Source organism: Rhinoraja longicauda, chromosome 32, assembly GCF_053455715.1.
Source record: "Rhinoraja longicauda isolate Sanriku21f chromosome 32, sRhiLon1.1, whole genome shotgun sequence".
In the NCBI taxonomy this organism is placed as follows: Eukaryota; Metazoa; Chordata; class Chondrichthyes; order Rajiformes; family Arhynchobatidae; genus Rhinoraja; species Rhinoraja longicauda.
The window spans coordinates 11,170,068-11,314,246 of NC_135984.1; the positions used below are offsets into that span (position 1 = coordinate 11,170,068).

At 44.1% G+C, this 144,179-nt stretch overlaps 1 protein-coding gene across 1 annotated transcript; it reads right to left on the minus strand.

The window, feature by feature from the left end:
• Window positions 1–10,997: 10,997 nt before the first annotated feature.
• sik2a (salt-inducible kinase 2a) lies at window positions 10,998–114,259 on the minus strand. The gene is made up of 15 exons (XM_078426985.1): window positions 113,734–114,259; window positions 84,202–84,318; window positions 82,292–82,355; window positions 50,923–51,084; window positions 37,658–37,782; window positions 36,818–36,941; window positions 35,176–35,396; window positions 32,862–33,014; window positions 28,349–28,510; window positions 21,731–21,959; window positions 20,729–21,010; window positions 19,297–19,457; window positions 17,969–18,079; window positions 15,973–16,064; window positions 10,998–15,222 (listed from the first exon to the last, which is right to left on the minus strand). The coding sequence occupies exons 1-15, from the start codon at window positions 113,866–113,868 to the stop codon at window positions 14,658–14,660; spliced, it is 2,703 nt and encodes a 900-aa protein (XP_078283111.1). The 5' UTR covers window positions 113,869–114,259; the 3' UTR covers window positions 10,998–14,657.
• Window positions 114,260–144,179: the final 29,920 nt, after the last annotated feature.

The window sequence follows — 144,179 nt, forward strand, 5'->3', positions numbered from 1 at the left end:
GAGGGGGTGGGGAGGTGGGGGGGGAGAACAAAGGGGGACCTGGCACGGGGAGGGGGGGGGGGGGGGGATTTGTGACTTTGTAAAGCGCCCTTTATATGGGCAAACTATTTGCAAGCAAAGAAATTCACTGTGCCTTGTCACGTGTGACAATAAAGTATTCAATTCAAGAGAAGGAATGGGTGACGTTTAAGGTGGAAACCCACCTTCAGTCACCCATTCCTTCTCCCCAGAGATGCTGCTTGTCCCGCTGAGTTACTCCAGCTTCTTGTGTCTATCTTCACTCTCTTTCTTTTTACTTAATATTCATTGAGTTAAACCAGCATCTGCAGTTCCTTCCAACACAAGAGAGAGTGAAAGTGAAATGAGGCAACCAGAGCTTATATGAAGCCTTAATGAATCGTTAGTTCTTATCTTCAAAGGTCTGGCATGTACAGAAAGTTAAATCCAGCCATACCCATCTCCAGCAAAGCTGGTATCTTTTCACCGTATTTTCTGTGGGGAGTGGGATTTGAACCATTGTCTTGTGACTGTGCTGAAAGCACTGCCCACTGACTGGCCTGGACTGGATATCCATTGTCCACGCCAGCAAACCAGGCCACGCCAGTCCCCGTGATTCCAGCTGGTCTTCATCAGTGGGTGCCAGATTGTGTGTATCAATGTAGAAGTGGAACAAAAAATGGTGAATTGTTCAACGACTGATTGATGGTAAGTTCTGTATAGTTGACAGGTAATTCAAACTGCATCAATAAAGCTCATCGGTCAGTAACTGTGTGGGTCACTCCTTACTGTATCCAGACTCAGGTCCCAGTGTGTGCCTCCCTCAGGCACACCCTCAACGTGAAGATAGACACAAAGTGCTGGAGTAACTCAACGGGTCAGACAGCATCTCTGGAGAAGACGGACAGGTGATGTTTTCGGGTCGGCACTCTTCTTCGCACCTTCTACACCAAGAAGTGGAGGTGTTCTGGACGATAGCGGGCAGTGACTGTCCACATTATACCTCCCCGTGTCCTGCCAAATCACAATAACGTGTGTGATATGTGGGTGTACGGTTGGATGTATGGTAATGGCCAGAGAAATTCAACACAAAGTGCTGGAGTAACCCAGTAGTTCAGACAGCATCTCGAGAAAAAGGACGGGTGATGTTACTGGTCAGGACCCTTCTTCAGTCTGAAGATAGATTGAGTCTGAAAAAGGGTTCTGACCCGAAACATAACCTATCCTTTTGCTCTAGAGATGCTGCCTGACCTGCTGAGTTACTCCAGCACTTTGTCCCTATCTTTAGTATAAACCAGCATCTGCAGTTCCTTTGTACATAGGAATTCATAAGGTCATAAGTGATAGGAGTAGAATTAGGCCATTTGGCCCATCAATTCTACTCTGCCATTCAATCATGGCTGATCTATCTCTCCCTCCTAACCCCATTCTCCTGCCTTCTCCCCATAACCTCTGACACCAGTACTAATCAAGAATCTATCTATCTCTGCCTTAAAAATATCTACTGACTTGGCCTCCACAGCCTTCTGTGGCAGAGAATTCCACAGATTCACCACCCTCTGACTAAATAAAATTTTCCTCATCTCTTTCCTAAAAGAACGTCCTTTAATTCTCAGGGCCTTGGTCTCTAGTCCGTGACTCTCCCGCTAGTGGAAGCATCCTCTCCACATCCACTCTATTCCAAGTCTTTCACTATTCTGTATGGAATTCAGCAGCCGTGTAGGAGCTAGAGTTGGACATCAGCCCTCAAGATGGCTGTCACTGGGCAAGGGATGGACTGATGTAAATTCGCCTCATCTCCTCACCCTTATCAATCCCCTTCACCCAAACCCAACGTGTCGTTGATGTCCGATGTGAATATTCTCACTCAACAACCTTCCGGGAGAGAATTGCAGAGTTTCACAAAAGGGGGAAATACCCCAGCTGCTGGAAATTTGAAACAAAAACTCGAACATTTTGGAAACGCTCAACCAGAGAGGCAGCTTCAGCTAGAGAGAAAAACCATCACCCTTCAGATCGCCAGTTATTCCAGAGTCGCCACTTTTCAGATCGACAATCTTTCATGGAAAATTCTGATTAATTATGCTGAGCTCCCCCCTACTTTCTGTTTTATTCCAGGATTCACAACCCTTTAAGGGAAGAAATTCCTGCTTACCTCAGCTTAAACAAATCATCCCTTCTCCTGAGATTTCACAGTCCTCTCCTTCACTAACGTTTTCAAAAGTCAAACTGTTGATTAATTAAAACACAAAGTGCCGGAGTAACTCAGCAAGTCAGGGAGCTTCCTCAGACTCGAAACATCACCGATTTTCTTGATTAATAGTGGTGTAGGGGTTAAGGGGAGAAGGCAGGAGAATGGGGTTGAGGGGGCGAGATAGATCAGCAATGATTTAATGGTGGAGTAGACTGGATGGGCCGAATGGCCTAATTCTGCTCCTATCACTTATGAACGTATGATCCATGTCCTGCCATGATGGTGCTTGACCTGTTGAGTTCTCCAGCACTTTGTGTTTCACTCAAGATTCAGTTATTTAATTAGTTAACTATCAATTTCTCACCTACTTCCTCCGTATTAAAAGTCAGGCCTGCTGAACACCCACCAGTGCTTGGACTAACTCCAGTACAGGGGAGTTATCAGGTGTAACTGATAACGCATGGCGCGGCCTGGAACGTGGCAACTTCAACAGCCTGACCACAGGAGAAGACGGCAGGGGAAGAGAAAAGACATTCTGGCCTTCCATCACAGTGAGGAGGGGACTGGAGGAGACTCACTGTGATGGATGTTTCTTTTTGTTTGTTTTGTGTTGGTTTGTGATTGTGTGTGTGTTATTGCTTATTTTTATTGCTCTTATTGTTGGACTGTGGGTAACGGAATTTCGTCCAAAAGACTTGTTTTTTTGGATGACAATAAAGGCTATTCTGATTCTGATTCTGATGTTTTTTTTGTATCTTCATTTGTTGTGTTGTTGTGTCAATGGGCCTTGAAAGCTGCAGCAAGTGAGAAAGTCATTGTTCCGTTCCTGGTGTATATAACAAATAAACACCCCTGACTCTTGGGTGAAGCAAGAATCTAGGACACCAGACACTGACTCCAATGAGCTTCACACGAGGTGCAGGGTCATCTGTTCCCAGCGTCTGTCCAGGCTCTGTGGAGGGGTGATCTTATAGAGGTGTATAAAATCATGAGATCGGGTGGATACACAGAGTCTCTTGCCCCAGAGTAGGGGAATCGTAAAGCAGAGGATGTAGGTTTAAGGTGAAGGGGAAAAGATTTTACAGGAATCTGAGGGGTACATTTTTCACACAAAGGGTGGTGGGGATATGGAACGAGCGGCCAGAGGAGGTAGTTGAGGCAGGGACTATCACAGTTTAATAAACAATTAGACAGGTACATGGGCAGGACAGGTTTAGAGGGATGTGGGCTAAACGCAGACAAGTGGGACTAGTGTAGATGGGACATATTGGTCGGTTTGGGTAGGTTGGGCCGAAGGGCCTATTTCCACACCACGACTCTATGGTCTCTAAATTTCATGCTTTGGTTTTTTGACCAACCATCCTGGACACCATGTTTCTGGTGATCACGAGGCTTCACTGTGGCCCACGTCAGAGAGAGAAGATAGACACAAAATGCTGGAGTAATTCAGCGGGCCAGGCAGCGTCTCTGGAGAGAAGGAACGGGTGACGTTTCGGGTCGAGACCCTTCAGGGTCCTTGCTGCTTGTCCCGTTAAGTTACTCCAACATTTTGTGTCTTTCAGTGTAAATCAGCACCTGAAGTTCCAACCTACACACTCAGAGATTGAAGACCCTGACGTATTATTCAGGAGGCATCAGTATGGGTCTGGATTGCCCTTCTCAATCTTGTGATTGGTACGATTCCTACTTCAGTTAAACAGGGAGCGGCTCACAAAGGGTTAAAGTGACTTTCCTTGTTCCAAGGAAGAAATTCATCGTTAGCTGAACAGAGGTCCCTGATGTAGGTGAATGCAGGCTTTTTTTTTTAAATGAGAGAAGTAGTGACTGATCTTATTAGTCAACTTCATAACACCATGAAAATGCATATTAATATTTTCTCGCCATGGGAGTGCGGATTATACATTCATTACATCAGAGGGTGCTTACTGAGACGGTCTTATCTCCAAGGTGTCACCACGTGCGTCACTCTCGCTGTATTAAACATTGTCAGCAGACCATGAATTATTCAAGTTAATGAAAGAGCTAACAGATATGATGGCTCACAGGTGGGCAGCAGTCAGCTCCTGCTGTGAGCAGGGATGATGTTTCTGCTCCCCTTCAGACTGCAGGAGGGGCTGCACATCCAGCAAAGCAGGTCCCCTCTTCCCAAGGGGCGTGACAAGGTGGACGTGAGATGTAGGAAGGAACTACATACACTGTTACACCAAAGTCAGGCACAAATGCTGGAGTAACTCAACGGGACAGGCAGCGCCGGAAAGGCATGCAGTGGTCCTTGTTGAGGGTTGTCCCTAACCCAGGACTTACTGCGTTACCAGCTTTGCCAGTGTGGGAATCAGCATGGGCCAGCGTCTTCTCACAGGCTGTGCCCGAACTTCTCAAACCCAATTGCTGATGGAGTATTCGGGACACCGACACAGTTTAAATATTGTGAGTGAATGCATTGCACTTCAGACTTTAGAGATACAGCGTGGAAACAAGCCCTTTGGCCCACTGAGTCCTACATACACGAGGGATAATTTTACAACAACTTACCAAAGCCAACTAACCGACAAACCTGGACGTCTCATAATGTGGGAGGAAACCGGAGCACCCGGAGAAAACCCACATGATCACAGGGAGAACGTACAAACTCCAAACAGACAGCACCCGTAGTCAGAATCGGACCTGGGTCTCTGGTGCTGTAAGGCAGCAACTCTACCGCTGCGCCCCTGCCATCCTTGACTCATAATATATCCTGGGTTGTGTAATTCCAATGAATGAAGTATTTTATTAACCTCCTTAATGCTGAGACACCTCAGTTGATGGTAACTTGATTCTACACAATGAAATACAGCCCTGGTCAGTGCAACCTGCCCCATCAATTGTCCAGTGACTCTTGTAAGAAAATAAGTGCAGATGCTGGTACAAATCGAAGGTATTTATTCACAAAATGCTGGAGTAACTCAGCAGGTCAGGCAGCATCTCAGGAGAGAAGGAATGGGTGACGTTTCGGGTCGAGACCCTTCTTCAGGCTGAGTCCAGTGTCCAGTGACTCTTGGTCATAATACAGTACGAAATGTAACACCTCAACAATCCTTAACATCAGACCATTTAAAAAATATTCTGGCTTTACAATTAGATTGTACGGGACTGCCCAATCTTGTTCAATGTATTTATATTCTGTTGTGCTGCAGCAAGTAAGAATTTAATTGTTCTATCTGGGACATATGACAATAAAACACTCTTGACTCTCTCTTGTAACGAGCAAATATTGACACAAAGTTGGTTTACATTAGCTTTGACCAGAATTGACCAGGCGATCCCTAGCATCTGACGTGACTTACATGCTGGCATATGGCAGCTTAGAATTAAAGGACATTCTTTTAAGAAGGAGATGAGGAGAAATGTCTTCAATCAGAGTGTGGTGAATCTGTGGAATTCAGATTCCACAGAAGGCTGTGGAGGCCAAATCAGTGGATATTTTTAAGGCAGAGATAGATTATTGATTAGTACAGGTGTAGAGGTTATGGGGATGAGGCAGGAGAATGGGGTTAGGAGGGAGAGATGTATCAGCCATGATTGAATGGTGGAGTAGACTTGATGGGATGAATGGCCTAATTCTACTCCTATTCCTTATGACCTTATGAACTTACAACATTCCCTGTACCATGGTCTTTACAGAGTCTTGTGAAGTAAGTGCTGGCGCCAGACCTGACGTTGCCATCTATCCTCCATGCACTTTCCCCATGATACTCAAGTGTCTTTTCAATGCTGTTATAGTACCTGCTTTAACTACATCCTCTGGCAGCTTGTTCCATACACCCACCACACACAGTGAAACAAAAAGCTGTTACCAGGCAACTGAACTACCTTATCACCAACTTAACACAAACGAACTTATCACCGACTAGAGAGTTGTCCAGAACTACCATCTACTTCATTGGAGACCCTCGGTCTTTAATCGGACTTTACTTTGCACTAAATGTAATTCCCTTTATCTTGTATTGTCATCATGTCTAGTCTTTCCGTTGACTGACAATAGACAATAGACAATAGGTGCAGGAGTAGGCCATTCGGCCCTTCGAGCCAGCACCGCCATTCAATGTGATCATGGCTGATCATTCTCAATCAGTACCCCGTTCCTGCCTTCTCCCCATACCCCCTGACTCCGCTATCCTTAAGAGCTCTATCTGGATAGCATGCAAGCAAAAAGCTTTTCACTGTACCTCGGTACACGTGACAATAAACTAAACATATTTGGGCAGAAGGGTCGGCATGTGGTAAGCTGAATAGTCCGTTTCCATGATGTACGACTCCCTGATTTTTGGGGTGTTTCACGTTATCAGAAAATGTGTCCTTTTGTGATCAAATGAGAAACAATGGTTGACATGGGACGTGTCAAATGGAAAGCCAGAGTGTGGCTCCCAATGGACAGATTGCAGCTGAATGTATTCAAGAATTGAATGCATTATGTTTTGTTAATAAAGACATTTTGTTAACAAAATATTACACAATAATTGTTAGCAGCCATCATTAAAATACAATGGCGTTAGTTAATTATGGTTCTGAAATTCATAACTTTTCCCAAGGGGGATGAAGTGTAACATGGTTGAAGGAGTGAGCAAGAGACGGAACGTAGCCGACATTGCGATTCCATGGGTGATGTGTGGGCCTCTGGAAAACATCACTGTTCAAAATATCCAACGCGGCTCATTAGCTCTGACTTACTGTTCAGCTGCTCTGATGACTCAGCAAGCCCAAATTGGTGTATAATTGAGTTATCTCAACCAGAAAAAAAATTGCAAATTCAATCTCTAGTCATTTAGAGTTAGTTAATCTCAGTGGGGTTGCCAACCCTGCTTGGAGGCATTCCTGGAGATTTGATCGTGTAATGTGTGATCGTGTGATATCTGAACAACTTGCCAGACGAGGCAGAACCACATCGGAATGAGACTGGGTTCAGCAGTTGAACGCGGAAGGACGGCAGATGTCGGCGCATGCTTTGTTCTCTAAATCACCATCACTGTCAGTGGTGCTGCCATCCCAGATCTTTTAATTCCAGTCCTCCAAGTGTGTTGATGGAACATGAACTTACATCTGACGGGTTTGTGTGTGTGGGGTGTCTCTGTGATCAATAACACTTCTGGATGACAGGATAATTCGAGTACCGAGGAGGCCGTTCGGCCCATCGGGTCCATGCCAGTTCAGGAATGACCAATGTCCATCTTTCCCTGGAAATTATTTACCCTCAAGCACCTCTCAAATGAAAGAAAATGGACAGAACCGTCCAGTCAGTCCTGTGTAGCTGCTGCACCATTTGATGTGATTTTATGCTCGGTTTCATTGCTAGGGGCATTGAGTACAAGCGTCAGGAAGTCACGATGCAGCTCTAACGGACTTTGTTGTGGCCACATTTGGAGTATTATGTGCAATTCTGGTTGCCCCCATTATAGGAAAGATGTGGAGGCTTTGGAGAGGGCTCAGATGAGGTTTGCCAGAATGCTGCCTGGATTCGAGGGCTTCAGCAACAGGGAGAGTTCGGGTAAACTTTTTCTCTGGAACGTCGGAGGTTGAGGGGAAACTTGATAGAAGTAGATAAGATGATGAGAGGCATAGATAGGGTAGACACTCAGACCATTTTCCTTAGGGTGGAAATGTCCAACATTAGAGGGCATAGCTATAAGGTGAGAAGGGGGAGAATTTAATGGAGATGGGCATTTTTTTTTTTACACAGAATGTAATGGGGGCTGGAAACGCATTGCCAGGCGTGGTGGTGGAGGCAGATATAGTAGTGGCGTTTAAGAGGATTTCACATAGGCACACAGAATGGTGGAATATGGATCATGTTCAGACAGATGAGATCCGTTTAACTTGGCATTATGTTCAGCACAAACATTGTGGGCTGAGAAGCCCGTTCCTGTGATGTACTGTTCTACGTTCTACGCTCTATGATCAGAACTGATCTTAAACTTAACTGATCTTAACCATCTTAAACCTAATAGAACACTGGTCACTGGTCCCAAAAGGCTCATCCAGGAATACCTCATCGACTTTCCCCTCCCAATTACCCAAGCCTAGATCAAGTGTTACCCTCTCCTCTCCCCTGTGGGGCCCTCTACATAATTGCTGGAGGAAACTTTCCTGAACACATTTAACTAGTCCTAGACTAGTGTAGATGGGGCATATTGGTTGGCATGAGCAAGTTGGGCTGAAGACACAGAGACATATAAAATTCTTAAGGGATTGGACAGACGAGATGCAGGAAAAATATTCCTGATGTTGGGGGAGGCCAGAACCAGGGGTCACAGTGTAAGAATAAAGGTTTGGCCATTTAGGACTGTGATGAGGAAAAACTTTTTCACCCAGAGAGTTGTGAATCTGTGGAATTCTCTGCAACAGAAAGCAGTGGAGGCCAATTCATTGAATGTTTTCAAGAGTTAGATACAGCTCTTAGGGCTAATGGAATCAAGGGTTATGAGGAGAAAGCAGGAATAGGTTACTGATTTTAGATGATCAGCCATGATCATATTGAATGGTGGTGCTGGCTCGAAGGGTCAAATGACCGACACTTGCACCTATTTTCTATGTTTAAGGGCCTGTTTCTGTGATGTATGACTTTATAATTCAGCCCAGTGGCACAGCGGTAGTTGCTGCCTTACAGCGCAAGAAACCCGGGTTCGATCCTGACTGCAGGTGCTCTATGTACAGAGTTGTGACCATGTGGGTATTCTCCGGGTGCTCCGGTTTCCTCCCACACCGCAAAGATGTACAGGTCTGTAGGTTAAATGGTTTTGGTAAAAATGTCCTTAGTGTGTAGGATAGTGTTGGAGTACAGGATGGTTGCTGGTTGGCACAGACTCGGTGGGCTGAAGGGCCTGTTTCCATGCTGTATTTTTAAAGTAAAGTAAACCAAAGGCTCACCGTGAAGATGGACTGGATGGAAGGGTGACAAGCCTGTGATGGACTGGACTGTGTTCACCACTCTCTGCAGGTTCTAGTGACCAAGAGACCATACCAGGCTGAAATGTACCCCATCAGAACACTTTCTATAGCACTTCTGTAGAAGTTTGAGAGAATCCTCATGGACATGTCGAATCTTCTCAAGCACCTAAAAACATAGATATGCTGATGTACCTTCCTATTCACCGCATCAATGTAAGGGGACCAGGTGAGGAGATGGTCTTTCTGTAGACCTATTTTTCCTGGATGACAATAGGCTGGGGCATGATTTCAGAAACAAATGGGGAAAGAACTCTATTGAACTGAGAGGATGAAGGTGTCGGTGAAGACTGTGGCCCATAGAGTTGGCATTATTTCAGAACTGTCCAGAGACTTCATCAAGGCCGATCACTTTCCCAGAATTTACCCTCGTGAAAGCAGATCAGATTTCTGCTGCCGTGATGCATGTCCAGGAAAAATGGGTCTACAAGATTGTGTAGTAAATCGGTGCAGATTTGGGCCATTCCCAATCTTTCACAACTCTTCAATATGGGTGATGTTAGATGGATGGTCGGCTTTAAGACAGGACACTTTTCTTGGTGACTAGAATGATGGAAGTTTTCTAGAAGCAGATGGGGAAAGAAGTCTATTGAACTGAGAAGATGAAGTTGTCGGTGAAGACTGTAGTCTGGGGCATTATTTCCGAATTGTCCAGAGACTCCATCCGGGCCGACCATTTTCCGAGAGTTTACCCTTGTGAAAGTAGATCTGATTTCTGCCACCGCGATGTATGGATAAAGGCAGCGGAGGTTGGGAGGGCTCAGATAGGCGGAACGTTGCTTGCCTGATCTCAGCAGGCGTAAAAGGCATTGAACTCGTTAGAGTTCAGAGATACAGTCCGGTAACAAGCCCTTTGGCCCAAGTCGGCACCGACCTGCGATCACCCCATACACGAGCACCATCCTACGTACTAGAGAGTTTTACAATTTTTACCAAAGCCAATTACTGACAAACCTGTATGTCTTTGGAATGTGGGAGGAAACCGGAGCAACTAGAGAAAATCCACGCAGTCACAGGGAGAACGCACAAACTCCCTACAAACAGCACCCATTGTCAGGATCGAACCCGAATCTCTGCCAATGTAAGGCAGCAACCCAACCGCTCGCACCCCAACTCATCTGGTAGAGATGCATCATTGGTATTGATTGACTCTAATTCTGGCCCGTAGCCTGTGATGGTATTCCGGCCCTGCTACATTCACCCGACATCAGAATGGTTAGTAACTTTGCACATGACACTAAAATTGGTGGTATAGTGGATAGTGACGAAGGTTATCTAAGATTACAACAGGATCTAGATCATCTGGAAAGTGGGTGAGGAATTAGCACTTGGAATTTAACTTTGACAAGTGCAAGGTGTTGGATTCTGCAAATTGTAAACTGTCCCTAGTGTGCAGAATAGTGCTAATGTACGGGGTGATCGCTGGTCGGCACCGACTCGGTGGGCCGAAGGGCCTGTTTCTGTGCTGTATCTTTAAAGTCCAAAGGATGACAGGAAAGTGATCTGCCGTGTACATGCCATCACATCAGCAGTCAAACTGCACAAGCCACAATGACCGACTCATGAGCTTTCTAATTGCATCTCTGCCTGACTTAACCAAATGTTCTAGCACAGTATACACCGACCAGACCCAACGCATGGGAGGTCTCTGGGTTCAGTCAGGCTCAGAAAGAAATACTCATTCGCAGCTCGTGCAAGGAGTGGTGCCGAGGTGACAGATGACAGTGAATGTGGCAACTGCAGCAGGGATCAGGGTTTGGGGAAACACAAAGCAGGACAGCAAACTCAAAGCCTCCCCATTCCAACGCATAAAACACTCACTCCGTGCCATGGCTCAAACACTACAGCCTTTATTCTTGCTTCAATCAAACTGGGATTTGGACCAATACATGAACTGCATTTAGTTAGATCCTTGAAGTTACCTGTTTAACTTATCCTTTGGTTAACAGTACAAAGATTGTTTATCAAACTGCCATAATCTCAGCATCTTCTCCAGTGGTCTGGTGCAGAAGTCTGCCATATAGTTCAAAAAAAGTGTCTCTCTCATTGTTTCATAGTACAAAAACTTGCTCTTGAGGTACCAGGGGCTGCCGACTCTCTCCTTTCGAGTTACAGACAGAAAAAGGCAGCATCACACGATTATAACACAGTTCTTCATTGTAACCAGAGTGTTCTTTTCTTCACAAGGTCCATAAGGTGTATCACACTCTTTATCGTAGAAACAACACTATTGTCTAATTACCAAATTGTAAAAAAGCAGCTTTTTCCATACATCAAGAGCGTATAGAACCTAGTGCATTTCTGAAGCATCAACTATTTAACAGAATGCATCCTATGTACCACACATATTGCACTTATCTCCATGTATACCGTTACCCTTTATACATTGCACCAAAGTCTCTTCAAAGTATTAATTGTATGAAAAAAATCACAAAGGTAAAAACACTTCCTACAGCAAAATCAGAAATCAGATAATAGACTTCTTTTGTCTCTTGAAAACAAGTTGAAGATGAAAACAAAGGTGGCACTGGGACAGGTTCTTGCCCCCTGGCTGAGGAGAATGGTGAATGTCTCTGGATAAATCCATGGACTGTGTCATCTGCTCCTGATGTGAAGTGCTCTGACTACCACCATACAGTGCAGGTGTGGGGTGTGGGGTGTGGGGTGTGGGGTGTGGGGTGTGGGGTGTGGGGAGAGGAAGCTGAGTTTCAGCTGGACATGTTGTGGAGATTGAGTATAGAACAGGCATCAGCTCACCGGTTATACACTAGAGGACGTGTTGGATATTCACTAATACTAAACTGCTTTAATATCATGAGGTAACCAGTGACTGAGAAACCAAATGCTCAGAGAAAGGCTGTTCACATCTCACAGATGCTGTTCATTTTGCAGCACTGTTCGGGTCTAATTTCAAACCTATCTGTTTGGAAAGTTACCCCTCTCACAAGCTCACATTAAACTGCAGCGTTCAATATTCCACAGAGAATATCATCACCCAGCACAGCCAGGGCTGTGTCACTGATTGATGCTTCTAGACAGCACACTTAGCACAACAAACAGACCAATTACATCTTTCTCAAAGGATTTGTGTTGTCAGTCAAAGCCAACTCACATTGCACTGAGTGTACGGAAAAATGTTTTTAGTAAACACTATAAATTAAATTCCTCTGCTGTAACAGTGGTGTTGAACAACACATTAAGAATGTTTTATGGTAATATTGATTGCTGAGAGAAATAAAAGTTTAAAAAAAATCATTATTAGGCAGGATTTAGTATCTGATTGTCAGATAGTGGGAAAGGGTTTTGGAGAAGAGCAGGTTGTGATTTGAAGTCTGGACTTTTCTCACCTTCAGCCTAGGTTTAGAGTGAAAGAGTGGAGAGGAGATTCTGACATTGAGGAAGGGGAATTTCATGGGTCAGCCCCATCACTGACATGAAGGCAGCAGAGTGGAGGCCCAGAGGTCTTCCTGTTGTCTCCTTAGGGGTGTGAATGGTCACAGAATTCCACAGGAGGACTTGAAGACACATGGCATGAATTCATCTCCCTACTCTCAATGGAGTCCAGGTGAAATACCACTGTGTGGTGATGGTGATGGGGGGAATGGGTAGAGGTGGAGCTGTGGAGTAGGGAAGACTAACACAGACACTGTTTACTCCAGGACGCTGCACTGACAAACAGCCTGCCTCTGTCCACCCTGCACCCTGTCTGGCTAGAAAGTCAATGAATGCGATTGGAAGTGGGACAAGAAAAGCAGAAAGCAAGAGAGCAGCATGAGCCTTGGAAGGAGGATGATGCCTTGGAGCAAGGATGATGCCTTGGAGCAAGGATGATGCCTTGGAGCGAGTTGCTTATTGATTTTTTGCAAAGCTCCGGAACGTAGAAAACCACAGAGATAGTGCTCTGTTGGCCATCTGACGCGCTAGAACATTGCAAATAAAATATAACAGCGTCACGCAGCATTTGACATGCACCGGAGGCATGCATCTGCGTTGCACCTACCAAGCCTTCTGCTCGGTGCAGCCTGCTCGGAGATCTTGCATTTAATTACCAGGGGGGAAGGTTGAGGTGTGATTATCCAGACTGCAGTTTCAATAGTGTTAACTCATCACGGTGAAATGCCAATTGTCAATGATAAACCGGCAATTATGAGGGTCATTGTATCCAGGAGGTCCGACTGACCTAAATTCTAGGCCACGTGGTCATGCAAACCAATATACCCTGACCAGTGCATCATCAGCATTTTTGCTGCCTGTACAATACTTCAACAAGAGGAAGAGAAGTGAGATTATTCTGATGGTACACGAAACACCCGTCGCAGTACATGTATGTATGGTACAATCATCTTTTGAAAACATTTAATAAATATTGCTTTTTACTCTTTACATACAAATCGATTTCAAAACAAAGTGAGACCTTGTCCTGACTCCACACGGCGGACCCAGGAGTAGAGACTCTGAAGTGACTTTGGTTAACCTGCCAGTATAAATGGGGCATTGTTTATCCAAACTATTTTCCAGAAATGTGTTTCTTTTACATTTAAATTAAAAGAAGCAAAAAAGGCACAGCACATCACACTTCACGCAACAGTTTGTTTCAAAAGCTTATTTCTCATATAACTTCTAAAACCCTAGGTAAAGTGTACAAAGCTTTCAATAAACAACCAGCAACTCATATTCAAAATTACAATGAATTATTCCTTGAAAAGCAAACACTGAACGAGTACTATCACATTAATTACCTCCTCGGGAATCCAGAGGTATTCAAGATAAAATGCCCCTATAGGAGGCACTTTTCAACAATTCTATATTTTTTAAACTTTCCATCCTAATGCTAACTGTAATCTAGCAACAACCTCTGGTGAGAAATGCAAGTGTTGAGCATTGTTTTCAGTGATCTGGGATGATTACAATGTCCAGACCTCAGTGTCAGAGAAGCACTCTCAGTTACTCTATTTCCTGGGTTCCACAGTGTAAAGCATTTCATTTCCCAGTCTGTCCAAGTAGATTGCATTGGCCAGGGGTGAGGGAGGTACAAGGGTGTTCAGTGACAACTTTTCGTTTGGATGGTAAGATCATGAATTGCCAGCTCTTAAACTCCAGCTTTCCTGGCGACGTATTGCTTTGTTGGCAGAACCAATTGTTCTGCTTCTGTGCCCTTCCAATGTAGTGTTGCCTGCTTGTTATCTGGTACATTGGCTGGTGCCATCTTTAGGAAAGTGCATTTGCTTTTTTTAAGACTTGCCTCTCCTGCCTCTCTTCTTCTTCTCAGCACCAGGGGCCAACAGAACCACGTGACGATTGTTTCAACAAATGAGATCTGGCCTGAGCCAATTCTACACCGTTGATTTCCATTCTTCTAGCTATGCTTTAAGAAGGAAAACATGTCATCAATTTTAGTGTTTTCTTGAAATGTACAAACTAAATTGACTTCCATTTCTCTTCTTGTCGTCCCTTCTCTCTGTGAAGTAACACTGAAAATCTATTTCAGTCAGTTTACCAGGACATAGCCTCCATGTTGGCTATCAACTGTCTCCATCATCTCACAATCAAAGAGTGCAGGCAGTTCAGGGAGAGTCATATTCTTGTAGGTCTCTGGTGAGTCAGCAGCATCCTTGTTTGCCTGACTTTCACTCAAGGGCAGGGCAGCTTGTTGGGTTTGGTTGAGAGCGTAGGGACATTGTTCTGGGTAACCCAGCTCTGGGACAGTGGGTCCTACTACATCGCAAGGCTGGTAAGGGAACTGCAGGAGTTGTTGCTGCTGTTCCAGGGACTGCAGTGGAGGCTGCGCTGTTTGCTGCACCGGCCCCATCTGTTGTAGGGAAAGCTGCAGCTTGTAGTGCTGGCTGAGGAACGGGTCACACTGCATCTGGTTCGGGGGCTCCAGCATCGGGCTGAGAGGCTGGGGTATACTGAACTGCTGCTGCTGGGCTTCAGGGTGAGCTGCAGGCATTTGCTGAGTTTGTTGAGGGTAGGAACCTTCTGCAATCTGCATTTGGTTGAAATAAGCCTGGAGCTGTGACTGTTTTTGGAGAAACATGTGTTTCTGTTGCAACCTGAAATGGAAGATAATACACAGAACATGAAACAGCACATCATGGAACACCAAACACAAGCTTCAACAATGCTTCCCACTGGACAAAAGAATACAACAAGCTTTTCACTGTACCTTGGTGCACGTGACAATAAGCAACATCATCCACTGATTCACACCAACACATCCACAGCACCCTGATCTCCATCTACTAGGCTACCCTATAACCTCTTACATCTACTGGGGTACCCTATAACCTCTGACATCCACTGGGCACCCTATGACCTCTGACATGACACTGGAGGAAGCCCTAGGCATTTAAGAATAATGACATTGCCCTGGGAAGCTTCTTTCAACATTGACATCACTGGCTCCACCTGTGACATCACTGGCCTTATCTGTGACATCACTGGACTCATCTGTGACATCACTGGCCTCACCTGAGACATCAGTTTAGTTTAGTTTAGAGATACAGTGCGGAAACAGGCTCTTTGGCCCACAGAGTCCGCATCGACCAGCGGTCCCTGCACACTAACACTTTTCTACAAATACTAGGGACAATTTACAATTTTACCGAAGTCAATTTAGCCTACAAACCACATCTTTGGAGTGTGGGAGGAAACTGGAGCTCCCAGAGAAAACCCAAGCAGGTTACGGGGAAAACGTACAAACTCTGTACAGACAGCACCTGTAGTTGGGATCGAACCCGGGTCCCTGGCGCTGTAAAGCAGCAACTCTACCACTGCGCCACTCTGCCGCCCACTGGTCTCACCTGTGCTCCTGGAGTTGTTGCTCCAGGCTCCGGGGCGATTCATTACAATACATCGGGCAGCTGTTTTGTGCTTTAGTCAGTAAGCTTGGGTTCTGTAACATGCAGTAAAAGAGTATTTAAGTTACCACAAGTTCAACATGCCAGTAACATCATTAATGCATCAACATTGACCCTGAACATTTCGCTGGCAGCAAATCATTAAGGAGCTATTAGGCAGGTGGCTTACAATAACATCGACATACAATAACAATGTTTAAAATACATTTGGATACGTACATGGGTTGGAAAGGTTTAGAAAGATATGGAACAAAGGTGAGCAAATGAGATTAACGCAGATGGAGCATCTTGGTTGGCATGGATGAGTTGAGGAGCCTGTTTCCGTGCTGCATGACTAATATTTAAAGTAGAGAGGCACAGAGGCTAAGGAGCTGAGACCTTGGCACTATTGGGACAATGGAAAAAAGAGATATGCATGAGGCTGAGGCAGGAGAGCTATGACAGGCGACGGGGATGTGGAGGGACCGGGTGTGAAGTGCAACAATTTCACAACACATGATAAGATTACTTTCTGATGCTTGGCGTGATGCAGGATAATACACTCAACATGCTCTGGTGTTTACCTCATAGTTTGAACATCCGCTCTGTTTGCTCAGCTCTGCCCATCACCTGTGCATCTGCACATCCTCATTCCTAGTCAGAGGCACCCAGCACAGCTCAGCAGCCTGACTCTGGCACCTCAAATGTTTTAGAAATGAATATTCCTAGCATACCTCAAAATTGGCCAGAATTTAGGATTATGTTGGAAAAAATATCATATTTTGATTGTGTAAATTAAAGAATTAATTCCACCTATGAAAAAATAAAATTCACTCATATTTGAAATGTTTTTATAGTTAATTTCCCTTTCATTTCTGCTGGACAAACAGCATCACAATGTTCTCTGCTACTCTGTAGATGTATCTGGCAACATCGCAAATACGATGACTGAAATAGTTTTGGAAACACATTCAGCAGACTATTATCTCACTCTTGGTGTTTATTCACAGCTGATGGAAGTTCCTCTCACAAGTAGTTTGTTTGCACTAGTCGCAAGAACTGGAGCCAGACTAACTGGTACAGCCCCTCGAGCCTGCTCTGCTATCCAGCAATAAATATCAGGCATGGATTTCTATATTCTTTCCACTCTCACACAGCTCAAAGATCTGGTAATCCCAGCACCCATCAACAGGGCATCGACTATCCTTTCAGGCAGAGAATTTTAATGATTCATAGCCTTTGAGTAATTCAGAGAGATCCATCTGAATGAAGAAAGCTTCTCTTCATTTTCAGTGCGGAGTGGCCGAGGCAAGAGGAGAGTTGATGAAAACTTACCCTGTTGTGTCTAAGTGGCTTGAATCTGCCATGGAGACAGAGATTCCCAATGTGTTTGAATGTGCTGGGATGTGTACAAAACCTGTGATTAAGTTGGATAGAGACACAAGGAACTGTAGATGCTGGAATCTTGAACAAAACACAAAGTAATTGAGTAACTCAGCAAGTTATGTTGCATCTGTAGCAACACACTGCAACCTATCCATTCCCTCCAGATGCTGCCTGACCTGCTGAGTGACGCCAGCATTTTGTGTTTTGCATTATATTGGATAGGATATTTTATAAGCAGCACAGTTCTGGTGCATTTCAGCACCTTTCTGTGTTGTACATTTCCATGACTAGCTACACCTTGTTCAAATGTAACCTGCCTCACTTCCTAAGTGCGAGCAACGTATCAAAACTCTTTATTTTTGGGTAGTTGGTGAGGGGGAGTGGAAAGAGAATAACCTATCAGGGTTTACAAAGCAAAGGAACACACTGCAGTAAAGAGGAAGGGCCATCCACTCTTAACTCTGCTCCTCTCCATAAACGTTGGCCTTTCAATTGCTCAACTTTCCCGTCTCATTTTATCAGGCTTAGATTTTTGCGTTGACCTGTAATTAGTTCCAGAGATAAACCTCTTTACCGGCATTCGGTGCTGCAGATAATGTGTCTCGAGGCTCTGACGTCTGGACAAGTGGGGGTGCACTCCGTTGGGGAATAATGCTACATTTTCCTGCTGTCGTAAAGCTTCATCCTGGAAGAAAAAGTAAGGCTGATCACAATGTGCAGGAAAGAACTGCAGATGCTGTTTTACACCGAAGGTAGACACAAAAAGCTGCAGTAACTCAGCGGTACAGGCAGCATCTCTGGAGAGAAGGAATGGGTGATATTTCGGGTCAAGACCTTTCTTCAGACTGAATACCTCCATAAAGTCACCTCTCAGCCTCCTGCACTCCAAGAAATATACTCCTATGCTGCCCAACCTCTCACTATAGCACAGGCCCTCAAGTCCTGGCAACATCTTCATAAACCTTGTCTACACTCTTTTTAGCTTCACATCCTTCCTTAAACAGGGTGACCAGAACTGGACACAATACTCCAACTGTGGCCTCAACGATGTCATTTACAACTGACAGGATGCAGATGAGTGTGCCAGAATGATGCCTGGATTAGAGGGTGTAAGCTGTTAACTAATTTGATTGTTTCTTTGAAGCATTGGAGGTTGAGGGGAGACCTGATAGAAGTATATAAAATTATGAGAGGCATTGATAGGGTACATAGAACCTTTTCCCCCAGGGTGGAAATACCAAAGAGCATAGCTTTAAGGAGAGAGGGGCAAAATTTAAAGGAGAAGTGTGTGGCAAGTAATTTACAGAGTGTGGTGCATGCTTGGAATGCACTGCCAGGGAAGGTGTTGCAGGCAGATACGATAATGACATTTAAGAGGATTTTAGATAGGCACACAGATATGCAGGGAGTGAAGGGATATAGATCATGTACAGGCAGAGGCAATTCGTTTAACTTGGCACAGTCATTGTGCATGGAAGGGTGTGTTCATTTGCTGCACTGTTCCATGTTCTAAAACCCAGGTGGTCACCATCCCTATTCAGTTTTCTGGAGGTCAAGTGGAGGAATAAATAATGGCACCACACGCAATGCCAATGCAGTGAGGAGTTCCTTTCTGGTTTTGTGGGAAAGGATACATCTTAATGAGGTTACACATCATAACATTGGGATAATTTCCTAATGAGGTTCCACACAATGAAACAGGGATCATTTCCTAATTGCGTGTGTTCGTGATCAGAATTTTTCTCAATGACTTATTAATTAGGTAGCTGCTAATCCAATTAGAAAATGTGTTGCCATGGTATGGAACCAAATGCTACTTGTCATGGAGTGTAGGTGATTAATCCAGTCATGGAATGTACTTTAAATGTCATACCTCCATACCACGGAGGCAGCAAGGTTTACCTGGTGGTGGGTGGTGAGGAGGCTTTGAAAATGCACTGCTGGTAGAGAATCAAGATCCACATCAGAGTTCATCTGTTCATAAAGCAACTGCACCTTGTTCAGTTCCAGAATCCCCTTGGTTCTGGCCAGATTCTGGAGATGCTGGCGGAATGCAACGATACCTAAAGGAAGAAGTCGAGAGCAGCCTAGTTACTGGAGAGGATTCTGAGGGATAAGATATATGCGTATTTGGAAAGATGGGTTGATTAGGGATAGTCAGCATGGTTTTGTATATGAGAGATCGTGTCTCACAAATTTGTTGAATTGTACAAGATGTTGGTGAGGCAACACTTGGAGCATTGCGCCCAAGTGCGACCTCACCAACGTCTTGTACGACTTCTATAAAAAGATGCCATTACGCTGGAAACAGTGCAGAGAAGATTTACAAGGATGTTGCTGAGACTCCAAAACTACTGGAAGAGGTTGGGCAGACTAGGTCTTTACTCCTTGGAGAGCAGGAGGCTGAGGGGTGATCTTATTGACGTGTATAAAATCATGAGGGGAATAGGGTGTATGAGCAGAGTCTTTTATCCAGAGTAGGGGAAATCAAAAACCAGCGGACATAAGTTTACAGTGAGAGGGGAAAGATTTAGTAGAAACTCGAGGGACAACTTTTTCATACAGAGGGTGGTGGGTATATGGAATGAGCTGCCAGAGGAGGTAGTTGAAGCTGGTACTATAACAACATTTGAAAGACATTTGGACAGGTACATGGATAGGAAATGTTTAGGGGATATGAGCCACATGTAGGTAGGTGGGATTATCTTAGTGGGCATCCTGGGTGGAGTGGTGCCGAAGAGTTTATTTCCATACAACCCTGTCACTCTATATGTCTTCAATAAAGGCAATCTACACTCTTCACTCAGTGTAGTCAAAATGTGACTCCACACCCTGGTAAACTGACTTTGAGCTCCCTCTGAAACGGCACAGTGTAGAGGCTCATCCCCACCCACCAAAACGGCACGGTAGGATGACCATTAATTCCACAGTAACTGTGAGACGCAACAATCGTTCAGACAGTGCCTGACACCTGGTGCGGACTATCCTGGAGGCCAGCAGAAACTAAAGCTATGATATACCAATGATTAAAGACATTTGGACATGGATATGGACAGGAAAGGTTTAGAGGGATGTGGACCAAATGTGGGCAGGTGGGACAAGTGTAGATGGGGAGGCTTGGTTGATGCGGGCAAGTTGGGCCAAAAGCCTGTTTCCATGCTGCATGACTCTATGACTCTATGACTCTAAATCATTTGTCAACTACTGGTTATAATCTCTGGGAGTGTCTTTGTTATTGTTGGCGTGAAATGGCCGGTGGGTCTTTAATGGCAGAGAATTTGAATCTGTTACTGACTCAACACTGCATCAATGGGACAAGAGGTTAGGTGGTCACCTTGAGTTAGTGACGTGTCGGATGCTCTTCGACCCTCTCGGAAGCTGACGGGCGACCTGTTGTGCATCTCGCGTTTCTGTGACGTCAGTGTCTCCATTGCCGGGTTTGGTGGTTTGATGCCAACAATAGGTGGGGTGAACCGTGACAGTGGCTGGTTGGCAAGTACGTCCGCCAGCGGTGGTGTGTCCTCCAGGATGCTGAGCTCCCCGTGCATCAGTCCCATATCGTATTCAGAATCAACACTGCCCAAGGACGGGTTATTGCCGACAGTCAACAGCTTCCCTGGGTGGGAGACAGAGACAGAAGGGAAATTAACATTAAGCCACCGAGGCAATCTCATCCCGATTTAAAAGAGACCTGAGTGGTAACTTGTTCACACAGAGGGAGGGGCACATATGTAACGAGCTGCCAGAGGAAATGTTTGAGGCAAGCACAGTTATGACATTTAAAAGACCCTTGGATTGGAAAGGTTTGGGATATGGGCCAGGAGTTGGTAAGACCAGCTCAGTTAGGCAATTTGGTCGGGAGTAAGACTAGCTGGGCCGAAGGGCCTGTTTCAGCACTAAATGACTATGAGGCCACTTGGCACTTCTTGTCAAATGAAGCCTTTTCTGAAATAGGCATCTAATTGTTTGCAACCTACTGCCATCTCACACCAGTGCAAGTATTTTCTATGCATATATTTAACTAATTCTTCAGTATGGTGGCACCCTTCTTTCCAATGGCACATTCTCGGTCCAGGAGCAAATTCCTCACCCCACTCCTCTCTGATACCTTTGCCATTCATCTTAAATCTGAATCAACAGCTATGCTCTGATCTGAGCCAGTGTATGTGAAACAAAAAACATTCCCAGTTCCCATCCTGGTCGTCCAGTCCATGCATTGATGTGGAGTCAAACAGGTTTGGGTCAATTCTGCTGTTTTTCATAGTCATGTAATCCAGCAATTTTCACTTAACATTGATGTTCAGATGTGTAGCTCAAGAGTTCAATGCCTTCCTACCTGTGCCGGGCAACAAAACTGGTTGGTTGGTGACCTCAGTGAGAGTGTGCCGTCTCTGGCCACAGCGCATTGCCTGAAAGGACGCATAGACCTGGGCTGGATCCTCCTCAGAGTCATCTTCAGTCTCTATGCCCTCGTCAATAGATGTCTCCATCATGTTGCTGGGAGATGGTGGACATCCTTTCCTTGATATTGATGGAGGCAAAGGATCAAGGAGGCAACCGTTCACCTGTGAGAATTTGTGAATGTATTAGTCATTGTGCAAAAGACATTCGCCCTTGGTCATTTTAGTGCAATTCGTAACTGTGGACAAATGACATATAAATGGCAAACACTTGAATGATTTCCTTACATGGTTATTCTAGAAAGAGAATGTTACATCCTATACATCCTTTATTTATATTTATTCAGTTTTTATATTTATAGAAATTTGCAGCACCATTCAGCCAGTTAATTTAAGATTGTTTTGAATAAAGGTAAGTCTGGACCTTGGGGGAAGGTACTAAATTGGAGCAAGGAAGATGACAACATTATTCGGCAGGAGCTAGGGAGAGTAAATCAGGAGCAGTTGTTATTGGGTAAGTAGGCATCTAGTATGTGGGAGTCATTCAGAGGCCAGTTGATCAAAGTTCAGGATGGCATGATCCAGTAAGGAGTGATAACAATGGCAAGCTAAGTTAACCTTGGACGGTCAAAGAGGCTGTAAATTTGGTCAAAATAGAAAAAAGAAGTGCATGTGAGGTTTAAGAAGGTGAAATCAGACAGAGCCTTTGAGGAATATAAAACAAGTAGGACCTAACTCAAGCGGGCGATTAGAAGGGCCGTAAGGGGCCATGAAATGGCTTGGACTGAAGAAAATATCAATGTTTTTTAAAAACAAGAGGGTAGGACCACTCAAAGATAAAGTACGGAATTTATGCTTGGAGTCAGAGGATATAGGCAAGGTACTAATGGAGTATCTTGCATCTGCATTTGTCATTGAGGACAGTGACAGTGTGGAGAATATTAATGTGCAAGGGCCATTTGAAATCAAGAAGGAGATGAGGTTGGGACTTGTAGAGCATGAAGGTGGATAAATTCCCAGGGCCTGATGTGGTCTATCCCAGGTTCTAAAGAGAAGCAAGAGAGGAGATTGCAGGAGCCTTGGCGAATATCTTTGCATCTTTCCTAGCCACAAGTGAGGTACAGGAGAACTGAAGGGTAGCCAGTGGTTCTTTTGTTTAAGAAGGGATGTAGAACAAATCCTTGGAATTATAGGGAGCCTCATGTCAGTAGTAGGGAAAATAATGAGAGAGAATTCTTTGGGATAGGATTTAGTCCCATTTAGAAGAGAATGGGCTAATTAGAGATGGCGTATGACTTTGTGTGCGGCAGGTGGTGTTTTATTAACTTTATCGTTTTTTGAGGCGATGAAGGTGCAGCAAGAAATTACAAAAAAAGGCCTGCAAATGTAAGACCAAAATATTGTGTTTCTGAAAGTCTAATGTCAGAAAATGCAAGAAATTCTCAGCAGGTCAGGCAGCATCTGTGAAGAGTTAACATTTCAGATCAATTACCTTTTGGAACAATAGCTGTTTGGCCTACCAAGCATTCCTAACATTTTCTGGTATAGTTGCAGTCACAATAGTTTAGTAAATATAACTTCACAGAGGTCTAAAAGCAGACATGTCAAGTCAGGAAAGTGGGCGTGGAGAGGAAGAACAGTGAGTCACTGCAAACTTCACAATGTTCGTAACAAAATGTTCTGGATGTTCTCAATGAACAGGGAGATATCCTGCCATGCAGGACTGGTGCTCAGTTAGAAGAGTCTGGAAATATCAAACTCTTTTCCTTCATTTTGATCACTCAGTTTATCGGGGAGTGTTATGTCTGAGTCACTTCCTCTCAACCTCGCTCACAGCTGCTCACAGCTTCCGACAGAGCAATTCCCTTTTAAATGTCACACTCTTGCTACCCCTCCACAGATACCAAGCATCCTCACACTAGATATACTAACATTTCCAGTCTTATTGCTACATTCAAGGTTTCAAGGTCAGTTTATTGTCACATGTGCCAATTAAGGTACAGTGAAATTTGAGTTATCATACAGCCATACTAAGTGAAAAGCAACAAGACACACAACCACATAAAAGTTAATATAAACATCCATCACAGTGGATTCCACATTCCTCACTGTGATGGAAGCCAATAAAGTTCAATCTTCTTCCTCTTGTTCTCCCGTGGTCGGGGCAGTCAAACCATCCGCAGTCAGGGCGATCAAAACCTTGTGGTTCATCTAATACTTGAGTGGAATTCATCTTTAATCTTGTACCACTCCCTTAAATCTAGGCCCACTTGGTTCATCGGCCTCTGTTTTCGGAAATAGGTCCCTTATTCATGTAATGCTGGCCTCCCAAGTTGTATACTCTCAATCCTGTTCAATAAAGCTATCGACCTACCAAAACTTAAATGCGATTTTCCTTCACTATTTGCCACTGGAGTAACTCAGCGAGACAGGCAGGATCTCTGGAGAGAAGGAATGGGTGATGTTTCAGGTCGAGACCCTTCTTCAAATTCTGAAGTCTGGGGTCTCGACCCTTCTCTCCAGTGATGCAGCCTGTTCCGCTGAGTTACTCCAGCTTTTTGTGTCTATCTTCGGAGTAAACCAGCCTCCGCAGTTCCTTCCAACACAATATCTCTGGAGAACATGGACAGGGTAATTGGGTTAGGGCCCTTCTTCAGTCTGTCCATTCTGGTGATTTTCCAGAGATGCTGCCTGTCCTGCTGAGTTACTCCAGCACTTGGTGTCCTTTTTTGTAAACTGGCAACTGCAGTTCCCTGTGTCACTGACCTCATTGACTCCTCATTGAGGCCAGTTCGTTGGATGCTTTCAAGAGAGAGCTGGATAGAGCTCTTAAGGATAGCGGAGTGAGGGGGTATGGGGAGAAGGCAGGAACGGGGTACTGATTGATAGTGATCAGCCATGATCGCATTGAATGGCGGTGCTGGCTCGAAGGGCTGAATGGCCTACTCCTGCACCTATTGTCTATTGTCTATTGTCTAAAACCCCACAACCACTCAATTGCAGGGATTGTTGCCTCCTACCTGAGACAAAGATTTCCTGACGTTGTCCTACCCAGCAACAAGATGGGGCTTTGCAGACAATGCTCAGGGTTTAATCTGAAATCAAGCCTTCAATCTGCCTGATTTGGAACGTGTTTAAATGAGAAACCCATGAGTTAGCAGTTGGAATTTTATTGTGAATAAACCACTGACCAACACATGATACACCCAAATACAAATCAAAGAGTGTATGTCTGTAAAACTGCCACAACGAGTAACAATTTTGCCAACTATAAAATCTCCTGCTTATTTAGTTTTGAAAGTACTTTGTATATCTGAGCTTCAATAGGCTCAGTTCAGAGAATACCGTACTGTTTAATGCTCTGTCCTTAATGCCTGTGAAACAATCACACGAGGCATTACTTGGTGACGTGAAACAAATCCAGTTTAAATGGGTGAGTGATTGAGATAAATGTGAATATTTGACAGCAATTACTTTGAAAACTTAATATGACGGTGACCAAGGCAGCGACAATTTTGATTTCAAAAAGAGTGCGTCGGTTTAAAATGATGATTGTGTCCTGCTGCGAAACCGTCTCCCACCTTATCCGTTTCCCACTGAAACTGCAACACTGAAAGGGCTATTCGGCCCACTGTGGCTGCACAGATGACGGATTGTTTTGGGAGCCATCGCCAATCTACTCTCAGCAGTAACCCTACTCCTCAGGTTCTGGTTTCATTCAAACCGTGCTCACTTTGGCTGAAGAGCAAGTATAATAGATATATAAGCAAGCGTAACTAATTCTCAGCAAAGCCACAATTGTGCTGCCTTCAAATATGTGCAAGGGAGTCTGATCCTGTAATTAACTTCAAAGGCAGGCCAGGGACTAACGCATGCCTTCCACAACACCCACATCCACCGCTAGCTTGAACTCCCAGTGGAAACACATGCGTGTGATGGGAATCTCCCTCCCACTGCCTCCAGGGCTGCCAGAGTCCTCAAGTGTGAAAAACTAGCTCCACACACCTACTTCCCAATGACATTGTAATTCACGCTGGTGCCCTCCAAGGGAACATTTTGCACCACAGTCTTTAAAACGGCGAATTATATCTACATTATTTGGAATTAACTCCAAGGTTTGAAAGCCTTGTACACAGGTAAGTGTCTGATCGAGTGATTCCCGAAAACATGGAATCCGTGAAGGGTTATGATTAGTTTTTGGGCTTTCTCACTGCCTCGATGCTAAATATACTTTTGTTCAGACACCGAATACCTGGGTGATAATTGCAGTGACTGCCTTCAGAAATACTTGGGAGACAAAATTAACATTTGCTGCAATGACGCCTGGGTTTTAAAAGGATCTCTAGAGCGTTGATTGTCAATGCCTGTGTCTGCTGGAATTACTGGGTCTCCCTCAATAATCCTGGGACAACAAAATAATGTTGAAAGATTTTGGATGTGAGATGATGCATTCAAATTTCAGGCTATGCCATAAAAATTGAATGTAGAATAGGAATTGGAGCAGTGAAGGACATCATTTGAATTCACTGCCATACATCCTCTCCCTATTATGTACCCCATCAGCTTGATTACTCTCTGATAAGTCCACTGCTCCAATTCTGGATAAACATCCTCAAAAACAATTGCTCCCTCTCCAGCCGCCATGTCTTCAACTTTCAAGATATTCCCTTCCTTAACTTCCCTCCAACACCTCTCCCTCCTGTCGGCAGCCATTCTAACCCTACCAGTCTGACCGAGCTGGTGTTCATCCACTGCACCTCACCTCCAACGGTTCTGTACCCCAACGCACTGTGGGAATCCTTCAGTAAGGACAAGGTGCTATACGATGGCAGCTCAGATCACGTAGCACAGGTACAGGCCCTGAGGCCAATCGTATCCTTCAGACCATCATATACCCATCTCTATAACTCCAGCTTCTTATCATTCAAACCTTCCAGATCCAGTAACATCCTCCTGAAGCATTTTTGCAGGACAACCAAAACTATACACAAATTTGGTCTCACCAATAATTTGTACAGCTGTAAAACATGATGTTTCAATTCCTATACTCAATACAGTGAACAATGAAGACAAGTGTGCTAAATGCTTTTTCATCATCCTCTTTACCTGTGTCTTCACTTTTGTGGAACTGTGTACCTGCACCTCTGGTTCTCTCAGTTCTACAATACTTCCCAGAGCCTTACTATTTACCATGTATGGCTTGCCCTGGTTTTGCCTTCCTAACATGTAACACCTCGCATTTATCTAAATTAAATTTCATCTGCAATCCTTCAGCACAGCTGATCGAGATCCCACGATAATCTGAGATGGCTAATTTTAGCGTAATCTACAAATTTACAAACCATGCCTCCAACATTCGCATCCAAATCATTAATATAGAAAGACGGTCAGAACCTTATTTTCTAGGGTTGAAATGCCAAATGCCAAAGGGTATAGTTTTAAGGTGAGTGGGAGAAGGTTTAAAGGAGATGAATAGGGCAAGGAGCCTGGAACAAGCTGCCAGGGTAAGTGATGAAAGCAGACACAATAGCACCATCTAAGATGCATTTAGACACCCACGTGAGCAGTAGGGGATGGAGGGATATAGACCGTGTACAGGCAGTTGCATAGTTTAAATGAACATTATGGTTAGCACGCACACACACCGTAGGACAAAAGGCCTGTTTCTGTGCTGTGCTATGTTATGTTCTTTCCCTGAGTTACATCCTTGCTCTTAGGATTTTCCTAAATCATTTTTGCCAGTGATATTTTATGCCCCCTCTTGGCAACGGAGCATCCCCTGATATTGTACTTACTCCAGAAGGGAGTCCCTTGCTTTCGGTGCTCCACGTGTACCAAATCATTCCATCCTCGGTCATATTCTCCAAGGTCCTTGACATCCAGGGTTCCCTGGACTTGCTGCCTTACCCTTCCACCTTATGGGAACACACAGGCTGGGAACTCTCACTATTTCACATTTAAAGGCTCCCACCATGAATGTAGATTTTATCTCTAAGTAGTTGTTCCCAGATTGTTTTGCCAGACCCTGTCTCTTGATATTGAAATCATTCTCTTCTCAATTCAGACTCTGGACTATGTGTATCCCTTTATAACTACTTTGAAACTTATTGAGTGATGTCCACTGTTCCCTAAGTGCATGCCCACTGACACTTTATCTACCTGCCCAGCTTCATTCCCTAGGATTATGTCTGGCACTGCCCTATTCTGAATGGGACTGTCTACGTACCACCAAAAACATCTCCCTTGGACAGCTGTGATCTCATTCTACAAATCTCGAAAAAAGCAAGTCTGAGCCATTAGCCTGACACTTTTGAAATCATTCTCACTGCAAAGCCGCACCTCATCTCCAATAGCTGAAAACACTAATGTGGTCCACACTGGAATAATGTGACCCATATTAAACAGTGCCTTGTCCTATTGGGCATGAACAGAAAGCACTTTGATCTAAGGACTACAACAGGAATCAAACATTACTTTCTTAGCAGAGAAGACTAAATTACAAAGTGCTTTTCTCTCTTTGACCTTTAAGCAGATCACAAATTAAAAGGCCAAACCTTAGGAGTGTTCACATCTTCCTCCATGAAGCCCAATTCTGGTTGGCATGTGGTCTGTAGATAGGTGAATGAATCCACAGCAGAGGATTGGGGCAGGACAGGAGACCTCAACAGCCGGACGTTCTGTGACATGAGGCTCACCTGAGGAACCACAGCATTTGCCTGAAATTTAAAAAAATAAGGTGTTAATATTTTTGAAAGAAATTCTTGCTAACTGATCACTTTTAATTCTCTTATCTGTTCTATTTAGCAGTAAACATCTACTGTACTTCATCTCTAGAACATCTCTAGAACATCTCTAGGCCAGACCGTTGAGCAGGATGGCACCTGGGATATTGGCAGTGGAAATCAGCCCACTGACTCAATATTCAGAGGTTCATCATGTTAAATCCAATCCTGTCCTCACCAGACAAGATGCTACTGTCAGTAGTCCTGTCCTCACTGGACTAAATATGCCGTCAGTAATACAATAATGACCCTCTTTGGTGAGATTCCTCTAGGTGTTGGACAAACATAAATATTTATACAAGGAGATTGAGACTCATGCCACTCTGGAAACCATCAATTAGGCCATTTTGTCAAAAAATGGCAAAAGGGAAAGAGTGTAACAGCAAGGACCATGTGCAGGGGGAGATCCTGAGACTGCCCTGCCTTTCAAAATCATGACTCATTTAACCACTTCAAAAGACAAAGAACTGTAGTGGAAGTGAGTCTTCCTCTACCCTGAGGGGCTGCAGAAGAGACGGAAGTAAAGGCTGAGCATTGCGCCGAGGAAGCCAGCTTGTGATAATTCTGCTGCAGGCGCCAGGACTTTATTCCAGAGACCTGATTGAGAAGTAAGTTATATAAGAAAATAACTGCAGATGCTGGTACAAATCGATTTATTCACAAAATGCTGGAGTAACTCAGCAGGTCGGGTCAGTCAACCCACTGACTCGCACAGCTATCTGGACTACACTTCTTCCCACCCGGTCCCCTGCAAAAAGTCTATCCCCTACTCCCAATTCCTCCGTCTACGCCGCATCTGCGCCCGGGATAAGGTGTTTCACACTAGGGCTTCCGAGATGTCCTCGTTCTTCAGAAAATGGGGCTTCCCCTCCTCCATTATAGATGAGGCTCTCACTAGCGTCTCTTCCACATCCCGCAGCTCCGTTCTTGCTCCCCCTCCCCCCACTCGCAACAAGGACAGAATCCCCCTCGTTCTCACCTTCCACCCCACCAGCCAGCGGATCCAACATATCATCCACCAACATTTCCGTCACCTACAACGGGACCCCACCACTGGCCATATCTCCCCATCCCCTCCCCTCTCTGCGTTCCGCAGAGACCGTTCCCTCCCTAACTCCCTGGTCCACTTGTCCCTTCCTACCCAAACCACCTAAACCCCGGGCACTTTCCCCTGCAACCGCACGAGATGCAGCACCTGTCCCTTTACCTCCCCCCTCAACTCCATCCAAGGACCCAAACAGTCTTTCCAGGTGAGACAAAGGTTCACCTGCACCTCCTCCAACCTCAATTATTGCATCCGCTGCTCTAGATGTCAACTTATTTACATCGGCGAAACCAAGCGCAGGCTCGGCGATCGCTTCGCTGAACACCTGCGCTCGGTCCGCATTAACAAAACTGATCTCCCGGTGGCCGAGCACTTTAACTCCCCCTCCCATTCCCAGTCTGACCTTTCTGTCATGGGCCTCCTCCAGTGCCATAGTGAGGCCCACCGGAAATTGGAGGAACAGCACCTCATATTTCGCCTGGGCAGTTTGCAGCCCGGTGGTATGAATGTCGACTTCTCCAACTTTAGATAGCTCCTCTGTCCCTCCCTTCCCCTCCTCCTTCCCAGATCTTCCTCTATCTTCCTGTCTCCACCTATCTCCTTCCTTTGTCTTGTCCCGCCCCCGACATCAGTCTGAAGAAGGGTCTCGACCCGAAACGTCACCCATTCCTTCTCTCCCGAGATGCTGCCCGACCTGCTGAGTTACTCCAGCATTTTGTGAATACATTGAGAAGTAAGTTATTCAGGTGATTGAAAAGCCCCCAGCAGGAGCCATGCAGAAGAAGTGGAGCGGGTTAGTCAACTGGAACCAACAACTAATATTCAATACATCACGCACTGAGCAGGATGGCACCGGGAGCAACAGTAGCCACACCGAGTCTCAAAGATTTTATTTGAAGATTAACCTTAAAAATATAAAAGACCTGAAGAAAGTTAAAAAAAATGTAATCCCTCTTTTGAAAAGGCAGGAAAATTTAAGTTTAGTTTAGAGATACAGCACGGAAACATAGAAAAATAGGTGCAGGAGTAGGCCATTCGGCCCTTCGAGCCAGCACCGCCATCCAATATGATAATGGCTGATCATCTAAAATCAGTACCCCGTCCTGCTTTCTCCCCATATCCCTTGATTCCATTAGCTATATCTAACGCTAAATGAATTGGTCTCCATTGCCTTCTGTGGCAGAGAATTCTACAGATTCACAACTCTCTGGGTGAAAATGTTTTTCCTCATCTTAGTCCTAAATGGCCTACCCCTTATTCTTAAACTCTGACCCCTGGTTCTGGAGGAACCCCTGGTTCTTGTGGCCCAATAAATCCGTACTGACCAGCAATCCCCGCACACCAGCACTATCCTATACACTGGGGACAATTTACAATTTTACTGAAGGTACGTCTTTGCAGATTTTCAGTTCATTGTGTTGGGAATGTGCATATTTTCAACCAAAAAAATAACATCAAAGTAGAACCATACAACTTTCAAACCTGCCAAGACAAATCCAGTCTTTCCAATGTGGAGTACAAAGATCACCATAGTTAAGCAATACCAAAATCTTTCCACATGTAGGCTGAGCCCAATGTGCACTCGTGTACAGTGGCTCACCTGGTATTTGGAAAACCTACTCCTTCCTACACACATGGTTCTTAATGTTCTGCTCAATTGTGCCTTCAATGAGCATTCAGTTAATCTGCACCACAGGCACAAGGAAAGGAGGAGCTAAAAACGGATATCAGTGAATCACTGGCAAGATCCAAGTGTGAAGAGAATCATAAATAATTTAAAACGGCATGAGACGGTCTTTATTTTTAGCAAAACTGCATGCTCCTGAAAAGCTGTGGATTGAAGAAAAGTTTCAGTGAAACTCTTTGCTGATCATAACGCAAATCCACAGACAAGCTGTGGTTTAAAAGTGCATCCTCTAACACCTGATATGTCCGTGCCAACACGACAAGATTAAATCCAGTGCGTGAGTCGACTCTAGTGGAGGGCTGAGGCCTGGAACCTTTACGGGATCACCCGGGCCGTCTTCCGTTTAATCTGGGGGTCGACGATGGACTGGGTGCGACGGGCCACAATGCACAAGTCGGCAGACAACGGGGGTAAAAGCGTGCCCAACGTCGCCCTCATCCTGATGGCCACCTTCGTGTGTGGCTGCATCAGGCGGAGCGTAGAGCCAAGGCACGTGGGCACCAAGGGCCACTACCTGCTGAGGTTCTACCTGTCCCCGGTGTTGCGAAGGATGGGCCTGGCGCAGATGCCACGCAATTTGCCAGTCAGCTGGACATTGCCGCACCATCTATCGTTCGTGGAAAGGTTCTTCCGGACCAACACCTTTGACCACAAGTCCATCGGGCAGTGGTCAGCACGGAACGTCCTGCAGGCACTGCAGGGGAATGACTCCATGGATCCTGTGGCGTGGTTCCCAGAGCAGACTGCCCAGCTTGTCTGGCAAAATGCCTCATCGCCAGAACTCACCAACAAGCACCAAGACCTGGCTTGGCTGGCGGTGAGGGGAGCCCTCCCAGTCAGATCCTTCCTGCACCGCCGGAACCTCACTACCAGCGCACGCTGCCCTCGGGACGGCTGCTATGGAGAGGAGACGGTTGCCCACCTCTTCACAGAATGTGGATTTGCCAAGAGAGTCTGGAGAGGTTTGCAGGGGTCCCTGTCACGATTTATTCCGAGCAGCTCCGTCATAGAGGACTCTGTGATCTATGGACTGTTCCCAGGGACGCATTCAGAGACTGACATCGAGTGCTGCTGGAAGGTCATCAACTCGGTGAAAGACGCTCTTTGGTCTGCCCGATCTTTGTTGACCTCCCAGCGGAGCAAGCTGTCCGTCGGGGAATGTTGCCGACTGGCCCGCTGCAGACTGCAGGAGTACGTGCTGAGGGACGCACTGAAGCTTGGTGCAGCCAATGCCAAGGCTCTGTGGGGGAGGACCACAGTCTAGGGTCCTTCCGCTGCTGGGCATGGGGGGCAGGGTGTGGTGGAGACACCCCTCCAAATAAGGGATTCTGTGTAAATTTGGAAATGAATATCTGCATTGAATGTGTAACCTCCGGAAATGTCGGATGGGGTTTTTGAAAAGAAGATGTTTTGTAAATATTTATTACTTGAATAAAGTATTTTTTGATATATTAAAAAAAAGAGAAAAAAAGAGGCCTGGAACCTTTACACAATCATTATTTCATTTTGTACAGTGCATGCCACATAGGTAACTCACATAATTACTGCATTACCTTGGCAACCGCTTGCTCTGCAATTGTGCTTGGTCGCCGTTGACGAGAATCCAATCTCTGGTCTACAGGGAAACTGCTTCTGTGAGATTTTAGTCTCTCCACCAAAAGATAATAGATAGCAGCAAAATGGTTATAGCTCTTGTTCTGTAAAGCCTGTAAGGACGACAAAGTGAAAGCAAATGTTAAAATGAAGTGGAGAGGAATAGTGGGAGACCTCAATGTTTCTATTACAATTTATTTCAATAGACAATAGACAATAGACAATAGGTGCAGGAGTAGGCCATTCAGCCCTTCGAGCCAGCACCGCCATTCAATGCGATCATGGCTGATCACTCTCAATCAGTACCCCGTTCCTGCCTTCTCCCCATACCTCCTCACTCCGCTATCCTTAAGAGCTCTATCCAGCTCTCTCTTGAAAGCATCCAACGAACTGGCCTCCACTGCCTTCTGAGGCAGAGAATTCCACACCTTCACCACTCTCTGACTGAAAAAGTTCTTCCTCATCTCCGTTCTAAATGGCCTACCCCTTATTCTTAAACTGTGGCCCCTTGTTCTGGACTCCCCCAACATTGGGAACATGTTTCCTGCCTCTAATGTGTCCAATCCCCTAATTATCTTATATGTTTCAATAAGATCCCCCCTCATCCTTCTAAATTCCATTGTATACAAGCCCAATCGCTCCAGCCTTTCAACATACAACAGTCCCGCCATTCCGGGAATTAACCTAGTGAACCTACGCTGCACACCCTCCATAGCATATTTTCCACATATTTTCCAAGAGAAAACAGGTAGTGGGGAAGTGGTGTCTGAAGGTGCTGCAGTGGCTGGTTTACAGAACTGTCACAAGGAACTGCAGTGGCTGGTTTACAGAAAAATACACAAAGTGATGGAGTAACTCAGCAGTTCAGGCAGCATCTCTGGAGGACTCGGATAAGTGACATTTCAGTTGGGAACCTTCTTTAGAATGCTGTGTAGAAGGGTCCCGATCTGAAGCGTCACCTATTTATGTCCTCCACAGATGCTGCCCGACCTGCTGAGTTACTCCAGCATTTTGTGTTTTTATTTCTGAGGATGTGACTTGTTTAAATCAGGAGAGTTCTGCAGATGGCCTCTTTGAGCCTCATTACTTTCCCCCTGATATGATTTCTAAGTGTTTCTCGTTTCCCTGATCATTGCTCCTTTTCTGTCCATTGATTAAGATGGTGCCGAGGTCATTTTCTCCCTTCCTGAGTATTGTGGGGAAATTATCAGCAACATATCATCCAGACTTGAAAGAAACAATATTTTTTTACAAAGTGAGTAAAGGTGTGCTTATAATATTCTGCGCAAAGCACAGACAAGGAAATAAAGGCTGCAGAATTTCTCAGCAATTAAAAGCAACTTCTCGGGGGGGAGAAAGGAACAAACATAAAAGGACAGAGATTTCAACTGGGAATTTTCTTCTTATGAAATAAGTGTAGCACATTGAGATTTTGTGAAAGGAATGCTGCAGGAATGGATATTTAATTCTACTTCTTCTTGCCACTGGTGAATAGTTTCTCTGCCTCAAAAGGCAGTGAAGGCCAATTTCCTGGATGCTTTCAAGAGAGAGTTAGATAGAGTTCTTAATGATAGTGGAGTCAAGGGATATGGGCAAAAGGCAGGAACGGGGTACTGATTGTGGATGATCAGCCATGATCACGGTGAATGGTGGTGCTGGCTCGAAGGGCCGAATGGCCTACTCCTGCACCTATTGTTTATTGTCTATTGTCTAATATGCCTGACTGCTATAGTTTCTAAAGACACAAAACTGCTCAATGAAATTGGGACAAGAGTTCATTCATTCAAGGGAACAAACTCAGACACCAGGGGTTTGCACTTGCTCACCTCTGGTGAAACCACAGGAGAGAAGCGGAAAGACAGGGAGAGCTGGAGATTGCCTCGTTTTACCCCCACTTAAGGCTTGGGAGTAAGTTAACTGCTGAGTGCAACAGAGATTTGTGGACCAGGAGGCAAGACTGCTCACTACAGGTGTGTCTGAGCAGCTGTAACTGATGAATGGTGGTATCTGATTTTAGATTTAGTTCTCAGAGAATTCCAAATTTCCACCACAATCTGTGTTGTTTCTCTAGAGGCCCGTAATATTCTCCTCCCTCAACCTTCTTTTCCTGAAACGTTTCCCTTAAATCATTTACATTCCAGAGAATAATAAATCCCAAGCAATAGGGGTCAGTAGTATTCAAAGTATTGCAGGCCTAATACTCCTGTTGTGTACTAATACTCCTAATACTCCGAGTATTAAATGCTCAGGTAAATAAAAATGTACACCTTGTACCTCAATAGTTTTCTGCTGGTCGATCCCCAGGCTGTGCATTAGTCGTAGAACCTGTTCGTTGTATTCACCCATGTTGACTTCATTCTCACTGGGTTGCGGATAAATAACTGGTCTCTGCACTGGGACTTCAGTCAGCATCCATTTGTGCTCCTTTATCTGGGTAATTGTGAGTCTTTTGGAAGGGTCTAAGACCAGCATGCGTCGAATGAGATGTTCACAGTCTGGTAGGTGAAAAAGTCTTGATCAACTGATGTTATGGTCACCAACAACTGGGTCACATATTAATCAAGGTTCCTACAAATAAACATTTGTGCAACAGTTTCGGATGTCGGATTGTTGCTCCCGCACATGGCATCAAGTGAAAGGATTGGGCTGGCTCACAGAGTTGAACAATCCAACACTGCCAAGGACCAATGCCCTCCCACCCGCTTAGGGTCTTCAAAAAGATCAGAATCCAGCCTTCCCTGCTGGAGCAGTACCTGATGCTCAGAGATGTACTGCGTGGGGACAGGTCTTCCTTTGTCCAGACTCGACCTCAATACAACCCATCAATCAAGGTTCCCTAATCTTGCCAGCCTTGCACTTCACTCTAACAGGAACACGTGGGCTATGAATTCTTCCTACCTCACTTTTAAAATCCATGCCACTTACCTAACGTCCTTTTACCTGCAAACAGACTCTCCTAGTCAATATTTGAGAGCTCCTGTCTGATGCCATTGAGGCTCTCCCACTGACTCAACAACTGCTTGCCCAGCCTCATTTGCAGCGCAACCCCTTCTCAAGTAGGAACATCCACCCATTGCTTAAGAAAACTTTCCTTGACATATGTAACAGATTCTACCCCATTTAATCCCTTGGCAATATGGCAGCTTCAGTCAATAAATTAAAGTTAAAATCACCTACTTTTACAATCCCATTATTCTTACTTCTATCTGTGATTTGCTTACATATCTCCTCTAATTCTCGCTGCCTAGTGGGAGGACTATCGCATAATCCCGTCAAAGCGGGAGTTTCAATCGCCCTGACGGGGGCTTCGCCCGCTGGCTGCGGATGGTTCGACTGCCCTGACCGTGGGAGGAGAAAGAGGAAGGAGATTGGACTTTATTACTTTCCATCACAATGAGGAATGCGGGGGATCCACTGTGGTGGATGTTTATGTTAACTTTTACAGTAAGTAGTTGTGTGCCTTTTTGCTTTTTTTAGTATGGCTGTATGGTAATCTGAATTTCACTGTACCTTAATTGGTACACGTGACAATAAACTGACCTTGACCTTGAAACCTTGAAGTGATCACCTCTTTCTTAGTTTTAAATTCTTCCCATGTAGACTCACTGGATGTTTGCCTGGGATATTGACTCTAAGTACATTTTCCCACAAAACCGTTTTTCACAATTTCTCAGTACACATGACAACAATTAACCAATACCAATGCTGCCATGATGATCACACTCATCAATAGTGCAATCTCAGCAGGCACATCAGTCAGCGTGAAATACAATTTTGAAATACTGAAAGTAAAACAAGTCTATCTTGGAGCCTTGCTCCCATCTAAATCACATGCGACGTCATTCAACCAGACGCTGTTTTTGATACGAATGACTCACTTCCGACAGTGTGCAGCTCAACATTTTCAAGTTCTCACCTTCAGACATGAAGTATGGAATTCTAAACCTGCCTTCCAGAACCCTCTGCCTCAGCACTGGAAGTGTTGGACCATCAAAGGGTAGAGCTCCACAAACCAGCACATAGAGGACCACTCCGAGACTCTGCAGACACAACAAGAAGCAGGTTTATATAGAAAATGGAAAAGTCTACATTGTTCATAATCTACAGTTCAAAGGTAGGCCTTCTAAAAATTCAGGTAAACAACACCCACTAACTCTCCTTTGTCTATCCTGCCATTTACTTCCTCAAAGAATTCCAACAGATTAGTTGGGTCTAGATCTTCCCTTCTCAAAACTATGCTGACTTTGGCTTATTTTATCATGTACTTCGAAGTGCTCGGAAACCTCATCCTTTATAATGGACTCTAAAATCTTACCAACCACTGAAGCCAGGGTAACTGGTCTAGTTTCCCCTCCTTTGCTCCGTTCCCTTCTTGAACAGCCGATAGGCTGGGTTTGTTCTAATTGGAAGGATAGAGCTATGGAGATAGTCAGAGTCATTTCCACACAGAGAATGGTGAATATCTGGAACAAGCAGCCAGAGTAGATGGTGGAGGCATATACCTTTACAATGGTTAAAGAGCATTTGGCCAGGTAATTGGATAGGAATGGAGTATCGGGATATGGGCCTAATGCAGGCAAATGGGATAGCATTGATGAGATGAGTGGCAAGGATGAAGTGGATCGAAGGGCTTTATTTCTGACTGCATGAGTATGATTCTAATCCCTGGAAATAAAATCAACCATTTCAAAAGAGTAAGCTAATTTCTAAAAGAGATAATTTCAAACTATTTTTAGGGTTTAAGAAAGATTATTACCCAGATGTCCAGTAGAGGCCCCTCGTATTGCTGTCCTTCAAAGACCTCTGGAGCCGCGTACGGTGGACTTCCACACCAGGTGGCCAAAGGTTCCCCAGGTTTGTAGAAGTTGCCAAAACCAAAATCTGTTCAAACAGAACACAGTACTGCTGGTCAGACGAGGTTATTTGTGACGTTCCTCTCTTGTGAGGTTGTGCATTTCACTCACAACCTTTCTTTACATTTCCTTGACCACATCATCATTGAAGACATTCAGATGCATTTGGTCAGCTGTTGTGAGTGTAGGCATCAGATGGGAATCTGTGAGAGCAACTTTTAGAAACTTGCATTCACCAATGGATTGTGGACAATGCCACCATCGCCATATCAATAAAAGTTTAACGTGCGGGTCTGAGAAAGTGCAGACTGGCTTCCCAGATGTATGAAATCATTATCATATCATATCATATCATATCATATACATACAGCCGGAAACAGGCCTTTTCGGCCCACCAAGTCCGTGCCGCCCAGCGATCCCCGCACACTAACACTATCCTACACCCACTAGGGACAATGTTTACATTTACCCAGCCAATTAACCTACATACCTGTACGTCTTTGGAGTGTGGGAGGAAACCGAAGATCTCGGAGGAAACCCACGCAGGTCACGGGGAGAACGTACAAACTCCTTACAGTACAGCACCCGTAGTCTCCGGCGCTGCATTCGCTGTAAAGCAGCAACTCTACCGCTGCGCTACCGTGCCTACCATTGTCTTTGTCCTGCCCCTCCTCTCTTCCAGCTTTCTCCCCTGCCCCCCAATAATGTCTGAAAAAGGTCACAACCCAAAACATCATCTATCCACTTCAGCAATTGTTCAAGTCAAGGTTATCACAGGTTTAAGGCACTCCCTATAATTGGGTAGATTTAATTCCATCCCAATTGGTGATAGATTGACAAAAATATCCTCAGATTTACCACTAAAAGATGGAAAAAATGATATTGAGGCTGATGTTGAGACTAAGTGATGTATAATTTGGTTTGCAGTGAAAGATGAAATCAATGGCCATCAGAAACAAGAAACTAGGAGCAGGAATCATTCACTTGCCGTTCCAGAATGATGGCTGGATGGGGGGGGGGGGGATATTGGCTACACGGGGAGATTGTTTTCTCTGGAACACCAGAGATTGAGGGGAGACCTGATAGAAGTTTTTGTAAACCAGCAACTGGAATTCCTTGCTTTTATATGAAACCATTCCCCAGTGGAATCACAAAGAATCAGAGCACAATTATCAGATTAATCTAAATTAACCCAGCAATCATTTGATCTTTTTCTCCCAGCTAATCCCTGACACTTTTTAGTTCATCTTTTAATTGGGTTATGGAATGTGGATATTGCTGCCAAGGATGGTAGTTATTGCCCATCTTTAGTTATCCTTGAGAATGCTGGCTCTGAATCACTGCAGGTGAACATACTTTCATCAGCTCTGGGGTCTTGCCCCAATGGTAATGAAGGAGCTGTGAGATGTCCCCTCGTTAGGATAGCGTGTAGCAGAAGGAACTCGCAGGGGTTTGCAGAATTGCAGATGCAGATCTTCACCTAAATGACAGGTTTTGGAGGTAATGCCAAAGAAGTCTTGTTGAGATGGTGCAATGCATTTTGTAAATTATACATATAGCAGATGGACTGTGCCAGTGATGAAGGACATGGATGTTTGTGATGATGAATGAAACACCAATCAAGAGACTTGTTCCTTCTTGGTTGATGTCAGAGCTAGTCCTGCACTCATCCAGAGTATTCAATATTTACCAACCCCCAAAGCAAAAACCTGAATGAGCCAAGCAAATGTGTAGATCCAATGGCACATTCCTGAACATGAGAAATGGTCCGTGTTTCCCGTGCCATTCTGGCAATATAACTGTTCTCTGTATTTTGATAAACAATCTGTTCTCCAACAAAATTAAATAGTGCTGAGAATGGCAGAAAGAATCAAAGGGGAGTTGCTGGGCATATGACAGAAAATGTTGCTGAGGAATGGGAAAATATAGAATATCTACCCTAGGAACCAACATGGGCCACACATTAAATGGGCTTCTTCTGTGTGGTAATGATTAGACAAATCATTTGATTACATTTAGTTACTGTCAACAGGAGGCAGCCTTGTTGAGACATAAGATTGTGTGAGGAATGGAAAGGGTCGAAGGCGAGACACCAAATTGCAATGTTTATGTGTGAGGTGCTGCCGCAGAAGATGGCAATGACCATTTTCATTGAGATGGGGAGAGATTTCACACAGATACATTTGTGGACATGTTTATCCCCAGAGGGCATTTTTTAGATGTAGCTTAGTTTTTTAGTTTATCGATACAGCGCAGAAACGGGCCCTACGGCCCACCGAATCCGCGCCGACCAGCGATCCCTGCACACTTACACTATCTTACACCCACTAGGGACAATTTACCATTTTACCAAGCCAATTAACCTACATACATGTCTTTGGAATGTGGGAGGAAACCAAAGATTCCCGAAAAATCCCACGCAGGACATGGGGAGAATGTCCAAACTCCATATAGACAAGCACCCATATTCGGGATCAAATCTGGGTCTCTGGCACTGTAAGGCAGTATCTGTACTGCTGTGCCACCGTGCCTCGCTCAAGAAAACAGATCCCTGAAACTTCAACAGAGTGGACTGTACACTAACTGGGAGCTCCTCGGCTTTACTGTGTACAGAGGCCCCGCGTTCCCCAGGAAAAAAGTGGCTCCGTTGGCTCCATCGCACTGCCAGTCCCATTGATGTCTGAGACATTTTGTGCTCACAAGCTGCATAAACTGGCTTAAGTAAACCATAAAGATGTCAAAGATTTATGTGGGAAGATTACATTTCTTAAATACTAGTTCAGAAAGTGTCCCTGCAGGAGCATTCATGGTAAGATTAGAAATAACTATTTCTCCAATCTGTTTGTGATCTGTGAAACCCATTGCACACAAATTAGAAAAGGAAAATAAAAATTATAATTACAGAAGTGAGTCTTGGTATCTCCGTAGCTTTTCTCGTGCCATAGGATATTCCAAAGAGCTTTACAAATAATGGAGAGTATTGACTGGTGTGGAAAGCATTGCGGTCACTTTGCACACACCAGCTCCTACAAACGGTAACGTAATAATCTGATAATCTAGTGATAAAAACCAGGACTCTTCCCTTTTTCTTGAAATAATGCCGTTGGATCTTTTATCCACTTGACTGAGTACAGGATCTTTATCAATGTAGCACTGACCTGTACCACACGAAAGTCTTATTTTAAGATTTTTGTACTCAAGGCTCAAGAATGGGTTTTGAATTCACAACCTTCTGATTCAGATTAAAATTAGTCTATTTCACTACGTTATTAAAAATTACTCTTTCAATAAACCCAAGATAAACCAATAAATGAGTGCCAACTTTTCTCTCCATTACAGGGGAGGGAATTGCTCCTCAATAACACTGGTTTACCGTTAACCGTTGGTCTTAATGGGACAATGCTTCTTCAAAGCGTCTAACAAACCAGAGATTTCACCAGGTTGCATGTCCCATAGTACTGGATTCACAGGTGAAGAGTGCACCATGAAAGAGTTGTGGCCAAAAAACTGGGGTATGCTTGTTACACAGAAAGCAGTTGATATCACGCAATTTGCTACCAGACGTGATTCTGGTGGAATCAGAAGCAATTATGACTTTTAATATGCATTTAGACAGACAGTTAAATAGGTAAGGCATAGAAGTGTATCGTCCTAATGTGACCAAATTGTATGAGTGTACATGGGCAAAAAGATCAGTATGGACGTGGTGGGCTGAAGGGGCCATTTATGTGACTCGATGACTCAATATTAAATGTTAAAAACAGATTATCCAATTGTGAACACATTGCTGTTTGTAAAATGACTGTTGCATCTCTTACATCACTGAATACACGTTAAAAATAGTAAACTGGATGCAATTTATTTTAGAACAGAGTACTAAAGCATGAAACAGGTCCTTCGGCACAACTCGTCCATGTCACCCAAAATTCACCATCTATACGATTTTTATTTGTCCGTGTTTGTCCCATATCCCTTCAAACCTTTCCTCTCCATGTCCAAGCGTCTTTTAAATGCTGTTATAGTACCTGCCTCAAATATCTCCTCTACCCGCCACCCTCCAAGTGAAAATGTTGGCTCTCAGGATCTTATTAAATCTTTCCCGTCTCACCTTAAACCTATGTCCTCTGGTTCTTGATTCCCCTACTCCGGGTAAAAAAATTCTGAGAATTCACCCTCTCTATCACCTCATGATTTTATACAGCTTCATAAGATCACCCCTCGGTCTCCTGCGATCCAAGGAATGAAGTCCTAGCCTGCTCAACCATCCCCTATAGCTCAAGTCCTGGCAACATTCTCGAAAATCTTCTCTATGCTCTTTCCAGCTTAACGTCATCTTCCTTTTCTTAGGGTGACCAAAGCTGAACATCTCAAAAGGGACATGAGAAGTGGACAGGCTTGGATTATTTTCTCTGGAACGTCAGAGGTTGAGGGAGACTTGATAGAAGTATATAAAATGATGAGAGGCGTAGATAGGGTAGACAGTCAGAACCTTTTTCCCAGGGTGAAAATGTCCAACACTAGAGGGCTTAACTGTAAGACGAGAGGGGAAAATTTAACGGAGATGAGTGGCGCAAGTTTTTTTTAACGCAGAGTAGTAGTGGGGACATTGGGTCCGCGCCGCCCAGCGATCCCCGCACACTAACACTGTCCGACACCCACTAGGGACAATTTTTACATTTGCCCAGCCTGGGGTGGTGGTGGAGACAGATACGATAGTGGCATTTAAGAGGCTTTGAGATAGGTACATAGAAGTACGGGGAATAGAGGGATATGGATCCTGTACAGGCAGATGAGATCAGTTTAACTTGGTATCATGTTCAACACAAACATTGTGGTTCCTGTGCAGTACTGTTCTATGTTCTGAGTGCTACATAATTGCACATCTTTTTTCAAAGGCCAAACTGGCTAATTATACGTAAGAGAACAAAGAGAAATTCCATTCTCTCATCTTGAAAACTGTCGGAAAAGACTGACATCAGCGAGAATAGCCAGTTTAGTTTAACAGGTACAGCGTGGAAACAGGCCTTTCGGTCCACCGAGTCCATGCTGATCAATGATCACCTAGGCAACTAAAAGATTCAAGTGTGTAAGAAGGAACTGCAGATGCTGGTTTAAACCGAAGATAGACACAAAAAGCTGGAGTAACTCAGCAGGACAGGCAACATCTCTGGAGAGAAAGAATGGGTGACTTTTCGGGTCGAGACCCTTCTTCAGACTGATTAGGGATAAGGGAAATGTGAGATATAGACGCTGATGTGGAGCGACAAAGAACATTGAATGAAAGATATGCAAAAAAGTAACGTTGATAAAGGAAACAGGCCATTGTAAGCTGCTTGTAGGGTGAAAATGAGATGCTAGTGCAACTTGGGTGGGGGAGGGATAGAGAGAGAGGGAGACAATGCCGGGGCTACCTGAAGGAAGTGAGAGAAATCAATATTCATACCACTGGGCTGCAAGCTGCCCAAGCGAAATATGAGAAGCTGTTCCTCCAATTTGCGTTTAGCCTCATTCTGACAATGGAGGAGACCGAGGACAGAAAGGTCTGTGTAGGAACGGGAAGGAGAATTAAAGTGTTCAGCAACGGGGAGATCAGGTTAGTTCACGCGGGCTGAGCGAAGGTGTTCCGGGAAACAATCGTCCAGATTCAAGTGCTGGAGCACAACGGCAGCTGACCTTTGACATGCTGACCTTTGACATTCTGACCAACCATCCCTTGAAATTGTGGAGAACATTCACTATAATTATTTAAAAAATAAATCCATCGTAGAACAAAGCAAGTTTGCATCTCCATTTTAATGACCTTGACTCTTCTGTCGTGAAAATGTTATCGACTCTTCTCTCCCCACCCTCCCCAACCCACAGCCCTAAAGCAGGGCTACAGTTTAGCAAGAGAATGTATTCAGCTAAGCCGCTGACAAAAGAATCAGATAGGAGCTCATGGTTATGAACTCGTTTCCTGAGCGGTCTCACTTAACGAACAGCATACTGATCAGCAGTGTTTGACGTCAATCCTCTGCTCTCCAGCAGTTAAAGGATATATCACAGGGACTGCTTCACAATGAGAGGCACTCCTATCACCGATCAGTCAAGCTGCTTTCTCTCTCTTCCTCCCCCTCCCTGTACTTTTACCGTTAATCCCCTGATGAAGGGGGCTGAGCTGGTGGCTCCCTGGAATAACCTGAGCTAGGTTCCACCTCCAAATATGAAGATGTCCTCCAGATATAATTCCTTCCATCTTACAAACAGCGGCTCATCCGTCAAAAAATGGGGAAAAAGTGCAGAAACCCTGCCCCAAGCTCTCAACGAGAGATTCTCAGAATAATAGTTAAATCTCCGTTGCAGTCAAAAACCCCACTGGGCTAGTAAGCTGTTACTGCTGTGCAGGAAAAAGAAACTCACATTCTGACAGAGCCTTTCAGAACATGCCAAACACTCACAGCCAATTAAATATTTATTTTAAGATCTGGCGATTGTTGTAATGAAGGAAAAATGGCAGCTAATTTGAGCAGAGCAAGGTCCCACAACAGCAACAGACTGTCTTGTTTTATGCTGTTTGGATCAGAGGTGAGCATTGGCCCAGCATTATTTCTCTGCCCAGTTTCGAAATAGTGCCATGGATCTCTTAAGACTAATACTCGCGGTTTAATGGCTCATCGGAAAGGCACGGATCATTTTTCACACAGAGCGTGGAGGTGTTAAGGGAAGTATTAGGGGCACATAAAATTACAGCATTGAAAAGACATTTGGACAGGAACATGGAAAGGAAATCATCAGAGGGATATTGTCCAGGTGTCGGCAATTTCCAGAGGTTTGAGAATAATAATCTAATTTGACCTACAGTGTCACCCTAAGGGAGTGCTGCACTGTCCCATGTGTTGTCTTTTGGGAAAGATCCAAAATCAAGTCCCTGTCTCCCAGTTCAAGAAAAACACCACATGGCATCCTTTCAAAGAGGAGCAGGAATGTTATTCCTGGTGCCTTGGGGTCAATATTTATCCCTCAACTAACCTCACTCGCATGGAGAATCTGGTTGGAATTACCTTGCTTGTGGGACTTTGATGCCCTCAGAGTGCGTGTTTCCCATGTTAGCACAGTGGCAACACTTAATAGTACATCAACGCCTTGATGTGAGTCCTTTTACTCTCACTATCCTTGAGTACAGATGTTCATCATTAATCAACAGAATAATTTTATTTTCTTTAGACCCATCTCTTCAGACAAACATGTAGGAAGGAAATGCAGATGCTGGTTTAAACCAAAGATAGACACAAAATGCTGGAGTAACTGGACAGGCAGCATCTCTGGAGAGAAGGAATGGGTGATGTTTCGGGTCGAGACACTTCTCTACACACCTTCAACCGAACGTTTGTACATCCAGTTTTAGACAATAGGCAGAGTCTTTTCCCCAGGGTGGAAACGTCAAAAGTGAGAAGGCTTAGGTTTATGGTGGATGTGCAAGGCAAGTGATTTTACAGAGAGAGAGAGTGGTGGCTGCCTGGAACCGGCTGCCAGGTGGCAGTGAAGACAGACATGATTGTGATGTTTAAGTGGCCTTTAGATAGACACATATACAGCCACAGGATGTAGGAATGTGGATCAGGTGCAGGCAGATGGGGCTAGTTTAATTTGACACTATGATTGGCAGAGATATTGGGAGTTAGAGACCAGTTCCTGTGCTATTCTAACTATCATACAAGCCTAAGTACACAATTTTCTTTGATCATATTCCTGCATTAACTAATCCTAACCCTTGCTATGACCCCTACAGCTCCAGTCAAGAAATTAGAAACAAATTTTGGGGAAAACACATTAATTCTGCCTGCCAGCCAAACATTGCAACATTGCCTGTGTGTGTGTATCTCTGTGTTGGAGGATGCATGTGTGTAAGGAGGGGGGAGTGTGTGTATGGGAGCGGGAGTTTGTGCGTGAGTATGTGTGCGCGAAGGTGTGTTTGTTCTGTACGAGTGTGCACACACTTGTGCGTCTGTGTGAGGGGGGGGTGTGTGTGAGTGTGAGGGGGGTTGTGCCTGTGTGTGTGTGGGGGGTGTCGGGTGTGTGAGGGGGGGTGCAGGGTGTGTGAGGGGGGTGTGTGAGGAGGGGTGTCGGGTGTATGAGGGGGGTGTGTGAGGGGGGTGTAGGGTGTGTGAGGGGGTTGAATGTCTCTGTGAGGGGGGTGCATGTGTGTGTGAGGGGGGTGTAGGGTATGTGAGGGGGGCTATAGTGTGTGTGAGGGGGGGGTGAGGTGTGTGAGGGGGTGTAGGGTGTGTGGGGGGGTGTAGGGTGTGTGAGGGGGGTGTAAAGTGTGTGCGGGGGGTATAGAGTGTGTGAGGGGTGTGTGGGGTGTGTGAGGGGTGTGTGGGGTGTGTGAGGGGTGTGTGTGAGGGGTGTGTGTGAGGGGGTGTGGGGTGTGTGTGAGGGGGTGTGGGGTGTGTGAGGGGTGTGTGAAGGGTATGTGAGGGGGTGTTTCTGTGTGTGGCTGTGGGTGTTTGTGTGTGTGTGTGATTGGTGTGTGGGGTATGCAGGTGAGGGTGTGTTCTGTGCATGTGTGAGGGGGAGGTGTGGGTGAGTGGGTGTTGGGGCCATGTGCGTGTGTTCTGTGCATGTATGTATGTGGGTGTGTGTGTGGGTGTATGTGTGGGGGGGGGGGGGGGGTTAAAGCCAAAAAAGTGAATTTCCTTTAAATCAAGCTGCAGATCAAGACTGCACTCCCCTCCCGCCCCACCTCTAACAGCACCCCCTTATTCTTCGTTTTGTACAAGTGGTGGCCCAGCATTCAACATTCACAAACTATATGTTATCTTCAAGAGATTTAAATCATTCCAGATTATTTCTTCAGCTTTTAACATTTGGCCCCGGTGTTGAAATCAAAGGGAAATGATCTGGTTTTACAGCCCCTGGCCGTGGAAGGCCGCCCGTTTCGTGCTGTAAGTGGAGATGCTTTGAAGTGCTGAATCAAAGCACAATCCACATCAGTGACCTTTCACTGCGTAAAGGTCACAGGCTACGGTGTTGGTAAATGCCTTTCAACTGCCAAACTGGGCATGAGTGTGAGCTTCACAGTTTGACTGAGGAGAGATGCGAAGTACGTGATCAGAAAAGGGGGCCAAGGAGGAAATTCCTCTTGGGAAACAAAACACTGATTATGAGGCCACTTGGCCCATTGTCTCTGTGCCAGTTACTGGTACAACTCTCCAACTCGTCTACTCTCTGCAGATAGCCCTCTGTTTTATCCTTGGCAATATTTAACTTCAACCCATTTGAAAGCTCTTATTGAATTTACTTCTGCCATCTTCTCAGGCAGTGAACCCATTAGTCGTACCAAAAATAACACTTTTCTTCTTCTTTTGCCTTAAATCATTGGCCTTTGGTAACCAGTTTTGTAGCAGACATATGAAATGATTCAAGGATGTTATCACAGATTTTTTGCAACAGTGCAAGATTCCCTTTGACTCCTGGGAATCTCTGATTCACGAAGGTTTGTGGAGAATCACGTAGCTTCAGGAGTCTCTCACCTTAAACGTGCCCTCTACTTTTTGAATCCCCTTCCTTAGGAAAATAACTATGTATGTTCACCTTATTTATACGCATAATTTTATATACCTTTACATGGTCACCCCTCAGTCTCCCATGTTTTCTATTAGTTTTTAAATAGTTATGATAAAGGACAGAACTGATCTAAATTGGGGCATGGCAAATCTTAACGATATTCGAGAGAGTTTGCAAAAGTTGATTGGAACAGGTTGTTTGCAGGCAAATTAAAGTCCAGCAAGTGGGAGGGTTTTCAAAGTGAGTAGTCAAAGTTCAAGGTCTGCATGTTCCTGTTAGAGTGCGGGAGCAAGGCACCTTGTATGACAGGAGAAATTGAGGTTCTGGTCAGGAAAAAGAAGGGAGGCTAGAGTCAGACATCGGCAGCTGGGATCATATGTGCCCCTGTAGAGTGAAGGGGATTGAGGTGCATACTTAAGAAGGAAATCAGGAGGCCAAGAAGGTGGCATGAGTGCGCTCTGGCAGATAAGGTTAAGGAGAATCCAAAGAAATGTTATGCATATTAATGGAAAAATGGAAACTAAAGAGAGAATAAGGCACCTTAGAAACCAAAGTGATTGTCTATGAGTGGAGCCACAGGAAATTAGATCAATGAATATTTCTCATCAGTTTTTACTGTGGACAAACACATGACAACTGGAAACTTGGGAAAATTAATGGCAATGTCTTGAGATGTGCCTTATTACAGTCGAGGAGATGCTGGATGTCCTAAAACACATGAAGGTAGTAGATAAGTCTCAGAGGCTTGATCGGGTATATGCAAAAATACTGTGGAAAACTGGGGAAGAAATTGTGAGAGTCCTAGCAGAGATACATTCCCCTGGGAGCCCTGACTTGAGGGGTGATCTTATAGAAGTATCTGAAATCACGAGTGGCTTATTTAGCGTAAATGCAAAGTCTTTTTTCCTGGGGAGGGGAATCTAGAGGCCATAGGTTTATGATGAGAGGGAAAGATTTTTCATACCAAGGGTGGTGCGTATATGGAACGAGCTGCCAGAAGTAGTAGTTGAAGTCATTACAATAACGCCATTTAAAAGATATTTGGACAGGCACATGGATAGGAAAGGTTTAGAGAGATAAGGGCCAAATGCAGGCAAATCCAACTAGTTTAGCTGGAACATCTTGGTCAACATGGGTGAATTGGGCCACTTATGATTCTACGAACAAGAGGGAAGATCAATCTGCACAGAAAGGCAGAGACTGATCAGGGATAATAAATATGATGTTGCTGGTGGGAAACCCTTCCAACTAATTTCATTTGAGTTTTTTGAAGATATAACATATATATCTGAGGGCACTGCACTTGATTTAGTCGATATGGACCAGCAAAACGTTTAACAAGGACCCATCTGGAAGGCTGATCCAATTCATTGGAGCACAAGGAATCCAAGGCAAATGGATCCAAAATTGGTTTAGTAATAGGAAAGGGTTGCATTTGTGATTTGAAGTTCTGACCAGAGGTGTACCCCGGTGTTGGTGTCTTGCTATTTATCACATCCATTAAAGATTTGTAGAATGAATGTAGTCAGAATGATTACTAAATCTGTTGATGACACAAAAGATCAGTGGTGGATAATGAGGAGAATAATCTCTGGCAACAGAAAGGTGCTGATCAGATGCCAAATTGGACAAATGGCAGATGGAGTTTAATCCTACTAAATGCAAAGTGCTTTATTTTGGGAGGTCAAATAAAATTAGGATATGCACATCGGATGGTCAGGCCTATGGAAATATTGAGGGACAGAAATACCTTATGTACAAATCCAAGGATTCCTGAAGGTGGCGGAATACGTAGACAGGATGGTAAAGGTAACTAGTGATGTGCTGGACCCATTACTGTGTGTGGTTTATATCAATGATTTGGATGAGAATGCAGAAAGCATAATCAATATGCTTGCAGATGACACTAAAGTGGGTGGTATTGTAAAAAATATAGCAGAACCTTGATCAGTTGGGCAAATGGGCGGAGGAATGGTTAATGGAGTTTAATGCAGATTACTGCGAGGTGCTGCATTTTGGGAAGTCAAACCAGGACCTTCAAAGTGATTGGCAGGACCCTGGGGAATGTTGTAGAGCAGAGGGATCTGGGAATGCAGGTACATAGTTCCTTGAAAGTGGGGTAGATAGAGTGGTGAAGAAGGCTTTTGGTACATTGGCCTTTATCATTCAGGGTATTGAGTATAATAGTTGGGATGTTATGTTACAGTTGTACAAGATGATAGTGAGGCTGCATTTTGAGTATTGTGTTCAGTTTTGGTCATCCTGATATAGGAAGGAAGTTGTAAAGCTGGCAAGAGTGCAGAGAAGATTTACGAGGATGTTGCCAGGACTCAATTAGATAAATCTGGGATTTTTAAGGAGTTTGTCTCTGCAATGAATATCATGACTTTATTAGATGTCTAGCAAATCTGGATCACCCATGTTCAGCAGGGAACGAAATCTGCTTTCATCATTCTATCCAGCCTACATGTAACTCCATCAACTGAGCAACAGGGTTAATTTGGAAACAGTTCAGCAAGCCCCACTCTTTCAACAGCAATTAAGGATGGACAATAAATATCTGCCTTGCCAACAATGGCCAGATCCTGTGAGCAAATATTTAAAAAATTGCATTGAATGTAATGTGTGTGGGAGGGAAGTGGGGCCAGGGGTGTCTCAGTTGAACACACTCTCTGAAAATAAATGTCATAATGGAATATTCTTTAGATCCTTCCTGCATGGTCAGAGTCTCAATTTCAAAGCACGCTACACTCAAAACAGCTTCGATGAGAATGCAACAATTGTCCAACACTTTGTATACAGTGCATTTGCAGAAAAGATCTGGTCGCAGAGGATACAAGGATCCTTATTGAGTTTTGTTCCAGGCATCTAGTTGGGTGGCACTGGAGAGGAGCTGTTAGAGCTGCTGCCTCACAGTCTCAGATAACTGGGTTTAATCCTAACCTCGGGTCCTATCTGTGTGTTCACATGTTCTCCCTGCGACCGTATGGGTTTTCTCCGGATGCTCCACATCCCAAAGACAGGTGGTTTTATAGGTTAATTGGCCTCTGTAAATTGCTCCTAGTGTGTAGGGAGTGGATAACATAGAACTAGTGTGAAGGGATGATGGATGGTTGGTATAGACTCGGTAGGAATCTCTAAACTAAACATCTAGTAACAGAGACTCTCTGATCTCTGGGCTGATGTCAGTGATGTGTAATCAGACCAATGTCAAAGTGCTGCTGGACGATCAGTATTTCAGTGTAAGATGCACTTTGGGCTGCCAGACATGTTTGTCTCTAGTACAGCGAGATGGCCGGGGGAAATACTGGCGACGGGCTTACTCCAGGTGGAAGCAGTGCTTGGTGAGGAACACGCTAATGCTCAGTGCAGCCAACGCCAAGGCTCCGCGGAGATGGACTGCAGTGTAAACTCCTGCTGCCACGGGACACTGAGGGGCGGGGTCCTGAATAACAGCCCCTCCCACACTTGTTTAAAGAGGCTACGGGTGGTGTTGTGCATAGAATGGACAATACGTGAAGACAATCAATGCACATACTGGACCACAATGGGGAAGCGTAAAGGAACATATTTTTATGATTAAAGTCCATTTTTGGCAGACACTCTCTGGGTATGCACGTACCTGCAATTTTAATGTTCATGCTGCTGTCTAACAGCAAGTTCTCGGCCTTCAGGTCCCGATGCACGATCTTGCGGTTGTGGCAATACTCCACTGCTGACAGAATCTGCCAGAACTTGCGCCTGGCCTCCAGCTCATTCAGCCGCCCATGGTTCGCCAAATAATCTGCAATTCAAAGAAGGAAAACTATAATGCAATTCCATAAAAAAAAGCAGGGAAATCTAGATTGTTGGACTCGGTTTACTGGTCTAGGCACTGGGCTACTGAAACGGATGGTTCACTGTGCCTCGGTACACATGCCAATATACTAAACTAAACAGAGGAAGACAGGGAGTAAATGAGGCTTTTGTTGATATGCAAAAGGTGAGTGAGATTATCAACGTGTTCCATACACGCACTCCAAAGATAACATGAGGTGAGGATAAACGACGGCTGGTGCTCTCAAACATCTTAAATGCAAACATTCCGTTGACTGGTGTGCACGCAGCAAAAGCTTTTCCTCAGTGTACCTCAGTGACACGTGACAATAACCTAAACTAAACTTCGTCCAGAAAGAGAGTCAGGTGCAGAAAGAGAAATTGAAAAAGTGGAAGAGTGAGAGTGAAAGAAAAAATCAGGATAAGAGAAAGAGTAAAAACTAATGGACGAGAGATGGGGAATAAGAAATAGAAATGGAGAAAGGAGAGGAACAGATGTGTAGAAGGGGGTTGCCCTTCCACAGGTAACACACTTGTAAACATCGTGAATCGTGGAAAAGATGCAAAACAGATTTGATGCTTTGATATCCAAATAGAGTGTGAGGTTTTGTGTCGAGTAGTTCTAATAATTAACACTTGAGAAAATAAAAATCTCATTGACATGATAATTATTTCTAAATATTTAGCAGTTGCATACCACATTCTAGAATTATCTTTCAGATTCCAGAAACACTCTACTGAATGCTGTTAAAATGGTTGCAGGGAAATACAAACTCTCCAAATACATCTGCTGTTGAGAATGGAGCATTTGCTCTGCAGAAATCTGGAGGAGGAATGTCTGAGTAACCCCAGTACCCCTAGGGTATTCCCATGGAAGTCAAGGACAGGACAGGTGCCCTGCTTATTTCAGGGAGAATGTCAGGGTTCAAATTCTGCTAGTGGAAAAGGTCCGGAAGTGAACCATAATGAGGAAACAAAGAAATGATTAACAAATAAATCCACCCCCCCCCCCCCCTGTCCATCAGCCCAACAATCTCTAACTGATCGGTGATGGATAATCCCCTCTCTGTGACCTACGAGGAGGACCAGAGAATGAAGAAATGCAGGAGAGCAATCAAACACTGTGTACTGACTCACAGAAAGGAGCCATCCCATTCGTTCCACTTTGCCCTCTCTGCCACCCCACATATTTCTCTTGGTTGAATTACTCTTTATGCCACAATTGTTAATACCTCTGCTAAACTCCACGTCACCTATCCAAATCACGAGAGAATAATCTCGGAAGTTATTGCAATGTAGAGGAGGGGACAGATGGGGAGAGTGTGGGTAAGAGAGAAAAAAAGAGTAAGAGGAAGGAAGTAATAAGAGAAATGCGAGGAAAAAAAAAGAAACAGAGGGAAAGTGAGACAGAAATTATGAATGAAAAGGGAAAGTGAGAAAAAACGAGAGAGAGAGAAAAAAACGAGAGAGAGAGAGAAAAAACGAGAGAGAGAGAAAAAACGAGAGAGAGAGAAAAAACGAGAGAGAGAAAAAACGAGAGAGAAAAAACGAGAGAAAAAACGAGAGAGAGAGAAAAAACGAGAGAGAGAAAAAACGAGAGAGAGAGAAAAAACGAGAGAGAGAGAGAGAGAGAGAGAAAACGAGAGAGAGAGAAAACGAGAGAGAGAGAAATAAAGCGAGAAAGAGAGAGAGAGAGAAATAAAGCGAGATAGAGAGAGAGAGAGAGAAAAAAGAGAGAGGGTGGAAGAGAAAGAGAGAGTGAGAGAAAAAAATAAAGAGAGAAAGAGAAAGAAAGAAACTTTTGAGGAGTTTCACCTTCTAGATAATCTACTGGTAGTGGGACAAATGAAACTCTGCCAGTCAGCTCCCCAGCTCCATGACTCTGGCTCAGAATGGTCAGAGAACACGAGGGTAAAGCAACAAAACAGTAATGCGGTGACCATTGTGAGGCACCTCTGCTTTCAGGGTCTCAACATGCGGCCTGGTTAATTGCAGTGAAGAGTCATTACTCATTCCACACACAGCTGGGTGACATTAATGCAAGCAGGATATTCCTGAGTACAACACCCAGCATTCCTCAGGCCAGACTAAAGATCAACAATGAGGAATAAATGGTACAAAATCATTTGTCGGAAAGATTTAAAATCAATCCTTCCTCCTGTATGTTACACAGCAGCAATTTACAGTGAAAGGTTTATCAGATAGACTAAGAAATGAACAAATGCACAAACATGAAATCATTTCACTATGGCCTTGAAACGACACAGCAAACATTTAGCATGTGCGCAGTTAATGCGCTCATGTGCAAATCCTTTATCTCCCTACTTTACCAAGCATTAATGTGCTTATTTTAAATGGATAAGCACTTACATAAAACAGAGCAAGGACGTGCACGGAACTCCCTGATTCGTCAAATGAAATGAACTTTCATAGTGTCACCACCTCTGGATGTACCCAAGTGGTGGTGGGCTGTTCATGTGATACTTTCAAAGGTTTCTAATACAGGGAATGAGGTAGTCAATATGCTTACAGCAAGCGTCCACAAATAAACAATGTCATAATGACCAGGTTTGATATTGATTTACAAATACTTTTGGTTAGAACAAGAGGATTAATTCATCAAAAAAAAATCAGAAAACTGCAGATGCTGGAAATCTGAAATAAAAACAACAAAATACTCAAAAGGTCAGGTAGAATCTGAGGAAAGAGGAAGATTCAATGTTTCATGTCCGAAACCCTTCATCAGCTGGGCCTCCCTCGTGAAACATGCTGCCTGACCCGTGGAGTGTTTCCAGCATTTAACTGTTTTAAAATTAACTGCTCCTCTGAATCATGACATGGTTTTGCTTATAATGGACAAAAGGAACCTCATTTGATCATTTACATTGAAGAAATAAATAGGATAGACAAAAGGGAGCCAGAGGATGTTGTTTACCTGGATTTTCAGAAAGCCTTTGATAAGGTGCGGCCTAAATGAGGCCTTTGATAAGGCTGCTAAAGAAGATGAGAGCATATGGTATTAGAGGGAAGATACGAGCATGCATAGAAGATTGACTGCATGGCAGAAAGCAAAGTGTGTGAATAAAGGGGCTTTTACTGGTTGGCTGCCAGTGACTAGTGGTATTCCACAGGGGTCGGTGCTGGGGCCACTACTGTTCACGTTGTATATCAATGATTTTGATGAGTGAATTGGAGGCTTTGTGGCCAGTTTTGCGGAAGATAAATTGAGGGGCAGGTAGTGTAGAGAAAGCAGGGACTTTGCAGAAGGACGGACAGATTGGGAGAGTGGGCAAAGAAGTGGCAGATGAAATACAGTGTGGAGTCACACAGTTTGGTGGTAGGAATAAAGGTGTTGACTATTTTCTAAATGGGGAGAGGATTCAGAAATCAGAGGTGCAAAGGGACTTGGGAGTGCTGATGCATTGATATTTACAACTAGGCAACCATTTCTGTCTACATTTCAAAAAGGAATTCAATGCACTTAAAAGAACGTTGGGAAGTTCTGTGGATGCGAGAGTTGTTAAACAAATGGCAGTTTATTTTATCGAACTGACACATGCTGGAGGCACGGATTGCATAAAATGCCAGATGAGTTAAAAAGCAGCTTACAGTTGTTTGAGCTGCATTAACACCAGTTTAAAAGGGTCCAGAAAAACAAACACATACAAGGATTGTTGTTTTTATCATCATTAACACCTCATCCGTTGGTTTCATTTTACGGTATAATATTTTCTTCTTTTCTCAAATGCAATGAGCAAATCCGCAGGAATATCCTCTCCAGGCCCACGTCCCCAGCATTGAGCTTCTGTTTACACTCAGTGGGTTCCAATGCCATTGTGCTCATGTCTGACACCAGATTCGCAAGCAGGAAGTTTACATTATACACCTTCCCAGCAAGAGTTTACCTGATGACCTTTTTGGTCCCATTTGAATTTAATCTGCTTAGGTTCTTTGTTATTTATGCAAAGAAAATTTCCCCGTGGTCTCGGCACTAACTGCTCACTCGGTATAAACTGTGACAGAGAAAGGTGTTCACGAGGTTGCTGAGATGCAGGTGGTTTAGCTTGTGCTTTTGCCTCAGCTCCCCTACTGCCAAGACCCCTGTCAAAGTTTAGTTTAATTTAGAGATACAGTGCAGAAACCGGCCCTTCAGCCCGAGTCCATGCCGACCAGTGATCCGCATACACTAGCACTATTCAGCACACTAGGGACACTAGGGACACTTTTAACCGAGGCCAATTAACCTACAAACCTGTACGTCTTTGAAGTGTGAGAGAAAACCCACACGGAGAACATACAAACTCTGTACTCTACTTCCTCAGAAGCCTTGTTTGACTCCACCGACGCAATGATCAATACCACTCTTTGCACGAGAAATCTTTCCCCACATCCCTCTGCATTTTTACTGGGCACTTCAGTACCATGGTCCTTGAAATTCTTCATTTAAATCTGGCATGATTAGTATACCTCAGACAATTCCTCCTCCTTCATATGGGTGTTTTACAGACCACAGATCATTCATGAGGGGATATTGGAAGACAGGGAAATTGCAACAGAAATTCGACACTGGGATAACTTTGGGGAGAGTGAGTTGACACACCATGCCTTTTGTATGAGATGCAAGATTGTATGAAAAAATATTATTACCACTGCCCATGAAGTAGAGAGCAATGTGCTGGAGTAGCTCAGTGGGACAGACAGCATCCCTGGATGCTCTGGATGTCCAGAGATGCTGCCTGTCCCGCTGTTATTCCAGCATTTTGTGTCTATCTTCGATGTAAACCAGCATCTGCTGCTCCCTGCACAAGTAGAGCGCAATGTCAGATTTAATTGATTGCTACCCCTCTATATTAGAATGTGGTTTCAATTTCAGATATATCTTCACAAAGTAATAATGATTTCTTTTAAAAAAAAGATTAATTAAGGTAGATTATATTTGGGGAACTCTGTAAATATGAATTGATCCAAACCTCTGCTGGCCAGGTCTGAACTCACACCAGAACCTGCTCAGCTCAACTCCTGAGCTTCCTGACCTACACTGGGGATTAATGTGTCATCTTGATTTATTATTCCATGGTGTCCTACAGAATTTAGCAGAACGGAACCAAGCCAAAACTGGATTAGCCTTGAGGATACCTTGCTAGAAAGATAAAGCGCTTGATGCAATAAAAATATCCTAGATCCTAACGCTTGCCTGCACCAATTGAACAGTTTTATCCCAGAAAGCATGGAGACATTTTACAGGAAGGAAAGAAGATCAACTCACAGTGTGTGCTCCTGTGCATTGGACATGCATGTCAAGTGTGAGTAGCACTCAACTCGGTCATGAATCAACAAATTAGAATAATTTGCCTGTGGCTTGGTCTCAGCGTGGGGAATACGTAGCAGAAAACAGATTATCAGCTTGAAAATAATATATATTCTTTTATTTCTTTATTCGTCTCACACCGGGGAAATTTACAATACATCGCGGGGAAACTGGAAAATTGCAAGTGTTGTAACACTTCCCTTCCACATTACTGATTCTGAAAGCAATCCTTCATTCCATTCCCGACTTAATCCCTGTAACTCATTCTCAGTGACATGCTCATCAATTCCCCTAATTAACCAAGAACCATCTACACAGGGTAAGTTGCAGTGACCAATTAATATACCAACTTGCATATGGGATGTAGGGGTACAGCAGGGTGCACAGGGAAAACCATGCAGGAGAACATGCAAACTCCACACAGACAGCAATGGAGTTCACGATCGAAACCAGGTCTCTGTGGCTGTGATGCAGAGTATCTAGACAACATTCAGGCATGAGGTGTACAACATCATGAGGGGAATAGTGATGGGTGAATGCACAGAATCTTTTGCCCAGAGCAGTGGAATCAAAAACCAGAGGCATAGGCTTAAGGTGAAAGGGGAAAGATTTAAAAATGAGATGGTCCGTGCTGTATGACTCCATAACTAGCTGCTGTTATATCACTATGTCACACTAAATAAACAGTACTTTAGTAAATGGCAAAATCCGTAAGTCAACATCTGCAGCCAACATCGAGGACACAACATTAGACAACCAGTGTTACACAGGACACAAATGTCAATACAATGGTGCTGAAATAAATCTTATTTTTAAAAGTCAGATTGTTTCAGAACTCAGCCCGTTTGATGTGGAATCTGTAGATGTTCAATGTCACATCCATGCTTCACAACAGGTTTGAAAACTGAGATGGTTGCTGATTTATAATTGTGTCTTTTGTCAATTTACTTTGATTTCCATCATTTTAATCAGAGAGATTCTCATTTAAAATGTGATCTGGCTCCTTGGGATGCAAATATATGTGCAATGAAATGCCTCGTTAGCTCCTAAAGAGATGAAGTGTGCTTGATAGCTATTTTGATTGTGCAATTTCAAAAGACCATAGATGTATGGGGTGAAATCTGTCCAACTCCCCACTGAACTGAAGATATATTTATTGTAAATTGGAAGAATTCCTCTTGAATGTAGGAAAGTAATAAAATGACAGCTTTAATGGCCTTTGCCCCTCTCGCTGGAAAGCTTTTGTCTGATGTTGCCATCAACAGGTGAGAACTAAAAGCTTGTTAGCTGCTATCTGAAGTAGAAAATTTTCGAAGCAGTGCTGATGACGCACACAAGCTGTCAACGCTGCAGTGTGATTGCCTTCTCATGGCCAGGGGGCTGGTCTGTGGCAGATGGAACCATTTACACCCTGCTGGCTGCATAACACAACTTTAGAGAACTGCAGGAAGCCAGTGCTCTGCAGTGTCACCATGGTGGAAGATTTAAAGTAATAGCCATCCACATTTAGTCTGAAAATGGAACAAAATTCAAGGCAGATTGCTCTACATTATGTATATTTCTACATGTACACAGAGGTGCGCATGTGTTATGTCAGTTGGGATAAAAGCGGAATACATTTGTGTTCTTTGTGTGATGTGTTACAGTTAAAACTCTAACAGCAGCTTTTATTTAGAGAGGAGCCTCACACGGCATTGTTAAGCTACAAATTGATGCTGAACTGCATTAGTTTGTCAGAGGCTTGGTCAGAAAGAAAAGATTTTAACAAACATCTTAAAATGAGAAGCGAAGACGGAAAGAATTCTAGAATTTGTGAGCTTGACACCCAAAGGCCCAGCCATAAATACCGTGATTAAATTTAGGGATGAGGAAAATTAAAGATCAGATATTTCATCAGACTTTAGGGCGAGAGGACATAATATTGACAAGATTGAGTTTGTAAATAAGGGTGAGAAATAAATTAAAAATGAAGAGGTATTTCATCAGGAACCAGGTAGCAAAGAGCAAGGCATGAAAATGCATGTTAGAACACGGACAAATTACGTCAGCTGTAATGTTAACAAAGACGTGGATGAAGGTATCAACGCCAGATGATCTGAGGCATAGCAGTAGAAACAAAGAACTGCAGTTGTTGGTTAATACACAAAAGGAACGGTGCTGGAGTAACTCGTGGGTATTGGCAACATGTCTGGAGAATATTGATAGGTAACATCTCGGGTCGAGATGCTACCTGACCTGCTGAGTTACTCTAGTACTTTATGCCCTTCTGAGGCGAAAGAGCTTAGGTTTTTCAGAGGTGGTATTAACTATATCAGGAAACGACAGGCTAAGCTTTAAAAACACAGCAAAGACAATGCGTTGATCAGAGGCAGCAACATTTCCTGCTCGATAACCATCAGCACAGGAACACCTCAAGGCTGTGTGCTCAGTTCCCTGCTCTACTCAGTGTATACCTATGTCTGTGTAGCTGGACAACAGTTCCAACTTCATCTTTTAATTCACAGACAACACCACCAATTCCAAAGACGTACAGGTATGTAGGTTAATAGGTTAATTGGCTGGGTAAATGTAAAAATTGTCCCTAGTGGGTGTAGGACAGTGTTAATGTACGGGGATCGCTGGGCGGCACGGACTTGGTGGGCCGAAAAGGCCTGTTTCTGGCTGTATATATATGATATGATATGATATGATGATATTGCTGTTGATAACGAGTCAGAGTCTAGGAGGGAGATCAATTGACCGACCGAATGGTGCCAGAACAACAAACTTGCCTGGACCCAGCGATGAATACTCTCCTGAACTTCTGTAGGTGTACGGTAGAGAACATGTTGACCAGTTGCATTATGGCCTGGTTTGGCAAATCAAACAGCCAAGAATGAAGAAGGTAGCAAAAAGTGGTGAACACTGCTCAGTCCATCATAGCTGCTGACCTTCCCACCATGGAAATAATCTACAGAGACTGCTGCCTTAAAAAGGCAGCCAGCATCATCAGTAACCCACACCCCGGCCATGCTCTCATTTCACCTCCTGCCATTGGGAAGAAGATACAGCAGCCTGAAACCAGTAGCATCCAGGTCCAAGAACGGCTTCTTCCCAATAACCATCAGGTTATTAAATACTACAACCTCCAACCAAGCTCGGAACTACATAGACTTGGGGCATTGCTTTCGTCTTTGCATTAATATTGTTTTTTTTAATATACTGCACTTTCTTGTTCATTATGCTGTTTACAGAGTACTATGTTTACCTGTTGTGCATCTGTAATGCTGCTGCAAGTAAGAATTTCATTGTTCTGCTTTGGGACATTTGACAATAAAACACTCTTGATTCTGACAATTGAAATGCCATCCACGTGAAGGGTGAAAGTGGAAAGGACACTTCATCGGTTTATTACTCTCCTACCCTCCAATCTTCTCTCTTTATCTCTAAACTCAACTAAATTGAACTCTATTCACTGCTGAAGCGACAACGAAAAAATTACAAAAAAGAGAAGCGTTAAATGAAAAGTGTAAAATTCGACTGGAAGAAGGACACCTCATCTTCTGTTTGGGTAGCCTACATCCCAAACAGTTTGAACATTGAATGCCCTAATTTCATGTAAAATGCCCTCCTTCCATGCATCCATTTCTTTCTGCTCCCCATGCCTCCGTTACTCAGTTCCTTCCCCCCTTCTCCACCTCTGCTCATCACCCACGCCTCCCTACTCCAAGATCCCCCTGTTTCCCCCCCTCCCCTCCTCCATTCCCATTTTTCTACAATCCCTGCCTCTGGTAATACATTTCACTTCCCACCCTCCTTTCTTATCAGATTCCACCATTTGCATCCTCTTATCTTACCCATTATCACCTCCAGCAGAGGTCACTATCTCCACCTTTCTCTGCCCCACTGGTCTCATCTGCCAATCAACCAGCCTTACCTGGATCCACCTATCATTAGCAGCTCTTATCCACTCCTTCCCCTCACCTCTCTCTACCAGTTATCTCCCCTTTGCTCCATGTCTGAAGAAGGGTCTTGACCTGAAATGTTGTCTGGCCATTTCCCTCCATTGACCTGCTGAGTTCCTCCAGCGGTTTGTTTTTCGCTCAGGTTCCAGTTTGTGTTTTTATTCAAGATTCCAGCATCTGCACTATTGTATCTCATATAAAAACTGCCGTGTGGTCTCTCGACTTCCCTTTCTGAACTCAACGACTATTTCCTTGGTTTTGTTGATGTTGAGTGAAAGGTTATTATTGTGGCATCACTCAACCACGTGTCCTATCTCTCTCCTGTATGCTGACTCATCACCATCCATGATTCAGCCAACAACAGTTGTGTCATCAGCATACTTATAGATGGCATTGAAGCTGTGTTTAGCCACACAGTCATGGTTGTAAAGAGAGTAGAGTAGTAGACTAAGCACGCAGCCCTGAGGAGCCCCTGTGCTGATGGTCACTGAGGAGCAGATGTGGAGTCAATTAGCACAGCCTCCCTGCCAGAATGTACTTGATTTTGGCAGCAATGTTTGAGGAAAGCTCAGCGCAAAGGTAAAATGTAGAGTAACAGAGGTGGACTTGCATTTGAATAACTAGCTTGTGCATCCTTGTCAGTTCAATGATCAATGGAGGACATCTCAGCCACAAGAGATGCAGAAAATGATGAGAAAGTGGAACGGATATTAATTCTGCGGTCTCTGTGGGCTTCAAAGGAATTCCTTAACACAGTGCCCAAATAATTGCACTGAAAAATTATTCCTCCTTTCAGATGCAGCTAGTTTATAGTAATTTATGCAGAATATCCCCGAGTACAACATAATTCAGTACTAATGGCATAAAAGGGAAATTAACACAGGTGGATATGAAATGAGGACAGAGGCACATAAACATCACCATGGAGCGAAATTAAACCCTCGTGATATTTAGCAAGCTAGCGTGAAAGTTCTCATGAACATAAGGCCACCATATTCAAAACTGGGAAACAATGTAACAACTGGCTTCATATTATGCTATTGACATGATACTGTCCCAAAACACCAAGCTGGAAGGATGGACTTTGAGCAGAAATCAACAGCGTTTAGGAAAAATAGAGAAAACATACAGGAGAGATTTTCGAAAGTAGTGAGGCAAGGGGTTTATGAAAGGAGTTCCAGAGAACAATGCTACAATTGGTCGATAGTGGTGAAGGTAGAGAAAGGTGCCGGCATTCAGGCATTAACTCAGAATCACAATATGACTAGGTAGGATGTGTGCCTGAGATGGCAGTCAGAATAGCACTGAATGGAGAGTCTGGAAAATGAAGAGAAGGACTAGCTGACACATCGAGAGCCAATCCCATTAACAACTAAGATAGTGCAGGTCAGAAACTGAAGGGACTACGAAAGGGGACACCTAGGCATGGACACACAATGAGAGCCAGGAAACATCATAGCACTCAGAGCCAAAGTGAAGGGCTCATGTGTGGAGAGAGGGGTCAGAGCGGGACACGAAAGAAATATGTAACATGTTGGAATACCACCCAGCCTTTCACAGACACAGGAAGGATATTCGCCTTGAAACCACTGATCGCAGATTGACGAGGATGGCTTTTATTTCACTTGTTTATAGAATGTGGACATCATTGGCAAGGTTGCCATTCGTCACACATCCCTAATGCCAAGGCCAAAAGGAGTGGTTGCGTGGAGTAGGCATGTTCTCCCACGACTATAAACAATTAAGTAATGATCTAATTGGGATAAAGGGATGGGATAAATAGAGAGAGAGAAAAGGTTTTTCCTCCAAGGGAGGAGTCCAGAAAGGGGGCACAAGTCACGGGTGAAATCAGAAACGAGTTCCAAAACAGTCACGGTTGATACCAGAAAGCACTTCTTCATGTGGCAGATTCTGAAGATCTGATTCACTGCTGTGCTAAATATCAGCTACTGCCAGCAGCCAACTGAAAACAGATTGAATAGACTCAGGCGTGTAAAGACATGGAGCCATATCTAAGTGAAAGGTAGAAAGGGATTGAGGGGCGCTGGATAAAGACAGAGATGGTCCACAAGTTAAAGATGTGAATTGGAGTAAGGCCAACTTTGATAGTATTAAACATGAACGAGCAAAGTTGATTGGAGTAGGGTTTTTTGCAGACAAAGGGTCCTCCAGAAAAAGAAAGTAAGAGATAGCTCTGGCTGTTAAGATTATGGAGAATCCAAAATATATTATGTACATTAAGGGTAACAGGGTAACTAGAGAGAGAATAGGACCCCTCAGAAGCCAAAGCAGTCATCTACGTTAGTAGTCACAGATATGAGCAATGAGTTTTAGCAGCATGGTGCTCTAAATCACTCGTAGCATCAACATTAGGTCCAATGCATCTCACTGGAATAAAACCATGTCAACTGACTTCAATGTTTCCTCCTCGTATTGCTGAAGATGGGAAAGAAAAGCTTCCTGTACTTAGAAAACTGTCATCCAGCAACAGCTGGTGTGGGTTCAAGGACATTCCAAGTTCTCTTCAGATAATAAATTAGAGCTTGGTATAGCTCCAGATGTGTGTAAAACAGTGAGGTCACAGTGACAACATGCTGGTCTCAGTCAAATGGCTGCATTAATATCCAGGGACTGAAACCTCAAGTCACAACAGCGGCCGGGTAATTATGAGTGAGCATCAATTCCACCAGCGCAGCTGATGGACCATTGTTCCAGAGACAAGGCACAAGATAACCAATGTTATCGTGACCCACTCAAGGATGTATTCTCTCCAGCACTTTGTGAATAAATACCAAGGATGTATTTCACAATTTAATGGCTGGTAATACCCCAATCTTCGCTGAGGAAACCAGCAAGTTATTTCCTTGACATTCATTTTTGCCCTGCGGGAGATGCTCTAGTCTACAATAAATCACAGTCTCCCTGACAAACGCAGACCGGCAGGAAGAGTCGGCTCTGCAATCAAGGAGAACCCAGTGTTGGCCAACACAGGCTTGCCAAAATAAAGTCGGAGAATTATACAGCATGGAATGGGCCATTAGTAGTGATCTCTCAAGTATCACTCTAGTCAGGAATGGTACCAGAGGACTGGAATATCGCAAATGTAACTCCTCGGTTTAGCACAGGAACAGCACAGGAATGGGCCCTCCGGCCCACAATGTTTGTGCCAAACGTGACGCCTAGTTGAACTGATCTCATCTGCCTGCAAGTTATACATATCCCTCCATTCCCTGCAAATCCAATGTAAAAGCTTTTTAAACACATTATCGTATCTATCTACACCACCACTCCTGGCAATGCATTTCAGTTCCCCACTACCCTTTGTGTAAAAAAACCTGCACCACACATCTCCATTAAACTTTTCTCTTTTCACCTTATACCTATCTCAGGAGCACTTGCACAACTCAATGAAAACAACCATATTTTTACTGATATCATCCACTCCATGACATTACACTCCTTGACAGAATAAATACATGACCATCAGCTTCCTCTCCCAGTTCGAATTACAAACTTGCCATGAATCTCCCAAAACAGACAGTCTACGGGGGGGGGGGGGGGGGGGGGGGGGTGGTGGAGAGAGAGAGACGGGGTTACACAGTGTGGGGGGGAGAGAGAGAGACGGGGGTTACACAGTGTGGGGGGAGAGAGATGGGGGTTACACAGTGTGGGGGGGGGGGAGAGAGAGAGACGGGGGTTAGTGTGGAGGGGAGTGGGTGGGAAGATTGAATAGGAACCTCAGGGCGATTTTTTTAACATAAAGGTTGGCAGCACAGCAGCGCAGTGGTAGATTTGCTGCCTTACAGCGCCAGAGTCTCGGGTTTGATCCTGACTGTGGGTGCTGTCTCTAAGGAGTTTGTAAGAGAGAGCTAGATAGAGCTCTTAAGGATAACGGAGTCAGGGGGTATGGGGAGAAGGCAGGAAGCCAGGGGGTACTGATTGAGAATGATCAGCCATGATCACATTGAATGGCGGTGCTGGCTCGAAGGGCCAAATGGCCTACTCCTGCACCTATTGTCTATTGTCTATTGAGTTTGTACGTTCTCCCTGTGACCATGTGGGTTTTCTCCGGCTGCTCCGGTTTCCTCCCACACTCCAAAGACGTTCAAATTTGTAGGTTAATTGACTTCTTTCCCCTTGAACCTGGAATTTATCTTGTTGTTGTCCATTCCATTTCCTTGTAAGGGAACTGAGTAATTCCAATCATAGCACTTTTACAGGAAGTGAATTGCAGATTGTAAGACTCCCTTCTGGGGGTAAAGAGAGTGCTGGAAGCACTCTGGAACAATGGTTGCAATAAGGTCAACCATTTAGTTTAACGAAGCATCGTGCTAAAACACATGAGCCTATAACTGCCTCAAACAACCAATGACATCATTAGGATACGATGCAGAGGGATGCAATGAACCAAAAGGAATTTACCGCAAACAGGTTAATTCGCATTGAATCTTATCAGCTCCTGAACACCTCATTTAAGTCTTTGTCACCTCCAGAGGTGGCTATTTCAGAGGTCTGGTCTCCCATCTTCCATCCTACCTTAGCTCCCCGACTAACAACTAACTGACAATTCTCCTTCTGGCATTGAATCACTTGGCCTCAGCCTCCCCATCCTGAAACTCCTCCAGCCCGACAAACGCATTTCTGCAACCTTCCAATTCTGGCATCTTGCACATCCAGATTTTCTTTATTCATCATTGCCAGCTCTGTGTCCAGATGCCAAGAGCCCAAGTTCTGGAATTACCTCCTTAACTGCCCTCCCTCTCTTTGGTGACCAAACCATTGTCATCATCGCCCAAATCACATGTTCAATATTTGCATCTTGATTCAATGTCAAAGTCTGTTTGTTAACAATCCTATGATGTAGCCTGGGATGTTAAATATGCTCGATTATTACTCATTTGCATTGTTATTAACCTCCCAATTTAGCCCATTCAAAATGGAATAGGATATAATCAAAAAATATATTTTTAAAAATCTTTAGCATTAGAATCTTAGAAATTAGAAAGTAACCGTCTCAGTATTGTTACTGAAAATTTATGACACCATTTTCTCGTTAACATCTGTGCCATTACAGGAAGAGACACAGTCTCACCTAGAATGGGGGCAAACTGGTTTCTAGGTTGGATCGAGTGGATTGGAAGATCCTCACCATTAACTCAAGACATTACATATTGGAGCAACCATTACAAATTAATTCTCCTTGGTTGCTCAGAGAAAATATGGGTAATAAATCGTCCTCCTGATAACCATCTACTGTTACACCTCCATTTTAGGCAACACTTGGAAGAAGCAGTGGTGAAAGCAGGAGAACATGAAGTGTGCTAGCTGGGGGATGCCCTAACCTGTCGTAAAATGGCTCGAGGGCAAATATACCCACTAAGATAAACAAGTTCTAAAAGCCATGGTCAATAAACTGGATCTACAGTTGATGGTAATTGAATAAACACAAGGGAAAGGTCTATCTAAACTCATGTTCACTGATATATCTGCATCTGACAATTATGGGTGTGATAGAAATGACCACCATAGTCTTTAAAGGTAGACACAAGTAGCCTGAAGAAGGGTCTCAACCTGAAACGTCACCCATTCCTTCTCTCCCGAGATGCTGCCTGACCCGCTGAGTTACTCCAGCATTTTGTGTCTACCTTCGATTTAAACCAGCATCTGCAGTTTTTTTCCCACATTTACAGGGACAAGTTCTGCCTTCACATGGAGGATACCATCATTATCATTGTTTTAAATTATATAGATTCAGATCTGACTTAATTGCTCGAGGCATCTCAGAGTGCAATGCCGCTATGACAGCAGATTAGATTCCATGATCTATTTCATATGCTGGCACATCCCTCACTCCACTGTCACCATCAAACTAACTGATCAGCGAGTAGTGCAGAATGGAATACCAGGAACAGCCCTAAACATAATTACAAATAAAGTCCTCCCACTGAACCACAAATAGAAGCAGCATTCTTTCAACAGAGCTAAGTGATCCCATAAGTAACAGATCCAATCTTGCCTGCAATCTTGACACCACAATGGTGTCTCGTGGTGGATAATTAAGTAGTAACAGTGGAAGGTGGCTCTGAAAACCTTCCCATCCTCAATAATGGCAGGACTCAGCATGCAAGTCTCCCAAAACATGTCTGAAACATCCACAAACAGACATGGATGATCCTTTATGATCTCCAGTTTAAAGCAAGTCGATCCACATGATATCAAATATCTGTGTGCATTGAATATTGGAAGAGCTATAAATGCTAACAACATGCTGGCTAGGGTGCTGAGAACTTGCATTCCAGTAATGGTAGTGTCTCCAGCCAGTTTAATTATTACACTGGCATCACCCAACAAAACTTGCCTAAAGATCTAGGAGTGCAGGTAAATAAGTTCCTCGAAATTGGTGTCACAGGTAGATACATACGGTGGTCAAGTAGGCTCTTGGTACATTAGCCTTCATCAATTCGGCAAATGATTATCAAAGTTGGGATGTTATACTACAGCTGCACAAGACGTTGCCTTGCCTTGCCTTGGTCTGAAGAAGGGTCTCGACCCAAAATGTCACCTATTCCTTTTCTCCCGAGATGTTGCCTGATCGGCTGAGTTACTCCAGCTTTTTGGGTCTCTATCTTCGGTTTACACCAGCATCTGCAGTTCCTTCCTGCACAAAACTTGCCTAAGTATCTCTATCCAAAATTATCCATTTCAGCCAACGACCATTGGTTTGGCTTAATCTGTATTGTCAGTAACATAATGAGGGTGTCACAGACAGTTCTAGCGAGTGGTCATATTCACCAATACCTGCTCATCAATAGTGGCTTTTGCTGGGACCAGACTTCATTATGATCTGGGTCCAAAGAGCTGAATTCCAGAGTTGAGGTGAAGGTGGCTACCACTGACATCAAGGTAACATGTGGCTGAGGGTGGCATTGAGGAACTCCAGGAAAATTGAAAACAGGGATGAAGGAGAAAGGAATCTAAAGGAAAACAGCCCACTGAGTGGAATCACACCCAGCACGGAAATGATGTTTGTTGTTGCTGTGCTGAATCACCTCAATCTAGGACATTAATTACTTCCTCTGGGCAATAGCCCAGGTCGACCACTTTCAACTACTTCATCCAATGCCCTCAGAAGTCTAAAGTGGGAATGTTCACCAATGCTTTATCCAGTGAGGCTATGTGGGTGGAGCTGAGAAATAAAAAGGGGATAATCACCATGTTGGGAGCGTCCTACAGACCCCCAAATAGTCAACGGGAATGAGAAAAACAAATGAATTGGGAGATTGTAGGCAGCTGCAAGAATAATAGTTGTCAGTAGGGGACTTTTACTTTCCTGATAGAGATTGGGACTGCCATAGTGCCAAGGGCTTAGGCAGGGTGGAATTTGTCAAATGTGTTCAGGAAAGTTTCCTCAGGCAATATGTAGAGGGTCCTACACGGGTGAGGGCAAATCTTGATATACTTTTAGAAAATTGGGAAGAGCAAGTGACTGAAGTGTCTGTGAGTAAGCATTTTGCGACCAGCAATTACAGTTCTATCAGCTTTTAAATAGTTATAGATAAGGATAGGGTTGGTCTATAAATTAAAATTCTGAATTGGTGCAAGACTGGCTTTGATGATATTAGGAATTAGAAAGGTTAATTGGAGCAAGTTGTTTGCGAGCAAAGGGATGTCTGGAATGTGAGAGTGTGCAAGGTATGATTAGTAAGTTTGCAGATGACAATAAAGTGGGTGCTACTCAGGGCTTGTTTCTATGCTGTATGATTCTATGATTGAACAACATTGCCTTCCGTTTGCAACTGAATTACACAGTAAAGCAGAAAGCATCTGCAGCACGAAGTTTCCGAAAATGAAGGAAAACAAAAGATAATTTTTTAAATGCCTTTTTTGCCTTCTGCTCCATACCGTCTTTTATCTACGCCCCTTTCTCCTCTACTCATGCACTGTTTTTCCTCTGCTCTGACTCCAGACTCCCATTGTAAACAAAAGTTGTTTTGAAGCACATTACTGCATTACAGCTCCATTCTTTGAAAGATATAAACAAGTGTTAATTTTTACAAATACAAAAATTCACAACTGCATATATTGTCTCAGTGCATCACTTTCCTAATGCGAATTAACACAACAGCTTGTCTGACATCTCTTCTGAAGTTGTTTCAAAAGGGTCAAAGTCAATATGTTTGCAGATCTTGGTGTATTTAAGTGCTGATCTATATATCATGGGTCTTCAGTGTGCGCCTTGCCTGCTTCTCTTCCCCTGCTATTGACAGCAAACAGATAAAAATCTCACCATCGCTCTTCCCTTTAGATCTGAGGATTGGCACGTGAACAAAACCAAGAGTTTATTGAAATGGCAGAGGATTTTATTTCCTTTGTTTCTCTGACTGGGGTCAACAGGCCTTAAAACTTTCATTCCTGGCAATACAAATGAGATCATGATTTTCAAATAAAGCAAAACTATGAATTTTCAAAAATATTAGGAGGTGAAAATTGTCAGCTGTGTATGCCAAATAGTTGAAGTAGTACTGTGTGCACATTGAAATACAAGACTGCCTGTAATACAACAAATTTTAGAAGCAGGTTCCAATATCCTCACATTTTTACTGTGTATTACATGGCTTTGATGATATACATATGACTTTAATGAGTTGGTTAGTAATTTTGCATATGACGCCAAAATAGCTGGAGTTGTGGACAGTGAGGAAGATTTTTAAAATATACAGTGGGATTGGGATAATGATCAAACTATAGAAATAAGCAGAGAAATAGCAGATGGAGTTTAATCCAAGCAGTGTGAGGTTTAAAGGGAGAGGGGAAAGATTTAATGGGAATCTCGTGAACAACTTCTTCAAACAATAATCAAATAACATATCTTTGTAGATAGTAGGACCAAAGCTGCCTCCAGATACATGTCATTAATAAGAAGCAGCAAGGCATTTGGCCCCAATTGACTGCTCTGAGATTTAATAAAATCACATTAATCTTTTCCTCTGCACCACATTTTTGCACTAACTGTACATCTGTGATTTCCTTCATCTCCAAAAAATTCGGAAATCCCTTATCCTACCAAGAACAAAGATGGTTGTGGTGGTTGGAGATCTATCAGGGCAGCCACAGGACATCTCTGCAGGATTCCCAGGCCCAACCATCTTCAGCTGCTTCATCAATGAAGGACCTTCCTTCAAACATCAGGTCAGAAGAACATAGAGAAGTACAGCACAGGAACAGGCTCTTTGGCCCACAATGTCTGTGCTGCAACAGCACGCGGACACCACTGGGAGATTGCCGACAGTGGACACACTGTCCTGACTTGGAATTATTTCTTAACAGTTTCACTATCGCTGTATCAAAATCCAGGAACTCTGTCCCTAACAGCATTGTGGGAATACACACACCTCTAGGACAGAGGCAGATCAAGAAGGAAGCTCACCACCATCTTCTCAACGGCAATTAAGGATGGGCAATTAAATACTGGCTCAGCTTGTGAAGCCCACATCCTTGCAATGAACAATAAAAATATCTAGTCATTTCTGCCTTGAATGTGTTCAATGACTGAGCCTCCACTGACTGAGCCTCCACTGACTGAGCCTCCATTGTTGGGAAAGAAGGTCAAACGTTCACCACATTCTGTGTCAAGAAATGTCTTCTCATCTCTGTCGTGAACGACTGCCTCTTACATTAAGGCATTGTCTCTTTTCTCTGGACAACCCAGCCACAGGACATATCCTACCTGCGCTATAGGGGCTTGTCAGCTCAACCTCATAGATTTATATTTAAGCATACAGGACCTATGTAAATCGCTCCTTTGTCTTGGTCTGCATTGTGCTCCACATTGGAATGCTTGACATTTTGCTGAAGGCCATAATACATTTATGACATATTGCATATTGGTTTCATTAAAATAGGTGGTGGTGGAATGTCAAACAGGTTACTGAGTCATTGTCTCTGCTCCCAACTACCTCACAGCTAATTTTAACTGGACTCCACCGACTGCTGACTCATAGAGGGAATCAGCTGATATCTTGGATTGAGACACATGTGACATGTTTGATGCCACAGCCTGAGCAGTGGAAAACAGGAACTGCAAAATACTGCTATTAATTGCTTTGACGCATGAATGTGGAAGAAACACAAAGCTTTCGTTTCTGTGATGCCTTTTGTCCCTTTCAGATCTTACCAATGTGTCTTCATCTAATGCAGTTCTTTACAAATATAGGCATTAGTGAAATAAAGGAAACAAGGCCAATGTATCAAAAGCAAATGTTATAACAAACAGTTCATGCGGTGTACAAGTCATGCTTGGTTATGGCACTCAACGTGTAATGCGTAAGCAGATGCCCAATTCAAGCCCATTGCCTTCGGGTGGCCAGGGATGAATTTCAGCTTTCTAAGTAATGAGTGCGTACAATAACTGGCCAACATTCTGGAGATCCCAGCACCTTTTCTTCAAAATAGTAACTTAGGGTCTGACATCCATCTGATGACACAGTCCAACTTATGGTCCATAAAACATCATCTCTCGGACAGTGCAGCATTTATTCAATTCTGTGCCTTGCATTATCTTAGAGTTCGATGCTCACAACTCTGGATTACGATGGAATTGCCAGTTGATAATTGATAAATGCATCTGCAGGAACACGTGGGCCTGCCTTGCCCATTTACAACCACACAGAACAAGATTTTCTTGCGAAGTTTAGATACCTCTGGTTCAATTACAATGCATTAGGCCCTACGCAATGTCCAGCACAGTGCGCACCAAGCAGACCCCTGCCTCACCACACCAGCGGACCTTGGGTTCAATCCTGATATTGGATGCTGTCTGTGTGGAAATTACACAATCTCCCCATGATCACGTGGGGTTCCTCCACACCCCAAAGATATGCAGTTCAGTAGGTCAAGTGGCTACTCCAAATTACCGTAGAGTAGTAGGTGAGTTGTAGAATCAAAAATAAATTGATAGAATGTAGGAAGAATGGGATTAATGTTGGATTCGTGTAAATGGGTTGATGGTGGACTCAATCGTGTAAAGAGTCTGTTTCTATGCTCCATCTCTCTATGATATTATTATAGGGAAAAAGTGTTAAATGAATTCAGACTTCAAAAACATTGCCTTATTTTCAAGAGTCTAACAGGACACTGGCCTACATTGGTCCAACAGATTAAGATGCATGGGATCCACAGTGATTTGGCTGTTTTAGATTCAGAATTGGCTTACTCATAGAAGACAAATGGTTGTGGTGCAAGGGTTTATTCTGGCTGGAGGTTTGTGATCATAATTCCACAGGGTCCTGTTGAAATACAGTCCAAATCCAAAAATTCATAGAACCTAACCCAATCAAAGCCGACCTAGACCTAACCCAGTCATGGGAAATATTCTGTTCGTAACCAAGTCAACCAAACCTGGAGACATTTGCAGATAAGCAGAAGAAAAGACTCTTTCTTCTGCACATATATTGCCATCAATTAAAAGCTCATGACGTATGTGGTAATATAAGCAAATCACTCTGACCTGAATAATGCACTGCACTGGAGCAATATGACCCAAGCTGAATGTTTTATTAGAGTGTATCATCGACCTGGGTCATGCTATTAACTGTATACTCTCCCCACCATTTGATCTGCCAATGTGTAACACCTCACACTTGCTCGGAATAAACCCCACCTGCCGTTTCTCCGCCCATTTCTGTAGCTGATCTATATCCCGTTGTAAATTTTGACAGGCATCCTCACTGTCTGCATTTCCATCAATTAGAGTCATCTGAACATTTACTAACCAACCATCTAAATCAACAAGTCATTTTAGCAACAGAGGTCCCAGCATCCCAGGATCCCAGCACAGATCCCCACAGAACTCTGAATCCAAACGGCCAAATTACTGTGGATCCATGCATCTTAATTTTCTGGATCAGCCAATCATGAGGGACTTTATCAAATGCGTTACTAAAATCCGTGTAGACAACATCCACTGCCCTAACCTCATCGGCCAACTTTGTCTCCTCCTCAAAAAACTTGCCTTGGGAATTTCTTTTAATTGGACTCGCCAATGATATTTCTTGGCCCCATATGGCCCTTCTATTTGCCTGGTTGAGTTCTTTCTTACTTGCTTTATATTCCTCAAAGGCCCTGTATGATTTCAATTTTCTAAACCTTAAGGAAGTCTAATACTTCCTTTTTCTTTTTGACTAAATTTACAACCTCTTAGTCATCCAAGGTTACCGTACTTTGTCATCCTTATCCCTCACCCTTACTGTAACATGCGGGTCCCGAAATCAGATCAGCTGGCCGTTAAACGACTACCACATGTCAGATGTGGCCTTTTCCAACAACAATCGCTCCCAATTTACCTTCCCCAGCTCCTGACTAATAATGTTGAAATGTGCCTTATTCAAATTTAGTACCCTCCCCTAAGGTCAGACTTGTTTCTATTCATGACTATCATAAAAAGCAGAGTTGTGATCACCGGTTCTTGTTTTACTTTTACATTTGAGCAGATTGTAAGAAAGGTGGGCAGCCAGAGTCATTGTGGAGATCATGCCAATGGAAAATATTTGAGGTCCTGCGAGGGAATATCGGGAGTTAGGAAAGAAGTTAAAAAGCAGGACCTCAAGGGTAGTAACCTCTGAATTACTTCTGGTGTCATGCTAGTGAGGGTAGAAACAGAAGTACAGGCAAGATGAATACATGGCTAAGGAGATGTTGCAGCGGGCAGGGATTCAGATTCTTGACCTTATTAAAGTCCATGTAGACAATGGCCATGGTCCTGCCCTCATGAATCCTCTTGGTGACCTTTTCAGAAAACTCAATCAGTCAGCGGGAATTAGAGGAGCAGATATGTAGGGAGGTCACAGATAGATGCAAGAATAATAGGATAGTATTAGTGGGAGATTTTAACTTCGCCAATATTGACTGGGACACACAGACTGTCTTGTGAACCCTGGTTGATTAGAGATACTGAGGCCCTAGACAAGGAAAATGAGGCATTCATCAGAATAAGCCAGTCAGGATCAAGCAAATCCCTTGACTAATATAAAAATGCAGGAGTACACTTAAGAGGGAAATCAGGAGAGGAAAAGAGGGCATGAGATGGATCTAGTAGGTAAGATAAATGAAAATCACAAGAGATTCAACAGGTATATTGAGAGTGAAGCGATGGCTGGGGAGGGATTAGGTCTGCTTAAAAATCAGCCCGGTTAATGACTCAAATCCATTAGAAAAGTCAAGAACAAATTTCCGCATGAGGAATTTTGCAGCACAGAAACACATTTCCTTTGTTTTAAATGCCTTCTCCATTAATTACCTCAATTAAGAATCTGGTCCACATTTTAACTACTATACATATTTTTCCTCAATTCAGTTTTGAATTAATTTGTATAATTATACTCATTTGATATTTTGGAACAAAAAAGCTTTGATAATAATCTGGCAAAAGTTTTCACTCTGGTTTCCTTGGTGAGACCGCCCCAGAGCCCAAATCCACCTGTTGGGTAAGTGCCAGATTTGCAGTTTAGACCATAGGCGTCCAATGGAGCCAAGGAGAAAACACACTTCCTGTATTTACAGCTGCTTCAACAGTTCAGCATATTTCAAATGCTCCGAAGCTGAAACTGCAGTATTTTATCCGTTGTCACCTCCTTACTAATTTACTTTAACATCAGGCCACCAAAACTCAGCTTCTCTCAGTCTTTGACAACTGCCACAGAGAATTTTGCGCAGTAAACACTACACTTTGAGCAGAGACATGCATTGATTTACAGCTCTCAGCTGCTCCAGCTGAAGTGATCCAATGATGGGCAATTACATCTGCTGCTATTGTACATGTGTGACGTACCTGCACTTATGTGGACGGACTTTGTTCAGCAGATAACATTAAAGAGGTTATTTTAAATCAACCCCTGAGTTTTGAACTTCTCCATTACTATAGCAAATCTCACCATCCACTGCCACTCATAATCACTAGTTGACACTGAAGGAGATGTGTTCATGACTTGTCAGGGCCGTAGACAATGACCCGTGTTTTGACAAACGAAAAGGTTGAATGAAGAGAAGTTTACGAGGATGATAAACAAATGGTTGAAATGGCAAGAGGTAGTCTCATTCCAACACTTCCCCACCAACTCCCACCTCCCCTCTTCATCGCCTGCTCTACCCCTCTGCAGGCGATGATTCACGCAAAGGAGTGATTTTCCAGGAGCCAACACTCTTGCCAGTATTTCATTAATCAGTATCAGGGTATGGTTGTATAGTCATCATGTTAATCCAGAGGCTGGAGAACAATTAATTTCATTTAAATAAATCTGGAAATAAAATGCAAACATTTGTAATGGTGACCCTAAAATACTGAAAATACCCATAAGATTGACTAATGTCCTTTATGGGAGGAAATCTGCCTGTTTTAATTGGAACATGCCCTAAATAAATCAAAAGTTTGAAACATAATGAGTTGGAAAAATTGTTTGACATTTTGGCTTCACAGAAAACTGCATTATCACCCCAAATATTAATCCATTTCAAATCAAATGAAGGTTGGAGGTGACAGATGAGAGTTGCATAAGAGCAGCTGAGTATGCTAAGCAAAGTCATGATCTAGTTCTTTATTAAACTTTTACAATCACACTACACTTTCCACACAAATACATTCTTCCCACTGATTGCTACGTATACTTTAACAAGAATAATTGTAATCAGTATGTCACTACAAGGTAACAAACTATCTAATTACAGAAAAGGATGAAAGAAACTATCTGGAATTATGCATTTTACTGCATTAAACATGTCAGCTGGAGATCTTTACACAAAGTCATTGGTCATCCAAAGCATCACTGACAGGATGCAATGCCGCTGGAATTGCTTACATCATAGAGCGTGGAAACAGGGCCTTTGGCCCAACTTGCCTACGTCGACCATCTTTGCCAAATACCCTCTAAACCTATCCTATCCATGTATCTATCCAAATATGTTTTAAACGTGGTGATAGTATCTGCCTCAACTACCTCCTCTAGCAGCTTGTTCCATTACTATCTGAAAAAGATGCCCCTCGGGTTTCCTATTAAATATTTCCCCTCTTACCTTAAACCTATGCCCTCCTGATTTCTTTTTTTAGCGAACAACTCAATTCCCGAAACTCCTCCTGGGATACACTTGATCCCAGCTGCCTATACCTGCCCAAGCCTCCTTATTCTTGATCAGAGCCTAATTTCTCGCGTCATCCAAGTTTCACATTGTTCCTTTGTTAGAGGTAGAGTTATATTTAATTCTAGTCCTCCATTTGTCAATTTTCGATCGTGATAAATACCCCATGAAAAAGGAAAAATGTGCATTCACACCAATTTTTGCAAAACAATGAGTTAAATGCTCGCGCTGTATTTCAGAGAGCTGAGGTTAATATTCAAAAGCCAATGGCTTGCTTCAAGGACTCATGACCTTTCTTAGTGACTCGAAACAATATTCTTATACCAACCAACCCTACAAAAACATGAACAACTTATTCTATTAATAGAATTTCTCATGCTTAACAATACGATAAATAGGAACTTTTTTGGGATGAGTACAGTTGGGAAGACACATGATATCGACACCCAACTTCTTCTTAACAAGTGAGCTTTAACTTTGCTCATCTTCCCCGTCCTTCGCATTTGAAAAATATTTCCATCAGGTTGGGCGGCACGGTAGCGCAGCGGTAGAGTTGCTGCTTTACAGCGAATGCAGCGCCGGAGACTCAGGTTCGATCCTGACTACGGGTGCTGCACTGTAAGGAGTTTGTACGTTCTCCCCGTGACCTGCGTGGGTTTACTCCGAGATCTTCGGTTTCCTCCCACACTCCAAAGACGTACAGGTATGTAGGTTAATTGGCTGGGTAAATGTAAAAAAAAAATTGTCCCTAATGGGTGTAGGATAGTGTTAATGTACGGGGATCACTGGGCGGCACGGACTTGGAGGGCCGAAAAGGCCTGTTTCCGGCTGTATGTATATATGATATGATAAATGTCTATGACTTATCCAAGAGGTCAATAAAAGGCAAATTGCTACAATCAATATCCATGAAACTAATAAGTTGACAAAAGGAATGGGTACTCTCCAACGTTATGAAGAAAAGCAACGGCAGAGTCACTTCCATCAAAGCAAACTGGCTCCAGAACTGTCACCTTCTTCAGTTTATAACACAAGCAACACATGGCCATCTCCCAATCATTGTGGAGCTCTGACATGTACGTGTGTTATACTGTCTTATTCTAAGGGAACTGATATCATACAACCCTCTGTATTCACCTTCAATCTCCATAGCTGGGAGTATGTGTGGCACTACAGACGGTGCCGGACATGGTTAGATTAAGTGGATTGGCTACCATACACTGGAGTTTAGGATAAGGGGTGATCTTATTTAAACACAAATTCTAAGGTGGCTTGGTAAGTCAAAAGTTGTGAGGATATTTTCCCTGGTGAGGGAATGTAGAATCTGGAGAGGGGGCGTGGGATAAAATTATTTAAACGGGTTAAGAATCTTTGGAATCCTCAGCCCTAGAAAGCTGTGGATGCTGAGTTATTATCATTCATGGGTTGTACCAAGGATATGCGGTCGGCGCAAGGGATGCACTTAAAGCTAACAGTCCAAGATCATTGGATGCACAATAGACTGCAGGTTCTCTAACATGAAGCAAAAGGGCACCCCTGCATCCCACCTTTCACCAAACTGTGGAGTCCTGATGTAGGGTCTCAGCCCAAAATGTCAAACATCCCTCTGCCTGCACAGATGCCGCCTGACCTGCTGAGTTCTCCAGCTTGCTTTTTGCAGTTGACCTTATTGATTGGCAGAGCAAGTTCCAGACATGGTTTGACCTATTTCTATGATTTCTCACAATCCCATCAAAAAGTAGGGTAGGTGGGGTGTTTGCAGAGTTGGTTAATAAAAGTATCAAGTGAACAGCTTCCTCCCCAGGACCCGCAAGACTGCAGGTGCTGGAATCCTGAGCAAAAAACAAAGAGCAGGAGGAACTCAGCGAGTCAGGCAGCATCTGTGGAGAGAAATGGACAGGCGGAATTTCGGGTTGGGGCCAGTCTTCAGACTGAAGGGTTAGGATTCTCTACATAGGATTTCTACTAATTTAAGAGTTGCAGAAATAGCTAGAATAAAAGACAACTAGTGGTACAGCATGTAGCCTAGAGACATTGCAACAAAGGCCTTCCTTTGACGGACTGAGCTTCATGCTGGCTTTCTCTAACCAGGCCTCCTCTCATCTCATCAACGATGAACATACTTCCTCCACAAATTTTAGCCAGTGCCCTACAATTGGCAGGAAACAACCAATTTACAAAAAGACACAACAAGCAATTAAAACTGTCAGCAGGAAGCACGGATTACTCAAGCCTCCCATCAGCCAAGAGAACTACCAACGTCACAGGGTTGGTTGCACCCTCACTTATCTGAACACTAATGTGTCCTTGCTAGGCCGTTTCCCATTCTTCCCTGCATCCCACCATCAATCAATGGTCAGAGAACATACCAGGGGCAAAACAAAATTAGGGAAAATTTGTGCAGTTAATGATGAGAAGAGAACAGGGTTCACAAATTGTTTCAGAGAAGGATGAAAGGTTAAACAACATAGATTTCAACAGGAAAAAGGAAACAGACTCCGGTCAAGTCAATGAACTTTCCAGGAAAGCTTTTACAGAAACGTGTATTTGTGGCAGAGAGTTGCCCAGAATTGAGTCAGTAGGCAAACCACAAGGGTGCTCACGTGGGATGAAACTGTCATCAGTGCATGCCTGAGGCAGCGGCAGATTATCAGAGCAGGGGTTTCACTCCACAGCAGACTACATTGTACCCAAGTAATAAATCATGATATAATCAAGGTAGTTGATTGTGATATATGTGAAATGGAGAGAAAGAGAGAATAATAAAAAGGGAAGAAAGGAGCAAGAAAAAACAAACACAAGAACGAAAAAGAATGAGAAAAAAGTGAAAACGGGTAAATGCGAGGGAAAGACTGTGAGGTGGGAAAAAACAGAAAAGGAAGAAAGCACGAGAGGTGATAAGAGAGAGTGAGTAAACACCACAGAACACATACAAAAAAGAGAGCAAGCAAAGCCTTCCCTTTGCAAAAGAGAGGAGGCATGAACAACAAGATTGAGAAGGAGCATGAGAACCCAAGCAATCTCAAGAGCAAAGATAGACACAGAGAGCTGTAGTAACTCAGCGGGTCAGGCAGCATCTCTGGAGAACATGGATAGGTGACATTGAAGGAAGATCCCGATCCGAAACTTCACCATCCATGTTCTCCAGAGGTGCTGCCTGAGACGCTGAGTTACTCCAGCACTTTGTGTCATGGTTTGTAAACTAGCATCTGCAATTCATTGTTTTCTGAAAGAACAAACATATTTGAAAGAGCGTTTAGAATTTTCAGCAACTGCGTTGGTTTCCTCCGAGAGCTCCAGTTTCCTCCTAGATCCCAAAGACGTGCAGGTTTGGAGGTTAATTGGCCCTAATGGGCAGGCAGAGGGATAACATAGAACTAATGTGAACGGGTGATCAATGGATGGCGTGGACTCGGTGAGCCAAAAGGCCTGTTTCCATGCTGTATATTTCAATTCAAATAAATTCAATCAATGAATCAAACATTCACAGAAGAGACCTGGCATAATATAACAGAGCTTGTAATGTGCCAAGCATACAGCAGTCAGTGGGGTATCAAGAAAGATCATTAAACTACTTAAATGCTGATGCAGAACAGTCAACTCTTTCATGTTAACAGAATTCTACATCAAAGCAGCTCAATTAGAAGAGCTTATCGCACATTATTAGATTTTGTATTATCTAAGGCTAGGTTGCCAAGCAGGTCAGTATGGGGCCTATGAGGTGACCAGGTTTGTATTGAGACAGCTTCCTGCACAGCTTATTAAGTTAGGCTTAGCCCTTCATTGTCTATATTTGTTAGAAGTATTGATAGATTATTTCTACTGAGCATATGAATAATAAACATCTTTTTCTGATGATCACACTTTTTCCCTTTGGGTTTAGTGGACACTTTCTGATGAAGTGGAAGTAATGCACAGGCTGTGATGGAGTGTGTTCCCATTGAGATGGCATCTCTGGAACGTGTTCCCATTGAGATGGCATCGCTGGAGTGTGTTCGCACTAACAAGAAATCCTTGAGTTGTTTATAATTAACAGAATAACCCTGGATGATGTCCCTTTGACAGAGAATATCTAAATTGTTTCCCATTGACAAAGACCTCACAAGTGTGTTTCTGAACCACATTTCTGGAGGTTTGTCAGCTGGGTATCAATGGATTGCTCTCTCACCTCCTAGTCATACTAAACTGTAATTTACACCCCCATCTGTGCACTGTGCCTGCAGTGTATATCATCCACAAAATGTACTGAAGTTACAACTCCTTCCTCTGGCATTCATGAAAATGATTGCAAGGTTAATGTAAGCAGCTCACAACCATCTTCTCAAAAGCAATGCAGAATGGATAACAAATGTTGACCTTGCCCATAATGCTCATGGCCCCCAAAATGAATTAAACACAGCAAGTTCCAGGTTAAAAAATGTGATCCCAAAACCATTCCTCCCCCCCTCCTCCAGCCTTCCACCACACCACCACTGCACCCCCCCCCCCCCCCCTCCCGTCATATAGTTCATGGTTCTCTGCCACATACAAAGTCAACACAAAGATAGTTCTCAAATACCTTCTCCCACTGGTGGACATAGCCCTCACTGTACCACAAATCCAGAGAAAACTGGGGAGCATCATCAGTGCCATTTATTAACTTCACAAACGCATCAGCTATGTAAAAAACGATTAGGAGAATTATCTCAAATGTGGTTGTCTTCAAAAATCCATTATCCTAAAAAGTCTGATTTACAATGACATGCAAGTTATGATCCTAACCAACAGGTTCATTGTCTAGCAATCCTAGTGTAAGATGGGGTCAAGCAAGGGTCAACCAACCTCTTTACAATTGTCTATACTGCACCACATCTTTTGGAAGTGAACTTAATGTAAAGGATGAGGAGGAAACTGTTTAACTTTGTGACCTCCGCTACAGATCCAAGATTACGGAAAGCTTAGTTGTGGAGTTACAATACACACACCAACTTCTCTATCATCTATACTGCCCCATGACTCAGCTCGTTACTTAGTCTGCAGGATGAACAGGAAACAGTTCAATCCTTGTCACCTCCTCCCCAGAACCAAAATCATGGAATCCTTGGTCGGGATTGCTCAAAATGGAGAAGGGTATGTAGATGCCACAAAGCATCTCAAGTCTCCACAGAAGACGTATTAAGAGGTCGAGTGTAAACTGAGGAAGAAGTGCAGGATCTCAAAAGACAATTGGTCAGGTACATGGATAAGAAAGGTTTAGAAGGTTCTGGACCAAACGTGGGCTTGTGGGACTAATGAAGATGGGACATCTTGGTTGCATGGGCAAGTTGGGCCAAAAGGCCTGTTTCCATGCTGTGTGACTCCATGACTATCATAACCCACCTCTGTTTATAACAGAGATTATCACAACCTATCTCTCACTCTCCACTATTGATAAATGGATTTCCTCTAAACAAACACATCTTTAATATAATACACAATTTACAGGTTTCTGGAAATAATCTCATCTCTTTTTTGTACAAATTCTGTGTAGTGGAGTATTTCAGAAATGTGAAAATACAATTGTGCAATGGCCAGTTGATGTACTTGACTGAGAACATTCATCAAGTGTCCTCCACATTACAACCAGGAAATACTATGGTGAAATTCTGTATTCAGTAATGGCTCCAAAAGCACATTGGATAAAAGACTTAAGTTGTCAGCGAGCGTTGGGCCTAAGAACTCCCCATTATCTCAATATCCAAATGGCTAGGTGAAGGAAGCTTTGATCACTGGTTCAAATGTACAATGGTACTTGATTGTCATGTGTACCTACGTGCAGTGAAATTATTTTCTTTGCATACAGTTCAGTGACAATCTTGCTAACCCGACACACACTAATTATAAAAAATTATGGTAGTAGACCACATTGAGTCCATACACAAGAATTGCTATGTTTTTGAAGAAATCTTGTATCCTTCAAGGCTGAATTGAAAAAAAAAATGCTTACTCTCCTGCACAGATAAAAAAATGCACCAATGACAATGCAACAGTCCTTCTGTGCAACACAAAGGGTGTGTGCTAGATCCTGCAAGGAGCTCAAATAAAATTTCCTTGGAAACAAAAATCCACTCTCAAACCATTCAGAGATCACAGGCAGTAAAGATTCCATAGTGCAACCCACCTTAAAAAAAACTTTAATTTATGTAATCCAAGTTGCCCAAAGCGTCTATTGGCCAAGAGGTACTTTTGAATTTGCACCTACTGATCTCTCATTGCAATAACATGATAATGCCTAGATAATTTATTCATCAATTACATTTTCTTTGGGGTAAATAGTGGCCAGGACACTGGAGACAGCATCCCCTATTCTTCCTCCAAAGGATGCCATTGGCTCTTGATGGCTCAATTAATAAATGGAGGCCTTAGTTTAATGTCTCATCTGAGAAACAGTACCCTAATACAATAAAACACGCTCCTTCATCACTGAAATGGAACATCAGCCCACGTTGGTGCTTACTATCTCCAGTGTCCTGACAACATTGATGATAATTAAATTATCTAGTCATTATTAGGTTATTGCAGAGATATCAATATGCGGAAATCTCATTGGCTGAGAGACATATCTGGGAGAGACATGAATGCCCAACTTCTGCCTCAGAAAAAAAGAGCCAGAGCTGGCACTCAGCCTCACACTGAGTATTTCTGCCAGAATTTGTGCTATCTCCTCTCATTTTGTAAACCCATTTTAACCTGACCATACATTCCAAATGGCTTCACACATGTAGAATTGTGAAAACTGGTGGCCAGACCTGGAAAGATGCAATGAGCCAAACACTTACCAAAGATCTCTCCATTTTTGGCATACTCAGTTACAAGATACAGCATATTTTTGGTCTCCATGACCTGTGAAGACAAGAAAGACAAGAAAGAGTAAGTCAACACAGTGTAGACGGGGCGTGGCTGTGTTCTGCAGCTGCGGCTCACCGGCAGTCTCTCTGTCTTTTTTTTGTTTTTTGTCTATTGTCATCGTTTAATGTACGTTTTGTTCTATTTTTAACTCTGTTTATGTGGGGGGTGGTGGGGGGGGTGGGGGAAACATTTTTTTTCTAATCTCCTCCTCAACGGAGATGCGACCTTTACGGTGTTGTGTCTCCGTTCGAGCTACGGCCTAACATCGTGGAGTCGGCGGCCTCCAGCTGGGATCGACCTTGAAGACTCCAGTCGCAGGGCCTGGACTTACCATCTCAGAGGCTTCGGCCGTGGGCCCTGCAGACCGCAACATCGGAGCTCGCAGGTCCCTGGCTGGCGACCGGCTTTCAGGAGCTCCAGCTGTAGCAGCTTCGACCGCCCCGGAGTGCGAGGTACGATCGACCCGCCCGCAGGCCCCTCATCGCCCTGCGTGGCCTGGCCGCGGCACTTTCCATCGCCCGGTGGGGGCTCAGGACCTTCATCGGCCTGCTCGGCTCAGCCCTCGGACTTTCCATCGCCCGGTGGGGGCTTCAAAAGTCGGGAGCCTCGATCGCCTCGTAGCGCCACGGGAGAAGAATGAGGAGGAGATAATGACTTTTCTTTGCCTTCCATCACAGTGAGGGTGTGCCTGGAGCAATCACTGTGATGGTTGTTTGTGTTAAAATTGCATCTGTGTGTCCTGTGCTTTTTGTTGTCTACTGCCGGACCCTGACGTGAGAGGACGCTGGCGCTGTTTGTTCGCCGCTTCTCCGTCAGAATAGTTTGTCTGTTTGTTCTTATGTTATGACTGTTTTTGTAAAGCGCTTTGAGCTTTTGGTAAAGCGCTATATAAAATAAATGCTTATTATTATTATTATTATAACACCTACCTCAACTAAGACCATCAAACTTTATATATTGAAAAAAAAAACCCCACAGGCTTGCGGTACAAATGAACCAGAAAAATGAGGTACACAGAGGGCCAGCAAAACCCACCTTACACCTAAAATAACAAAAAAAGATGGAATAACTCAGTGGGTCAGACTGGAGAAAGAGAATAGGTGATGTTTCAGATCGAGACACTTCTTTCCACCTTACACCTAAAACCCACACTTAAAATATTCCCTGCTGTTATCCTTTAAATAACCAAAAGTTTTTAGTTATGAGACATTAAACAACATTAAAAATGTCATAGTTACAATAAAAATCTGAGTATTATTTATCTGTTGTGTTCCCTGTGCAAATTGAATCCCAAACTACATGCAGAATTGCAAGTATTTCTTTTGTTCAAAAAATTCAGCTGCATTTTTACCACTCCCCAAATCTACTTGACAGCATCTTTGCAAGAGTAAAGAGAATTAATCACTAATACAGGGTGGGATGGAAGTGGAGATTGGTGGACAGAAAGGTGAAATTGTGAGAACAAAGAGCTGCAATCTCATGGAGACACAAGAGACTGCAGATGCTGGACTAACTGGAGCAGAAAAAAAAAGCTCTGGAGGAACTCAGCAGGTCAGGCTACATCTGTAGAGGCAAAGGAATGTTCAAAGTCTCTGGTACATCTTTCTACAATCTCGTGTTGCCAAAACAGCCCTAATCTGATGGAACGGCCAAGCAAGCGAAGGAACAGTATGGCCCTCTAACTGTGTGTCAGCAGGATCTTGAATCAGTGCAGGAAGAAACCACCTCCAACTAGCATTCCAATCACTGACATCCGTTTCATGGTTTTAATGCATTTTACAGTTGAAACAAAGATCTTTTAGGAAAAGAAGATGACAGGAGTTAAATTTGATTTCTTTACCTGGTAGAGTTTGATGATGTGTGGATGATCCAGCAGTTTCATTATTTGAACTTCTCTGTATATCTTCTCCAAGTTCACAGCATCCAGTTGAGACTTGTCAATGATTTTTATTGCCACCTGTTGCACCAGTTAGAAAGAAAGAAAATATGAAATATATAAATGAAATAAGTCCCGATCACTCTGCTTTCCTAGTTGTCAAACCATTGCTTTCACTTTATGACTTTAATGCTCTTCAAGAGCCCCAACACCACCTCCTCTTAATCTCACACTGCTCTTGCATACTCCACACTGGTGGAGTATTCTCCACACTGATCTTGCTATTCCCCATTTCCTTCTCCTTGGTGAATACAGAGACAAAGTACTAATTTTGTACCTAGCCTCCATCCTCTGACACCAAGCACAAATTCCATCCTTTATCTTTGATTAGAATGGGTGTCAAGGGTTATGGGGAGAAGGCAGGAAATGGGATTAGGAGACAGAGATCAGCCATGATTGAATGGTGGAGTACACTCGATGGGCTGAATGGCCTAATTCTACTCCTATAACTTGTGAACTTTGAGCAATCCCATCTTATCTCTGGTTACCCTCTTGTTTTTTAAATGAATGTGTAAAAGGTCTTGGGACTTTCTTTAATCCAACTCACCAAAGACATTTCATGGTTCCTTTTGGGCCTTCTAAAGGCTCACATAAGTTATTTCTTATTTGCTTTATATTCCTCTAAGGCTCTGTCTGATTTCATCTTTTTAAACTTACGGATACTTGCTTTTTTTTGACCAAATTTACAAACACGGATCATCCTTTTTAAAGATAATAGAACAATACAGCACATGAACAGGCCCTCTGGCCCACAATGTGTGTGCTGAATATGATGCCAGGATCATCTCTTATCTACCTGCACATAATCCACTTCCCTCTATTTCCTGCATTTACCTTGCCATCCTCTTCCTCCGCTTTACAGCCTGTCCTGAACTTTGGCCAACTGGCCTATAAATGCCACCAACATGTCAGATGTGGACTCACGCAATAACAACTGTACCCAATTTTCTCTCCATGTACCTGTCTCAATCACTTTCTCAGGCAACTCGTTCTATATACCCACCACCCTCAGTATGAAGAAATTGTTCCTTGGGACCCTTTTAAATTTTCCCCTCTCACCTTAAGCTCACACCTTCTAGTTTTTGTTTCACATTGCCAGGGAAAGAGACCGTGTCTATGAACCTCATGATTTTAGACTCCTCCATCATCATCCCACAGTCCCCTGAAGATTCTTCGGCCCACTCTCTAATATAGACTTTCACACAGGTTTAGGTTTATTAATGTCATATGTACCAAAGTACAGTGAAAAGCTGTTAATTAAATGCTATCCAATCAAACCAGTTAATACCACACATAAATACAATCAAGCCAATCTTACGTTCAATAGGTAGAGCGAATAGAAGTTACAATGTACAAGTATTGATCTCAGCAAAGAGTCCAATGTCTGCAAGGAGGAAGGTTGGAGAATCAGGACTGTACCCTAGCTTATGGTAGGACTGTTCAGAAGCCTGATAGCAAAGGCGAAGAAACTGTTCCTGCATGTGTGCGCTTTCAAGCATCCATATCTCCTGCCCGACAGGAGCAGGGAGTAGGAGGAATGACTAGGCTGGGAAAAGACTTATTGTGTTGGCTGCTTTTCTGAAGCAACATGTCAATGGTAGACGGAGTCACAACCCAAGAGTATGCTTTCCATGATGTATCTGTAGAGGTTTGTAAGAATCATTGGAGACATGCTGAAATTCCTCAGACTCCCAAGGAAATAGAGGCGTTGGTGTGCCTTCTTAGCTGTTACTTCAATATGGTAGGTTCATGACATATTGTTGGTAATATTTGCACCAAGGAACTTGAAGCGCTCAATGATTTCCACTTTAGCACCATTGATGGTGATTACAGCATTATATGAACCAGATATATCCAAGAACACTGTGGGAAGCTCGACATGAAACTGCAGGCTCCCTGGCTGAGATAGATGAATCATCATTGGACACGGGTGAAGTGTTGGAAGAACGGAGGGTGGTTAATGTTGTGACTCTTGGTAAGACGGGTTGCAAGGAAAAGCCAGGGAACTAAAGACCAGTGAGCCTAACATCTGTGGTAGGCAAGTTACTGGAGAGTCAGTGTCATACAGTGTGGAAAGAGGCCCTTCTACTCTAGTCCCAATAGTCTGCTTTTGGCTCATGTCCCTCTAATCCTATCCATGTACCTGTCCAAATGTTGTGAGGCATAGTTTATCTGAAATTACCCACAAATGCTTTTATCATCTCAATCAGATTATCATTAAATCTTCTGTGCTCAAGGAAATATCAGATCAGTTCATAAATTCATAAGTGACAGGAGTAGAATTAGGCTATTCGGCCCATCAAATCTACTCCACCATTCAATCATGGCAGATTTATCTTTCTCTCAACCCCATTGTCCTGCCTTCTCCCCATAACCCCCAATACACATACTAATCAAAAATCTATCTATCTCTGCCTTACAAATATCCATTGACGGCCTCCACAGCCTTCTGTGGCAATGAATTCCAGATTCACCACTCTCTGACGAAATATATTCCTCCTCATCTCCTTCTTAAAGGAACGTCCTTTAATTCTGAGGCTATGACCTCTGATCCCAGACTATCCCACTAGCGGAAACATCCTCTCCACATCCACTCTGTCCAAGCCTCAGTGATCTCTTCTGTGCAGTGATCTCTTCTGTGCAGTGATCTCTTTAGTGCAAAGGGCATGTTGATTGCAGAGGTTGAGACAGGGTACAAAATTCCCATGAGCTAGGTATTGAACTTTCATCGATATCACCTTGGAATGTTCTGCTACACAGATCTGTGTAGCAGAATATTCCAAGGTGCTATCGATGGAAGTTCAATACCTAGCCAGATCTGATATTAGAGCAGGTGATCCTAAGCTTGAAAGAAGACATATGTTTCAAGAAATGTTACGAAGGGGAGCAGAAAGATGCATGTGTTTAGGAGAACTCTTCCTGGTTTAATAGTCACTTCATGCGTCAGCACTGATTCTTCAAGAAGTTAAATACATCCTGTATAGAAGCTTCATTGTCAAAGGGAAAACAAAGACTTACATTTATTTAGAGCCTTTCATGAACCCATGATGTCCTAAAGCACTTTAAGATAATGAAGTACTTTTGAAATGCAGTAATTGTAATATAGGAACCAGACAGCCAATTTGCTAATAGCAAACTCTTCCAGCCAACAGTGTGATAATGATCACATAGGCTGTTGGTTATAGATAAATATTGGTCATGAGACACTAGGCACAAGTTCTTGTCCTCTGCTCTTCCTTAGGATAGCACCACATGCCCAGTGTAGAGAAGTAGACTTTCATTCTACAACTGATTCACTTCCATTCGTTCAATATTTACAGTGCTGGAGCTAATGAAACAGCTTCGCTGATTTGTCGATGTGGGAATTGATCCTGTAACCATTGCCTCTGATGCAAGAGTTTTTTTTGAAGATAGACACAAAATTTGAGCTAATTTAATTCAACATAGATCTTCCAATCATATACAATCTCCACCAGTGAACATACCCTTTTGGATATTTATGAAACCTTTTTTTGGAATCCTGTGTTGTAGAAAGTTTTAATGAACGCTGTTTTCGTGACTTTTCACTGGGAAAATCACAATAGCTCGGATTTTTGGTGATACCTCGTGCTTTGAATGCATGACCCGAGTAGCTGAACAATAGAAATGTTAGGGCAGTGACGACAGCTTTTCCAGAATTCATGTACTGGTATATGAGAATAACTGGTATACCACAATTTATTTAAGAATGAGGCAAGAATAAGGAACTTTGCAAAATGTTCATTTGAATGAATTGAGTAACTGCCTTTGAGTGGATTCTTGTGGTTTTGGTTAGAACTGGTGGTGGTAGATCAGGCTTTCAGCTGAGGCCTTGTGATTAACCCAAGCAGTAACTCATGCCTCTTTCCGTTCATTATTTCCCACAGTTGCTGAAGTTCACTGCCAGATGTACTGAGCTCGAGTTTTACTGATGTGAAGTGATTCCATTAAAAATGTATATTTATTCATTTACAGGAAGGTGGTATCTCAAGAAATTCAGAGTTAACCACGTTGGTGGTCTGGATTCGAGGAATGGTTAGGCAGGATAAGGTCAGGGACGGTCTCCTTCTCTGAACATAGAACAGTACAGCGCACAAACAGGCCCTCAAGCCTATGACGTTTGTATCAACCAGATGCCAATTAAAACTGTACATCTGCCTGCATGCAGTTTACATTCCACCACTCCCTTCATATTCATATGTCTGTCTAAATGCCTCTTAAACATTGCTATTGGATCTGCTTTCAGCATGCTATGTGGCAATGTGTTCTAGGAACACACCACTCTGTGTAAAAATAAAGCTTGTCTTGTAAATCTTTTAAACTTTCCCCTCCCACCTTAAAGCTATTTCCATTTGTATTTAACATTTTCATCCTGGGAAAGAGACTCTGATTATCTACCTTGTCTATTCACAAAATGCTGGAGTAACTCAGCAGATCAGGCAGCATCTCAGGAGAGAAGGAATGGGCGATGTTTCGGGTCCCTCTCATCAGTTTATATACTTCTATCAAGTCACTCCTCTGACGCTCTAGGTTTAGGTTTATTTCTGTCACGTGTATCGAGGTACAGTGAAAAGCTTTGCTTTGCTTGCCTTTCAGAAACCTGATAACAAAGGGGAAGAAGCTTTTCCAGAGTCTGGTGGTGCATGCTATCAAACTTTTGTGCCTTCTGCCGGACGGGAGGGAGAAGAAGGAATGACCAGGGTGGACCGGTCTTTTGATTTTGTTGGCTGCTTTTCCGAGGCAAATGTAGATTGAGTCAATGGTGGGGATTCTGGTATGTGTGACTGACATCCACTGCAATCCAATCCAACTTTGTCCAAATCTCCTTATAGTTAATATCCTCTATTCCAGGCTGCATTCTGGTAAACCTACACCCACCCTCTCGGAAGCCTCTACATCCTTCCTGAAATGGGGGGCATTAAATTATACACAAAATGTCAAATGTGGTCTAACCAAAGTTTTATACAGCAGGAACATGACTTCTCAACTTTTATAGTCCACACCTGATCTATGAATGTTAATATGCAGTGTGCATACCACACAAACTAGTTATGTAGCAACTTTGTACAGTCATAGAGATGGAAACAGGAAAAAGACTGTGCATTTACCCGATCTATTCCTCTCATGATTTTGTACACCTCAATAAGATTAGCCCTCATCTTCCTGTGCTCAAAGAATCAAGTCGTAGCCTGCTCAACCTCTCCCTGAAGCTCAGGCCGCCGAGTCCTGGCAACAACCTCATAAATCTTCTCTGCAACCTTTCCCCAGATAAACAACATCTTTCCTATAACAGGGTGATCAAAACTGAACATAATACTCGGCCTCACCAATGTCTTGCACAACTGTAACAAGACCTCCCAACAGCTATACTCAATACTATGACTGATGAAGGCCAATGTGCCGTAAATGAACCATGTGAGTTCATATTCAGCTAAAGCCTTATACATTAAGGTCAATGCCTTTAACGTCTGCAGTTAGATGCTGCAAATGTTCTACCAATCGGTGGTAGTCAGTCCCATCTTCTTCGCTGTTATGTGCTGAGGCAGCAGGGCGGAGGCCGCGGACGGCAACAGGATTAACAAGCTCTTCAGGAAGGTTGGCTCTGTCCTGGAGGCAGAGTTGGATTCATGGGAGGTGGTCTTGAAAGGGAGGTGGTCTTGAAAGGGAGGATGCTCCTCAAACGGCGGAGCATCTTGGACAATACAGCTCACCCCTCCATGACACACTGGTCAACCTGAGGAGTACCTTCAGCAACACACTGGTTTCATCAAGATGCAGTACAGAACGCCACAGGAGATCCCTTTTCCCAGTGGGTATCAAACTGTACAACTCCTCCCCCTTCTGTCGTGGGGTAGACTGATTTCTGTCCCCCCCCCCACCACCAATCTTTGCACATCCCCAATTCTTTCCACTCATCATTTTAATTTCATGTATCTTGATTTTTATGACTGTTGGCAGATCAGTCCCCTCCTGGGATAAATAAAGTTCTATCGTATCGTATCGTATTATGCTTCATACAAACCACCCCCCATCCATAACTTTCCATTCTTTCTCCCTCGTGTGTTTATCCAACTTAGCTTAACTGCATCAACTCCAGAGCGTTGCAACAAATAAAATAAAGTAATTTGCATTGCATTGCTTCTTTGCTGGTGACTCTTTTGTTAAACCTGTAGTCAGGTACATCATTCAAGTTATTCATCAGAAATATTTCAAGGTGTTACTTCAATACCGTGCACAGGGAGTTTTCCATTATGAACTAAATAGGATTAGATTAAGTAAAGCCTTTAGCAGGGCCCTGGGGTGTGTTGTTAAACAGAGACTTTGTGGCACAAGGAACTGGGCAGAGTCCACAACTCTCCTCAGTTTTTAATGGTCTTGAGCAGAGCAATTGTCAAACCTGGATGCTTTCTATACTGCATGTAGAAATTAGTATGAGTCATTGGGGACATGCCAAATTTCCTTAGTCATCTGAGGAAGTAGATGTATTGATGTGCTTTCTTGGCTCTATTGTCAATGTGGTTACAACACATCAAATTGTTGTTGACATTTACATCTAGGAACTTGAAGCTCTCAACCATCTCCACTTCAACGCCATTCATACAGACTGGAGTGCATATGCTACCCACTTCCTGAAATCAATGACCAGCTACTTCATTTTGTTGACATTGAGGGAGAGGTTGCTGTCTTGGCACCACGTTACTAAGCTGTCTATTGCCTTCCTGTACTCCGTCTTGTGATTGTTCAAGATCCAGCCCATTGTTGTAGTGTTATCTGCAAATTTGTAAATGGAATTGGAGCAGAATTTGGCCGCACAGATGTGAGTATAAAGGAAATATTATAAGGGGCTAAGGGCGCAACCATAGAAGCAATGCTGGCATCTAGTAGAGGAATCCTGTCAGTTCCATTCTCCAGTCTTGCAAATACCTTTTTTCTCAAACACCCTTAAAATGATTATGTTAGCTGCTTTTGGCATCTTGTTGGAATAGAACCTAGAGCGATTTTTCAATTAAATTGTATTGCAAAAAGAATGCATCATGAGTGTAATGTCTCCAGGGTGAAGGAAGACATGCTGAATGCCACTCATTAGCACCAACGACCATTTTATAACACATTTAAAGAATGCATCCAGTGTTGTTTTAAATTGCACACCATTTAAAAAAAAACATATTTTTTTACTTCTCAGCACATGTTCAATGCACCATGCCTACCCATTGATCAATACATCAGTCAGGGAATTGAGTGTAGAAGTTGGGATGTTATGATACAGATGTACAAGATCTTAATGAGATTGCACTTGGGAGTATGTGTTCAGTTCTGGTCACCTTGAAATAGGAAAGATGCCATTAAACTGGAAAGAGTGCAGAGAAGAATTATGAGAATATTGCTAGGACTTGAGGGCCTGAACTGTAAGGAGATGTTGGCCAGGTTGAGACTGTATTTATAGTCATACAGCACGAAAATAACAGCCCAACATCTCCCATGCCGGCCAAGAAGCCCTATCTACACTAGTCCCATCGACCAGCCTTTGGCCCATATCGTTCTCTACCTTTCCTATCAAACGTCTTTTAAATGCTGTGATACCACCTGGCTCATCTACCTCCTCTGGCAGCTCGTTCCTTATACCCACCACTCTCTGTGTGAAAAAGTTGCCCCTCAGGTTCCTATTAGATCTTTCCCCTCTGCCCAATGTCCTATGGTTCTTGATTCCCATGCTCTGGGTAAAAGACTGCATTTACCCAATCAATTTCCATCAAGATGTTATACAGCTCGTAGGCTCATGCGCAGCAAGGAGCAAAGTCCAGCATGCTCAGCCTCTGCCTTCAGCTCAAGCACGAGTCCTGGCAACATCCCCAAAACTCTTTTCTGCACTCTTTCCAGCTTAATAACATCCTTCCTACAGCAAGGTGACAACAACTGAATGCAGCCAAATGCAGCTTCACCAACGTCTTGTACAACTGTAACATAACAACGTTACCCATTCCTTCTCTCCAGAGATGCTGCCTGTCCCGCTGAGTTACTCCAGCTTTTTGTGTCTAACCCCAATTAATATCCTCAATACCCTGAGTGATACAGGCCAATTAATTGAATGCCTTCATGATAACCCTATCTACCTGTGATAGAGGCGTGGATAGAGTGGATGGGGAGGATGTTTCCAGGGAGCAAGGAAGGACTGTTGGATTGAATTGAACTTATTTCTATGCGAAAGGCCTGACAGATAGAGCGGATGAGCTCAGGGCATTCTCTCTACACTCTACATTCTCTCACCCCAGCAGCCTCCGCATCCAAAACATTATCCCCCGACAAAACCACAGAACATAACAATTCCTGGAAAAGCTAAGGATTGACGGAGGATGACGTTAAACGACGAGGGAAAGCACGAAGATAAGAGAATAGGGGATTGATAAGAGAGCAGGGGACTTTTATCAAGTAACACCACAAAGACAAGTTCATATATGGTCATGTTAAAGTTGAGTAATGATGACTTTGCAGAACTCGTAAGGCTCTTTCTGTGTTGTATAAAAATGCTGCTAAAATGCTGTATCTTTGAGTGGAAGCATGGGGAATGCTGAGTATGTTTACATACTATTTGCACTAATCCCCCCACTCCCATCTGACGATACATTAAAGCTTGGCTTGGTTTACCTTTAACCGTTTGTGTTGTTGACTGTTTTAAGTAGCGAACTTTAACACTTGTGCTAGGTCTGCCTAGACCTATGCGATCTCCCGGTTGCCAGTCATTTCAACTCCCTTTCCTATTCCCATATTCCTTGGCCTCCTCTATTGCCAGAGTTAGGCCATACGCAAATTGGAGGAACAGCACTGCATATTTTGCTTGGGTAGCTTACAACCCAGCATCATGAACACTGAATTCTCTAATTTTAGGTCACTTCATCTCATACTCCCTTTCCCACCCCCTCGCTCCTTGCCCCATTTCTCCTCCCTAGTTGTTTTACCAGTTCCACAATTCTCCTCATTGTTTCTTTTCAGATCACACCTTCCCTAGCCAACAATGGACCTACCAGGTACCACTCTGCCTGATGTCATTTGTGGCTGGCCCTGATAGGTCCTGTTTTTTTCTCACCTTCTGCTCTTCACCTTCCCCTCCCATCCCCTACTTTCAGTCTGAAGAGGAGTCCCGACTCGAAACGTCACCCATTCTTTATCTCCAGAGATGTTGTCTGACCTACTGAGTTACTCCAGCATTTTGTGTCCTCTAAACCTTTCCTAGCCATGTACCTGTCCATCTATCTTTTAAATACTGTTATAGTGCCTGTCTCAATTACCTCCCCTGGCAGTTCATTCCATATACCCACCACCCTCTTAGTTATCGACATGTTTTTATGGACCTGTGAAGCCGCAGGAAGAAAGAAATATCACTCTTCTGTTGTCAGTACAGATGACAATTAAGCAATCTTGACTTAACTCGACTTTTAACACAATGGACAGTAATATTCAGTGCACTAAATCAACATGAGTCATGCTCAACAATCTATGGGACGTTAATAATCAGTGCAAATGTAGCCCCATTCAATAATACAGGAGACAGAAAATATCAGCGCACATGGATTTTGGAAAATATACTCAAGAAAACACAAAGCTATTTCATGGTTTTTGAGTGTTTCTAGTGTGAGAGAGAGAGAGAAAGAGTTTTATTGTCATATGACCCAGATAGAACAATGAAATTCTTACTTGCAACAGCACAACAGAATATGTAAACATAGTACACTGTAAACAATATAATAAACAAGAAAAAAATAATTCAGTGTGTGCAAATATTCATTGAATAATATTTAATAATAAAATGTTCTGTAATAACAGCATTACTACTGCATTCACAGTGCATCAATAAGAAATTTCAGAGTATGCAGTTTGTTACACTCTACACTTAGCTTTGTGGTCAGAGTATATTTATTTTAGCTTAACACAGAGTCAAGTAGCATTTGTGGAGGGAATGGACAGGCGTTGTTTCAGACTTTAGACAAAAGAAGACTCCCGACCAGAAATGCCGCCTGTCCATTCCCTTCACGGATGCTGCCTGACCGGTTGAGTTCCTCCAGCACTTTGTGTTTTTCCTCAAGATTCCAGCTTCTACGGTTCCTTACTACTTTTAGCTTCTTGCCTATGGATGGTTACATTGTTCACAAAAACAAGATAAAAAAAGTATTTCATTTGCATTGATTGTGTCAGGTATCCTTATGTAGCATTAAAATGACCAACTTTTAAGTGCTGTCAATGATAAAGCTGCCAGTTAGTTAGTAACGCAAGATCCCACAAAGGGATGAGTCATTAGATAATGTGGAATGGAATGCATGGAATACATTATTGTCACATGTGACAAGGCACAATGAAATTCTTTGCTTGCATACCCAAGGTATGTAAATAGCAGCCACCTACTGCGCTGACAAAGTTACAGAGTACGCCGGCTCCTCCTTTGTTCTCTGCCCCCTCCCCCGCTCTGGGTCCCCCTTTTGTTTTCCCACTCCCCCCTCCCTCACGGCAGTCCCCCCATGCCGGGTTCTCCGTTGTCCATTGTTGTTCCACCTCCCTCACGGCAGTCCCCCAATGCCGGGTCCTCCATTGTTCTCCCCCCCCCACGGCGGTTCCCCCCACGCTCTCATTGACCGCTGATCGCTGGTCGACCAGCAAGGCTTCACTGCTGCCGCCGCGAGGTCTCTCCAACACCGTAGCCTGCTGGGCGGCCTGTGGGGACGAGTTGGGCCATCCGTGTGGGTTCCGGTCCACGGTGCGGTTGTTCAGAGGATGTCGGGTCGCGTGGCTCCCTGGGATACTCCCGCCGTGCGCGCAGCTCTCCTGAATACTCCTGCCGCGCGCGCGGCTCTCCATTTGCATGGGTTCAGGGAGAAATGTTTGCCAACATAATGAGAACCTTTAGTGTTGCCTACATCTAGATTGTGGGCTTGAATCTAATTCTAGAGAGATTTGAACGCCCCCCATGTGTCATTGGAAGTAGAAGACCCCACGATACTATTTTGAACATCTTGTTTCCATCTTAAATTTCTCCATGAGATTGTGCTATCCTGCCTCAGTGTTCCATCTAGCAATGTGTTTCTGCACACCACTCCTTTCTCACTACATCTAAACATGTCCCTTCATGTTCAATAGAACATGAAGTTATACTTAGTTATACTCCCTGGTTATACTTAGTCATTTATTTTCCTGCTTTCTTTGGCCATGTGTTCTTACCCAAACATGACTGCACTATTCATTTTAGAAAATTAATTTCCTCCCTCTCTTTGGCCTAGATGGGATTTGATAACAGAAAGGTTAATTGGCCTCTGTAAATTGCCTCTAGTCTATTTGGAGCATATGCGAAAGTGGGAGAACATAGGACTAGTGTGAACGGGTTATCGATGGTGGGCATGGACTCGGTGGGCCAAAAGGCCTGTCTCCATGCTGTATCAGTAAAGGAAACTAAACTTTCTCCCCTCTACTTATGGATAGGAAAGGTTTAGAGGGATATGGGCCAAAAGCGGGCAGGTGGGGCTAGCGTAGATGGGGCATCTTGGTCGGCATGGCCAATTTGGACCAAAGCGACTGTTTTCTACTACAATCTGTCTGAAGAAGGGTCTTGACCTGAAACCTCACCTATCCATGCCTTCAGAGTTGCTGCCTGACCTGCTGAGTTACTCCAACACTTTGTGTCTCTTTTGTAAACCGGCACCTGCGGTTACATGCGTCTCCAATTTAGTTTTCTACCATTGAGTTCAAAATGTTTTTGGAGAACAATGCACTTTTGGGTGTGGTGCAGAAGTGACAAATGTTATTTTGATAGTAGTTGATTGTTTTTAAAATAGAAAACCATATTGGTTAATGATCATCTCGAGTCCCCTTTTACGCAGAGGATACTCATTTAGATAAAGTGACGGTGATGCAAATAGAAGGTAATGATTATGCAACACAAGTCCAGGAATCAGCCTACTGAGTAACATACAAATGGGAATGGTCTTTACCAAGTCAATCATTAGTTCAGCTGTTCATAACAGACACTAAATTATTGGGTGAATTTAATATATTACCAAGTAAGTGTTTGTGACAGTAGCCACGGAAATACATCAGTATTCTACTCCGTAACTTGGAGAGCATTATGCCATAAAATGCATATTGTGTTTCTAATAGTCAGGTCAATTCCCGCAGTTAATTACCAACTCAGAGTCATGCTGATCATTTTGTGTGACTCCATCCTCAACACAGAGGCTTATTGATATACCCTCCAGGGAGGTGGTGAGTGGACAAAGTTTGGCAAGTGAGAGGTAGGGGAGGGTTTTACTGGCACATGGGTGGAGGTGAAAAGCAGACAAAAGGTTGTCAGATAAGAGGAGGAGTGAAATGTAAAGCTGGAGGGAGGGATGTGGGTGGAAGTGGACAGGGGGGGGAGAAAGAAGGGGGATTAAAGTGAAATGGGCGGTTCAGGGATGGGAGATGAGTGTACAAAGGAAAAAGGATCAAGCTGACAGGGTTGGTGGGAAAGTCGGGGGGGGACGGGGAAGGGATAGGATTGTGAGCTGCCATTCCATCAAATGAGGTCAATCATTCATTTAATTAAGCCCTGACGTGAAGTTCTGAATTCACAGAGCCTATGTACAAGCTCATTTGGAAACTAATCTCACAACTCTTGGGCAACTGCGCAATCACTCACTGAGGACATAAAGCAAGATCTCTCAAGTCGGTTCTTGGTCGGTATACTGAAGTAAACCCTAGCTAACCATGACAATTCTGTCCATTAGGTCAAAGAGCAGTGAGCAGTCAGAGGGTGGTGAAGGTGTGGAATTCTCTGCCTCAGAAGGCAGTGGAGGCCAGTTCGTTGGATGCTTTCAAGAGAGAGCTGGATAGAGCTCTTAAGGATAGCGGAGTGAGGGGGTATGGGGAGAAGGCAGGAACGGGGTACTGATTGAGAGTGATCAGCCATGATCGCATTGAATGGCGGTGCTGGCTCGAAGGGCTGAATGGCCTACTCCTGCACCTATTGTCTATTGTCTATTGTCTAATTGCTAGTACAAGCAGTTTGCGATGCAATGATGCAAGTGGCAAGGCATAGCCATAAAGGCTCCGAAGACTGAATTGCAAATCAACATTTATTGAGGGTACAAAATTGGAAGACAACCAGCAACCACTAAACTGATTTCCAAATAAACTACAGAGAGATCTGGGAAAATTGACCAGGGGGTTAAAACAACTGAGGTAAATTGAAAGGAAAATAGTACTGAATTAATAAACTTCATGGTAAAAATCATGGGGTTTCTAATTTCTTTACCACACCTACAGGACAAACATGAAGAATTATATCATGAAAATTCCTTTATTTTTGCCTCTCCTTGGCCTCCGGGCAGGGCACGAGGTTGGAACAGGTGTAAGGCTAGGTTGCAGGGTGGGGGTAGTTTGCAGTCCTGTCCTTGGGGCAGTTCACAGCCAGCTGGCACACTCCCACTTTACGAAGCTCTGGGTCATGTACATTTACCAGTGTAACAACTGGTCGAAGAATTCAGAAATGGTGCCTTCCTTAAATCTCACCTCCTCTGTCACATTAAGCCCAGTGCACTTCTGAACCTTCTTAAAAAGCTATCGAACTACACAGCTTGTAAACAGGACCTTCAGCCCAACTTCAGATTACATCTAGTCCCACTTGCCTGCACCAGATATATATCCCTCCAAACTATGTGCCTGTTCAAATGTCTTTTAAATGAATGTTAATGTTCCTATCTGTACCACTTCCTCTGACAGCTTGTTATATATATCTACCTCCTCTGTGTAAAATAATTGCCCTTCAACTCCTCCTTACATTTCTCCCCTCTCACTTTCAACTAGTTTTAGACTCCCCTACCCTGGGGAAAAGACTGTGGCTATTCACCTTGTTTATACCCCTCATGATTTTATAAACTTCTATAAGGTCTCCCTCCAGCCTCCATCACTCCTGCGAAGAAAGGCCCAGACTATCAGGCTTCTCCTTATGGCTCAAATCTTTCTGATAACATCCTCATAGATCATTTTTGCACCCTTTCCAATTTAATATTCTCCTTCAGCAGGGCAACCAGGACTACACAAAACTACAAATGGGCCCCCTTACTAACATTTTGCACAACCGTACCCTGACTCCTGCATTCACTCCTGAGCAATGAAGGCAAGCATGCCCACCTCTGTCATCACTCTCATGGATGTATGTACATTCACCTCATGGTCTCTCTGTTCTACAACACTCCACAGGGCCCAACCACTTTCCGTGCAGGTCCTGCCCTGGTTTTACTTACCTAAATTCAACGTCTCATATTTAACAAAGAGGGACGGGGCTTTTAAAAATATTTAAATTGTAAACATCTTCAAGCTTGACATCATATTGCACTTAGTACCAAAAGCATTCTTGCCTAAATTTAATTAGTCATATAACATGAAAACAGGTCCTTCGGCCCAACTCGTCCATGCCGACCAAGATGCCCCCATCTAAGCAAGTCCTACATGGCCGCATTTGGTCCATATTCCTTTAAACCTTTTCAATCAATGTATCTGCACAAGTATATTTTAAATGTTATAATTGCATCTGCCTCAACCAACTACTTCCTCTGGCAGCTCATTCCACCACCATCTGAGGGAAAAACCTGCCCCTCAGATTCCTATTAAATCTTTCATCTCTCACCTTAAACCTATGTCCTCTGTTTCTTCATTCCCTTACCCTGGGTAAAAGACTCTGAATTCACCCTATCTATTCCCATCATGATTTTATACACCCCAATAAGATCACCCCTTAGCATCCTGCACTCCAAGGAATAAAGTCCTAGCCTGACCAACCTCTCCTTATATATAGCTCAGGCCCTCGAGTCCTGGCATCATCCTCGTAAATCTTCTTTGCACTCTTTCCAGTTTAATGACATTGAAATATAAATTTTCTGTTTTCTAATTCAAACACACAAGGTGCTTTTATCCTTACAGTCTAAATATCATGAAGGTACTCAACATACTGGCTCTATCCGCACATTAAAATATAAAACACAATTTAGTTTTGTTAATAGAAAATAACGTTCTATTCCAACTTTGGGTGCAGTAATCAAACCTAGCATATTATTTATTTTGGTTCGAGTCTGTACCAAGGCATTATTATAAAAGCCAATTAGTTCTATTCTGTGGCACCATATATACACCAGCGTCAAAATTTGATTAAGAAACACAATACTATCTTCAGAAATCAAGATTTGGGCACACATGGTGACCTTCAACTATATAAAAAAACAAGACTATTTTGTTGAACACATGCCAACTATGCAACTTTATTCCAATATTTTATGAGCCTTTCCTAATCTTTACTGAAGATAACAGACGGAGGTTCTGAAGGAGGGAGAGGAAGTGGAGACCTCAAAAAGATCCTTCAGTAAGATAAGTGCATAGACCATAAAAGAGAATTAACTGTGTGAATTATAGATAATACTCAGGCATGTGAGTGAGGTAAAAACAAAGAGGAAGAGCCGAGGCGTCCAGCAGGGGTCAAAAAATTGGAAACGCGGACAATTCACATGCCTGAATACTGAAACTAGCTTCCCTCTCTGCCCCAGGCAGTTTGGAAATACTATGTTACATTTATGTTCTTGCAAAAAAGACATTTCTCACATCGGCTGCCTGTACCATTGGTGCAATATACTCTGTGAGTCTTCAGTGAAGACAGCCAAATGCAGCCAATCAGGGTATCTGCAACAATCTAGACCAATCAAAGCCGTGGAATTGAAGAATCATTGAGGTGTACAGCACAGAAATGGGCCCTTAGGCACAACAGAAATCCCATTTGACTACTTCTATGTCTTGACGAGTCAAGTGCCTGTCCAAGTTCCTCTTAATTTAGTGGTTGTATATGCTACCACCAGCTCATCTAGCAGCAAGATCCAGATGTCAATTACTCACATTTGGTAGAGAATGGGGTACTGAGGGATAGTCAACTATATGTGGGGCAAATCATATCTTACAAACTTGAATGGGTATTTTGAGGAGGTGACAAAGATGATTGATTAAGGTAGGGTAGGGGATGTTCAGTACATGGAATTTAGTACGGCAATTGATAAACTCTCTCATGATAGGCTGATCCAGAAGGTTAAGACACATGAGATCTCTGGTGACAGAGTCGTAGACTCACACAGCACAGAAATGGGCCCTTTGGCCCAACTTGTCCATGCTGGCCAAGATACCCTATCTACATTACTCCCACTTGCCTGCGTTTGGCCCATATCCCACTCAACCTTTTCTGTCCATGTACCTGCCTGAATCCCCTTTAAATGTTGTTATAGTACCTGCCTCAACTACCTCCTCTGGCAGCTCGTTCCATACACTCACCAACCTCTGTGTGAAAATGTTGCCCCTTGGGTTCCTATTAAATCTTTCCCCTCACCTTAAACCTATGTCCCCTGGTTCTTGATACCCTTACCCTTGGTAAAAGACAGTGCATTTACCCTATCTATTCCTTTCATGATCTTATACACCTCTATAAGTTCACTCCTCATCCTTCTGTGCTCCAAGGAAAAAAAGTCATTGCCTGCCCATCCTCTCCCTATAGCTCAGGCCCTCAAGTCCTGACAACACCGTGTTGGGCGCAGTGGTAGAGTTGCTGCCTTACAGCGAATGCAGCGCCGGAGACTCAGGTTTGATCCTGACAACGGGCAAACTCTGTACAGAGTTTGTACGTTCTTCCCGTGACCTGCGTGGGTTTTCGCCAAGGTCTTCGGTTTCCTCCCACACTCCAAAGACGTACAGGTATGTAGGTTAATTGACTGGGTAAATGTTTTTTTAAAATTGTCCCTAGTGTGTGTAGGATAGTGTTAATGTGCGGGGATCGCTGGGCGGCGCGGACTCGGTGGGCCGAAGGGCCTGTTTCCGCGCTGTATCTCTAAATCTAAAAAAATCTAAATCTAAATCTTCTTTGCACTGTTGGGCATTTTGATTCAGAATTGGTTTACTCAGGGAAGACAGAGCGTTGTGTGGAAGGGTGGCATTCTGGATGGAGTTCCATGACCAGTGGAGTTCCGCAAGGATCTATGCTGGGACCTCTGTGGTTGTCTTATGGTTTGGTTATTAACTTTGCAGATGACACAAAAATTGGTGGAATAGCGGACAATAAGCTGTCAAAGGATTCAGCAGGATATAGATCAGCAACAGATATTTGAAGAGAATTGGCTGATAGAGTTTAATCTGGTAAGGTATTTCATTTTGGGAGGTCAGATACAAGGAGAAAGTAAACAGTTAATTGCAGGTGCCTGAACAGCATTGAGATTCTGGAGTTCAAGTCCGACCCAGCAACGCCGTCAGGTCAACGGGCCTTTATGGCCAGCTGCACCCAAAGCAATTTGGACTTTGAAAATGGCACCAAAACCTGGTGATTCGTACATTGTTTCAGTGGATTATTTCTATACACTTTGTACTTAATCTAACATAGTGCTTATTTAAAGTAATACTTTACTGAACTGTATGCAAAAAAATGACAATGCACCTCGATACATCTGACAATAAAGAACCATTGAACATTAGCTCCTTGAAAGTAGCAGCACAAGTAGCTACAGTGATAAAGAGGTGCTATGATATATATATGCTTGCCTTTATCGGTCATGGCATTGAGTATAAGATTCAAAAAGTCATGTTACAGCTGTATAAAACTTTGGTTAGACTGCATTTTAATTACTGTGTGCACTTTTGGTTGCCCCATTACAGGAAGGATATACACCGATCAGCCAAAACATGATGACCTGATGAGCCAAAACATTATGACCACCTGCCTAATATGTTGTTGGTCCTCCGTGTGCAGCCCCATACGCAGCAGGGTGCGATGCACTGTGTATTGTGACACATTCTTCCCGTGACTACCATTAAAATTTTCTGTAACTTGTGCCACAGTAGACCTTCTGTCGGTTCGGACCAGACGGGATAGCCTTCGTTGCCCTCGCGCATCGATGAGCCTTGGACGCCCAACACCCTGTCGCCGGTTTGTAGTTTGTCCTTCCTCGGACCACTGTCAGGTACTCACCACTGCTGACCGGGAGCACCCCACAAGCCTTGCCGTTTCAGAGATGCTCTGACCCAGTCCTCTGGCCATAACAATTTGGACCTTGTCAAAGTCACTCAGGTCTTTACTCCTCCCCATTTCTCCTGCATTCAACACATCAACTTCAAGAACTGACTGTTCACTTGCTGCCTAATATATCCCACCCCTTGACAGGTGCCATTGTAACAAGATAATCAATGTTATTCACTTCGCCTGTCAGTGGTCATAATGTTTTGGCTGATCGTTGTAGACTGTGAAGAGGGTACAAATGAGGTTTAAAAATGTGCTGCATAGATTAGAGTATATTAACAATAATGAAAAGTTGGAAAAACTTGGATTGTTTTTGCTTGATCGTGAAAGGCTGAGAGGAGAGCTGATGGAAGTTCATAAAGTTATGAGAAACATCGATAGGGTCACAGACAGAACCATTTTCTCAGGGTGAAATGCCAAATGCTAGAGAACATACAGGTAAGACCATACAATCTGTAGCATGGAAACACACCCTTCAGACCACTTGTCCATGTTAACTGTGTGCCTATCTAAACGAGTTCCATTTGTCTGTGGTTGGCCCATATTCCACTAATCCTCTCTATTCTTGTACCTGCCCAAATGTATTTTTAATGTTATTCTACCTACACCAACCACTACTTCTGGTAGCTCATCCCAGATGCTTAACATGCTCTGTGTGTAAAAGGTTGCAGCACAAGTTCCTATTAAATCTTTCAATAATTCCAGCCAAATGTATCTGCAAATTCCTGGTCCTAGAACTCACCACTACCCTCTGCAACTGTATCCTTGAATTCCAGACCCCAAAACCACTGGCAGATAGAGGACAAAACATCCTCCAAGATAATTCACAAAACCTGTGCAGTTTTCATCCCAGCTCTACACTGTCTGTACACTTATGACTGTGGCCAAATTCTGCTCTAATTCCATGCACAAGTTTGCTGATGACACCACCGTTGTAGGCCAAATCTTGAATAATGACAAAACGGAGTATAGGAAAGAGATAGAGAGCTTTGTTTTCAGAGCTGACAAACTCTCCCTCAATGCTAGCAAAATGAAGAAGCTGGTCTTGACTTCAAGGAGGTCTGTATGAATGGTGTTGTAGTGAATACGGTCGAAGTTCAAGTTCCTAGGTGTAAATATTAACAACAATTCCTGGTCCCACATCATTGATGCCATGGTCAAGAAAGAACTCCTCCACTTCCTCAGAAGTTAAAAAAAACTGGGCATGTAGGCACCCACTCTTACCTCTTTCTACAGAAGCACCTTGGAACACATCCTATCAGGGTTCATCGCAACTTGGTAGGCAACTGTAAGCCCAAGATCGTAAGAAATTGCAGAGTTGTGAACACAGCCCAGTACATCACATAACTCCCAATCCCCAGCTAAAAGATGAGTGGGGGAATGTTTAATGGAGATGTGCGGGACGTTTTATTTACACAGAGAATTGCAGTTTCCTGGAAAGGCTGTCGAAGGTAGAGGAGGGTACGACAGTGGCATTTAAGAGACTTTTGGATAGGCACATGTATATGCAGTGAATGGACGGATATTGATTATGTGCAGGCAGATATGGGTTGGTCTTGGCATCATGTTTGGCACAAACATAGTGGTGCAAAGAGCCCGTTTTTGTGTGCACTGTTTCATGTTCTACATTCTCCTACTGTGTTCACTGGACTCCATCTACACTTCAGGCTGCCTTGGGAAAGCAGCCAAAAATAACCAAGAACCACTCCCATCCTGGTCATTCTCTCTTCTCTCCCATCAGTCAGAATATACAAAAGGTTAAAAGCACGCACCACCAGATTCGAGAACACCTTCTTCCTCACTGTTATTAGACTCTTGAATGGACGTCTCGTATGCTAAGGATGTATTCCTGATCTTCACTCTGTCTCATTGCGGCCCTTGCACATGTTTTAACTGCACTTTCTCTGGAGTTGTAATACTATATTCTGCACTGTTTCTTTTTCTTTTCAGCGTTACCTTGATGTATTGGTTGGTGTATGGTATGATCTGCCCGGATAGATGCCAAACAATGTTTTTCACTGTATCTCAATACACGTGACAATAATTAACCAATACCAAGACATATTGTTCAAAGGCTTTAGTCCTTAGTGCAAATTATATCCTCAGATTTCAAAACAGGATAGAGTTACCATAGTGTTACTTTCACCATGCATTGCAACAGAATCAACAATATTGTTCAATAAAGCAATGCAGCCAGTATTAGTTTATATCAGCACGAGGTGCTGCATTTAGATGTTCCAGCAGTCAAATGAACACAGCAGACAATTGAGCTATAGTCCAGATCTGATTCCTAGTTTGTACCAATGTAGCTGATCTTGGACATGACACTAAATGGATGGCCTAAATTATGAAGCAAACTTGATGCTGGCATTACTGATCTTTTAAGAATCACTAGAATTAGGTGTGGTGCCAGAGAACTGGAAAATTTCAAATGTTACTCCACTGTTCAAAAAGGGAGTGAGGCAAAAGAGGGGAACCTCACTGGTTGGTATGATTTTAGAGCCCATTATTAAGAATTAAGTTTCTGAGTACTTAGAAGCACATGATAAAATAGGCCAAAGTCAGCATCGTTTGGTGAAGGGAAGATCTTGCCTGACAAATTTGTTGGAACTCTTTGACGAAGTAAATGGCAGGATAGTCAAAGGAGAGTCAGTGAATGTTACCAAAGATAGACACAAATTGCTGGAAAAAACTCAGCAGGTCAGGTAGCATCTCTGGAGAAAAAGGATGGGTAATGTTTCAGGTCGGGACCCTTGTTTACTTGAATTTTCAGCAGACCTTTCATAAGGTGCCACAGAAAAGACTGGTAAACAGGATGAAAGCCCATGGTATTATAAGGAAGGTACTGGAGAGAAGATTGGCAGAAAGCAAAGAGTGGGAATAAAGGGGGGAGTTTCTGGTTGGCTGCCAGAGACTAATGGTGCTACACACAGGTAGGTGTTGAGTCCGCTACTTTTCACATTGTATATTAATGATTTGGAATTGATGGCTTTGTGCCCAAATTTGTGGCTGATATGAAGATAGGTGGAGGGGCAGGTAGTGTAGAGAAAGCAGGGAGTCCACAGAAGGACTTGGACAGGTTGGAAGAATGGGCAAAGAAGTTGCAATGGAATGCAGGAAAGTGTGCAGTCATGCACTTTGGTAGTAGGAATAAAGGCATAAACTATTTACTAAATATTAAGAAGGTTCAGAAATCAGAGGTGCAAAGGGCTTTGAGAGTGCTGGTGCAGGATTCTCAAACGGTTAATTTGCAAGTTGAATTAATCGTAAGGAAGGCAAATGCAATGTTAGCATTCATTTTCAGTGGACAAAATATGGAATATAAAAGCAGGGATCAGATATAAGGCACTGATCAGACCACGTTTGGAGTATTGCGAGCTGTTTTGAGCCCTATATCTGAGGAGGGATGTGCTGTGCTGGAGAGGGGCCAGAGGTGGTTTACAGGAATTATCAGGTTAACGTATGATGAGCGTATGATGGTTCTAGCCTGTCGTTGCTGGAATTTGGAAGGATGAGTGGGAACTTTATGAAAATTACTGAATAGTGAAAGGCTTAGAGTGAATATTTCCAGCAATGGGAAAGTGTAGGATCAGAAGGCACAGCCTCAGAATAAATGGACATATCTTTAGAAAGGAAATGAGGAGGAATTTATTTAGCGAGAGAGCGTGGAATATATTGCCAGACAGCTGTGGAGGTCGTCAATGGATATTCTGTAAAGCGGAGATTGAGGGATTCTTAGATAGACACAAAATGCTGGAATAACTCAGTGGGACAGGAAGCATCTCTGGAGAGAAGGATCGGGTGACGTTTCAGGTCGAGACCCTTGTTCAGTCTCAATCCGAAACGTCACCCATTCCTTCTGTCCGGAGATGCTGCCTTTCCCGCTGAGTTATTCCAGCTGTTTGTGTCTATCTTTGATTTAAACCAGCATCTGCAGTTCCTTCTTACACATCTACAGTTCCTTCCTTGACAAATTCTTGATTAGTAAGAATTTACAAAATACCATATTGGTTTAAGACTGACTACGAGGTCTTTCACTGATGTTGACCATCCCACCACATATCCCTTAATTTTTTTCACTGTTTACTCAGTGATTTTAAAAGAACATGGAAAGACTAGTTCTAATTAAATGTATTTCTAAAAAGAAATTGGCACAGATGGCTTCTGAAAAATTAAGCCACTCTTAACTGTATGATGTTAAAGTATATGTGCATATTTCAAATCAGATTAAGCACTAGCTAAAAAACACGTAACTAAATCAATATACAAACGAAATCAATGAACGATGAACAAACTACCTAATCTCTAAAAGTGATCACTGTTCCAGGCACAACGCTCACTAATCAGTACTGAGAGCTACATTTAATTCAGTAACACATTATTTTTCAAACGGCCTATTTGTTAATGCATAAAACTATATTCTAAGTCGATCTTGGTGCGCTGCAAGTGGAGTTACACATTTTGAACAATTTGTCATCCTCTGTCATGAGCTCGCCACGTGACGGAACTGACTGTTTTACTTGAACTTTTAACCCGTGCAAACAGAAAATGATGAAAAACAAGTCTTATTGGAACAGAAGCATATTCCTCCCCTGTTGCCGACTGGCGAATTGCGCGCAGGACGCGGGATTCGTAACAGACGTTTGAGGCAAAGATTCAATGGCACCGTCTGATTGATACATTTCAATATAGCAGCAGGGTAATATTTTGGAAATATTTCAAAAGAGCTTCATAGACATAGAGACACAGAACTATGCATCTATAATTCCATGAATTTGTAAAATGTCGGTGTAATGTCTTCAATTAATCATGCACCTTCCATTGGATCCACAAACATACAAATTTGCCAAACAGAATTTTAAAGTGCCATGTTCTAAATTTATTTGCAAATTTGTTTCTACTGGGTTAGGACGACGACAAAAGCAATAATTTCGCTTTTAATTCTACAAATACTTTCAACTGACTTGTTTAAATAAACAGCCGGGACATCTGGCGGTTGGACCTTGGGGTGTACTGTTGAGTTCGCCCCTAATCCTGGGGCTGCCCCCCAGCAGAGCAACACAACAAAAAAACGCAATCAATGTAAGAATCTTTTGAGTGCCTTCACTCCCACCTCCAGCCACTTTTCACAGCTGGGGACTCGGGCAGCGTTTGAATACGAGAGTCTGCGGGAAGGAGCATTCAGAATTGTTGTTGAGAAGATACCGAAAGGAACAAAGGAACTTGGACAATAGGGGACTGTGTATAAAAGAACAGCCCTCTACACAAACGTGCAGTGTCCTGTTTCCGATCTCCACTCACCGGCTGATACACTTTCGTGGCGTGGAGTGAGGGGCGCTCCCTAATTCCAAGGTCCAACAGCCCCGCAGTCATTGTGCGCGATATTTAAGGTCATATTTACAAAAAATCAATCCCAGAAGTCGAAAATATTTAAATGCAAAAACCCCCCATTGGATTCATCCAAATAAGCTCACAAAGTCATGCTAAATTACATTTTCATAGTTAAAATTATTCGTGTCTTAACTTCAACAAAAATTATTCAAAGCCTACAATTTCACGCTTTTATTGTTGAAGGCTATATACCGTCCAGATTTTTTTTTTTGGGGGGGGGGGGGGGTGGTCAGTGGCGCTTTATGCTTTATTTTATTCCCTCAACTCCGGGTGAAATACAAGTACCGAGACTGGGATTACCGAGACTAACAATTTTGAAATGAGTCTACAGATGTGTAACTTTAACCCCCCTCCTCTGCCCTTCCACACTACCTCGTCTGGTGAGAAGAGGAGAGAGGAAGGAGGAATGGAGGAGGGTTGCAAGAAGGGACAAGGCTGGAAGCATAGAAGAGGAATTTGTGCACTGCCCCTGGGTTAGTTGTTCTGAGAATGTGGGTAGTAGCAGCCTCGGGAGGAGGGGAGGAAGAATGGAGGCAGAGGCCATTATGGGGGAGAGGGAGCTAAAGGGGTTTAGGAAAGAGTGTGAAGAGGAGAGGAGGGAGAAAAAAATTAACAGAGAGGGAAGTGGCTTAGAGGGAGAAAGAGAGAGAGAGCACAGTAGAAGAGGAAATGAAGGGGAGAGGGAAAGGCAGGAAATGGAATGGAAGGAGATAGGGAGGAGGAAAGCTTTGAGGAGATGGGATGGCGAGGAGAGGAAGGGAAGGAGAATTAACGAATGTGGGAGATTGCGAGAAAGAAAAGCAGCAGGAAGGGAAATGGAAGCGGTGAGACGGGAGGGGTGGGAATGGGGAAGGAAGGAGAGAATAGAGAGGGAGGAGGAATAGGGGCAGAGATGTACAGGAGGGAAGAGTGTAGAATGGGAGTGGTAAGGGAAGTGACTAAGAGGGTGAAGTAAAAGTTAAGGGAGAAGAGTTGCAAAGAAGGTTGAAAGGAAGAGAGGTGGAGGTGGAACAGAACAATGGTGGAGCCAATGCTGCTGCTGCCTCACACCTCCAGTGACCCGACCTTCACTGTTGTTAGAGAGTGGGGGAAGGCAATGAATTAGGAGAGAACAGTAGGAAGATTGTTGAGGAGTGCTAATATGATAAAGCAAGGGACAAGGGAGAGGAAGAGGGAATAAGAGAGAGGTGGTGGGAAAGGGAGTGGGAGGGTGATTTGAGAGAGGGGAATGTAAAGGGAAAATGAAGATTATGGATGGGTGGAAGACCAAGACATAGGGAAGAGAAAGGAAGGGTAGAGTGTGTCGGAACGGGATGAAATAGGAGAATGGGGGAAGGAGGGTGGTGAACCAGTGTGGACAGTAAATGACATGGAAGAGAGGAAAGGAGAGCGGGAATGGGAAGGAAAAGAAGGGAAAGTAATAATGGGAAAGAGAATGGGAGAATTGGCCAAAGGACAGGAGAAATGGAGCGGATGAATAATAAAGAGATGTGAGGAACGGGGTGTGCAGTGGGAAAGGAATTATTGGGGTAAGAGGAAGAGAGTGGGATAAGGAAAGAAGGGAAATAAAGGGGAGAGGACAGTCATTGAGTCATACAGCACAGGAACAGCCCAACTTGTCCATGCCGACCAAGATGCACAATCTATGGCAGACCCATTTGCCTGGGTTTGGCCAATATCCCTCTAAGCCTTTGTAAACCATGTATTGTCCAAATGTCTTATATGTTGTTATGGTACCTACTTGTTTAGTACTTCGCTCACTTCCTCTGGTTCCAGGCATAAATGTCCTTGTTTTTTCCTTAAGTAGTCCTACCCTTTACTTAGCAACCCTCTTGCTATCAATATATATATAAAACATTTTGGAAATTTTCTTAGTTCTATCCACTTAGGACATTTCATTGCTTATTTTAGCCCAACTGATTCCTTGTTTCAATTCTCTCCTGCTTCTCATATTTCTCAAGGGCCCCGTTCAATATTTCACCTGACATATCTTTTACTAAATTTACAACAAATCTCATCATCCATAGTTCCTGAGCTTTACCATCCTTTTATTTTATATACAGCTATATAAGATTATTGCAGTCCCCTTCACTCTAAGCGATAAATTCCAAGCCCGCCTAACCTCCCCAATAACTCAGATCCTATAACCTGGCGTTCAGTCCGCCAAGGCCAATTGGATCTCCTGGTTGCTAACCATTTTAACTCCTCCTCCCTTCCCATACTGACCTGGCTCTCCTTCATTGCCAGTGAGAAATCATGCACAAACTGGAGGAAAATCACCTCATATTCTGCTTGGGTAGCTTACAACCCAGCGGTATGAACATTGAATCCCCCAACCCCCCCCTCCCCCTCCCCAATCAGTTTGAAGAAGGGTCCCTTCTCCAATACTAATACCTCTGCAATATTGCAATACCATCAATGCCTCTACTTCCTTAGAAGATTGAGGAGATTCGGTATGTCGATGAATACTCTCTTGAACTTCTACATGTTCGGTGTGGGGCGGCATGGTGGGGCAGCGCCAGAGACCTGTGTTGGATTCCGACTACGGGTGCTGTCTGTATGGAGTTTGTATGTTCTCCCCATGGGTTTTTCTTCAAGATCTTCTGTTTCCTCCCACACTCCAAAGACGTACAGGTTTGTAGGTTGATTGGCTTTGTATAAATGTAAATTGTCCCTAGTGCTTTTTGGATAGTGTTAATATGCGGGAATCGCAGGTTGGCGCGGACTCGGTGGGCCGAGGGGCTTGTTTCCGCACTGTATCTCTAAACTAAACTAAAAAGTAGAGAACATGTTGACTGGTTGGATCATGGCCTGGTTCGGCAACTCAAACGCTCAAAAGGAGATTACATAAAGTGGTAAATTGCCTGGTCCATCACTAGTACTGAGCTCCCCATCTTCAGATGTATCTATCAGAGGGGCTGCCTCAAGAAGGCAGCCAGCATCATCAAGGACCCACATCACCCTGGCCACACTCTCATTTCACACCGATCATGAGGAAGATGGTATAAGAGATCTTAAAGGAGCCTGAAAATTGTAACCACAAAATTCAAGAATAGCTTCTTCCCAATAACCATCAGGCTCTTGAACACGACACAACACGCACAGCTATGAACTATGGACCATGAACTATGGACCAATTTCGGTCTAAGGACTTTGGGCTTTTTTTTGCACCAGTATTGCTAGTGTTATTTTTAAAAATTATAAATATTATCCATGAGTATTGTGTTTACAGGTCTGTTGTGCTTCTGCAAGTAAGAATTGAATTGTTCAGTTGTCGGTCCATCTGACAATTTAACACTCTTGACTGTTCCTTATCGCAGTCGCCTGACAATTGCTAGATTTGAGTAGTGAGTAGATAGGAAAGTATGCAGTATCCGCGAGCTGCACATCAACAATCGCACTTTGATGCGATGCTTCCATTCCTACCCTTGTTGAGGACAATGCCGTTCATTTCACTTATAAATACAGAAGCTGGAAATACTCAGCATCTGTGGTTCTTCGTCAGAACTTTCCGATCTGAAATCTTAATCCCGTTTCTCTTTCCACGGAGCCTGCCTGACCTGCTTCTGAGCGTTTCCAGCAATTTCTAGTTTTTATTTCATACTTCCAACAGTTCTAATTTCGGGTTTCATTTACCGTTCATTTCAGCGGCAACCCCGTTTGATGTATCCCATAATCCCATATATTTGACCATAACAGGGAGAAGGCAAAACATATTAACGACCAAGAAAACTCCCAACCAAAATATTAGCCACATGGTGGTTGTTTCTGGACTAAACTTGTATATTGCACTCAGCAATTTAGCATTAACCCCAGTGTAGAAATGACAACCGAATCCCCCGGCCTTGGTTGAGACGCCTCTCACATTCTAACTGGCATTGCTGAAATCGAAATAAAACGAAAATCCTTTCTTTGTTAGAAACAGATATCAGGAACACATTTCCTTTTGCTCCATGTGCACTTGCTTGTCACTAACTTTATAAGAAAAATATGATAACCTTGTTAATATTCTGGCGTACAACTCTTTAAACGAAAGGAAAGTCAGTCTTGAGAAATCCCAGTAAATTTGAAAGGTGTCATTTCACTTTCCTCCCGAGTCCCCCACCCCCCAATCAATGATTGGAAGCGCTTTACATCTCGGTAACCTGCCGAAATATGATGCCTGAAAAGTCCTCTCGTCAAGTAATTGAAATACTCTTCGCGTTATCCTAGCTTTAACAAAACACGAAGGGCTCGGAGAAACGTGTGAAACAAGGGACATCTCAACGCCGGAGACATGGGATAACCCTTTAAAAACAAATCGTTTACTTCCTGAACAGCTCCGCAGTAAACCTATTAAATATATTTTCCTTTATATTGCCCTGGGCAAAACGCTTATGTCATTCAAATTCCGACTTCAATCCATTCCGCACCATTAAGTACAAAGGCCAGGTGAAAAAAAACAAATTTTGGTAAAACAGTTTTACTTTTAAAAGGGGTTTAATTTAAAAACTCAACCCCAATGTGTTCCACAAGTTAATCCACCACTTCCTATTGTAGCAATTTCATTAATGTAACTCCCAGGTATCTAGATTCCAGCGGAAAATCAATTCAGCCCGCTCATCTAATTACGTGTTTGCCTTCCAACCTGCGGTGCAACCATTCCAAAGTTCCTTTATGTAATGTTCCAAAGAGTATCAAGGCGTCTTTTTTTAAAAAGGTCATCCCTTTATTTCTCAATTCGCTCGGTTAAACATAATCGAAGGCATTTTTATTCCTCTCTGTTTTTTCCTCGGGGAACTAATTGTCACAAAGAAATCTCGAGTCGTGCTACGTCTGGAAGAGATTTCTAAATTTACAACTTGCCTGAAGTGGACCTCACTTCTACAGCGAAATATTTCCACAATGCTTGGAACAATAGCCACCTATTGGATACATTGCCCTCAAGGTGCATGCTTGCCCTTAAAATAATCCCCATGCATTTGTATCTGACGCATTGGTAGAGAAAGAGAGCCAGATTATCTCAACACCTATATGACAGAGAGACGACTTTAGCCTGGCTGTAAAAAAATACGTAACACTTGGATACATTAAACCCAATCTTAAGCACAATGTTTCCAAATTAAATTTAGAAAGTCATGTTTTCGCCCCAAAATAAATTACTATTAATATTTTACTGCATTGTCCTTCAAAACCAAATATCCTTTGGTTAATGAGGTGTCGCGTTCATCACTGAGAGGGTTCCTCTGTTTTTGAAAGGCATGTAGATCTGCAACTAAAGAATGATAATAATCACAAACAAACTGCAGAACATCAGTGTGGATGATATTATAAATAAAGAGACTATTTCCCCATTTGACACGTGTAAACGATTCGGGAGTGTTCCTGTTCTCGCGTTCACAACCTACAAGAAAGTGTTCCTGACAAACGAGGAGCAGCACCATCTGGTCCTCTCTCCACACCCGCCGCCCGACTCTCCCAAACCCTCAGCCCGCAGCTCTGAAGGTAAAACACAAAGGAGTTCCTCACAAACAATTTGGTCCGTTATTTTTTTTTTTGGGGGGTGACCAGGGGATGTGTAGGGGGCACAGTAATTTGAAGTCACTCAATCTGAAGATGGGTCTCGACCCCAAAACATCACCCATTCCTTCTCTCCCGAGATGCTGCCTGACCTGCTGAGTTACTCCAGCATTTTGTGAATAAACCCATGCCATGATGATGTTTCAGGTCGAGACTTCTCTACAGAGGAGATGCTGCCTGGTCCACTGAGTTAATCCAGCATTTTGTGAATAAACCCATGCCATGATGATGTTTCAGGTCGAGACTTCTCTACAGAGGAGATGCTGCCTGGTCCACTGAGTTAATCCAGCATTTTGTGTCTATATCTTCGGTGTAAACCAGTGTCTGCAGCTCCTGGCTTCGTACACACAGCATTTTAATGTGCCCACCTTGTCCAGACAAGGCAAAGGGAGAGGGGAGATGAGTCCACTTACCTCACTCTTGGTGATGCGATGTCGGCCCAGCTTAACGACCGCGAAGTTGCCCTTGCCCAGAGTGCGCTCGATATCGTAGAAGCCAACCCGGACGGGACCGCGGTGTAGTTTGCCCGGACAATCCGCCATGACCATGCTGGGGCCGGGCGAGGAGGCAACTAACTACACGCTGGGAAACAAGTTCATGTCGCCTCGCCTCTCGCCGGGCGGAGGTGAGTGAGGGGTGAGGACGGGAGCCGTGTGTGTGTGGGCCGCGGCAAGCGGGAGTCTGGTCGGGTGGGTCGGGTCTGGCAGGGCCGGGGGGAGGGTGGGTGGGGGTGGGGGTGGGGGTGGAGGAGAGAGCGCAATAACACCGGCCTCGGAGACAACAAAAGGGAAATTTTAAAAAAAGCTAGAAGGTGCCGGCCGTTGCAGGAGGCATCATGTTATCCCGGCTGACGCACATTGACGTGCGAGCTGGGGCTGATGTGTGCAGAAGGCGGGCCTGGGCCTGGGCCCGCGCCTCCTGCCAGCCCGGCGTCATGGCAACCCAGCTCCGCCTGCGTCACAGCGGCCGCCCGCCCGCCCTCCCTCCCTCACTCCCGCCCTCCCTCCCTCACTCCCGCCCTCACTCCCGCCCTGCCCGCGCGGGCCGCCAGCGGCAGTCACAGTCACAGTCACAGTGAGAGTGAGAGTCACAGTCACAGTGAGAGTGAGAGTCACAGTCACAGTGAGAGTGAGAGTCACAGTCACAGTGAGAGTGAGAGTCACAGTCACAGTGAGAGTGAGAGTGAGAGTCACAGTGAGAGTGAGAGTCACAGTCACAGTGAGAGTGAGAGTCACAATCACAGTGAGAGTCACAGTCAGTCACAGTGAGAGTGACAGTCACAGTGAGAGTGACAGTCACAGTGAGAGTGACAGTCACAGTGAGAGTCACAGTGAGAGTTACAGTGACAGTCACAGTGAGAGTAAGTCACAGTGACAGTAAGTCACAGTGACAGTCACAACAGTCGCAGCCACAGTCACAGTCACAGTGACAGTCACAGTGACAGTGACAGTCACAGTCACAGCCACAGCCGCAGCCAGTGACAGTCACAGTCACAGCCACAGTGACACTCACAACAGTCACAGCCACAGTGGCACGCACAGTGACAGTCACAGCCACAGTGACAGTCACAGCCACAGTGACAGTCACAGCCACAGTGACAGTCACAGCCACAGCGACAGTCACAGTGATAGCCACAGCCACAGCCACAGCGACAGTCACAGCCGCAGTCACAGCCACAACCACAGTGAGAGTCACAGTGACAGTCACAGTCACAACAGTCACAGTCACAGCCACAGTCACAGCCGCAGTGATAGCCATAACCACAGTCACAGTCACAGTCACAGCCACAGTCACAGTCACAGCCACAGTGACAGTCACAGCCACAGTGACAGTGACAGTCACAGCACAGCCACAGTGACAGTCACAGCGCAGCCTGAGAGCGGCGCCCGGAGGGGGGGGGGGGGGGGGGGCAGAGACGCAGGGGCAGGGGCAGGGGCAAAGGGGGCTGGGGCAGGGGCACAGCCACGGGGTAAGGGCACAGGGGGCAGGGGCACAGTGACAGGGGCAGAGGGAGAAGGGGCAGAGGCAGAGGCAGGGGCACAGGGGGCAGAAAGGCACAGGGGCAGGGGCAGAGGGGACAGGGGCAGGCCGAGGAGGGGCAAGGGGAAAGGGGCAGAGGGGGCAGGGGCAGAAGGCAGGGGCAGGCCAAGGGAATAGGGTGGGGGCAGGAGCAAGGGTAGGCAGTGGGGTAGAGAGTGGTGGGTTATGGGGCAGAGGCAGGCCAAGGAGGGGGGAGGGCAGGGGGGGGCGATGGCAGGCCCGGGGGCGGGCAATGGCATGGCCTGAGGGGCGGGGGCAAGAGCAAGGGTAGGCAGTGGAGCAGGCAGTGAGGGGGCAAAGGTAGGCTGAGGTAGGGAGGGTCAAGGAGGGGGGCTGGCAGGCCGGGAGCAAGGGCAAGGGGCATGAGCAGGAGTCAAGGGTTGGGGTAGGCAGAGGGGGGGGGCAGAGGTGCAGAGACGGGGACTTGGTCAGGGAGATGGGGGCAGGGGCAGGGCAGGCAGGGGGGGCAGAGGTAGGCCGGGAGATGGTGAGCAGGAGGCAGGGGCAAGGGTAGGCAGTGGGACAGCAGTGCAAGCCGAGGGAGGGGGCAGGAGGGGGGTGCAAGGGTAGGCAGAGGGGAAGGGGCAGATATTGGGTGGTCGGGGAGGCAGGCTGGTGTTGGGGGGCGGGGCAAGAGTAAGTAGAGGGGTGGGAGCAGGTCGGGAGGAGGGAACGGAGTCAGGGCAGAGGGGAGTTGGCAAGGGTAGGCGGAGGGGTAGGGGCAGATGAGTGGGGGCATGGGCAAGCCGTGGTGGGGGCTGGAGGGCATGAGCACGAGGCAATGGGAGGGGTAGGCAGAGGCTGGGGCAAGGGTAGGCAGAAGGGGGAGGGCAGAGGCAGGGAGTGGAAATAGGTTGGGGTGGGAGATGAGGGCAAATGGAAGAACAAATTGATAGATGAGGTGGCTGGGAAGAAGGAAGGGAGCAGGAAGGAGGAGTGGAATTGTTGGCTTTCAAAGGGATGAGGAGAGATCTGAGGAGAAGAGATTTGGGGAGGGAAAAACGGTTGAGGAAGAAGAAACCCACAGAGTGGCAGAGGAGACGGGGTAAGTGGGGTAAGAAAGGAGATCACACTGGGAAGTCTGACCAGGTGGAAGACAGAGAGGAGAGGGGAAGGCTGGATGGTGTGGGAGGAATTTTGAGTGTTCTTCCTTTTTTGATCTCTCCCCTCTTCTGCCCCGAAGCATAATTATTTTACAGAAAATACACACATGCACTGTAGCAAATATTCGCAAAAACAGATCGAGAAGTTTTCATATATTTTCAAGCACTTAGCGAGTTGTGGTAGCACATGAGAATGGTTTTAATGTTTAGGAACAAAGAGTACCTCAATCTACCATCAATGAATCTCTTTTTTGTCTCTTTCTCTCTCCCTCCCTTTCTCTTTCTCTCTATCTATCTCATTCCCTCTCTTCCTTTCTCTCTCCCTTTCTCTCATTCTCTATCTTTCTCTCCCTTTCTCTTTCTCTCACAAAACTACACATTTTGGAATCTTGAACACAGCATAAAGTGTTTGAGTACCTCAGTGCGTAGGGCAGGATCTGTGAAGGGAATACAGAAACGGTGTTTTGGGTCAGGACCTTTCTTCAGTTATCCACAAATACAACTTGTCGCACTGAATTTTTTCAACACTTTGTGCTTTCCATTGGTCAATAATAACAGGTTATTAATTTTGTGGTTACTATTGTTGATCCTAACATTTTACTGCATATTTAATTCATTAGCTCAATTAAGAACAGAAGTACTAAGTACAGGAGCAGCCACATTGCCCCTCAAGTCTGCTACTCCATTCAGTAAGATCATAGCTGATCTTGTCCTGACCTGAGGCCACCTGTAACCCTCGATTCTCCTTTGACTCCCTTTCTATTTCAGCCTTGAATATGTTCAGTGACTCTACGTTTGTAATTCTGAGGTAGAAAATTGAAGCATTCGCAAACCTCTCAGAGAAGAAATTCCTTCTCTTCTTAGACTTAAATGGTCATTCATGTATTTTGAAAACCTCAATAATTTCACATTCCCAGCATCTGTCGTTTTCTCAATCCATTGCTCTAAAGCAATCCTACGGAGACACAAAGAACTGCAGATGCTGGTTTACAAAAAAAAAACACAAATTGCTGTAGCAACTCAACAGGTCAGGTAGCATCTTGGGAGAACATGGATACGTGACATTTTAGGTTGGGAAACTTCTTCTGTCTGAAGAAGGGGCTTGACCTGAAATGTCAATTCTCTATGTTGCCTGACCTGCAGTTACTCCAGCATTTTGTATCGTTTTCTGTCTAATGCTATAAAGTTAACCTTTTTTTACTGTGTCAAGCCATCTCAAAATATTTTAACTTCAGATGATCACTCATTGTTCTAAGGTCCAATGAAAAATGACCCAACATGTTCAACCTTTCTTCAAGGTATGTAATGAATCAATCTAAACAACCTAGTGGATGCAAAAATATTCTTCTTTAAGTAAGGTGAACAAAGTTGTAGAGATGGAGGAACTGATATGTTGGCAGACCATGGAACAATGTCTCGGGGTTATTGTAGACAGATACTTCTTTCAGTATTAACTGGGATTTCATTTTGCTGGTGAACTGGGATTTCATTTATTAGGCAGTATTTGTTAGGTGCACTGAGGAAAGTTTCTTGGAAAGATATGTGCATAGTCAACCAGGGAAGGAGCAATGCTAGGCTTAGTGCTGGGAATCTAGCTGAGGCAGGAGATTGAAGTTTCAGTGGGGGAGCATTTTGCTGACGATGATCACAATTCCGTTTCCACACTATTTCTAAATTCTAAAGAGATGGGTGAAGCAAGTTTTTTACACATAGAGTGGTGAGTGCCTGGTGGAGGCAGATGTGATAGTGGCATTTAAGAGGCTTTTAAATTGATATGCTTGGAATGGAGAGATATGGATCATGTGCAGGCAGACATGATTGGTTGAACTTGGCATCATGTTCGGCGCAGGCATTGTGGGCCGAAGGACATGTTCCGGTGCTGTATTGTTCTATGTAGGATTACAATATCAGGGAGGGGGTTGTTGATGTTTTAGTGCATGTTGATATCAAGAAGGAGGTAACTTGGGTCTCTTGAAGAACATCCAGGTGCATATGTCCTCATTGCCCGATAGGATCTATTCCATGCTATTGAGAGAGGCAAGAGAGGAAATTGCTGCAGCCTTGACAAAGATCTTTGTATCCTCTATAACGAGATCTCAGAGGATTGCTAAGTAGCCAATGTTGTTCTTTTATCTAAGAAGAGGGACAAACCAGGAAATGATAGGCAAGTACGCCACACATCACTGGTGCGGAAATTATTGGAGAAGATTCTTAGCGGTCGGATTGACACACATTTGGAAAAGCATTGACTTATTTGGGATGGTCAGCATGATTTTGTGTGGTGGAGGTCATGTCTTCCCAGATTGATTGAGCTTTTTGAGAAAGCCAAAAAGATGATTGATGAGGTTAGGTCAGTGGGTATTGTCTGTGTAGACTTTAATAAAGCATTTGACAAAGGTCTCTTATTCTAGACTGATGCACAAGATGAAAACACATGGGGCCTTCTGCATAAAGCTTTAGTACAGCTACATTTGGAGCATTGTCTGCAGTTCCTGGTCACCACATTACATGAAGGATGTGGAGGCTTTGGAGAGGGGGCAGAAGAGTCACACTTGGATGTTGCCTAGATTAGAGAGTAATAACTATAAGGAGAGATTCGTCAAACTTTAATTGTTTTATTTTGGAGTGTCAGAGGCTGAAGAGGTAATCTGGCAGAAATATGTAAAATTATGAGGCATAGATAGGGTAAGTAGTCAAAGATCATTCCTGGGGTGATAGTAAAAAAAAAAGAGGGCATCTGTTTAAGGTGAGAGAGGGTAAGTTTAAAGGAGATTTAGGAGGTATTTTTTTACACGGACAGTGGCAGTTGCCTGGAAAGCGATACTAGGGAAAGTGGTAGATCCAGATGTAATAGCAATGTTTAAGATGCACATAGACAAACACATGAACAGGTAGAGAATGGAGGGATAGGGAGCACATGCAGGCAGGTGAGGGGAACTTAATTTAACATAATGGTCATGCAAATCTGGGGCCAGAGGGCCTGTTCCTGTCATGTACTGTTCTATGAACTCCAGGTAAGATTGTCCCAATGCCCTGGCAGTAAGACTTCTTTACTTTAATCCTCTTTTTGTCTCCCTGACTACTTGGCCTACCTGCATATTAATTTTGTGTTTCCTACATAAGGACATTCAGATCCTTCTCTAGAACAACATATTGTAGTCTCTCTATTTTAATAATATTTTAAGGAATAAACAGAGCACTGGAGTACTCAGTGGGTAAGACGGCATCTGTGAAGGGAATGGACAATCAATGTTTCAGACCGGGACTCTTCTTCAGATTATATTTCAAACAATATTTTGCTTTTCTATTTTTTCTTCAGCTCAAGCCTCTCAGCTGACCGAGACACGAGTTTGAACTCATGTCTTTAATCACCAGTAACAAACCAATGCACTTCCACACCCTCCATCGATATCTGTGAAACCGAGTTGTCTTTTTTTTCCCGTTGGATACAGTTTAAATGCAGCCTACTGAACTTGCCAATCGCATGCTTCATTTAAGAGGACATTGCAGTGCAGAGCTGATAAAATCAAGTTCATTGTGCCAAAATTTTTTAATTTACATAATCAAACTGAAAGCACATTCAGATAAAATGGATTAACCTACAAACAATGACCTTAATAAGGGATTTGACCCAGGAGAGTTCGTCATTCTTTGATGGCAAGTTAAAACAAAATCTGATGTACGCATAAAGTGAAACACTCAACAGATTGTGCAAAATATATACTCTATCTTTGGTACAATGCAGAATCTATGGGATATTGTCTCAGTTTCTTACAGAAGAAAAACATTTCCTCTAATCTCTTAACAGAGCAAACATTTAATTGTTGTTAGATTCAAACATTACTGTAAGGCTGGTTCATTAGAATTATTTACAATGGAGCTGGATAAATATATTTGGGGGATTGAGGATTGTGGAGATTTGTCCGAGAGAAGGAGTTGAGGCCTGGAGTAGATCAGCCATGATCAGATTGAAGAGGGAAAAGGGTTAGAGGACCTGGGTGACTGACAACAGAAACCACAAGGCCACTTATTGAATATATTGAGACACAAAATTAGGTGCTAGCTCTACCATTGTGTGAGAAGCACTTTGGATAGTAGCATTGTACTCAGGTTTCCTGGCAAATAGTTGGAGTCTTAGAGTAATGATCCAGGAACATAAATCTGTAATTTAAAATAACTACTATGGGTAATGGTAACAATGAAATGATTGAATCATAGTAAAAAACCGTCCCTTGCAAAGAATAGACACTGAGCGAAAAAAAAGGATTGCATTGCACTTTTTTTCATTGCGTTTGAAAATAAATTTAACAGTAGCATTGTGTACATAAATCTACATGTACATGTAACATAAATTTTGCAGTGCTTTATGCTTGTGTCCATTTCTGGTTAGATTGGGACATTTGTGAGATGGGACCAAACATTTTTCCTCAAGATTCATGGACATCAGGCACACACCTAAAGACACCAACAGTCAAGCAAAACCAGAATTGGTGGGGAAAATTGAGATTCCCAGGTGTCAAAAATAACTTTCATTTGAGAGTCAAAGTAAACCGAGGCCAATTGGAATTGCAGATGCTGATTCACAAAAAAGGCACAAGGTGCTGGAGTAACTCGGTGGGTCAGGCAGAATCTCTGGAGTACACGGATAGGTGTCGTTTCAGGTCTGGACTCTTTTTCAGACACAAAACTAGGGCCAAGTCCTTCTAGCAGGGAAATCTGCCATCCTTATTCAGCCCTTACATACTTTATGTATTGACCCATGGCCCTGCAAGCCATCCAGTTCAAAGGGCATTTAGAGATAGTCAATAAACGCTGTTATTGGCAGTGATAAACTCATCCAAGAAATGAATAAATAGCTGGTCAAATTTTTGTGTTCAGTTAGAATGTCTTTACCTTGTTCGTTTCTAAAACTGCTGACGTGTTATGTGATATTCACCCATGGAGAAGGGCCCGCTCCTGATCAGAGGACTAAGGCGAGCCAGGATTTACGTGGGAGCAAATGAGGAGCAATGGATAAAGTGTTTAGTTTACAGTACATGGTGCATGATCTTTGTTCAACCTGTGAGGAAGTGGAATGGTGGTGCCACCTAGGGGAGATCTGGCTGTAGGAGAAACTACAGTCTTCACTCCCATCAGGTGCAGATTATCATGATCAGAGGTAACATATGTAGCTCGATGGGAACTGTGACTTTTGAACTGACCAAGCAGGTAGGACTCATATTTTGTTCTGAATGTAACATCCAATGTAAAACCCAGACTTCATAGCTGTTCAGGTGTACAGTGGAGAGCACGTTGACTGGTTGCATCATGGCCTGGTTCGGCAACTTGAACGCCCAGGAGCGGAAAAGACTGCAAAAAGTTGTGAACACTGCCCAGTCCATCATCGGCTCTGACCTCCCCACCTTCGAAGGGATTTATCGTAGTTGCTCCCTCAAAAAGGCAGCCAGCATTATCAGAGACCCACACCATCCTGGCCACACACTCATTTCACCCCTGCCATCGGGAAGAAGGTACAGGAGCCAGAAAGCTCTAACGTCCAGGTTCAGGAACAGCTTTTTCCCTACAGCCATCAGGCTATTAAACATTACAACCTCAAATAAGCTCTGAACTTCAATAGACTTTTATTATTCTTATTACACTACCATTGTTTGTTTTTTGAGTGTGTGTGTATGTATATATATATACTCAACTGTTAGAGACATAAAGCAGAGACAGACCCTCACCAAGTACAGGTTAAGTGACCATCATTTGGCAGTTGAAAAAGGAAGACAGAAGAGATCTTGGCAACCAAGAGAAAATAGAATATGCGGTCACTGCTTGACAGATGAGGTTGAAACGGAGGTGCACTTCCTCTTAAAACGTAAAAAATTCGATAAAATAAGAAAAATATATTTTGAAAAACTCAGTCTGGCGACCCCAGATTTTAAAGAACTAGACGATATATCAAAACTAAGAATAATCCTTGGCGAAGGAAATACGGCACATCGGCGCACAATACGTAACAGCATGCCACAACCTGATCGCAGTTAATGACCAACATGTACACATACACTCATACATAAATTGACTAAGGAAATTAATATCACAATAGACAATAGACAATAGGTGCAGGAGGAGGCCATTCGGCCTTTCGAGCCAGCATCGCCATTCAATGTGATCATGGCTGATCATTCTCAATCAGTACCCCGTTCCTGCCTTCTCCCCATACCCCCTGACTCCGCTATCCTTAAGAGCTCTATCTAGCTCTCTCTTGAATGCATTCAGAGAATTGGCCTCCACTGCCTTCTGAGGCAGAGAATTCCACAGATTCACAACTCTCTGACTGAAAAAGTTTTTCCTCATCTCAGTTCTAAATGGCCTACCCCTTATTCTTAAACTGTGGCCCCTTGTTCTGGATTCCCCCAACATTGGGAACATGTTTCCTGCCTCTAACGTGTCCAACCCCTTAATAATCTTATACGTTTCTATAAGATCTCCTCTCATCCTTCTAAATTCCAGTATACAAGCCTAGTCGCTCCAGTCTTTCAACATATGATAGTCCCGCCATTCCGGGAATTAACCTAGTAAACCTCCGCTGCACGCCCTCAATAGCAAGAATATCTTTCCTCAAATTTGGAGACCAAAACTGCACACAGTACTCCAGGTGCGGTCTCACTAGGGCCCTGTACATCTGCAGAAGGACCTCTTTGCTCCTATACTCAACTCCTCTTGTTATGAAGGCCAACTTTCCATTGGCTTTCTTCACTGCCTGCTGTACCTGCATGCTTCCTTTCAGTGACTGATGCACTAGGACACCCAGATCTCGTTGTACATCCCCTGTTCCTAACTTGACACCATTCAGATAATACTCTGCCTTCCTATTCTTACCACCAAAGTGGATAACCTCACACTTATCCACATTAAACTGCATCTGCCATGCATCCGCCCACTCACACAACCTGTCCAAGTCACCCTGCAACCTCATAGCATCTTCCTCACAGTTCACACTACCACCCAGCTTTGTAACATCTGCAAATTTGCTAATGATACTTTTAATCCCTTCATCCAAGTCATTAATGTATATTGTAAATAGCTGCGGTCCCAGCACCGAGCCTTGCAGTACCCCACTAGTTACTGCCTGCCATTCTGAAAGGGACCCATTTATCCCCACTCTTTGCTTTCTGTCTGTCAACCAATTTTCTATCCATGTCGGTACCCTACCTCCAATACCATGTGCTCTAATTTTGCCCACTAATCTCCTATGTGGAACCTTGTCAAAGGCTTTCTGAAAGTCAAGGTACACCACATCCACCAGCTCTCCCCTGTCAATTTTCCTGGTTACATCCTCAAAGAATTCCAGAAGATTAGTCAAGCATGATTTCCCCTTCGTAAATCCATGCTGACTCGGAACAATCCTGTTACTATTATCCAAATGCTCCGCAATTTCGTCTTTTATAATTGACTCCAGCATCTTCCCCACCACTGATGTCAGACTAACTGGTCTATAATTTCCCGTTTTCTCTCTCCCTCCTTTCTTAAAAAGTGGGACAACATTAGCTACCCTCCAATCCACAGGAACTGATCCTGAATCTATAGAACATTGGAAAATGATCACCAATGCGTCCACAATTTCTAGCGCCACCTCCTTAAGTACTCTAGGATGCAGACCACCAGGCCCTGGGGATTTATCAGCCTTCAGTCCCATCAGTCTACCCAACACCATTTCCTGCCTAATGTGGATTTCCTTCAGTTCCTCCATCACCCTAGGATCTCTGGCCACTAGAACATCTGGGAGATTGCTTGTATCTTCCTTAGTGAAGACAGATCCAAAGTACCGGTTCAACTCGTCTGCCATTTCCTTGTTTCCCATAATAAATTCCCCCACTTCTGTCTTCAAGGGACCCACATTTGCCTTGACTATTTTTTTTCTCTTTACATACCTAAAAAAGCTTTTACTATCCTCCTTTATATTATTGGCTAGTTTACCCTCGTACCTCATCTTCTCTCCCCGTATTGCCTTCTTAGTCATCTTCTGTTGCTCTTTAAAAGAGTCCCAATCCTCTGGCTTCCCACTCTCCTTTGCTTTGTTGTACTTCTGCTCTTTTATTTTTATGCTGTCCTTGACTTCCCTTGTCAGCCACGGGTGTCTCTTACTCCCCTTGGAATCTTTCCTCCTGTTTGGGATAAATTGATCTTGCAACTTCTGCATTATTCCCAGGAATACCTGCCATTGCTGTTCCACCGTCTTCCCTGCGAGGGCCTCCTTCCAGTCAATTCTGGCCAGCTCCTGCCTCATGCCTCTGTAATCCCCTTTGCTATACTGTATTGCTAACACTTCCGATTTTCCCTTCTCCCTCTCAATTTGTAGAGTAAAACTTATCATATTGTGATCACCATCCTAATGGCTCTTTTACCTCGAGTCCCCTTATCAGATCAGGTTCATTACACAACACTAAATCCAGAATTGGCTTCTCCCTAGTTGGCTCCAGTACAAGCTGTTCTAAGAATCCATCTCGGAGACACTCCACAAACTCTCTTTCCTGGGGTCCATTACCAACCTGATTTTCCCAGTCTACCTGCATGTTGAAATCTCCCATAACCACCGTAGCATTACATTTGCGACATGCCAATTTTAGCTCCTCATTCAACTTGCACCCTATGTCGAGGCTACTGTTTGGGGGCCTGTAGATAACTCCCATTAGGGTCTTTTTACCCTTACAATTCCTCATTTCTACCCATACTGATTCTACATCTCCTGATTCTATGTCACACCTTGCAAGGGAGTGAATATCATTCCTCACCAACAGAGCGACCTGTCTGTCTTTTCTATATGTTGTGTACCCCTGAACAGGGCTGTCTTAACGCATGGGCCTGATGGGCACTTGCCCGGGGCCCCACGAGCATAGGGGCCCCATGCTGATTTGTGTATGTTAAGTGACTTGCAATAAATAAATACTACTTTTAAAATGTAGGTTCAATAAGTGCTTTTTTCGCAACATTTTCGGTCCCTAAGTGCTTCTCACAGCGATCTGTAAGTGCTTTTTGCAACAATGTAGCACCCTAAGTCCATCGCTAAGTGTTTTTCGGTAAGTGCTTTTCGCCGGCATGACAGGGGGGGGCTGGTAGGGAAAGGGGGGTGAGGGGGAGTAACGGTAGGGGCCCCAGTACACTGCTTTGCCCGGGGGCCCATAATGCTGTAAAAACGGCCCTGCCCCTGAATATTCAGTTCCCAGCCCTGGTCCTCTTGTAGCCATGTCTCAGTGATTCCCACAACATCATACTTGCCAATGTCTAACTGAGCCTCAAGCTCATCCACTTTATTTCTTATACTTCGCGCATTTAAATACAACATTTTAATTTCCGTATTCACCTCCCCTCTCACACCGGTCACAATTGGCCCTGACCTTACTCTCTTATCCCTTCTAGAACTTCCCTTCCCATTCATTCGAGTGTCCTTTGCAATTTCTCCTGTATTTGCTTCCCCTTTAACTCCATCTCCATATTCCCAGTTTGTCAACCCCTCCCCCCCACTACTTAGTTTAAAGCCACACTTGTAGCACTAGCAAACCTACCTGCTAGAATGTTGGTCCCCCTGCTGTTAAGGTGTAACCCGTCCCTTTTGTACAGGTCACCCCTACCCCAGAAGAGATCCCAGTTGTCTAAAAATCTAAATCCCTGCTCCCTGCACCAGCCCCTCATCCATACATTCATATCCCCGATCTCTCTATTCCTGCCCTCACTAGCACGAGGTACAGGTAGCAGTCCAGAGACAACCACCTTCGATGTCCTACTTCTCAGTCTTCTTCCTAACTCTCTAAACTCACGTCGCAGTATCTCCTTCCTCTTCCTCTGACCTACTAAACGTGCTACCTTGCTGTACTGTTTACAACTGCAAGAACGAGTAGCAAAGGCTATAAATGTATTGCGTGAATATATATATATATATGTACAGGAGCATATCGACCCATGAATTGTATACTTGTTTTTATATTCATGCATTTTAAATATGTATGTTATGTTCTATACTTTGGCAATATAATGATGTATCTTATCATGCCAATAAAGTATTTTAAATTGAAAATTGAATATATATATATATGTAAGTGGATATATATATATATATAATGTATGTGGATATATATATAAATATATATATGTGTGTGTGTATGTGTGTGTGTACTTGTGGGTATGTGTATATATACACATTGCTTTTTTTTCTCTTGTTTATTATATTGTTTACAGTGTACTATGTTTACATATTCTGTTGTGCTGCAGCAAGTAAGAATTTCATTGTTCTATCTGGGACACATGACAATAAACATTCTTGACTCTCTTGTCTCTTGTTCTCTTCACTATTAGCGCTCTCGTTGTTCGGTACGGTAGAGTACGAAAGAAATGTCATTGGACAAGAAAAGAATCATCTATCCTGTTAGGGGAATTTTAATAGTTAGAACTGGTATTAGAAATAATTAGACAGATTGTAAGACCATTTTACAGAAAGCTGTGTTTATTTTAAAAAGTAGGTTATATCTTTATACCAAAATTTTTTACTCTAAGTAAAGGGGTCAAGAAAGAGCGTTTGAGGAAGGATATTCTTGCTATGGAGGGTGTGCAGCGTAGGTTCACTAGGTTAATTCCCGGAATGTCGGGATTGTCGTATGTTGAAAGGCTGGAGCGATTGGGCTTGTATACACTGGAATTTAGAAGGATGAGGGGGGATCTTATTGAAACATATAAGATAATTAGGGGATTGGACACATTAGAGGCAGATAACATGTTCCCAATGTTGGGGGAGTCCAGAACAAGGAGCCACAGTTTAAGAATAAGGGGTAGGCCATTTAGAACGGAGATGAGGAAGAACTTTTTCAGTCAGAGAGTGGTGAAGGTGTGGAATTCTCTGCCTCAGAAGGCAGTGGAGGCCAGTTCGTTGGATGCTTTCAAGAGAGAGCTGGATAGAGCTCTTAAGGATAGCGGAGTGAGGGGGTATGGGGAGAAGGCAGGAACGGGGTACTGATTGAGAGTGATCAGCCATGATCGCATTGAATGGCGGTGCTGGCTCGAAGGGCTGAATGGCCTACTCCTGCACCTATTGTCTATTGTCTATTCACGTAGCGGCCCTCTTTCCACCAATCTTTCCACCACTGCACACAAGAAGCACATGAAGCACAAGACGCCATTGTCTGCAGATGCCGAGAAGTGTGTTCAGCTCTGGCAGAACAATTTCTAATCTTGTGAAGTGGACTCGATAAGAAGACTCTAAGAAAGTGAGATATAGGAGATTCTGCCTTCAAGTTGAGGAATATGTTTGCATCGCGCAGCCATGTTCAGTATATCCTTCTTTACCTTCCCAGTTATGTCAAAATAAGTGAAGTTTTGAGAATGGATTGCAGTGGGATCATAGGGCAATTGACCAAATGGTGACATGTTATGTGATACAGGGATTTTAAAAAAAATGAAAGACATAAATGGTATTTTCCATGAGATTATGAGAATGCCTTTCAAAACTGTAGAACTAATTTTCACTATAGTTATGCCACTTAAAATTAATACCTCCCCATATGTCTTTCTGCAAATTTATTGAAGTATGTCAAGCTATATTCATTCCTTAAAGTCAGCATTAATGTGCTCATCTCAATATAACAGATGTACAAAATATGATTAACTTTGAAATTGATGTGTTGGCAATACAGCGATGATGCATGTGTGATGGGAATAGATTCACTTACTAGCTTTTTTATATGGCAATTTCTCAACTTTGTAACCATAATGCAGATGTAGGTAGTCTGAAGATCCTTGATCTTGATGGGAAGGCAGCCCGCTGAAGAACATCAATCGTTTGCAAATTTCCAAGAGGAGAGATTCTGCACCACTAACCGTAGAGTAGATGGCCTGTCAGTTCTTTCCAATATGGACCACAGGACATTTCAAGGAGCCTCAAAAGTGGTGAGAAAATTGAAGGGCAAGCAAGCTAAAATGCCTCACATTGGTACTGCCCGTTTCTGTGCCTTTTTTTAATGAGAAAAATATATTTTGCTGCTTCTGACAACATTTTAAAAACATTTGGACAGGTACATGGATAGGAAAAATTTAGAGGGACCTGGGCCAAGCACGGGCAGGTGGGACTAGTGTGGATGCGGTATCTTGGTCGGCATGGGCAAGTTGGGCCGAAGGGCCTGTTTCTGTGCTGTATGACTCTATGAGAGGATTTAGCTAGGTGTTGCGACATCCCTGGGAGAGACACAGCTGAATGAATGTCAGAGACAGTCATTAATTGAGGAGATATTGTAATTACTTTAATGATGTTATTTCCCACATATAACTCCTTAAAGACAGATTCTCATTTCCGGCCCTTGTATTCAACTTAAAAATATGTAATCAGCAAATAAAACCCAAACAATATTTAGCTTAATGGGCTGGTGAGTTTAAATTGGATCAGTGGGATAGAATCAAATAGCATGGAAACAGGCTCTTTGTCCCAACTCACAAAGTTGCCAGTGTTTAGCCTCATCCCTCAGAACCTTCCATGTACTTATCCAAGTGGTCTTTTATTACCTGCATCAACTACCTCCTCTGGCAGCTCACTCCATATACCCACCACCTTCCCGGTGAAAATGTTGCTCTTGGGGTCCTATTAAATTTTTTCAATCTCACCTTAAACCTATGTCCTCCTATTCTTGATTCCCAGAAACCGGCCCATCAGCCCATTGAGTCCGCACTGACCAGCGATCTCCATACACTAGCACTATCCTTCACACTAAGGACAATTTACAACTTTTTAAATACCGAATTAACCTACAAACCTGGACGTCTTTGGGATGTTGGAGGAAACTGGAGCCCCAGGAGAAAACCCACGTGGTCACAGGGAGAATGTACAAATTCAGTTCAGACAGCACCCATGGTCAGGATTGAACCTGGGTGTCTGGTGTTGCGAGGTAGCAACTCTGCCACTGTGCCGCCCCTTTGATCTGGAAGGGTTATTTGTGTCCCTGGATGGTAGTGAGGGAGTAGGTACAGGGACAAATGTTGCACCTCCTACAGTTGCTGGAGTAAGTTCCAGGAAGTGGGGAGGAGTGAGAGGGTAGGGATAAATGAACCAGTGAGTCACGGAGAGAAAGCAGTGGGGAGAGGAAGATGTGACATGTGGTGGGATCCCATTGTAGCTGGTGAATATGATGAAGGATGATGTGCTAAAGATTAATAGAGTCTCCCCACTAATCTCAGTCCCGATGCACGGTCTCGACCCAAAATTGTGACCATTCCTTTGACTCCACAGACCCTGCCCGACTCATTGAGTTCCTCCAGCTGTTTGTTTTTAACTCCGCTAATCATGTTGCACTTGTGCAAGGCTTTCAGTGTTGTCAACTAATTCTCTGAAGCACAGAGGACAATGAGTCTTACACTGTAATGTTGAGGCTCCATAAGGCGCTGGTAAGGCCACGTTAGGAATATAGTGAGCAATTCTGAGCACCATATCTGAGGAAGGATGTGCTGGCTCTGGAGAGGGTCCAGAGGAAGTTTACAAGAATGATCCCAGGAATTAATAGGTTAACCTATGATGAGCGTTTATCGGCACTGGGCCTGTATTCGCTGGAGTTTAGAAGAATGAGGGGGGACCTCATTGAAACAAACAGAATAATGAACGGCTTGGATAGAGTGGATGTGGAGAGGATGTTTCCACTAATGGGAGAGTCTAGGACTAGAGGTCATAGCCTCAGAATTAAAGGATGTTCTTTTAGGAAGGAGATAAGGAGAAATTTATTTTGTCAGAGGGTGGTGAATCTGTGGAATTCTTTGCCACAGAAGGCCACATCAGTGGATATTTTCAAGGTCGAGATAGATAAATTCTTGATTAGTACAGGTGGCAGAGGTTATGGGGGGAAGGCAGGAGAATGGGGTTAGGAGGGAGAGATAGATCAGCCATGATTGAATGGCGGAGTAGACTTGATGGGCCGAATGGCCCAATTCTACTATCACTTATGACCTTATGATTTTGACTTGGAAAAGCAAAGGTCATGTAGCAACTACTCCAGTTGTCCAATACCACCCTGTTACAATGAGAGCCTTCAACAATGCCCCAAAAAGGGTGGCTCGGTGGCACAATGGCAGAGTTGCTGCCTTACAGAGCCAGAGACCTGGGTTCGATCCTGACTATGGGTGCTGTCTGTACAAAGTTTCTACATTCTCCCTGTGATCGCGTGGGTTTTCCCCGGGTGCTCCGGTTTCCTCCCACACTCCAAAGACATACAGGTTTTTAGGTTAATTGGCTTTGGTAAAAATTATATGAAGTTCCCGACTGTGTAGAATAGTGCTAGTGTACGGGGATCACTGGTCAGTTCAGACTCAGTGGGCCGAAAGACCTGTTAGTGCGCTGTATCTCTAAACTAAACTAAACTAAAATGTGAATTGCTCCCCAATCTGTTTCCTCTTGGTGAAGGTGAACACAGATGATGAAATTGACTACCGTCCTCAATGTTTGATCGAGACGGCAAACCCAGCATAAAGCTTGTGGCCTACAGGGAAGCAATGATCTCTATTCATCTGAGTATCCTTGAGCATTGGAGATAAACTCTCCATGCTGCCTTTGCAAAGTCTTTAGTTTAGTGTAGTTTAGTGATACAGCACATGTACAGGCCCTTCGGTGCACCGACTCCACGCCAATCACCGATTCCCAAACACTAATGCTATCCTACACACACTAGGGCAATTTACAATTATACCAAGCCAATCAGCTTACAAACCTGCATGTCTTTGGAGTGTTTGAGGAAACCGGAGATCCCAAAGAAAAAACACGCAGGTCACTTGGAGAACATACAAACTCTGTACAGACAGCATCCGTAGTCAGGATCGAACCTGGGTCTCTGGCACTGTACGACAGCAACTCTACCGTTGCACCACCATGCCACCCTCTAAAGTGCTCCAAAGTCCTTCAATAGGGGGACAAGTGATCCAATATCAGTGCCCTCTCTCAGGTCAACATCCCCAGTGAGGAGATGCTAATTACATGGAGTCTGATACAATTGGCAGGTTATCTTATTCACCCAGGACTCTGAAAACAGTCTTAACTCTGTTAAGCAGGTCACATTATTCACATTCTCAACAACAGACTCCTGAAACACACACTATTCTGAGCTCTGCCTTGGCAAGTGCAAAATGGAACAGATTCAGTGACACAGTATTCTCTTTTTTGATCCTGATGAATAAATAGTCTGTGTTTACAATTAAAAATGGTGCCTGATATGGAGACACAAAAGCAAAAGAGATTTGGAAAACTGGAAAAGGGAAATAACTACATATTACACCTCAATCTATTGTTTCTGTAATTATGTTGGCCGTATCAAACTCTGCCACAACCCATCAACCTTCCTTCCATGGGTCCTGTTCAAATCAAGTACATGATCTTCTCTGTAGAATATAAAAAATACATCAATACCATATTAAATGAGTTGAAAGGGCATGGAAATTAAATGTGAAATTTAGTTCGGCAGATGTTTTGTTTCAGTATTTGATATATTAGAAGGACTAATAGCTGTGTTTTTTTAATTAATTAATGTAAGATGTGACCGTCACAGATGAAGCTAGCTATGTTAGTTTTTCCATCGAAACTGAGCTGAGGACACTATGAACAGTCATTCGTATTGATGGAATTGTGTCACCTCTGCACTAGATGGGGCAAAGCAGGCAAATGACCTTCCCTGAACGACATTTTTCATTCAAGATCTTTTTCGAAGGAACATTATTCCAGTGGCATCATGGTATGCAGTAGATAGGGGCCAAAAGTTTTCTTTTAATAATCTTAGATGGTGGGATTTGGACTCGTGCCTCCGAAGCAATTGTCCCGAAGCCCGATTGTTACTTAAGTAACTTAACCAAAACCTAACCATGCTCTGAAAGTAGCTTGAGGCAGTGCTCATCTCAGTACAAATATTTGACTCCACTCTCGCAACAAATAGCTGTGGTTAAGTGCACGAAGAACCTTGCTCTCCCATCCAGCAAAGTATGACAAGAATGACTTGTTTCTGGGCAACCCTTTGCTAAGCATCCTTCACCACAATGATATTACATTGGATCATCCAGCTTTGTTGCTCAAAATAGCAAATAAAGCCGTGGAGAAGCAAGGACCCCGCCTGTGCTCAGAGCAATGAGTAATGTGTGACCTTTATGGAGGAGGCACCTCCTTCAAAGGTATTTCACTAAGAACATTCCTAATTATAGTAAATGTTAAATACAGTAATCTACCAGGTATTTCTTGGTTGATTGACAATATTTTGAATGTACAAAATGTCTCAGTGCTTTAAATCATGTAAAGATATAATTTTTTTCTGTTGTTACCCGTGCTTTATTCAATCTTCTTTGATTTCTTGATTTTGTTGAAGGTTGGATCTTGCCCAATAGCCATGTGTCTTGAATAATACTGCAAATGCTGGAAATCTGGAATAAAAATCTGGAGACACAGTGCCAGGCAGTGTATGCGGAGAGGTAATGGTTAAAATTTTGAACTTTTGGATGCAGGGAAATGTATGTAAGATGAATAAAACAAAAAGAACGATCTGGAAGGTGGGAGAGATTAATTGTTGTTAAGGTGTAATAATGGGGCAGGCCACTAGAGGGCACAGGCTTAAAGAGGTGATTTAAAGGAGATCTGAGGTAATATTTTTTGCATGATTTAATGGTACTTTACTGTCACATGTACTTTGATACAGCAAAATTCCTTTATGCATACAGTTCAGTAAAAATCTTACTGTACATAGGCACAATCATACTGAAGTCCATGAGTTTCTGGCACCATCTTGTATTCTTCAAGTTTCAAAGTTGTTATAAATGTAGAGTCTTAACTTGGCCTTAAAATGCCTGTTGTCCGAGTGGTGGCACTGGGTAGTAGGGGTCGGCCTGGCCAGGTGATGCTGTGATGTCCTCCACTGCTGCTCCACTGCTCCGTGCCGCTGCAGGCTGTATCTGATCCACGGGCCCGGCCTCTCAGACCCCCCTTCACCAAATTGTTGGTCTGGACACATCGACACGTAGACGTCCCCACCCTCACCACACACGACTTTGTGCGTTGGGCGGCCTTCTGCAGCCGACCCATAGCGCCTGCGAGGGTGTGGGAGGTGAACCCCGGTAATGGTTCGTACAGTGGCGACACAGTGGTGCAATGGTAGAGCTGCTGCCTTGCAGCGCCAGAGACCCGGGTTTGATCCTGACAACGGGTGCTGTCCATACGGAGCTTCTACATTCTCTCTGTGACGACGTGGGTTTTCTCTCGGTGCTCCCTTTCCTCCCACACTCCAAAGATGTGCAGGTTTGTAGATTAATTGGCTTCAGTAAAAAAAAGTAAATTGTCACAGGAACAGTGACAACATTTCAGAGGCATTGGAATGTCAGAGGTCGAGGGGACACATGATAAATGTATATAAAACTTAATATATAAAGATGGAGACATAGACAGTGTAGACAGTCAGAACCTTTTTCCCAGGGTGGTAAAGGCTAACATTGGAGGGCATACCTACAGTATGTGAGAGGGGGAAAGTTTAAAGGAGATGTGCGTGGCAAGGTCTTTGCACAAAGAGTGGTGGGGGCCTGGAATGCGTTGCTAGGGGTGGTGGCGGAGGTAGATAGGATAGTGCCTTTGAGGATGCTTTTAGATAGGCACATGAAAATGCAGCGAAAAGAGGATCATTTACAGGCAGAGATCAGTTTAACGTGGCATCATGTTCAGCAGAAACATTGTGGGCTAAAGGGCCCATTCCTATGCAGCGCTGTTATGTATGTGGAGTTAATTCAGACAAATGGGTTTAGTATAGATAAGAATCATTGTTGGCATAGACACAGTGGTCTGAAGGACCTATTGTTATGGTGTACAACTCTACGACTCTGAGCAAGTCTCATTTGCCTGTACATAGCCCATATCCCTCTAAACCTTTTTTAAAAATCTACGTATGTATTTTCAACAAATCACCTTCAGCAATCCCTGTGGGAGTGAGGTCCACATTCTCACCATTCTTTGGGTAACCGTGTTTTTCTAAAGTCCTTCTTGGATCGCTTGATCCTTTTGCTTCACAATTTTAAAGACATTCAAGTGTTTATACCTCAGTCTAATTTTCTTGAGAGGAATGGGACAAAATCGGGGAGATTGAAGCTCCCGCAGCCAGTGATCGAAGCTCCTGCGTTGAGGCAATCGAAGCTCCCCCGTCGGGCGGGGGTTGAAGCTCCCACGGCTTAGAGCTCCCGAAGTCAGTCTCTAACCAGGGGCCGTGAACTCCACGTTGTTAAAGCCCGCAGGCTCCCGCGGTTGGAGCACCCAAGGTCCCAGCAAGAGCCGCCAGCTCCACGATGTTCGGTCGCAGTGCAGAGGGAGATACGACACGGAAAAAGTTGCATCTCCGTCGAGGAAAGAGATTTAAAAAAATCCCCCCACCAACCCCCACATAATACAAAACTAAAGATAAACTAAAGTATACATTTTACAGCAAACTAAACACCCAAAGAAAGAAAAAGACGAGACAGACCGTTGGCGAGGCAATTGTGTGCTACCTCACATTAGAACTTTATTGATTGTGGGTAGCTGCCCAGGACATGAGAGGCACCATAGAAATGAAGCCAGGAATAACATTTTGAAGCTTAACTGCTACTGTGCTATTATCAATAAAATAAATAAATGCAAAGTTGTCAGGTATCAGGGGTATAGATAATTGATTTTTTTCAATTCCCAATATGATGACTTTAATTATCTCTTCTCACTTCAGTATTCCATTCCTATTACTAAGAAAGTAATAAGTTCGTAATTGGGTTAAACTTGTTGCTTGCATTCTTATCTGTGATGAGGAACAATGAACCCGTGGTGTATGTCTCAAGTTACAGATGTTTTCATGATGTTGACATGTTATCAAATAAAAAGTTATATATATTTGGCCTATTTTTCATCGTGGTAGAATTAAAAAAATCTCAAAGGATATAATCAAACTCCCCTTGATCAATATACCCAAAAAGCAAATGATTTAGACAATAGACAATAGACAATAGGTGCAGGAGTAGGCCATTCGGTCCTTCGAGCCAGCACCGCCATTCAATGTGATCATGGCTGATCATTCTCAATCAGTACCCCGTTCCTGCTTTCTCCCCATACCCCCTGACTCCGCTATCCTTAAGAGCTCTATCTAGCTCTCTCTTGAATGTATTCAGAGAATTGGCCTCCACTGCCCTCTGAGGCAGAGAATTCCACAGATTCACAACTCTCTGACTGAAAAAGTTTTTCCTCATCTCTGTTCTAAATGGCCTACCCCTTATTCTTAAACTGTGGCCCCTGGTTCTGGACTCCCCTAACATTGGGAACATGTTTCCCGCCTCTAATGTGTCCAACCCCTTAATAATCTTATACGTTTCGATAAGATCCCCTCTCATCCTTCTAAATTCCAGTGTATTTGTTCATCATCACACTGTGGTTTCTGGGAGCCTGCCTCTCATAATTCCAATGTTACAAAAGTGCTTAAGGAGATATATATCGAAGACTTGGGCGTAAATATGGATGGATTGGTCAGTCGGCTTGTAAATGGCACAGAGATTGCTGGCATCACAGACTGTGAAGAAGGCTGTTAAAGTATAAGTGGGAGAAAGATCAGCAAGAGAACTGGGCAGAAAGATGGCAGATGGATTTTAATCCAAACAAGTGTGAGGTGGTTTCACCTGGGGAGGATGAATGTAAGGGGAAAAGAGGCAGTTAATGCAGGACTCATCAGCATTGATATATTTTATATAAAGTGGTGAAGATGGCATAGAACATAGAACAGTACAGCACAGGAACGGGCTCTTCTACCCACAGTGTTTGTACCGAATATGACACCAAGGTAAACTGGTCTAATCTGCCTGTACATGATCCATATCCTCCATTCCCTGCACTTCCAAGTGCCTAACTAAAAGCCTCAAATGTTACAACCACATCTGCCTATCTAAAAGCCTCTTAAATGCTACAATCGTAGCTGCCTCCACCACCACAACTGGCAATCCGTTCCAGCCCCACACTACTCTCTGTGTAAAATAAAACTTGCCCCACTTAAGCTTTCCTCTTCTCACCTCATAGCTATGGCCTCCAGTGGTGGACTTTTCACCCTGGGAAAAAGATTGAGAGGGCTGATCTATCTTTCCCTCTCAACCACATTCTCCTGTCTTCTCCCCATAACCCTGACACCCTTACCAATCAAGTATAAATCAATCTCTGCCTTAAAAATAACCTAGGACTTAGCCTCCACAGCCATCTATGGCAATGAATGCCACAGATTCCGCACCCTCTCATGAACAAAATTCCTCCTCATCTCCTTTCTAAAGGTACGTCCTTTTATTCTGATGCTATGTCTTCTGGTTCTGGACTCTCGCTAGTGGAAACTTCCTCTCTACACCCAATCTATCCAGGCTTTCACTATTCGGTAAGTATCAATGAGGTCACCCTCATCCTTCTAAACTTCAGCGAGTATAGGCCCAGTGCCGTCACACGCTCATCATATGTTAATCCTATCATAACCGGGATAATTCTCGTAAATCTTTTCTGGACCCTCTCCAACGCCCACACATCCTTCCTCAGATATGCAGTCAAAAAATACAGCACGCGGGATTTGTAGTGTATTATGTGTGTTATGGTGTATTACATTGTATCATAGCGTGTAATAGTGCATTAAGGGTATTATCGTGTGCTATAAATCTTTGAGGCATTGGTGCACCTTTTTCATAATTACATCTATGTGCTGGGCCCAGGACAAGTGATCTGAGATATTAACGTCAAGGAATTTGAAATTGCTATCTCTCTCCACTGTTAACCTACTGTTGAAAATTGGCCCGTGGTCTACAGACTTTCCCTTTCTGAAGTCAACAATTTGTTCCTAGGTCTTGTTAACATTGTTACTTCAGTACCACTCTCAACCAGGTCAGAGTCATTGAGTCATACAGCAGGGAAACAGGCTCTTCAATTCAACTCGCCATGCTAACCAAGATGCTCCATCTGAGCAAGTTCTATTTTTCCACGTTTCATCTAAATCCTTCCTATCCATCTACCTGTCCAAGTATCTTTTAAATGCTGTTATGTTAAGAGTCAAGAATGGTTCATTGTCATATGTCAAGTTAGGAAGAGGGGATGTTCAACGAGATCTGGGTGTCCTAGTGCATCAGTCACTGAAAGGAAGCATGCAGGTACAGCAGGCAGTGAAGAAAGCCAATGGAATGTTGGCCTTCGTAACAAGAGGAGTTGAGTATAGGAGCAAAGAGGTCCTTCTACAGTTGTACCGGGCCCTGGTGAGACCGCACCTGGAGTGCTGTGTGCAGTTTTGGTCTCCAAATTTGAGGAAATTTAAGGAAGGATAATCTTGCTATTGAGGGCGTGCAGCGTAGGTTCACTAGGTTGATTCCCGGAATGGCGGGACTGTCGTATGTTGAAAGGCTGGAGCAATTAGGCTTGTATACACTGGAATTTAGAAGGATGAGGGGGGATCTTATTGAAATATAAGATAATTAGGGGATTGGACACATTAGAGGCAGGAAACATGTTCCCAATGTTGGGGGAGTCCAGAACAAGGGGCCACAGTTTAAGAATAGGGGGTAGGCCATTTAGAACGGAGATGAGGAAGAACTTTTTCAGTCAGAGAGTGGTGAAGGTGTGGAATTCTCTGCCTCAGAAGGCAGTGGAGGCCAGTTCGTTGGATGCTTTCAAGAGAGAGCTGGATAGAGCTCTTAAGGATAGCGGAGTGAGGGGGTATGGGGAGAAGGCAGGAACGGGGTACTGATTGAGAGTGATCAGCCATGATCGCATTGAATGGCGGTGCTGGCTCGAAGGGCTGAATGGCCTACTCCTGCACCTATTGTCTATTGTCTATTGTCCCGAAATGGAACAATGAAATTTGTACTTGCAGCAGCACAACAGATATGTAAACTGAGTAGACATCGTAATAAACTACTTCTGGCAGCTCGTTCCATATACCCACTGCTCTCTGAATGAAAAGGTTGCCCCTCGGGTTCGTATTCAATCTTACCCCTCTCACCTTAAATATCAGGCCTTGTTTCGGATTCCCCTACGCTGGATAAAAAACTGTACATTTACCCTCTCAGCTTCCTTCGTTCCGAGAAATAAAGTCCCAGCCTGCCCAACTCCTCATATAGATTAGGCCCTCCTCATAAACATCCTCGTAAATCTTCTCCTCACTCTTTCCAGCTTAATGACATGCCTCCTATAGCAGGCTGACCACCATTGGACACAAAACTCCAACTGTGGCCTCACCAACGTCTTGCACAACTGTAACACAATGTTCCAACTTCAATACTGAATACTCTGACTGATGAAGGCCAATGCACTATAGCCTTCTCGCCCATCCTATCAACCTGCGATACCATTTGCAGAGAACTATGTACCTGAACTCCTAGATCCCTCTGCTTTACAGCACTCCCCAGGGGCCTACCATTCACCTCACACTTTTCTACATTAAACTTAATTAGCCTTTCCACAGCCCACTTGCTCAGCTGATGAAGAGCCTACTGTAAATTTGATAACCATCTTCACAATCTAAGATACAATCCACTTTGGTATCATCTGCAAACTTACTAACCTTGCCTTGTGCATTCTTATCCAAATCGTTGATATAAACCACAAACAGGAATGTTCCCAGCATCGATTGCCCTAAACACACTACTCATCACAGGTCTCTAGTCTGAAAAACATATTTCCACCGTCACCCTCTGCTTTCTTCCATGAAGCCAATTATGTATCCAGTTTGCTACCTCTCCCTGGATCCCAAGCCATCTCAGGTGTTCTGTCTCTCTCCTGTATGCTGAATCATCATCACCAATGAATTGGCCAACGGCAGTGGTGTAATTGATGAATTTATAGAAGACATTGGAGCTGTGAGCCGGCCACACAGTCAGGGATGTAAATAGGGTAAATTGTGCAAGATTTCTAAAAACGGCGTTTTATGGGCAAGTGCAACTACATATTGCAATGAGTGCTACAGCCTTTCTTAAATCGAGCTGACGATGGCTAAGTTGTCTTTTATTATGAAGTTAGACACAAAGAGCTGGAGTAACTCAGCGGGTCAGTAACTGAGCATCCCTAGAGAAAAGGAATAGGTGACTTTTCGGGTCGAAACCCTTCTTCAGACTCTTCAGACTTTTATTACATGAACTAAGATATGCCTCCTCATCTTATTCACAGTGCAATGTGGGAACTTAGTCACCTGAACCTGACAGAGAATAAAACATTTGCAATTATTATGTGAACCCACCAGCTATTTTCCTAAATGTAAATCACATTCTGTTTGTGTTCTACCCAGTATTTCCTGATCATTATTAATGAAGAGGCTAGACACAAAACGCTGGAGTAACTCAGCAGGATAGGCAGCATCTCTGGAGAGAAGGAATGGGTGAGGTTTTGGGTCAAGACCCTTCTCGATCCAAAACGTCACCCATTCCTTCTCTCCAGAGATGCTGCCTGTCTTGCTGAGTTACTCCAGCATTTTGTGTCTATCTTCGGTTTAAACCAGTATCTGCAGTTCCTTCCTACACACTAAATAAAGAGGCTATCCAGTAATTTAAATTGTAGTCTGCGGTGCTTTGTGAGGTTCTTTTTCTATGTCATAAATACAGCTAAACTTCATTGGCTAAAAAGCATTGTCCTGTGTCCATGGAAGGCTTTCCATAAATCCTAGTCTTTCTTTACTTTCTTAATAAATTCTTATTACATTTACCTTCATTGCTTTTACCTTGTAGGGACATAGGGATTGGCTGGAAGAGTTCGAACCCTCGGATTGGCTAGCGAGGTCACCAGGTGTGCCAGCGCGGGAGAGATAGTCAGTCTAGCATTGAACTCCGTTTAGGTAAGACGTTAGGTAGTTGTCTACAGTTTGAGTGTTGCGATTGTCACGGAGTTTTTGGGCCATGCAATAAACTTCGTCTGCAACATCCATCCGCTATCAGTCTCGCTACATTGGTGACCCCGACGTGATCAATGATCACAAGAGCATGTCGCAGGTAGGAGCGAACAGTGGGCAGCCGAACGCGGGCGGCGTTCACCTACCCCCGTTCTGGGCCCATCAACCGCACCTGTGGTTCGTGCAAGCAGAGTCCCAGTTCCACCTCAAGAAAGTTGCGGAGGACCAAGAGAAGTTCCACCATCTGGTAAGCTGTCTACAGCCCGAGGTGGCCGCGCGGGTGGGACTGTACCTGACCAACCCTCCCCAAACCGAGAAATACCAGGGGCTCAAGAAGCTCCTGCTGAGGACTTTTGGCTTTAGCCAAAACCAGCGGGCCCTGAAGCTCCGACATTTACCGGAGCTAGGGGATTGGCTACCGTCTGTCCTGATGACAGAAATGCTAACCTTGGTCGGCGACCACCAGCCTTGCATGATGTTTGAAGCGGCATTCTGGGAGAAATTGCCCCGGGACGTCAGGTTAGTGTTGGCGGACGTCTCTTTCGAAGACCCGGTAGCGTTCGCAGAGAAAGCCGATGCGCTCGTTACGCAGGGCTCCACACGAGATGACTCGGTAAATCGGGTTTCGAGGCCTAGCAGCAACCGGCCGCGCGGCCAAGATGGCGGCGTATCGGCCGCCATTTTACAGACAGCCCGCCAAGACGGGGCTGCAGTGCCCGCCATTTTGCAGCGGGCCCAAGCAACAGAGCCGCACAGGCGCGGCTGGTGTTTTTTCCACAAGCGGTGGGGCAGTGAAGCCCGAAATTGCAGGGCTCCGTGTTCCTTTCCGGGAAATGCCTCGGCCGATCGAATATAGAGGCAGTCTCGATCGGCCGCAACCGCCGCCTCTACGCCTCCAAAGACGTACAGGTATGTAGGTTAATTGGCTGGGTAAATGTAAAAATTGTCCCTAGTGGGTGTAGGATAGTGTTAATGTGCGGGGATCGCTGGGCGGCGCGGACTTGGTGGGCCGAAAAGGCCTGTTTCCGCGCTGTATATATATGATATGATATGATATGATACGCCACAGATCGAGGTACCGGCACCGTTTTTCTGGTCGACACGGGAGCGGTCGTTAGCATCGTGCCTCCCTACGGCTGCGAAGTTCGAGCAGGTAGGAAGGGTCCGTCCCTCATTGCGGTCAACGGCAGTCCCATCCACACCTACGGCAAGAGGGCCATGTCCCTGTGCTTCGGGTCCGAGACCTACGATTGGGATTTCATCGTTGCCGACGTGGGCCAGGCCATTCTGGGCGCGGATTTCCTCTGGGCTTTTTCGTTGGTCGCAGACGTCCGCGGGAAGGGCCTACAACCCTCGGCTAGTATTCTGGAGCCTGCTACTCCTCCACCTGCCACCCCACCCTGCCCGTCGATCCAGGCCATCAGCACGGCTCCCGGTCAGTTCGCTGCGGTCCTCGCTGACTTCCCGCAGCTCCTCGTACAGCGGTTCGATGCCCCTTCCGCTAAGCACGGTGTCGTCCACTTCATCCCTACCGAGGGGCCGCCTGTATTCGCCCGGGCGCGGCGCCTACCTCCCGACAAGCTGGCGATGGCTCGGGAGGAGTTCCTGAATTTGGAACGTCTGGGGATTGTTCGGCCTTCAGACAGTCCGTGGGCCTCCCCCTTGCATATGGTCTCTAAAGCATCTGGGGGGTGGAGACCATGTGGGGATTACTGGCGTCTTAACGCTGCCACCCGCCTGACCGCTATCCGATCCCTCACATACAGGACTTCTCAGCCAGCCTCGAGGGCGCTACGGTTTTTTCGAAGATCGATTTGGTGCGAGGATATCATCAGATCCCAGTCCACCCACCGGACATTCCCAAGACGGCTACGATTACTCCGTTCGGGTTATTTGAGTGGTTGCGCATGCCGTTCGGTCTCAAAAACGCGGCTCAGGCATTCCAGCGTCTCATGGATCATGTGGGTCGCGGATTGTCTTTTGTGTTTATTTATCTCGACGACATTCTGGTTGCTAGTCGTTCGGTCCCAGAGCACCTGGTCCACCTTCGTACTCTGTTCCAGAGGCTGCAGGACCACGGCCTGATCCTCCACCCGGCCCAATGCCAGTTCGGCCTGTCCGCGGTGGATTTCCTGGGTCACCGGGTCACACCGGCCGTTGCCACTCCTTTGCCCGCTAAGGTGGACGTCGTCCGCTCTTTTCCCCACCCTACCACCATCAAGGGCTTGCAGGAATTCGTGGGCACGGTGAATTTTTATCACCGGTTCGTGCCTGCGGCAGCTCGGATCATGCGCCCCCTTTTTCAATGCCTCGCGGGTTGGTCCACAGCTGCCGAAGCGGCTTTTGTCGCGGTTAAGCTGGCCCTCGCCAACGCCACCATGCTCGTGCACCCCCGCTCCTCGGCCCCCACGGCCCTGACGGTGGATTCCTCAGACGTGGCGGTGGGTGTGGTCTTAGAGCAACAGGTCAAGGGTCACTGGCAGCCTCTGGCATTTTTCAGTCGGCAGCTCACTCGACCTGAGCTGAAATACAGTGCCTTCGACAGGGAGCTCCTGGCCCTCTATTTAGCTGTTCGCCATTTCCGGTATTTTTTGGAGGGCCGCTCTTTTGTTGCCTACACGGATCACAAACCCCTCACGTTTGCTTTTTCTAAGGTTTCTGATCCGTGGTCGGACCGCCAGCAACTGCGCCTCACCCTCATTTCGGAGTTCACCACGGATGTTCGCCACATCGCGGGTAGGCTCAACGCCGTTGCTGACGCCCTGTCCCGGCCGGCCAATTCCTCTGTTGCTGCGGTGGGGGGCGAGGTGGATTTCCAGGAGCTAGCGGAGGCGCAGCGCCTGGAAGGAATTGCCTCAGCGTACGCCTCCACCGCCTCAGGGTTGCGGTTGGCCCAGGTAGCGTGCGGCCCCACAGGTACCACACTTTGGTGTGACGTTTCCCTTCCCCGCCCTCGCCCAGTTCTGCCGACCACCCTACGGCGTAAGGTTTTTGAGGCCATTCAGGGCCTGGCACACCCGTCCATTCGGGCGACCTCGGCCATGGTGGCCGCCCGATTTGTCTGGCACGGCCTGCGGAAGCAGGTGGCCGCCTGGGCTCGCGCCTGCGTCCCGTGCCAGACCTCCAAGGTCCACCGCTACGTCCAGCCCCCGTACCAGAATTTTGTGGTTCCGCCCGTCCGTTTTTTCCACATTCACGTGGTTTTGGTTGGTCCATTGCCCTACTCTAGGGGCTACACTCATCTCCTGACGGTGGTCGACCGTTTTACTCGTTGGCCGGAGGCTTTTCTGTTGTCGGACACCTTGGCGGCCTCCTGTGCACAGGCCCTGGCATTACATTGGGTTGCCCATTTCGGCGTCCCGGCTATCATCACTACCAACCAGGGCGCCCAGTTCACCTCGTCCCTCTGGGCCGCGCTTGCGCAGCTGTTTGGGTCCCGCTTGCAGCAGACCACCGCCTATCATCCCCAAGCTAACGGGATGGTAGAGCGCTTCCACCGACAGCTGAAGGCGTCCCTCTGTGCCCGCCTGACCGGCCCTGACTGGGCCGACCAGCTGCCTTGGTTCCTCCTTGGCATTCGCACGGCCCCTAAGTCTGATCTGGGTACTTCCTCGGCGGAACTCGTCTACGGCTCGCCCCTGCGGGTGCCGGGTGACATTCTTCCCTTGTCCTCCCCCCTGCCATCGTCCATCCCGTCAATTTTGGCTTCTCTCCGGGCTCGGGTAGGTTCCCTGGCCCCAGTCCCGGCCTCCAGTCACGGGAGTACCGCAGTGCACGTACCGGCGGACTTGCAGGACTGCGAGTTCGTTTTCCTCCGGTGGGATTCCCACCGCCCCCCTCTGC

Coding starts and splice junctions, on each gene's coding strand:
- sik2a (XM_078426985.1), bottom strand. CDS start 113,868: ATGGTCATGGCGGATTGTCCGGGCAAACTACACCGCGGTCCCGTCCGG. Junction 18,080..19,296: donor TCCTCACCACCCACCACCAG/GTAAACCTTGCT, acceptor TTTTTCTTCCAG/GATGAAGCTTTACGACAGCA. Junction 15,223..15,972: donor CAACAACTCCAGGAGCACAG/GTGAGACCAGTG, acceptor CTTCCATTTCAG/GTTGCAACAGAAACACATGT.